This window comes from Zootoca vivipara, chromosome 3 (genome assembly GCF_965207765.1).
Source record: "Zootoca vivipara chromosome 3, rZooViv2.hap1.1, whole genome shotgun sequence".
Classification (NCBI taxonomy): Eukaryota; Metazoa; Chordata; class Lepidosauria; order Squamata; family Lacertidae; genus Zootoca; species Zootoca vivipara.
In genome coordinates, this window is record NC_142586.1 from 118,667,987 (window position 1) to 118,804,497 (window position 136,511).

A 136,511-nucleotide genomic window follows, 5' to 3' on the forward strand; every position below is an offset into this window, starting at 1 on the left:
TGCCGTGGCCGGCGCCGGGGGAGGGCGTGGCTCCCCGGCCGGGTGCTCGCCTCCCCATTGGTGACGCCCTCGGCGGCGGGCGGCCGAGGACGCCTCGCGGGTTGGGCGGCGGGGACGGCTCTCCCCGCCCTCTCCGTGGCCTCCGCCCGGATTGGTCGGCCCGCTGCCAGGAGGCGGGCGCCGGGTGCCGAGCGCGGGTTGGAGGGGGGCCGCCGCGTCGGGCGCGAGCCTCTCGGAGCCGCTGCCTGAGGGGAAGCCGAGCGAGGAGCCCGGCGAGCGGGAGCGGCAGCAGGAGGAGGAGGAGCCGCCACCGCGGGGAGACGAGCGCGGCGGAGAAGTAAGTGGTCGCGGGCGGCGAGGAGCCTCTTCGCTCCCTCAGGAAACGGGCGGGCGGCGCAGGCCCCGCGAGACCCCCGCGGGAAATGGGGGGAGGGGTCGCGCCCCCCTCGGCGCCCTCCTTGGTCACGCTGTGGCGGGAACTGGCCTGGGACGACTTTCCCTGGGCGCCTCTGCTCCTAGCCTGCGCTTCTCACCGCCCCGACAACAGCCCCGCGAGGCAGGGCGCCTCCTTCGGTTGGGGGTCGGCCCAAGGGAATCCTTTTCTTCTCCCCCCCCACCTCGGGAGGGTTCCCCTCCCCATCCCCCACCCCCTTGGGCGCCTCCACTGCGGATCGCAGCAGGTCTTTCCTGCGAGCGCCGGGAGCGGCAGGCCCGAGCGGCTGCCCGGCTTCTCGGAGGAGAGGGAGAGGTGGGCAGCAGCGGGGGGGGGGGCGCTGAGCGGGTCTTCTGGGCGCCACGATACGTTTCTTAGTCTTCAAGGCAGGCATAGGCAATCTCGGCCCTCCAAATGTTTTGGGACTACAACTCCCATCATCCCTAGCTAGCAGGACCAGGGGTCAGGGATGGTGGGAGTTGTAGTCCCCAAACATCTGGCGGGCCCAGTTTGCCTATGCCTGCTTTAAGGGGCCACGAGGTTCCCGGGTTGTCGCTGGTCCTTCCTATGGTACCCAAGCCAGGCAGATCCCCGCCCCCCTCTCCGCCCCCAATAGTTGCATCTTTCGTCTAAGTGGGGGGGGGTGCAGGTGACTAGGAAATGGAAGATCTGGCATTATCTGTGACTCCACATGAGTGGCAGGAAAGCCTTGTGGGCCAGCAAGGTCTCCAAGCCATGGAAGAGCTTACCTCCCTGCAGATGGTCGTCCTCCCTGTAACTTAGCAGCAGCTTTGCCTGGTTTTGAGGGTTTCTCCTGGCAGGCACTGCAGGCTGGGCTGCAGAGTTCAAGGCCCAGTTGAAGCCCAGCGTACCGGTAGTACAGCATTGAGCCCGGGCTAAATTCCAGGGTTCTTTACCTGGGTGAATCAGCACCAGTTGCTGACGGACAGCACTGTGCCTGGTTGGCTGGCTGGCTAGCTTCTGCTGCCTTTGGGGAAAGGCACTGCATCCGGGGACAAAGGGTACCTTGCATGGAAATGGATGAAATGGAGCCCCGGGGCTCCTCTTTTCACTGAAAAGCAACCCTGGATGGATGCAACCCTGGAGTGGATGTGCACTGTTGAGACAGACTCTTAAACGAAGGTTGCAGTTGCCAAAATGGAATGTCTCGTTGCCATCTTTGGGTAAAATGGCTCTAAAGTCTTCTTTTTCTTGGACTGACTGTGATTGATTGCCAGCCTAAACACATGGCTAGTTCAGATGACAACCATGAGCTAGGTTAACACCTGAGAACTTAAAGAAGAAAATTGACTTGGTCCAGGGACAGTCCTCATATTTACTGGCCTATTCCTACCTCTTTTTCTTGATGGTAACACAGACCATTCATAGCGTAAGAATATTCTTCACAGCTGTGAGCAGGGCAGTGGGGTGGGATAAGTGAAGACAAGCTACAATAATTAGCTATAACATCGTCCACTGCTCCTGCTTAGGCTGCACAGAAACATTCTTATTGTGCAGATGAAGTATAATGAATAGAATACTACAGGATGAAGTATTAGTGTGTGAGGTACTAGTGTGTGTCAAGATCCAAGGACCCCCAGACATGCACCTCCAGATGGTGGGGATGTCAGGTGCCATCCTGACACCCAGGCATCTTCACTTGGTCGCAAGTGGCCGGCAGCTAATTTTGAACACTGATTGTGATGCTGCATTTGTGAATTTCCTGAATTAGAGGGAGTTTGGGTTGGATGACCTTTGAGATCCTGTCAACCCTTATATGTCTATGGTGCCTTAAAGCCTAAGGGACTACAGGGAGGCCAGAAGCAAGAGGGCTGAGAAAAAGTTGCAGACTAGGCAGTAGAGCAGAGGACCTTCCTTTGAAAAAGGTAGGTGGGCAACAAAACTTGAAGAGGGGAGGCAGGGGGGCTCTGAAGAAACACCAGGGTCAAGGGTCACCTGTATAAGGTAAGAGAGGGAAAGAGGCAGTTTCCTGAATAGCAAGAATCTTAACAGTGGAATATTGGAGGGAGAAAAGGGGGGAAATTCCTCCATCTTCCTGGCACACTAGGGTCTCCAGATGTTGTGGGGCTCCATTCCCTTCACCCTTGAACTGAGGCCATGATGGCTGCGGGCTGTGGGAACTGGGAGGCAGCTGAGGTATGCAAGACTTGTGATTTGTGGGAGTCCAGAGAGCCAAGAGGAGGTGAGGCTCCTACAAGTCAAATCTCACTGTTGGCATCTGGACTCTTCCTTTTGTAGTTTCCGCTGATGCTTCAGCGTTGTGACCTAAGGGGCCATTGATAATAGCTAGTTAACTATGTGCAGGAGTCAGTAAAGCAACCTGCAGCAGAGAGGGGTCCCTTCCCCCTCCAGCAAGCCCACGCTGCCTTACACCCCATCCATGTGCTGATCAAGCTTCAGACACCTTCAATTCCTCCCTCCCAGCTACTGCTTGAGTTAGTTCCCACAGCCCTTCTCCAGATGCCGCTTAAGACAAGGCACATGAACTTCCATCCTATTCCGAGCTGGATGTCTTGATTGATAGAGGATGAGACGTTGCTGAATCTGAGCCTAGAATATGTGTTTAAGTGGGTTTCTGTGAAGGGAGCTGATTTCGCATGAATGGCTATCCTGAGCATTCAAAGATGATCTGGTCAGATTGTGTAACTCTTCCCAGATATGGATTTCCAGTACTGCAAATGGTATAAATTGATCTTGCTGCTTTGTGCAAATGGTTTATTACCATAGGCAGCAGGGATGTGGAAGGAATTTCTTTTCCTTTGCTTTGTTTTCTGTGGAAAACTTTTCATTTAATTAGTTCATTAGGAGCAATGGTATTTGGCAAGTGCGGTGGTTTCAAAGTAAAAGAAACATGTTAAACCAGATTATGCTCGGGGCACCTAAAAATTACCCTAATTGGCACAGAGAAATTCTCCAGTTATTTTTTCCCCTGAAAATCCCACATCGCCAGGGAAGAGGAAGCCCAAATGCCATGTGGACTCAAGTGCTTGGCCTTTCTGCTAAATAATAAATAGGCTTTTTCAAGAGGGCAAGTTCAATTGACCATGTAGAAACAACAGCATCTGTTCCATCCTGATTATTGTTGTTGTTATTTATTAATGTTTTAAGTCAGTGTTCATAGGATGGCATGGCAGCCCTTGTAATTGTATTTTAATTGCATACACATGTTTTTGCTTTAAAGTCTAAAGCTTTTCCTTAGTCCAGTTCTGTTGTTCCCATCTTTTATTTTGTCCTCCCCTATTTTCACGAACAGTTGGACTATAATTTCAAAATATACATATTCAAAACAAGTAAGTAAAAGGGGACTAAATATTTTGTTTAATGCACCATAGAAACCCATTTTGAATTGAAAGCTGCTGGGAGTTTTTTGAACCCCAACCATCTCATTGTAAAAAGAAAAGACCAACCTAGGCCTACAGCTCACAAGGTCTGCATGCTTTCCCATGCAGTGTTTACTGGTACCTTTCATTGCATTCATAATTCCCTGACAGGGGAGCGTGTTTTGTTTGGGTGGCGTTTTGATGGGGGAGTCTGACACTATGACTGTTGTACTTGACACTATTAATAGTCTTGCTGCTGAATTGCATAAAAAGAAATCCGAAATGGCCCAAAGTGCTATTTAAAAAAGGCACCAGGCATGGTTTCTCTGCATGATTAGTTGATCTCTCCACCTCCCTCGGTGCAAGGAAATGTGTGGGGAGATCTGCTTTTTTTTAAGGACAGGTAGTATTTGGAGTTTGAAATTTATTCCATATTTCAGTGTTGCTGCCTTTGAGTGTAAGTGTTAGTGGAATGAGTTCTGTTTTGTTGATTATAATTGTATTATTCTCTTTTGAAATGTTTGAGATTTTTTTGGGGGGGTTACCTTTGCTGCGTTAAATGTGCATTCTGTACTTGACCTCCTTCATAATGTTTTACAGTATTTTGAAATCTTTAAGATTACAGTCAAACCTCGGTTTGTGACTGCTTCGGTTTCCGACCATCGCGGACCCGGAAGTGTTTACATCTGGGTTCCGCGGCGCTCGGATGCCTGCGCACGCGCAGAAGCGTGCCTTCAGCGAGCGACAGATTCCGGGAGCGACCGGCTCCGCGGAACGAATTGCGGTCGCAAACCGAGGTACCACTGTATATTTTAGTTTTCTGTTGTGTTGTTTATATTTGCCTTTTTGTGTAATATTTTATTCTGGGTTGTTTTATTTGATGTTTTAATGTAAGAGGGATCGCTCTTTAGGGTCTGAAGAACTGCTTGAAGCTTTCACATATACGACTTGGGAGGATGGCTTCAGGAAGGGCAAAGGACTGACATTTAGATGTTTGAAATGTGTTTGGCAAAGCCATACTCAAGTGTAATGGGAAGCATTGTCTTGGCTATACACTGGCATGGATTGTGAAAGCGTGGGAATGAATAGTGCGTTTCATCATGCTGAAAGGTTAAGGGTACGTCATCCTAAGGCTGTGTGCCTCCTAGAATTAGCTTAATGGCAACTCATAGGGGGAAAGTTTGAGCTCTTGTGTGATGTTGAGGCAATCTTTGATCACATTTAAGGCCCTGCATCAAGCTGCTCAGGCTGGAAAAACATCTTGAACTTCTTAGGAGCCAGTCTCAGAGATTGGTGTCTTGGTACTAAGGCAGTTTTTTCTAGCCGCCTTGTATTGCTGGTTCTGTCTCCCAAAGAACACACTTGAGAAGGAAAAGAATATGGAAGCAGTAGTGATCGGAAGTTGTGAGCAAACTGCTGTGAAATGCTAGATTATAAAGGTTAGAGTAGGTTTAATATAGATTCCCTAAGTATATAAAACAACGTACAGAAAATGGAATAGGAACTCGCCACTTACGTTCTTCCAATCGCCAGAAGCTGAAGATACGGTGGGCAGCTGGCCTCTGCAGTTGGCTGCGTCAGGATGGTGGCCAGATTCTCACTCTATGGTAGCCACACATTGTGGCTAACTACTCTCCCAAGCCTCAAACAGGTTGCCCTTCTGAGACCACTCTCCAGACCACCCATAAGAAGAGCCCCTTTTGATCAGACCAGGTGCTGACCAGGTGGGATGGTCACTGTTGAAAATCACTTGAGGAAGAATGGGTTGGGTGGAGAGACCGTACAGTATGTGAGGTTCTGTCGATGAACACTGCACACTTCCTGAGCCAAGGTGGAGAAGGAGTTTTTTAAAATTAATTTTATCTGTAAAACTTATTTTCTGTGTTAAAACCAGAGAGAAGCACTCAAAATGGCTCACAAGACCAAAACAACCCAATAACCACAGTCTAAAACATCTGAATGATACCAGATGCCAGGGCTGCTCCTCAAGGGCCCTTCTGACAGGCTCTTTTTCAGGGAGATGGAGCTCTGTTGAGCTCAGGGGCCTCCCTTGCTCCTTCTCATCATCCTCGCTGCCCTTGCATTGCAGGCTTGAGTGTCTTGATGCAAAGGCTGGGCAGAGGGAGGGAGGAAAGTGGTTCTCTGCTAGGTAAAGGTGCGTGGAGAGTTATGGGTTAGTAGAATTCACACACAAGTTGAAAACAAGCAGCCAGGTCTTCTGGTTTGTGCTGCTCTTTTCCATGGGTCCAGGAATGGGGGCGGGGAGGTGTGTGCCCAGAGGATTTGGCGCTTTCTGTTTGCGGCTGCCTCCATCTGTTCTACTGCAGAACTGGGGTGAGATAAACGAGAGTTTTCCTTTCAGAGCTAATGTTCTCTCAGCATACAGCTTGATGTTATTCATAAACAGCAACTGCCTGCATTGCTACGTGGGGTTTTTCTTTTACTGAAGAGGGGAGAGGAGGAGGAGAAAAGCTGTTGCTGAAAATGCAATGGCGACACAGTCTTGCATGAGAAGAAGGCAGGTGCAGTTTGTCAAGTGCTGTTGTGGAAGCAGCAGCTGTGCTGCACGGAGCATATTTTGCACGGTGCCTGCAAAACCAGAAAAAGCTTCCAGGCAGCTTATTTAAAAGTTTGCCTTTGACCAGGCTTGAACTGCAACACGTGATCTCTTCTTCTTCACCCCCCCCCCCCACTTAATTTTTAAAAAGTCATTTCCAGTATTGCATTGTAATAAGTTTCAGAGCTGGAGGCAATTCAGATCAATTACAGTGGGGGGGGGGGAGTATTTGATGCCCTGCTAAATTGGCCCGTTTGCCCTCTGATGAAGAAATGACCAGTCCATAATTTTAATGGTAGGTTTATTGTAGTTGTGAGAGACAGAATAACAACAGGGAAACCCCCAGCAACCCAGAAGACAAAAGTCAGAGATTGATGTGCATTATAATGAGTGAAATAAGTATTTGATCCCTGTGAGGGAGAGCAGCTACAGACAGCCTCCTCCCATCTTAAGCACAAGCTCTTCTCCCAGCGGCAGTGGGAGCGGGGAGGGGGATGTCTCCAGCGGGGAATCAGGAAGTAGAGGGCATGGCTCAGGTAGGGTAGCAGAGCCACTGCTCCGCTCGGGAGAGGAAATGGGAAGCAGGGAAAGTGCAACCAGAAGACCGCTCCCGCCAACCCCGGAATTGCGCAAAAAGCGACGGGGCGGAGATTCAATGTTCCCAGGCTACTTTGTTAGAGGAAAACGCGGGAATGTCCATTCGGAGGTTCTGATCCAGACTGACAACATGTACATAAGACTGACTCTGCACTGTAAATAGCTTTCACACAATAAAAGCATGAAAAGGCAACGTTGTGAGGAGTCGTTACTCTAGAGTAGCCGCTACCGCCCCTGTGACAATCCCCCTATCAACCAGCCAGATATCAGGCTGCCTGGTATCTTCACTGTATGTAACAAGCTGAGATTAGAAGCACCTGCTGTAAAGGAGAGGGTCTTACCTGTAATCTCAGCTCGTTACAGTACCTGTACAAAAGACACCTGTCGAGAAAAGCAATCAATCCAGCAGATTCCAAAGTAGCCACCATGACCAAGACCAAAGAGCTGTCCAAGGATGTCAGGGACAAGATTATAGACCTGCACAAGGCTGGACTGGGCTACAAGACTATTGCTAAGCAGCTTGGTGAGAAGGTGACAACAGTTGGTGCAATAATTCACAAATGGAAGAAACACAAAATAACTGTCAACCTCCCTCGGTCTGGGGCTCCATGCAAGATCTCATCTCGTGGAGTTGCAATGATCAGGAGAACGGTGATGAAGCAGCCCAGAACTACATGGAGGGAACATGTCAATGATCTCAGGGCAGCTGGGACCATAGTCACCATGAAAACAGTTGGTAACACACTACGCCTTGAAGGACTGAGATCTTGCAGCACCCACAAAGTCCCCTTGCTCAAGACAGCACATGTACAGGCCCGTCTGCAGTTTGCCAATGCACATCTGAATGACCCAGAGGAGAACTGGATGAAAGTGTTGTGGTCAGATGAGACCAAAATCGAGCTCTTTGGCATCAACTCAACTCACTGTGTTTGGAGGAGGAGGAATGCTGCCTATGGCCCCAAGAACACCACCCCCAAAGTCAAACACGGAGGGGGACATATTATGCTTTGGGGGTGTTTTTCTGCTAAGGGGACAGGACACCTTCACCGCATCAAAGGGACGATGGATGGGACCATGTATCATCAAATCTTAGGTGAGCACCTCTTTCCCTCAGCCAGGGCATTGAAAATGAGTCGAGGATGGGTCAGCATGACAATGACCCAAAACACACGGCTAAGGCAACAGAGGAGTGGCTCAAGAAGAAGCACATTAAGGTCCTGGAGTGGCCTAGCCAGTCTTCAGACCTTAATCCCATTGAAAATCTGTGGAGGGAGCTGAAGGTTCAAGTAGCTACACATCAGCCTCAAAATCTTACTGACTTGGAGAGGATTTGCAAAGAGGAGTGGGACAAAATACCTCCTGAGATGTGTGCAAACCTGGTGGCTACTTACAAAAAACATCTGACCTCTGTAATTGCCAACAAGGGTTTTGCCACCAAGTACTACCAGTAAGTCATCTTTTGCAAAGGGATCAAATACTTATTTCATTCATTATAATGCACATCAATCTCTGACTTTTGTCTTCTGGCGGTTTTCCTGTTGTTATTCTGTCTCTCACAGCTACAATAAACCTACCATTAAAATTATGGACTGGTCATTTCTTTGTCAGAGGGCAAACGGGCGAATTTAGCAGGGGAACAAATACTCCCCCCCCCACTGTATTTTTTAGAAAATGTGACCGTTTCCCTCTTGTTGACTTGTGCTTTGGGGTTGTTCCCTAGTCCTTCCCAACAAACTTGGTTTAAGTGGATCTGTGCTCTCCACCGTCCTACTTCTCGATAGCAGCCCATGCTTTCCGCCAGCAGAACATGCATGCCATGTCATTGATCCTGCAGTTTCACTCTACCTGCGACTTATTCCGCAGTCGCTCCTTGCCTTGATTCTGCTGTCTTCTGCCTTGATCCCTCCTGCATTAAAACCACCTAGTTGCTTTCCTTAAGTTGTTATGGCCTGCCGTTTAGGGGAATCAAAAGCCTTTTTTTTTTTTGCAAACTGCAAGGAAAGGCTACACAGACTAAGTCAAATGATTGCTGTGGGCAAAACTTGCCAGACTGAAATGAATATTGCTCTTAGGAAAAGGAAGTGTTGTGCTCCAAAAGGCAGCTGTGACTTGATCAGCTTTTTGTTGTACCGTATTTACTCGAAAGTCACCTTTTTTGGCCAAATTACATCACCAAAATTAGGGTATGCATTAGGTTTCACCAGCAAATACTTTATTGGTTTCAAGGTTTTGAAAATTGGGTGCGCAGTAGATTCACGTGAATACAGTAAATCTTCATCAAGCTGTATGAGGAATTGCTGGACTAGTCTCTTACCCAGGAGAGAGTGAAGTCTTTGGCGTAATAACAGATTTGGGGGTGGGGAACTTGTAACTGTTGGATTTCCTGCATCTTCTTTTTGGAGTTACTTCAGCAGAATGCATGGCCTCAGGTAGAGAATATCATCTCACTCAGGTGTTATTTTGCAGTCTAATGGCCATAGAAGTTCATGCCATGGACCAAAGTGACTGAAATGCCTCTTTGGCTTGAGAGGGACAAGTTTAGGATAGCGATATTGGAGACTCTTGAACCCAGCTAGGACAAGTACCGGTAACTCTCCATTGTCAAGAAGATCCATTGGAGCTAGCAGAGCCACTTTCCAGATATGTTGGACTTCAGTCCCTGTTAGTCCCACTCTGCATGGTCAGGGATGCTGGGAGTTGTAGTCCAAAGCATCTGGTGGTTGCCATGTTGGATACCCTGGATTAGAGGATTGGGTGGCCTTATTTGAGATCTCCGTTCCATAATGAGAGAATCCCTCTTGCTAAACATACCCACGTTGATGCCTTTGGTTCAGACTTGGCTATCTCTGGAAGAGTTAGCAGCTGCCCATGTGAATTCTGTTGTGCCGAAAGAATAAGCCATGATCTATTCCCGTGCAGCTCTATGGCACACTTGATGCAGGACTGAAACAGTGCCATTGCCTGAAAAGAAGTGAAAAGCAGTGAAGTTAGGATGCCTTGCCCCAGCTCTGTATATGAAAAGGTGGCACAAGTCTTATTAGTTTGTTTTTGCTCTTGTTTTATTATACTGTATATGTTGTATTCTCATTCTGCATTTTTATGCTGTTAATTGCCCCATGATCCTGGGATGAAGGGTGGTATGCAGATTTGATAAAAATGAAAACAAAGATGGGTACGTAAGAATGTATGCCATTCACGTGGCCGCCCTCTTCCTTCAGCGTAGGGGATGGGCAGCATGGGGGTGGCAAGACTTGTGGGGAGACAGTGAGGATTGGGGTGAGTTGTAAAGGGTGGGGAGTTGGCAAGGGGGAGTGGCTGGCTTGCCTAGTGGAGCAAGCAGGGGCAGAGTCCCTGTTGCTCTACCTTTAGTCTGCAAGCTTTTTCAAGGAAGGTCTCCAGGGCAACAGCATACGCAAATGTAACCTAAAAGTAGAATCTCACGTTCCGTCCACAGTGAATTGTAATTGGACTAGGAGAGGTTTGCCCTTGTGGGAAGAAAATTATACCATAGTATTTTTGAAAAACTGAGTCGTAGTGGTGTCAGCTAATGTGCTGCTCACATCCTACAGGTTGTGTAGGAGAATAGATGGCAGTTGTGTACTCGGAGCAGGGGTTACACTGTAGAATTTATCTCTTGAAGAGTTTGGTCGTGACATAGCTAAATGTTCTGTAAGCTCAGAAGGTGTAATTAAGATTCCACAGCCTACACAACAGGCTCAAAATCGTGCACAAAAAGTGAGCTCTGTGGGGAAACCCAGCCAGAAGGGCGGGGTATAAATATTATTATTATTATTTGCTCCCTTCTGCTTTGTCCTAGATGAGATGAACAGGAGCCATAGTTACATGCTGAGTGCAAGTTTAGTGCTAAATGTCCAGCATAGTACAGTGCTACCTTGGTTCTCGAACTTACCATAATCTGTTCCTGGAGTCTGTTTGACTCCCAAAACCATTCGAAAACCAAGGCGCGGCTTCCGATTGGCTGCAGAAGCTTCCTGCACTCAAGCGGAAACCTCACCGGACATCCGGTTTCCGAAAAGCGTTCACAAACCGCAACACTTACTTCTGGGTTTGTAACGTTCGGGAGCTGATTTGTTCGGCAACTAAGCCATTCATTTTGCGTTGTGCGAGGCGTCTCGCAAGACAAAGTTTCCTATGGCCGCGCTTCACAAGACGAATAGGAACGCATTAATTAAATGGGTAGACAGGGTAAATGGTAAACCATGCTTTGTGAGACGAAATTTTTGCTATACGAAACAACTCGCAGAATGAATTAATTTTGTCTTGCGAGGTACCACTGTATACATATATGGAATTAAAAAGTGTAAGTGCCTCACTTTTATTCAAACAACAATTACAAATGTACTCATTAATTATCTTTCATTTCCAATGTTTACTACAGTGGGCAAAAATACATCCATCTGTAAATTGCCCTGTAAATGCTGAAAGTCAGGGTATAAATGCTATAGGCAGTGTGCCATCTATACAATTGCCACCTTCAAGAAACAACACGAGAACCTGCAACATTTGTTTAGCTGAGGTGGCAATGGGATGCATGGACACTTTCCGCTCTTGCGTGGTGGGGGGAACCTGAGGGCTGCATCCAGCCTGACAGATCAGTGCATCAAGGACTATCAGGAATCTGAACAAAATAATAATAAAAATTTTTTCTTCCAATAGCACCTTAGAGACCAGCTAAGTTTGTCATTGGTATGAGCTCATACCAATGACAAACTTAGTTGGTCTCTAAGGTGCTACTGGAAGGAATTTTGTTTCGACTACGTCAGACCAACACGGCTACCTACCTGTGTCAGGAATCTGGATATTGCTGAGCTCAACATTGGCATGGATTCGAAAGGTGCTTGTGTGAGTAGAATATGCTTCCTTTTGTGCCAGAGGCATCTCTCTCCTTCAGTGTTCATCTGCAGCCTCCAGGCCATGTCCCACACCTTTCCTGGAGATCCTCCTAATCCTTGGGAGGGGCTTTTGCCAAGGACACAGGTGACTGCAGTGAGGAAGAGGAGATGGCAAAGTCTTATTAAAGTTTTGAACTCTGCACAATGCTCTTTTGGACTCCTATCACATTGGACAATACATCCATAAAAAGACTACCATCTCAGGCTCTGTTTTTGTCCTTCTGGGTACCCCACCCTGCATGGCCTTAGGACCAGCAGAGGAGAACCTCATGCCTGCAGGCCAGGTCTCCCCATTTGGCTCACCAAGTCATCTCCAGGAAGCCACACCTGCCTGCCCTACACTTGACACTAGACCTGACATCAAATGTAAGGGCTGGGCTTCAAAGGGAAATCAAGAGCTTCAAGTGAGCTCCTGATTGTTTCTTTTCTGGAGCAAGGCATGATCCCCCCCAGCCCCCCCCCCGTTTGTTGGTGGTAGGAGCAGGCCTTGCTCAAGGAAGGGGACACAGTTTCCATTGAATGGAAGCCTCCTTTCCCTCCCAGTGCTACGCTTTGCAGGCTTGGTTGTTGGGTCTTCAAAGCACAGCACAGGGCTTTCCAACAACCTCCATGGATCTCCTTCAAACCTGCCCTTTGAAATCCTGACCACTGAGGCCTCCAAGTGCTAAGTATCTCCTGATATCACTAAGAGGTTGAAGAGATTAAGATTTGGCCTATTGGCCAAAAGAATTTCTTTCGCCCTGACTTAGGAGAACAAAAAGACCTGAATGGAAGAATAGTGATACTTAAAATTAAAAATCATGGGGTGGGGAGAAAATTATAATAGTGGGGATATATGCTCCCAATGAAGTTTATTTCACATGCTGTAGAACAGGCATCCCCAAACTTCGTCCCTCCAGATGTTTTGGACTACAATTCCCATCATCCCTGACCACTGGTCCTCTTAGCTAGGGATCATGGGAGTTGTAGGCCGAAACTCTGGAGGGCCGCAGTTTGGGGATGCCTGCTGTAGAAGGCCAAGGAATCTAAAGCAAAAAAAGTGTTTAAGTGTATCTAGAATTGTAATTGCCTAGTATTGTAGATTGCATTCAAATAACTGAGGATTTTGGGCTAGTAAGGGCAACTAAAAGAAAGAAAGAAAGAAAGAAAGAAAGAAAGAAAGAAAGAAAGAAAGAAAGACTGCAGATACGGTATACTGTATAGAGAGAGAGATAGAGAGAGAGGAATTCCTGTTGAATTTAATGATGCTTACATTGCTATCTTATATCACATGCTAAAGCTGTGTTAGAGGCTGATGACCTGGTCCCTGAGTTCTTACTCAAAAGGAGCTCATACCTGCCACTAAGAGTCTCAGGGAAAAACCAGCGACATATGTAGCCAGGCAGCTGTTTCCGCCTACTCCTGGCCAGGAATCTGGCCAGCTGATTTTTTTTTAATTTTTGCACATCAAATGTTGGACAACAGCTACCTCAAATTTCAAAAATAATGCATGTTGTAATACATTGTGTCCTTGGAAGGTGGGCTTGGAGCCAAATGGTGCTCCGTGTTCCTGACCATCCGATCATCACATCCCCGTTGAGAAAGTATTGCAAAATAGGCCGTTACCTACAGCTGATGAGCTCCAAGAAGAGCGAAACCTGTTAAAATAGGTCCTGTAGTATTGGCCAAGAGAGCGGCTCCTTGGTGTGGCACCCCTGCCCCAGTAAACTATGATGCCTCCCTGGGATCATCAATAAGGCTACCCAGGCATGTGACTTTTAAACTTTTTAAATTATTTTAGCTAATCCTGCCTTCCGAGGTAGAAGTCATAGGGCACGCTTCTGTCAGCCCCTTCCTGTACTACTACTTCCACCTTACATTTCCATTTTGACGTGCACCTCACTTTTCCCCATCTGATTTCTTACATCAGAAAAATAACAAGGAAAGAATTTGCACTATCTTTTTAAATAAAGCATTCCAAAAACTCTTGGCATATGTTAGAACACATTTAAGCTAGTGCTCCTACTGTTTAGAATACCAGGACTTTTGCGAAAGGCAACAGGACAGAAAAGGCAAGGCTAGTTCTTCTTTGCCATATCTAAGGAGCATCGCACGGCTCCACTGGTCCTGCGAATAGTCGTCTTTCAGAGAACTGACTGAGCGGTGAAATCAGTGGGAGAGGGCAAGCAGGCCATAGGTACCGTGTTTCTCATATTTTAAGTCATCCCTACAAAATAAGCCATGGCAGGATTTTCCTGAGTTGAAGAAATATAAGACATACCCCAAAAATAAGCCGTAGTGGTGGGAGCAGGTCTGGATGGCGCCATGGAAGAGGAAGATGCCTGTCAGCGCCCGGAACCGGCTGCTGCTGCCCCTCCAAAATGTCCAGCAGCATGCACCGCGCCAAGCGCTGACCCGGCGGCGGGACTGGCAAGAGCCGCAGTGCGTGCTGCTCCAAGCCCCGACCCGGCGGCGAGACCCGGCAAGAGCCTCAGCGCGCGCCGCGTGGAGCTCCGACCCGGCGGGACCCAGCAGCGTGCCCTGCTGAAGCGCCGACAACGCGCGCAGCAGCAGCCAGTTCCGGGCGCCGAGCCGCGACAGGAAGAGGAGGGACGCAGCGGGACGCAGCTACAACGACAAAAAACACCCGGCCGAGCCTTCATTGGCCGCCGCGGCTGCCACTCGCTGGTCCCTCCTCTTCCTGTCGTGCGCGCTGCAGGTCCCGCCGGTCCCGCCGCTGGGTTGGCGCTTGGCGCTGGCGCTGCTCCAAGCCCCAACCCGGCGGCGGGACGCAGCAAGAGCCGCAGCGCGCGCTGCTCCGAGCCGGGATCCGGCAAGAGCCTCAGCGCGCGCCGCGTGAAGCCCCGACCCGGCGGGACCCAGCAGCGTGCCCTGCTGAAGTGCCGACAACGCGCCCAGCAGCGCAGCAGCAGCCAGTTCCGGGCGCCGGACAGGGGAGGTACCATACTGTAATTTTTTTAAAAAAATAATAAGACACCCCCCGAAAATAAGCCATAGGCTTATTTTCTTGAGAAAAAAAGATTATAAGACATGACTTATAATATGAGAAACACGGTACATAGATTTTTTTTGTTTTGTTTTGCAAAAACATTCTTTCCATGAAAATAGGAATTCAACTCCTGGGTTTTATGCCATAAAGTTGTTTGGAAAGAAAAGGTTCTGCTCCTCCAAGGCAGTGCGAGAGGAGCTGCACACCTGCTCCCATTGAAACCACCGGCACTTTCAATGTAGATCTTGCAAATAACTGCAAAAATGCTGTCGTCCCAGTAGCTTTCCTGGTGGCTGACGTGGAGGGCTAACATCAGTATTACTCAGACACAAGGCTGGAGAAGGAGCCACAGTGGAGAGCTGCCTGTTTCTAAGTCGGTGCTGTTTGCAAAATGGAGGTGGCAGAATTTTTTAGCGTCGTTTTTATTTCCTAAAGCAAAAGCAACCATCTCACTCATGTCAGCCTATTTTGCAAAATAAAGTTGCCCTCTTCTTTCCCACCCCCCCAACACTTGTACAAGCAGCATCCCCCCCCCCCCCCGCTCTGCATACACCCCAGCTCTCAAACTACCAAAGTAATTTGCGTAGTTCGCTTTGCCTAGTGGTTTCTATTCACTGTTTCCTGTGTGACTTTCTAGATCAGATTAATATGGAAACTTCACAAACCCCCTACAGGCTGGCTTAGCTAGAGAAGTCCATGGGGCTGAACCTCTCACTTTGTGTCTTTAGGATGATTGAGGAGAGCGGAAAGAGGAGGAGAACGATGGCAGAGAAGAGGCAGCTGTTTGTGGAAATGAGTAAGTAGAGCTCTGCTTTAGCTTACAGCTTCACAAAAATAACGTTCTGCAGTCTTTTAAAAGCATGTTTAAATGAACCATGGAAAGAGAAGTTAGTCACTGGATATTTTAAAGTTTGTAAAATGTTTATTTGAAATGGTAAAACAGAATATTTAATAACATGGGTTTTTTATTATTTTAATAATACTTTTTCACTAAACATCTAGTGGTCATATCATCTCACATCCCATGACACCCTAAAGAAGCATCGGTTGAATTCTGGGGACGAGGGTCTACCTTAGCTCTCAGCTTTTGGGGATCCAGCTCCCTGTTCCATGCTTGAGCCTCAGTTTCCATCCTTGACCATTTTCATTGAGATATTTGGGGACATGCCATCTAGGGGGAGGCTGCTGGCATTGCCAAGGGCAGCTGCAAAAATGAGGAGGGGGGGGGGCAAGGCTCTGAGGATGTTTGCCAAGATGTCGTGGGGCCTTAAAGGACAGGATTCCAAGAAGGGTTGAACATTTGAGTGCTCAAATATTGATAGATTATTTGTAAAGCATTAACTTTATTAGGGGAACAAAAGCATCATTTAATCAACATCCTCAAGACAATTACAGAAACAGGTTAGTTAAATGTTCCTGGGAAAACATTTTATTTATTTTTTAGTGTATGAATTGTTATACTGTAATGTTTAGCAGGCAAGAACTCCAGAATGCACACTTGGCAAGACCTTTTTGGAGTCCAACAAAAACGCCACAGATGGTGATCCACTGATTGGAGGAATATTGGGGCTGGGGGTGGGTGATTGACATAGGACATGACGTAGTGTTATATATGCTTTATTGGTGTTTTCACTGTTGTGCCATTTTAAGTTATTTCACAGGAAACGATTCAGAAAGGAAGTGAAGGAAATTAATAGTTTTGACACAGAATTACCAGCTGTCTTGAAAACTAGGCCAAAAGTGCAGTTGGGAAATGGTTTATGTGGTGGGGTGTGATCCAAGGCCTCTTCCCACTATAAGACAAGAACTCTCTTGCTTCTAATTCACAGGGGCTCAGAACTTCGACGTCATCAGATTGTCAACCTATCGGACTGCCTGCAAACTGAGATTTGTGCAAAAAAGATGTAATCGTAAGTGAAAAGTTCCACTGTCTGTAGAAACACCTTAGATAAATGCTCAGGTCAAGATTTACGCCTTTGTATTGCACTGACTCAGCAAATCAACCCAAACCTTGCATTGTATGGGGAAAGAGAGAGAAAATTAAAAGTGGTAATGCCAAGTTGGGAAAAGCTTTCTGTGCCTCCACCTCCTTTGCACAATGTCCTTGTTGTCATGTGCTGGTGTGTTCCTGTTGATCCACATGAGGCACATAAAGACTAAATTTTATCTGGAAGATCCCATGATTTGCTTTCTTCTGGCCAGGGACCCTTCGGTGCTTTGAAGTACACGCTTGAAGATCACCCACAGAAAACTTGAATGACCGAGTGAAGGGCAGTGCCCAGGCGGCAGGAAAGTGTTGTAGCTGCGCATAAACTACAGGGCAATGTGCAAAAGAGGGGTGTGTGCAAGAGGCAGGGAGAAGGCCGTGTGACTTAGAAATGATGTTGAGAGGAGGAAACAGCCTGGTGGGAGGAAGCTCTCTGTGTGTAATTGGACTCTCTGGCACTGAGCATGTTCTTGTTAGTTTGGAAATGTCACAGGAAGAGTCTGTTGGGCAGGGTCACTTGGCACAGAGAAGAATGAGGAGGCCGCTTCCAGACAGCCAGTATTTTGTGGGAGAGATGGAGTGGCACCCTGGGAAATCCAGGTGACACAATTAAAGGGGGTTTGGGCTGCCTGAGCAACAAACCCCTGCTCCTCCCAGAAAGTGCAGAATAACAATCGCTCAGCATAGAAGAATCAAAACAACTGGCTCAATAGGCCGTGTAACCAAATCCGGATGAGTGCTCAATCAACGTGTCATCCGGAAGTCACCTAAGCGATAAAAAAGAAGCAGGGAATCGTGTCGTAGAGAATGCAAGGGTCATGACAAGATGACTTCTTTCTTGAAGTTTTAATCCATTGCTCCGTGTCCGCTTCTCTGGAGCAGCAGAAAACAATCTTTCTCCCTCCTCCATATGACATCCTTTCATATATTTGAACATGGCTATCATATCACCCCTTAACCTTCTCTTCTCCAGGCTAAACATACCCAGCTCCCTAAGCTGTTCCTCATAAGGCACTCAACCTTAACAGATTAGACAACTGGGCCAAAGCAAACAAGATGAATTTTAACAAGGAGAAATGTAAGGTACTACACTTGGGCAAAAAAAATGAAAAGCACAAATACAGGATGGGTGACACCTGGCTTGAGAGCAGTACATGTGAAAAGGATCTAGGAGTCTTGGTAGACCACAGACTTGACATGAGTCAGCAGTGTGATGCAGCAGCTAAAAAAGCCAATGCAATTCTGGGCTGCATCAATAGGAGTATAGCATCTAGATCTAGGGAAGTAATAGTACCACTCTATTCTGCTCTGGTCAGACCTCACCTGGAGTACTGTGTCCAGTTCTGGGCACCACAGTTCAAGAAGGATACTGACAAGCTGGAACGTGTCCAGAAGAGGGCAACCAAAATGGTCAAAGGCCTGGAAACGATGCCTTATGAGGAACGGCTTAGGGAGCTGGGTATGTTTAGCCTGGAGAAGAGAAGGTTAAGGGGTGATATGATAGCCATGTTCAAATATATGAAAGGATGTCATATAGAGGAGGGAGAAAAGGTTGTTTTCTGCTGCTCCAGAGAAGCGGACACGGAGCAATGGATTCAAACTACAAGAAAGAAGATTCCACCTAAACATTAGGAAGAACTTCCTGACAGTAAGAGCTGTTCGGCAGTGGAATTTGCTACCAAGGAGTGTGGTGGAGTCTTCTTCTTTGGAGGTCTTTAAGCAGAGGCTTGACAGGCATATGTCAAGAATGCTTTGATGGTGTTTCCTGCTTGGCAGGGGGTTGGACTGGATGACCCTTGTGGTCTCTTCCAACTCTATGATTCTATGATCATGTGGCATGGCCGTATTTGGGGTAAAAAATAAAGGGTTGGGGCCTTGATCCAGTGGAGCTGAAAAACCCTGTCCTCTTCCATGTGGATCATTAGAGATTGTCTCACTTCTCTCTCCAGTCACCAGAGTTCAGTGGAGTGACAGAGCCCCCCACCCTCTACACCCTTCTCTGTTAGAATAAGGAAAGGCTGGCTGTTCTCAAGGGGCCTCTCTTTGTGTTTTGCCACCAGGGGCTGCTGTATCTGTGGAAACGGCACTATGGGGACATCTGGTAATGGGAAAACAAGCAATTGTGGCTTAGCTTTAGGTTTAACAAGCAAGGGAAATGTGTTTGGGGGAGGCAGGCAGGCAGCAACACCCAGTTATTGAATCCAGACAAGATGCTGTATTTGCAACCTCTGGCCTTGTTTAGTGTGGCCAAGAGGGGAGGGCTGCCGCTCACCTGATTGTATTTCTATCCTGTTTCCTAGCCAAAATGCATCCCCCAAAGTTGATGCAATGCATCCTCAGTCTGCCAGAATATACATATGGACGTGGTCACACTCACCTTGCCTCAATGCTGGGGTCAAGGAGGGGGTGCAGTTTCTCCCCCCCACCCCTCTTTCCTCAGCCAGGCTTTCCCCTCTTCCTTCAGGCATTTCACTTGGGGACTGATAAGGCAAGCACAAGCCTACACCCAACCCTGGACAGTCAGCCACAGAGATTGGCCAGGTGAACTGAATTTCAGTCTTGCAGCACCAAGTTAAGACTGTGAAGAGAAATGGCCAGACAATTGTGGGACCTCAGCTGTTATTTGACAGCTCTGGCAGAACCCCTGGAGAAAGCTGGCAGAGAGCAGCTTGACTCTGTTGGCTGAAGAGTTAGCAATACGCACAAAGAATCATAAGAGTTGAAGGGACCCAAGGGGTCATCTAGTCCAACCCCCTGCAATGCACAAACTGCAACTAAGGAATCCCTAACAGATAGGATAGCCGTCCAGCCAGCCAGCCAGCCACATGAGCTGTGCCTGTAGAAGGAAATGTCTGGAAACGTTCCGGGTTTTATGGAAGGGATGCTTCATAAAAATGCAAGTGAACTTGCATCAATGAGGAGTGAAACTTGTCTTTCCCTTTCCCTTCCAGTTCACCTTGTGGATATCTGGAATATGATTGAAGCCTTCCGAGATAATGGCCTTAACACATTGGATCACAACACGGAGATCAATGTGTCTCGATTAGAAACCATCATTTCCTCCATCTACTACCAGCTGAACAAACGCCTTCCTTCTACTCACCAGATCAGCGTGGAACAATCCATCAGCCTTCTCCTCAACTTCATGATAGCAGCATATGACAGGTCAGGGGCTTCTCTCTCCAACAGGCTGCGTTGCTTCCAGGCAGCCACTGTGTGGGCTGGGGCAGAGCCTGAGGCCTTGGGCACCCCTGGGCCAGAGCAGGCTTCGGCCCTTGACAGAGAATCACACCCGTGTTTCATCCTCAGAGCCCTTGTTTGAGCAAGGTGGTTTATCCCCCTGTGGTGTCTCAGTGTTCCTTCAGGCTGCAGATCAAGACAGATTTGTGAGCTCACGTGCTCTAGTCCTCTGCTCTGTCAGCTGTCACAGATGGGTGTTGGCTACTCCCGAGTAAGCACTCCACACATCCTCTGGATTTTCATAGTTTTATTGTGCATGCTATATACAGTGGTGAGATGTCTCAAATCATATCTGCTCTGCATGGGGCAGAAGCCCACAATGGCGTCTCGTGGGCTCTGACCCCCCTTTTAAGACTGGGCATCCAAACGCCCCTCCTCCTTGCTCTATGGGTCCTCCGTGGTCCCAAACCAGGCTCCTGAGGTGCCGGTCTACCTCCTTCCCAGCCCCTGCTGAAGCTAGCTCCTCCCCTGCTTCCCTGCTACCAACCTGGAGCTGAGCCACCAGGACTCTGCAGAGCCCTGGACCCGTCTTAACCCTTCCTGTTCCTGATTTAAACTCCCAGACTTGCTGCTGCTCTCCCATCTGATGGAAGTAAGCAGAGTGGGCTGCTCTCTGCAAGCCCTCTCTCTTACAGTCAGCAATTAAAAATGGAGCGAACATTCCTGCTGCAAAGTGAGCAGGGGGCGAGGATGTGACCCTGCAGCTGAAAAAGGCCAGTGCCATTTTCACACTCGAGTCACTCTGCAGCACGCACACATTTCAAATCGTGTTGCTCAGTTTCGGATTCTGCACGTCAAGAAATCTGACCAGTTGAAAGGTTACAGAGGGTTGATGGGATTTTTTTCCATCTGAATATGTGGATTCAAAAGCGACATTTTTAAAAAGACGCAGTCCAATTCCATGAGGCTTAAGGGAGCCTTCCTCGCAAACAAAGCTGCCTTTACACAAGCTGCTGGGGGCATGGGAATGGCTGCTCAAGCTAACATTTCCCCATGGAGTTGCACACTCAAGTTACGTGTTCTGTGCTACTGCAGGGGAGAGCATGTTGTACCCAATTGTGGGTACCAGCCCCACCCCTCCCTAGTCCCTTTGGCCTCTTTCCTTAGGGCTGAACATGAAGGTGAAGCACCAGTTTCACTTGTGAATCTCCAGTAATCAACCTCCATATCCCCCGTTTTAGGCTGTTGTGGAGCAATGTGTAAGCCTCGAATCCCAGCCAAGAGCAGGAGAGCCCAAAACTCCCCAAGATAGGCTTTGCTTCATTTCCCCTGGCTGGCAGCTGTTGAAGTTTTTCTGCTGCGCGTATTGGAACAGTGTGCGCTCTTGGGCAAGAGAGACGGAAAACTGGGTTTTACTGGCAGGGAAGACTCTGCTGGTGTTTCGACTGGGAGCTCTCTGCCTTTCTGCCGCTGCCCTCTCAGGTAGAAACTGCCCCTCTTCCTCCTCTATAGTTGCCGTTGGGAGGCAGAAGACTTTGTAGACCAGAGGAGCTCCAAGTTGTGTCGCGATGGAAGTACAATGACGTATCATGGGATCTGTTTACTTATTATTTTGAGCCTTAGGGGCTGATAGCATCCTTCGGAGTCCTTTTTCCTTTATAGCCTTCCTGTGCGTACAAAGTAGCCCAGTCAGGGCAGAAGAGGCTTCTCTTACGAGAAGGCCTCTTGTCTTGCTCAGGTTGCAAGCATGCTGTCATCCTCTTAGGGTAATGGCGTGTCAATCGACTGAGGACCTTTGTGCTTCTTCGTTCTGCTGGGAGTGTTTAAAAAGCATGTCCCTTTCCTTTATGGCAATAGAATCCCGTTTGACAGCATGGGTGCAGGCAAAAACAACTCAGCACATCTCATTATTCCGCTAACCTCTGTTGGGCGCAGCTAACGGAAGCCTTCTCTCTCTCTCTCTCTCTCTCTCTCTCTCTCTCTCTCTCTCTCTCTCTCATTCCCCCCCCCCCCCGCATTGCATAAGATGTTCCACCCCATGACCAGCCAGGAAAACGTGGGGCAGTTTTCCTTCTTGGACACTTTCTGAATGGTGCTCTTGTGTTGGCCTGCTGAATAAGTTGTGGCTGTGCATGAATGGATCATAGACTTGCTCCTGCCACAGCATGCATCGTCTGGGTTGCAAGCTGCCTTGAGGATGGTTTTAGCTTTGGAATGGCAGCATAAAAATAAAATGATTGATTGATTGATTGAACTGCAGTTTGTTTTTTTTACAGTGAGGGCCACGGAAAGTTGACGGTGTTTTCCATAAAAGCCATGTTGGCAACCATGTGCGGTGGAAAGATTCTGGACAAGTTGAGATGTGAGTATTTTAAGGAGATAATTCGGGGTAGGCAGAAGGATACTGCATAATCCTGTCCTTAAAATAAGAAAAAAATGCCCCCCCCATCAGCTGCAGAAGCTATCCTTTGTTTTGTGTTCTTCTGCTCTTCCCTGTTCCGTAACAAGAACGCAGGAAGATTCCACTGAATCAAGTTGCTGGATCAGGCCCTTGTCCACAAGTATCACTGGAGTTATGTGAGAACGAGAAAAACTTTTTTCTGAAGACTTGAGGCTCAGCTGAGAGTAGCAATGTGGGGCAAGGGAGAGTGCCTGCCATTTCTCCTCTTGGTCTTGCCTGCTGGATCTGGCTTCAGGAAGGCCTGGTGCTGCCTGGGAACACTTTTGGGGGTTTCCCTGGTGAGTGGGAGCCAGCTGTTCTCCCGCTCTGGGCAGGCCTCTCTTCTGCTGCCTTGGCCGCCTCAGCCCTTCACTTTCCCCAGTTCCAGCCCACCAGAGTTTCTCTCGTCGTCGTCGTCTTCCATTGGACGCCCTCCTAAGCCTCCTTCCCCCAGGCACTTGGCTCTGCTTTCTCCTCCCAATCCCTGAATGTCCTTTTGCAAATAACTGACTCTGCCTGCTCCGTTTGCGGCATACCTGCTGGAGAGCAGTGCTTGACTTGGTTCCTAGCACCATTCTGTCCTTGGGTGTGTATAAATAACTTCTTTATAGTAAGAGCTGTTTGGCAGTGGAATTTGCTACCAAGGAGTGTGGTGGAGTCTCCTTCTTTGGAGGTCTTTAAGCAGAGGCTTGACGGCCATATGTCAAGAATGCTTTGATGGTGTTTCCTGCTTGGCAGGGGGTTGGACTGGATGGCCCTTGGGGTCTCTTCCAACTCTATGATTCTATGATTCTTCCTGGCTGTGGACTAGGAGATCCAATAGGTACTGCAGGCATCATTCTTTATCCTGGGCTCTCTGACCCCCCCACCCCACCCCACTTTAAAATAAATTAAAATAAAATAAAATACTGTGGTGCTAATTTTCTCTCCAAGAATAAAATTCCCAGACAGGGTAAGCCTGAAAAGGTTTGATGCCTGGGGTTCAAAATCAAGCTGATCTTCCCTCTCCTCTTTTCCTAGCATTGAAAAAAATTTCACATTAGACTGACTCAGCTGCCCTTCAGCAACACTCAAGATCTGCTTCCTCGCACTGCCTGACAGGCCAGATGCCTCTCCTTGAACCCCTCCTTGGGCTTTTCTGGCACACTGTGAGCTCCCACTGCCCCTCCAAGCCGAAGCTTCTGTTTCGGTGCTTCTTGAGATCAGAGGCGGCCACGGGACAAGGCTGTCAGGATCAGATGGGGGCCATGGGCTGTCCATCTGAAGTATTGGTCAAAAGGATGGTTGTTTTCTGCTCTGGCTGAGTGTGCTCTTGATTTCCACTATGTCACCCCCCCCCCCAATTTGTCTGCTTAACCAGCAGACATCCTGGCTTCTCTTTGCCCTGACCAACTTTCCTCGCTCTCTTATAGTCTCTTCCAACTCTATGATTCTATGATTCTCCTCCCCTCCACCACCATCAGAGCTAAGATGCTTCACCATTGTCGCCTTGATCCTTCCGCATGTGGAGCTCCTTTTCTCAAAGCTTTGTGCGCTGTACTCTCAGGACTATTTGGTGTTCTGATTTCCTCTTAACTTCATTCTAGATACGGGTGAATAGTTCTTCCATTCCCTACTCATGTACTGCTGTGTTAGGCTGGCTTGCTTTAAACCTTTTACGATTCACGGTTAATTCCCTTCTGCCACTCCTCCAGGAGTACTTGACAGAGTGCAGCAAAGGATTAAGAATGCAAGTCCCTTTTTAAAAAGAAGTTTAGAAATCTTGCTAAAGGTGTCCACCGTTATTCCCCTCCTCCAAGAAGAAATTGTCCTGTCATGTTAGAGGGGAATTCTCAGCGTACAGAAGACAAAAAGTCACTTGCTTTGGGGGATGTGATAGAAAGGTGTCTACGAAGAACATAAGAAGAGTCTGCTGGATGAGACCAATGGCCCCTCTAGTCCAGCCTCCTCTTTCTCCCAGTGGCCAGCCAGATGCCTGTGGAAACCCCACAAGCAAGACTTGAGCACAAGAGCACTTTCCCCACTATGGTTTCCAGCAACTGGTATTCAGAAGCATGCCTGTCTCTGACTGTTCTTGACCAGGAGCCACTGACAGCCTATTTAAAGTCGTGTGGTGCAAACATTGCCCCCACCCCCCGAAATAATTTAAAAGTAGATGTAATTGTTGTATCCTTTCCACAAGGGCAGCGTTTACAGTTAATCCAAATTTGATTTGCGTTTTTTTAGATATCTTCTCTCAAATGTCGGATTCCAACGGCCTGATGATATTTTCAAAGTTTGACCAGTTTCTGAGAGAGGTTCTGAAACTTCCCACAGCTGTGTTTGAAGGGCCTTCCTTTGGGTACACGGAAAACTCTGTGCGGACGTGTTTCTCCCAGCAGGTAAAGTTTTTGAAACGGGAAGGTTTGGAGGAGATCCTGTGCTAAAGGCTTTCTGTGCTGCTGCTGCTGCTTCTTCTTCCAAAGGAGCCTCGAAGCTGGAGTCCATTGGAAGAGGCAGGACAGTGGCAGCTCCCCTTAGAACTCTGCCTGGTTCTGGGATCTGGCTCAGTTTAAGCTCCCTGATTAAATCAACATGGAGCACGAAGTATGTGTGTGTGTAAGACACTTAGGAAAAGAATAAAAATTACGCACCCGCATTTGGTCTACAGCTGGGGGTAACCGGAGCAGGTCAGCTCTGTGAGAAGGCGCTCGGTTTCTCCTGAAAGGGAGTGATCCATGGGAGATAATGGTAAACCTTGGCAGGGAGAGGGAGATTCCAGGCAGATGGTGGCTTTTAACTGGAGATCTGAAGGGGCATTGACCTTGAGGGAGCCGTTCCAGTACTCTGCACCCTGCACCCATTTCAAGCTAAAACCACTACTGCAAGGAGAAGGTGAAAGAACTTGGAGACTCTTCATGCTGCTCTTTATCTGAGATGCAGGGAGCACTCCTTCCAAAGAGACAGGGAACCCAAGGCAGGAGCCTGGAAGAACAAGATGATGATGATTATTATTTATTTATTTATTTATACCCCGCCCATCTGGCTGGGTCTCCCCAGCCACTCTGGGCGGCTTCCAACAGAAGAATAAAACACAATAATCTATTAAACATTAAAAGCCTCCCTGAACAGGGCTGCCTTCAGATGTCTTCTAAAAGTCTGGTAGTTGTTTTCCTTTTTGACATCTGTTGGGAGGGCGTTCCACAGGGCAGGCGCCACCACCGAGAAGGCCCTCTGCCTAGTTCCCTGCAACTTGGCTTCTCGCAACGAGGGAACCGCCAGAAGGCCCTCGGTGCTGGACCTCAGTGTCCGGGCAGAATGATGGAGGTGGAGACGCTCCTTCAGGTATCTTGTGCCATTGCAACTGAAAGGCATCTTGTGGCATTGCAACTGAAACCTAGAACTGAGACCAAGCTCTTCCCATAGAGGGGAGCTGTGAGTTGTCCACAGAAGAGATGCTCTCCCTCAGGATGCGAAGGGGGCTCTCCCTCAGGAGGAGGGGACGGCTTGTGTGGTGCAAACGAATCACAGGCAGTTTCCTTCCTTCCTGGGGTGCATGTCCAAGGTGTGGGGAGGAGGTTGCCACAAACGCTCAAGCCCACCAGCTGCATCGCCTGTTCCTTCCAACTGATCCTGGTGGGAATGGGTGGCTCAGCCTGGAGAAGCCTCATATGAGGCTCCAGAGAGGAAAGTGCCCAGTTGAAGACAAAGGGGCGTCTTCTGGGTTCTGCTAAAGTTAGTTGCATTTAAGCCCCAGTGAATTAAATGGGACAGAAGTCTTGACAGCCTAAGGCTGCTAGTCTAACCACACCTACTTAGAAGACCCATCGATCTATTGATCGATCTAATATCCCACACCTCCTCCAATGGAGTCCAGAGTGGCCCAAGTTTACTCATGGGTACGTGGAGTCAGGATTGAAGCCTAGGTCTGGCTCCAGCCCTGTGTTACTTCTGTTCCTAGAATCATAGAGTTGGAAGAGACCACAAGGTCATGCTGCTACACATGACTGTTGTTCTTCTGCTAAAGATTGCAAAGTCTCATGGGAGCTTGAAGACCAATATACACATTGTAGTCTTTAGGATGACACAGGACATTTTCTTGTCATTCTGCAACGGAATAATGCAGCTACCACTCTGGAAATGGTTTTGTGAGAATCCTCCGTAAGCTGTTTTATGAGAGAGTCTGGGGTCTATAAAGTCAGGAGATAAATATTCTAAATAAAATACTAAATAATGAGAGAGATTTGAGCATGTGCTTAACTGCACAGTTGAAATCAGCCAGCTTTTAAGGCAGCCTGAATTCTGGCGGTGCTGCTGTGTGTTTGGCCCAAACACTCTTTTCGTGGAGGATGAATCTTCGCTGCTCTTTTCTGAAACAGACCGCAGTTGGCTTTTCTCTCACTTTGACCTCTCTCCACAGAAAAAGGTCATGCTAAACATGTTTTTAGACACGTTAATGGCTGACCCACCGCCCCAGTGCCTTGTGTGGCTACCTCTCCTGCACAGACTTGCCCACGTTGAAAATGGTAAGGGTCTCTCTGGATCCGTCTTTGCAGGACTTTCCTTCTGCTGAGGAGCATTGCAGCCTGGGGGGCTCACTAGGGCAAGCGTGTCTTCTGTGCCGGAGAGCTCAATTTCTTGAGGCTCCCCTAATATAGGTCATCAGGTGCCCCCCCCCACATCAGAGCCTAAAAGGAGCCCCGCAGGGCCAGACCAAAGGCCTCTTTGGTGCACAACCCAGGTCTCCCAGGTCCTAGTCCAACGCTAACCACTATACCGCACTGCCTCTCAGTGTGCCTCAGGCTTCCCCTAGCCATCTGGTTGGCCACTAGACTAGATGGGACACTGGCAGGGCCAGATTTAGGCTGGATGAGGCCCTCAGCTCCTAAAGGGAATGGGGCCCTTTATATGTCCAGCTGTCCTTTGTCAACAACAAATTGTCGCTGTTTTTGTGTGTTGAATATATGCTATATGGTCATTTATGGGCCTAATAGGTATCTAAAGTCATTTGCACATAACAAAATAGGAGCCTACACAACACAAAACCCTGTTGCTGTATGTAGGTTTTATTTTATTTGTTATTTATCTTTTATTTTGGAAATGTATATCCAGGTTTTTTTCCTTTAAATTTTTTTGGGGGACCCCAAGGGAGTGGGGCCCTAAGCTATAGCTTGTTTAGCTTATACGTAAATCCAGCACTGGACACTGGCCTGATCCAGCAGGCTTTTCATACCTGCCACACATCTACACAAATTGCTGTGTGTCCCAACTTTCTTCCAAGTTACTGCATGTTTATAGCTTTGCCGTCTCTGCTCAGCCCCAGGCCGATGTCTGTTTCTTGGTGTAATGGAGAGTCAGGAGGGGATTTTAGATAGCAAATCAAGAACCATCTAGAGAGGTCCTGGGGAAAAGATTTTCTAGGCGCTGCTGCTGCTATTGCATTTCTTACCCAGTCTTCACCCAAAGGTCCCATGTTGTTGTAAAATTACAATAATACAGGTTACAGGTAGGTAGCCGTGTTGGTCTGGATCGAAGTAAAATAAAAAAATTCCTTCAGTAGCACCTTAAAGACCAACTAAGTTTTTATTTTGGTATGAGCTTTCGTGTGCATGCACACTTCTTCAGATACAGTGAAATGGAAGTTTCCAGGCAATAATACAATAATACAATTAGTTAAAAAAACATTTTGAAATGGGAAGAATAGGGTGGGTCCAGCAGGGCCAAGCTGCCCCCAAGATTGAGGGGCCCCGGTGCACAGCGTGTGTGCATGATGGAGAAGGCTGAGCACTCTGGAGTAGCCGGTCCCTGTACTTGCGCCACAGAATGCATGGCGCATGCAGGGCTACCTCAACATGGAGCGGCGCTGAGCCTCTTAAAACCAACATTGAGGGGGCCAAGGTGCCTTCAGCCCCCTAGTGTAGGCCTGCCTGGGCGGGTCCTAATATTTTCTTTGGTGTCTGAGACGAGGGTAAGGATGTCGGTGCCTGTTTACTAAGCTGGCAGGCAGCCATGCGCCCCAATTAGCGCACGCCTGTTTGACGTGTGGGGAATTCTCGGAGTTTGTCCTTTTGCAGAGGGGCGTGTGGGGTGTGCCTCATTCAGGACGAAGCCTCCTGCTGCTCCGGAGACGCTTCTGACTCCTCCTCCTCCTCCTCCTCTTTCCCCTCCCAGTCTTCCATCCGGTGGAGTGTTCTTACTGCCGCTGTGAGAGCATGATGGGCTTCCGCTACCGATGCCAGCAGTGCCACAACTACCAGCTCTGCCAGAACTGCTTTTGGCGCGGCCACGCAAGCGGCCCTCACAGCAACCAGCATCAGATGAAGGAGCACTCCTCTTGGGTAAGCCTCCCCCAGGGGCCTCCTGTGGCTCCAGGTGCATTGCTTTTCTGCCATGGGTGTGTCTGGGGCTGCGGGTTCTCTATAGAACGGCACATCATGGGAAGGCCAGTAGCCTGTCAGCCCTACAGGGACCGGTGTGGAATGCCCACAGGTCCTCTTCAAAGGACATCTGTGTGGTCTGTTTTGGACACCACTAATCTTGCCTGCGTCAACTGCAGAACATTCTGTTGTCGTCAAAGCTCTCCTTTGTTTGGCCGGATAACCTGGGAGCCCAGCAGTGAACACCCATGTTCTCTATATCAGCTCAGAGCCTGTTAGCCACTCAGGTGCCTCTTGCAGGAACCCAGCAAGTCATGCAGTTTCTCGTGGGTCGAGGAGGGTAAGATCTTGAATCCCAAAGAGAGAGAGACAGAGAGAGATGGGAAGGGGAAGCATCTTGAGAACCAGGGCAGTCTCGAGCAGGTCGCACGCCCTGGTGCTGAGGGGCAGAGATCGTTCCGGTGCCCCCGCCCTCGCAGGGCGTAGTATGGTTTCCGCGCGGCTTTGCTGCGCGGTGCCCTGCCTACCGGCCAAGCGCCCTGGCACACCACGCCACCGGGGGTCTACCTAGAGCCGGCCCTGTTGAGAACAGGATTGTTTGGCTTGTCTTTGTTAGGATTCTTGCTCCGTGTTTACAGCCATGGGATTGTTGTCTATCACAGGATTGTTTTCATTCCACAGAGTGGGAAGTGATGGAGACAGGATGTTTTGTGTTACTGTGTTCCGTGAAGTGAGACTATTGTCCTTTGTTTTCTCTCTTTGCTGTCTGATGAGAAAGAGGAAGGAGCTAAGTCAGAATGATCTGAGTGTATTATATGTAAATAAAGCAGATTAGCCAAAATGCTGTGCTACTGAGTTCTGTTACACAAACTGCAAATACTCTGCAGGGTGAAGAAGTGTGCCGATGCTTCTTGGTAATCAGTTGCTGTGATGTTTGGGCTGGATAAAGCTTTTGAAGCTCCCGAACGACCGACCAGGAGGGAGAGAACATGCCAGTTGGGGATGTGTCTCTACCACTCGTGTAGGACGATCCTAACAGTCTTTGGAAGAAACAGCAAAATAGGAAACGCAGCAGGCAGGGTTGGGGAGAGAATGGGCCTGAATGGTCTTTGGTGTAAAAGCACTTCTGGTGCTCCATAACAAAGACCTCGGCCGCACTGCTGCAGCCAGGGTTATATTTGCTTGCTATACAGACAGAGGCTCTGTTTCTGAAACTAGGTGCCTTTTAAAATTGAGAATAAGTGTTTTGGGCTAGCAATTCTTTCCTAATTTCAAGGAGTCTATTCTGGATTCATATAAAGCATTTCCCTCACTGTATTGCACTCTTGGAAATGGTGTTCCTAAATTTTTTAGGGTGATTTGAAGTTTCTCCAGCAGAGGGCAGCATCTGCTCATGTTCTCCTGCCAGAAACCCTGGACTTCACCTTGGGGTGGAATTTTTCGCTTGTTAAGGCAGAAAGCAAAGCGGCCGGGTTGTGTTTAGTGACCTCCTCCATTCTCTCCCCACCTTCCCTACACAGCTTATTTTTTAACCTTGGCTACAGCCTGAAGCCGCTGCATGCACAGAACACAAACAGGCAAAAGTACTTTTCATGGGTCACAGGCCTCTTCTTTATTTATTTTACCAGAGTTTATTAAATGAGCTTTAGAATATAGCATACAACTACACCCCCCCCCCCAAAAAATGTTCTAGGCTCATAAAGTGACTTAGTTGAAGTCAGCCCTGTCATTATCATCTGCCTCTAAATAATCTATTGCTAACCATTCCCCCCCACCCCCCAATTTATATCCTGCTCTTCCTCCCTAAGGGAGCCCAGGGCAGCAAACACGCAAATGGTAAAACATCTTAAAAGCAATTCCAATGCAGGTGCAGAATGGAATAAAGATCTTCATTTTTAAAGTATTTCTTTACATGCATGACATTATATACTTATGTCTTGCTTTTCCTCCATTTTACCTACGTAGCAGCTCCGTGAAGTGTCATAGAATCATAGAGTCATAGAGTTGGAAGAGACCACAAGGGCCATCCAGTCCAACCCCCTGCCAAGCAGGAAACACCAACAAAGCATTCCTGAACAGATGGCTGTCAAGCCTCTCCTTAAAGACCTCCAAAGGAGGAGATTCCACCACACTCCTTGGCAGCAAATTCCACTGCCGAACAGCTCTTACTGTCAGGAAGTTCTTCCTAATGTTGAGGTGGAATCTTCTTTCTTGAAGTTTGAATCCATTGCTCCGTGTCCGCTTCTCTGGAGCAGCAGAAGACAACCTTTCTCCCTCCTCCATATGACATCCTTTCATATATTTGAACATGGCTATCATATCACCCCTTAACCTTTTCTTCTCCAGGCTAAACATACCCAGCTCCCTAAGCCGTTCCTCATAAGGCATCGTTTCCAGGCCTTTGACCATTTTGGTTGCCCTCCTCTGGACACGTTCCAGTTTGTCAGTATCCTTCTTGAACTGTGGTGCCCAGAACTGGACACAGTACTCCAGGTGAGGTCTGACCAGAGCAGAAGACAGTGGTACTATTACTTCCCTTGATCTAGATGCTATACTCCTATTGATGCAGCCCAGAATTGCATGGGCCTTTTTAGCTGCTGCATCACACTGTTGACTCATTTCAAGTTTGTGGTCTACCAAGACTCCTAGATCCTTTTCACATGTACTGCTCTCAAGCCAGGTGTCTCCCATCCTGTATTTGTGCCTTTCATTTTTTTTGCCCAAGTGTAGTACCTTACATATATGAATATGCACATAAGCAGCAGTTCTTGCCAATAGGCTGGGTGGTGGGAGAGAGCCCCCCCCCCATGCACATGCTGCATGCCGGGGCTCCCTGCCCGTTCAGGACAAGCAAGCAGCTGGCAAGTCCCCCAGAACCACCCACCCACAGGGCCTCTGTCTTTACAGGTGCAAGCTGTTTATTAGCCCTCCTCTGTTCCAAAATGCACCCAGGAAACATGGCAGAGTATGCTGAGCCCGCCCTGACTCTGATGTGGCGAAAGAGAGCTGGTTATGGTCAGAGGATGGGTGACATTTGCCCCCAAACTCCTGCTCAATGCCTCTTGACAGCAGTCCCAGTAAAGATGCAGCCTGGGAAGTATCTCGGCTCAAAAGGCTTGCTGGAAGAGGAAGAGGAAGAGCTTCAGGAGGTGCAGATGAGGTAGCAGGCGGTGTCTGCCCAGCATTCAAGGGGGAAGGAATTCCAGAGGGCAGGAGCCACAACACTAAAAACCCATAATGTCTTTTTAATCTTTTGTTGGAAGCCGCCCAGAGTGGCTGGGGAAACCCAGCCAAATGGGCAGGGTATGAATAATATATTATTATTATTATTATTATTATTATTATTATTATATCACATACAGCAATCACCTTGTAAGAAAAACAGCAGACACTCCTGCCTCCACCATCAGCCCTGCCCTGCTAAAGTGTGGTGAACTGCTTTTGAAACGTAGATCCCTGCACTGCTGCAGAGGGTTGGACTAGATGACCCTTGGGGTCCCTTCCAATTTTACGATTCTATAGTCATATGTGCTAAAAGAAAAGCCCATCTTTGTTCGCCAGCTGAAAGTACATATTGGCAGTTCCCCATGGTCTTTTAAGACTATAATTTAGAAGGTATTAGGTCATGTAAAACTGAGAGAATCCAAATAAGATTTGCAACATTTTGGACACCATGCCATTATTTATTTAAAAAAACCAAAAAGTAGACATACGCTAGGAAGTGCAGTTTTAGCGCTGAAGCTTTCAGTAGTTCTTTCAACCTGAACATGAAATGACACACTTTATCCTGCTAAGAGTGCAGAATCATAAGAGCGTGATCATATAATAATAAAACAAAGAATAACAAAGCCTTAAAACCTACGGCAAATGCAACATTTAAATTACTGAGCATCAAAGAAAGGAAAGGAAGGCTAAAGAAGAAATGAAACAGTCCCATTAGCTGACTTCAACTTGCTCTGCTCCAGAAACCTCCTGGCTGAGCAAGCGGCAAGAACATCCAGCACACATAGCTAGTAAGATTATCCTCTCAAAACCTTGCTTTTTGAAAAAATCAAAACTGCTTTTGCTGGCAGAAGCACAGATTCTTTCACAGAATAACGCCAGCCGTGCAGGTTAGCATGTTATTGGAGCCCTCAAGAAGTGTTGCTTTGCCCCAGATCCTCAGCACGTGCTGAGCTGCCATTGTCTCCAAAGAGCTTTTTCTAGCGAGGTCAGTGGCACCTAAGAAATCCATGTGGGAAAATGAACGCTTGACTTTCGCCTTTGGAAAGAGAAATCAATGCGTCAAAATAACATATGTGTATTTTCTTGACCAGGTTCTCTGGGTATAGAAGCTTGAGGAATTACACAGAGCTGTTGGTTACCCAGAGGTCTCTTCTGGTTGGTCCCAGTGACTGGGAGAGGGGTGGGTGGGTGGGTGCCTGTGCGTTTTTGGCACCCGTTTTCCTGGTCCCTTGTTGGTTCCCCCAGTCCCAGCTGCCCCTCTCCCTTTCTCTTAAGTCAGTATGTGGTTCTTACCTCCCTCTTGCCTTGAAGGGCTTAGAGGTGCCATGTCTCCTGAAGGGAGGGCAAACCACCAGAGGGACTTCTTGTGAATGGCTTTGCTCTGCCCCGCCCACTTTCCCACTGAGCATTTGCCGCCCTACATTTCAGAACATTTTGTGTGTGTTCACAAGCACACTCTGCTCATGCCCTAACATAGCAGGCAAGGATTCTTCAACATCAACTTCGTTGGACTGGTCGTGTTGCTCAGATGCTCTTCCAAAGCAACTACAGTGGTACCTCGACATCCGAATGGCTCGACTTGCGAAGGTTTCGACTTACGAAGTCAGCAAACCCGGAAGTCTTTTTGTCCCGCGCGCAGTCGCACAAAATCGTGCTTCGTGCATGCGCAAAAATGGACGCTTCGGCAACCGGAGGTTTCGACGTACGAAGAGCGCCGCGGAACGGATCGCCTTCGTAAGTCGAAGTACCACTGTACTCTATTCCCAACTTAAGAATGGAAAGCGAAATAACCGGTGGACAACAAAAGAGGTTTAAAGATGCTCTCAAAAGTACTCTTTAAAAAATGTAGCATAAGCACTGATAACTGGGAAACACTGGCCTGGAAGCGCTCCGATTGGAGAACAGCCTTTACCAAAGATGTCACAGACTTTAAAGATGCTCAAACTCAGGATACAAAGGAGAAACGAGCTAAAAGGACGACACGTTTGGCAAACCCTCACCATGATCAACTCCTGCCCGGAAACCTATTTCCCCACTGTGGAAGGATGTGTGGATCCAGAATTGGCCTCCACAGGCACTTACGGACTCACTGTTAAGACCGTGTTCATAGAAGACAATCTTCCTCAGCTACGAGGAATTGCCAGAGAAGACGACCATAGCAGGCAAACAAGTCTCCCTGCCTGAGCTGGTGTTGAGGGATCCCTGGGGGTAATGGTTGCGGTTGGATCTCAGCTCCTGTGCCGATGCTACCCAGTCCAGGGACTTTGTGGCTGCCACGATCACCACAAGTCTGTCACGAGCAAGATGGTGAATATGAAAGGGGTGGAATTAACATCTATCCCATTGTCATGGTTGGATCCTTTCCTGTTGTGGTGAAGACCTTCAGCTGCCATTTCCCTCTGGAGGAGTGCCGGAGGGGGCACCTGTTATTAAACATTCCCCTCCTGGAGGCGGATGGATTCCGGAAATAATAATAATATAATAATAATTTATTATTTATACCCCGCCCATCTGGCTGGGTTTCCCCAGCCACTCTGGGCGGCTTCCAACAGAAAAATGAAATAAAATAATCTATTAAACATTAAAAGCCTCCCTAAACAGGGCTGCCTTCAGATGTCTTCTAAAAATCTGGTAGCTGTTTTTTTCTTTGACATCTGTTGGGAGGGCGTTCCACAGGACAGGTGCCACCACCGAGAAGGCCCTCTGCCTGGTTCCCTGCAACTTGGCTTCACGCAACGAGGGAACCGCCAAAAGGCCCTCGGAGCTGGACCTCTGGGGAATTTTCCTCCTGGTGTGCCTGGTGCTTCTGTTGAAGCTGTGCTCCCTCTGTGGGATGTGGAGATGACCTGTTCAGTTCACAGCAGTCGGGATGTCCTGATGCCCTTTCCAGCTCCCTGGTGGGCACCTCTGCTGAGGGCAGTGAAGCAAAAGAGGCGGCAGCTGGAACAAGGTGAAGGAAGACCCTTGCAGAGTCCCACCAAGCCCCAGTTAGAACTCCTGTGGGTGGCAAAGAGGGAGCTCTTTTCTGGGGCTGAGGCTTCCCTCTTGGCGTTACAGACAAGGTGCTAGGCCCAGCCCAGCCCACCACATCCGATGGACCTTCACCTCTCTAGCCTTATTGCCTCTAAGAAAGAGAAGGTTCCTGGCTGGGTCCAGGAGTCTGCAAATTCCTCCTTCTTAGAGGGCCTGATGCCAACAGCCTTAATGTGTGAACCACTACTTAGAACCACTTTATATTAAAAAGGGAAAAAGAAATTTTAGATGAAATTACAGAAAAGGAGAAAGAACTGTAAAAAAAAGCTAATAAAGAGTCAGTAAAGCAGGCAATTAAAATATTGCAAACCCAATACTCCATGATAGCGAATGAAGAAATAAGTTGGAAAATAAAGAGAGTGAAGCAGAAATATTTTGAGCATGCCAACAAATCGGGAAAACTGCTAGCATGGGAATTGAAAAAAAGTGAACAAAGGAACTTCATTAATAAAATTGATGTAAATGGGGAAATGACAGATATGTTGAAGGAAATAATACATCCACAATTTATTAGTAGAATATACGATAGATAGGGTAATGATATGTACAAACAAATCAGCAAGGGGAGCTGAGGGAAGTCCTTAGAGGGTGAGAGAGGGATGGATAGGAAGGGGAAAGGGGGGGAATTGTAATTGGTTATGTAATCTGTATTGTTTAAAAATTCTTTTTCTTTAGCTCTAATCCAATAGTTCTCTCCAGATGTTCCCATGGATCTGGGGAGGTTGTCTCAATTGATTGTTGCTTCTCATATGGAAAATGAAGGGATCTTTTTAGCGCTTTTAGGGCTTCTGCCTTCCCTCAGCACTTGGCTCCAGCTCCCTCCCTCCCTCCCTCCCTTCCATCCATCTAGTCCTTGTCAAGGACACATCCTCTTAAAACCTTTGAGTATGGCAACGGGAAGGAGCACCTTGGGACAAGGTCACACCTGCAGGCCCTGCTCATCTTTCCAACCACAAGGTTAGGAAAATCGCAGTAGAGATTGCGTAAGGGCCTCTCGTGCAGTGAAACCACAAGCTGGTGTCTGCAATCATAGAATAATAGAATCATAGAGTTGGAAGAGACCACAAGGGCCATCCAGTCCAACCCCCTGCCAAGCAGGAAACACCATCAAAGCATTCTTGACATGTGCCTGCCAAGCCTCTGCTTAAAGGCCTCCAAAGAAGGAGACTCCACCACACTTCTTGGTAGCAAATCCCACTGCCGAACAGCTCTTACTGTCAGGAAGTTCTTCCTAATGTTTAGGTGGAATCTTCTTTCTTGTAGTTTGAATCCATTGCTCCGTGTCCGCTTCTCTGGAGCAGCAGAAGACAACCTTTCTCCCTCCTCTATATGACATCCTTTAATATATTTGAACCTGGCTATCATATCACCCCTTCACCTTCTCTTCTCCGGGCTAAACATACCCAGCTCCCTAAGCCGTTCCTCATAAGGCATCGTTTCCAGGCCTTTGACCATTTTGGTTGCCCTCCTCTGGACACGTTCCAGCTTGTCAGTATCCTTCTTGAACTGTGGTGCCCAGAACTGGACACAGTACTCCAGGTGAGGTCTGACCAGAGCAGAATACAGTGGTGCTATTACTTCCCTTCTTCCATGGCAGGGAAGAACTTGTGGGCTTCTCTGACTGTGGTTAGAAAAACCAGTGACAAGAAGACACTGGTTTCTTTGATACGAAATGGAGGGACCCCCCCCCCTTAGATTCTGGCACACTCTGCTGCTCATTGCAGGGGGTAAGACTAGATGGCCCTTGGGGTCCCTTCCAACTCTACAGTTCCATGATTCTATGGGTGAAAAGCAAGCTGGCATCTTGTCCCTACAAGGCCTTGATGCCCTGGAGAAAAGGCAGTTGCAACAAACCTATGGACTCTTGCACCATGCATAATATTAACCCAGCAGTGGTGATTTATTAAATTTGTATACTGCCCTTCATCCAAAGATTGCAGAGTTGTTTGCAGCATAAAAGCACAAAATGCATAGCATAGTAACAAAACAAAAACATGTCCGTCCCCTGCAGCCAAAGGGCTGACTGAAGAGGAATGTTTTCACCTGGAGCCTAAAGACATATAATGATGGCTCCAGAAGACCATGAAGAAGGGCCTCAGATGACAATCACAGGGTCTGGGTTGGTTCACATGGGGAGAGATGGTCCTTGAGGTGTTGGGGTTCTGAGACATTTAAGGCTTTATAGGTCAAAAAACCGGCCCTTTGAGTTGGGCCCAGAAGCTATTTGGCAGCCAGTGCAATTGGGTTGGGGTTGGGGTGATGGGCAGGGTGGGAGAGAGCCTGGCTCCAGGCCCCCTTTGGACACTAGGCATTGTTGGGCAGCTGCCTGGGGCTTGCGCCTGGAGAGCCCTGCGTGTGGGAGGCTGGACCACAGCTCCTCTTGCAGCTCTGCACAGTTGCTGCACTGATTGCTTTGCTGTGCTAATTCCCATTTCTGTGTTTAATTCTCTCTCTAAAAAAAAACCAGAAATCGCCTGCCAAGAAGCTGAGCCATGCCATTAGTAAATCTCTTGGTTGTGTACCCAGTCGAGAGCCTCCTCACCCCGTGTACCCGGAGCAGCCAGAGAAGCCCCTTGACCTGGCCCACACAGGGTGAGTATCTCTTCCGTTCTGCGCCAATGTCTCCTCTCGCTTTGCCGCCCTTCGTACACGGGGCGCCTGGGTTCTGGAAAGGCGGCCAAGGAAAGCTCTCTACCCGAAAAGGCTATCTGTACGAGGAGCCTTGAGAGTCATTTTGCTGGTCCTCTTGGAGCAGATTCTCGCTGTCCGGTCCTCGCCATTGTGCTGCGGATGGAAAGATGCTCAGCTCCGAGACTTCCTTCTATAGCTTCGCAACTGACTGCAGCCTTCCCCTGTGTGCCACCCTCTGGAACAGTCGTAGGATGGCCAGGCTGATGGCAGTTGTGCTCCAGAGTGCCTGTAGGGGGGGCAGTTTGGAGGAGGCTGTCTTGTCTCTAGAGGCAGAACTGTGGCAGGGGTGTGTGTGTGTGTGTTCCAATGGCTGGTTCTCTGTTTGGCCTTGCTGGCATCCTTGAAGCAGCATGTGAGCTTCTTCATGTGGGCAGATAACACCAGCGTCCGGTTAGTCACTTTTTTAGCAGTTACTGGGTGAACAGAACCTGGCAGGAATCCTAGAATTGTAGAGTCAGAAGGGACATCTTTCTTGTAGCTTGAATCCATTGCTCCGTGTCCAGAGAAGCGGACACGGAGCAATGGATTCAAGCTACAAGAAAGAAGATTCCACCTCAACATTAGGAAGAACTTCCTGACAGTAAGAGCTGTTCAACAGTGGAATTTGCTGCCAAGGAGTGTGGTGGAGTCTCCTTCTTTGGAGGTCTTTAAGCAGAGGCTTGACAGGCATCTGTCAGGAATGCTTAGATGGTGTTTCCTGCTTGGCAGGGGGTTGGACTGGATGGCCCTTGTGGTCTCTTCCAACTCTATGATTCTATGACCCCGAAGTTCATCTAGTCCAACCCCTTGCAATGCAGGAATCTATCATCCTGCTCTGGTCCGATGGCCAGGGACATGGTGTCGTTGAATGTTATTGAACTTGTGCGCTCACCAGATTTAATCCAGAAAGTGGCATCACAGGTGTTAAATCGGAAAAGGTCTGCAGGGACAATGGTGGCCTGGAAGAGAAGTCGCGGGTGACCTTGGTTTTCTCAGGCTGGGTTTGGTTGAGGGGACGGCTCTCTCGCGCTTGTGTGGTATGACGTTCTGCAAATTCTCTGCAAACAGATGGGAATGGATGCTGAATAAGCAGCCAACATGGTATGATTTCCCTGCAAACATTCTGCGAATTAATCAGGGCGAACGCTCAGGAAAGAGGTCGCAACCTCAGGACCCAATTATAGGCAGATAATTTCATCTCCAAATATTGGGGAGGGGGTTGCTACTATCCCCTTACTCTCCTAGTTTTTTCTCCCATTCCCCCACCGGGCCTCACCGCAGCTAGCAGAAGGCTGCGCCAGCCTGTGCTGTCTTGCGAGGTGTCTGACATCGCATGACATGCGCATGATGTCTTGGGGGCAGCCTGGCACCTGTGCGGACGGCAACAGTCCCAGGGTGGATAGTCAGAAGAGGCAGGATGTGTTCATTGGATTTCACTACGCCTTGTTCTCTTCTGATGTTGGACACAGTGTGCCATGGAAGGGTGCCTACAGATAAGCTGGTGACGGCATCTTGCATTCTCTGTCTCTGCCGCCTCCCTGAGGCTCTCCCCACCCTCTTGCTGCTTGCCTTCAAGGTGGGAAGGAGTACGGAAGAGGCAGCCTTTTGCCCAGGTCTCAGGGACTTCCTCTGAGCAGTTTTCCAGGAAGCCTGGAACAGGCGGAGAGGTCAGGCATTGGATTGGAAGAGTGTTGGCAGGGGGGGTAGAGTGATTTAATTTAGGCAGCCCCCCAAAGGTGCCTGCTTGTTGGAACAGACCTTTCTAAAACCCAGTTAATCCCTCCATGGTTTTCAGGGTGGGATCCTAAGAGAAGAGGAGAAAGAGTGTTTGTTTCCTGCAGAATTTCTAGCTTGACACTTATTCCCCGGGGTGTCTTGGCTTGGCATGCCTGTATCAAGAGCAACCTCCTTGGCTTCGGTTGTTTCCTAGGTCTGTTTTAAAGCACACGGCCAGAGTCCCTTTACCAGCCAGATGGGCAGGGTATAAATTATTATTATTATTATTATTATTATTATTATTATTATTATTATACCACCTTCCCATATTGGCAGGGGTGGCGGGTAGGTGGAGTTCCTGTAGCAAACATAAGCAATCTCTTGCTCGCTCCCTGGTGCCCGTCTGGTCCGTCCGTCCCCTGCCTCCCTGCCCCCCCCCCAATGATACATTTGGCCCCTGCCCATGTATCCCTGGCAACACAGAACTCCTACCAAAATGCTGCAAAAGCTCAGCCCTTGTATTCAAGCAACCTGCATGCTTTATAAATGAGCAGTTTTGCGTAAACTGAGCATCGAATTAGAGGTTTTGTTTATATACAAAGAAGCTGCAGCTTTAACCTAAACATTAGGATGTAGAAGTTAGCAAATGAACAGAAATTAGATTTGGTCTTTCCTGGTAATTCTGATTTGCTAATGGAAGAGATGAATCTGTGCCAGCGAGGCCACGTGGCACCTTTAATCTCTGCCTTTCCCCTAAGTCGTTTCACTTTTGAAAATTTGGAAGGGCGGATTTGGAACGGTGGGGTTGCTCTTTGCTGCACCTCCGCCTGTTGGGCAGGTTTAGCTGGCTTGTTTATTTATCGCCTGCCACACATGTACAAAATGCAATAAGAAAACAAAAACAGGAAACAAAAGCCGATGTATTTTGAAAGCAATGCAAAGCAGGCCCCCATGGCAGAAACCTATTCCGGAACACAGGCGCCTTCAACTGGTTTTTGAAAGTGCAGGCAGTGTGCGCTTGTCGTATCTCAATAAAAACGCTGTTCCCCAGAAGAGGGGCAGCTGAGTTACTGCAGAGGAGCTTCTGATATCCTTGGAAATTGCGAGAGAAGCTCTCCTGCAGACCACAGTGACTTACTGGGCATGAACCAGTTTGAGGGTTCCTTTTCTTTTCCAATTAAGCGGTATATACATTTTGGGAGATAATTACTTCCTGACAGTAAGAACTGTTCGACAGTGGAATTTGCTACCAAGGAGTGTGGTGGAGTCTCCTTCTTTGGAGGTCTTTAAGCAGAGGCTTGACAGGCATATGTCAAGAATGCTTTGATGGTGTTTCCTGCTTGGCAGGGGGTTGCACTGGATGGCCCTTGTGGTCTCTTCCAACTCTATGATTCGATGATTCTATGAATTATATGAGATAAGACAAGTGTTTTCAAGGCAGATCAAAAGAGAGGATTTTTCAGAGGAGGAATCTAAATTTAATAATTTGGTGATACAAAATAGTAAAAAGTTATTATCAAAAACATATAATTTGTTATTAGATTGGGAGCTTATGGACGAAGCAGTCAAAGAAACGATGATAAAATGGTCAGGGTCTCGGACAACCAATATATTTAGAGTGGTGGGAACAACTTTGGCAACAAAGCAAGCCTTTTGCCCCGGCTGCAGCCTCAAGGGGAGCCCCACATAGAGCACATTACAGTAATCCAAGCCTGAGGTTACCAATGCAGGGACAACTGTGATCAAGCTCTCCTGGCCACCTGTTCATTTCTGCTTATTTGGTAGAACAGATGCAATGCCTCTGGACCAAGGACCACTGTGAAACTCCCTGAGTTTAATGCGCCTTGCTCCCAGGAAAAGTCTATATAAATCTCTTCAGTCTCAGTGCAACAACAGACCGTTTGGGGCTGCCCCAGGTGAGAGGGGTGTTTTCAGTGGGCGGCCACGGATGCATTTCAGAAGAAAGAAAATTGTTTTGCAATTAAAATCACTACTCAAATTGTACCGTGTAATTTCTTCCCCTGGATTGCTATTTACCATAAAGCTTCAAGCATTAATTCTGGGAGGAAAAGAAAATTAAAAGGAGCGAGCAATTTTGACATTAAAGCAACGCTCTGAATTGTGAGGACTCCTGAGCACAGGGCGCTCTTTGTAGTGATAATTTGGGAAAGCAATTAGCACACAAATGTTTTCCTTCTGATGCAGCTTCTTGTTCTGGCTGATGTGTATTAGGCCCCAAATGGACTTGTGTAATGATCGTAAAGCAAATCAAGCCTTGACGGGTGGCTGCAGGTAAGATCTCCTCCTCTCTGCCTCGCCAGCCAGGAAACAAAATGGCATCTCCTTCCACAGCACGGAGGGGAGGCAGGAAGTGGGCAGAGAGAAGCCAGCAAGGAGTGCCGGCGGAGAATCAGGCACGGGAGTCTGTAGAGCTGATCCCTGCCTTGCCTGCCTCCACGGGGACACAGGGGGAACACGCCAGGAGCCAAGATGGCTGCGGAATTATGGATTCTTTCCACCCCACCTTTCTGTCCGTAAGACACCAAAGGCAGCAGATAAATTCCCACCCACACACAGCCAGTGAAAGAGACCAAACGCAGGACATCTTTCAGGATAAAGCTAAAGGTGGTTATTACTTAGGATGGCTGTGTTTATGGAAATCTGTAAGAATAATAATAATAATAATAATAATAATCTCCTCTCACAATCTCACTTTCAAACTTATCCGGTGGCTTGAAAATAAAATTTCTGTTCTAATATAGAGCCACTGTGAGCCAATAAAGTTGTTGTTGTTTAGTCCTTTAGTTGTGTCCGACTCTTCGTGACCTCCTGGACCAGAGCCTGCCAGGCTGTCCTGCCTTCCACTGTCTGGAGAACACTGTCCAACCATCTCATCCTCTGTCGTTCCCTTCTCCTAGTGCCCTCCATCTTTCCCAACATCAGGGTCTTTTCCAGGGAGTCTTCTTACGATTTACAAATTTTTTCTCCCAATGCATTCCTATGGGATTCGACTTACTTTTTTTTTCAACTTACGAATGTGCGTTCGGAACGCATTAGATTCGTAAGTAGAGGTACCACTGTATTGCTGTTTATATGCAACTGTAACTTTATAGAGACTCTCAAGAGTCTCTATGGTGCTGGAGGAGACTCTTGAGAGTCCCATGGACTGCAAGAAGATCAAACCTATCAATTCTGAAGGAAATCAGCCCTGAGTGCTCCCTGGAAGGACAGATCGTGAAGCTGAGGCTCCAATACTTTGGCCACCTCATGAGAAGAGAAGAATCCTTGGAAAAGACATTGATGTTGGGAAAGATGGAGGGCACAAGGAGAAGGGGACGACAGAGGACGAGATAGTTGGACAGTGTTCTCGAAGCTACGAACATGAGTCTGACCAAACTGTGGGAGGCAGTGGAAGACAGGAGTGCCTGGCATGCTCTGGTCCATGGGGTCATGAAGAGTCAGACACGACTAAACGACTAAACAACAACAAAGCTGTCATGGTTGGTACAGAACCCATGCAGAGCCTCCCCTTCGTGAAATTGCCCACTTCATTTCAGAGTTATCCTGTAATGCAGCCCTGAAGGATAGCTCAGTCGGTAGAGCATGAGACTCTGAATCTCAGAGTCGTGGGTTCGAGTCCCAAGTTGGGTGAAAGATTCCTGCATTGCAGGAGGCTGGTCTAGATGGCCCATGGGTGGCCCTTTCCAAGTCCCTGTCTGTCTGTGATACATTGGGAAAGCCTTCTCCAACCTGCCGCAACTGCAGCTGCCAAACGGCTTATGGACTCTGCCTGGCTTTTGTGCCTGCAAACAGGGGCTTCCTTAGCTCTGGGATGTGAGATTGGGGGGCCCTTTTTTGTTCATCGATGGAGCTGACAAGCCTGAAGCTGGGCTCTGTACACAAGGAAGTCTAGGCCAGGGGTTCCCAAACTAAGGCCTGGGGGCCAGATGCGGCCCAATCACCTTCTAAATCCGGCCCGCGGACACTCTGGGAATCAGTGTGTTTTTACATGAGTGGAATGTGTCCTTTTATTTAAAATGCATCTCTGGGTTATTTGTGGGGCCTGCCTGGTGTTTTTACATGAGTAGAATGTGTGCTTTTATTTCAAATGCATCTCTGGGTTATTTGTGGAGCATTGGAATTTGTTCGTATTTTTTTCCAAAATATAGTCCGGCCCCCCACAAGGTCTGAGGGACAGTGGACTGGCCCCCTGCTGAAAAAGTTTGCTCTCGCTTAGGCCTCTCCATCCTAGGACCAGCCCAGTCACAATTCCTGCAGGACCAGCTTGTGTTTTGAATTTGCTTTTCCAAATTGGGGTGAGCGTGTCTCCCCAGGGGATGCTGTCTTTGCATGTGACTGTCCTCTCTCCAGCCTGCTGGCTCTCTCTCCCTGCTTCCTTCCCCTTCCTTCCTTCCTTCTTTCTGCTCTCCTCCTCCTCTAGGCCCCAAGGGTGTGTTTCTTTCGAGAAGCTTCTCTGCTGTCAAGGAAATCTGGCTTTTTGAAAACGAAGCGGGTTTTTGCTGGCATTGCACTTATCTGCTGTGCCCTTTTTCAGAAAGGGGGAACTCCTGTGTTGCCTGACGAAGGTTCCGGGTTGTGACGGGGATGGGAGTCAGCAAAAAAATAAAAAATAAAAAACCCAGAACCCAGTGGCAGCTCAGTAGGAGCGTAACCGTGCGCTTTATGAATTCTTCAGAGGGAGAAGGGAGCTGTCCAGGCTGCTGAGCCGCTTGAAAGGGGAAATAAATGCAGGGAGGATGGAGTCTGCCAAGGCGACGGCTTAAAATAGATGCTGCCTCTGGCTGGAGCCAGCGAGGGGGGAGGTCCTGGTGCCTCTCTCACCTTGAGCAGCTGGAGGTGTAGGTGAGTGTACACCTGCCTCCCCGGGAGGCCTTCCTGGGGGGTACCTGCTCTTCCCCAAGAGAGAGAGAGAGAGCCAGTGGTTGGCAGGCAGGAGATCCTCACGTGACACGTCTGTTTCCTTAGAGACCACGGAGGAGGAGGAGGAGGGCTGGGCCACGGCTGCCGCCTCTTTGGATGCCTCTTTGGCAAAGGAAGGCAGAGGCACTTGCTCTCCAGCAGGGAAGGTTTGCTGTCTTTGCTTCTCTTTCTCTCTCTCGCTGCTTTAGGGCTTTTGCATGTACTTGTCTGGGGGCTGCAGGGAGCCCTTTCCCGTGGCCGAGTGAACTTATCAGAACCCCCTGGATGAAAACAAAAGCCACCTTTCCCCAGAGTTCTTTGTGGTTCTTTGTTATGGGGGTGGGGAGGGGTGCAAAGGACGAGGCGACAGGAAGAGTGAGCCGGTTTCTGGAGCTCCCTCCCCTGGCTCCTTCCACCGTAGGACAGGCAAGGGGCAGCTGCTTCCGGGGCTGCTGTCGTTCTCAAGACCTCCTTGAGATGCTTTGAGAGCAAAGGTCCTTTGTGAAGTGGCCTCTTGAGCAGGAAGGGGTTGGGGTGCAGGGCGGCAGGAGTAACATCTGAAACTGAGGTCGTGCATCTGAAACTGAGGTCGTGGATATTGACAAGCTGGAACGTGCCCAGAAGAGGGCAACCAAAATGGTCAAAGGCCTGGAAACGATGCCTTATGAGGAACGGCTTAGGGAGCTGGGTATGTTTAGCCTGGAGAAGAGAAGGTTAAGGGGTGATATGATAGCCATGTTCAAATATATGAAAGGATGTCATATGGAGGAGGGAGAAAGGTTGTTTTCTGCTGCTCCAGAGAAGCGGACACGGAGCAATGGATTCAAACTACAAGAAAGAAGATTCCACCTAAACATTAGGAAGAACTTCCTGACAGTAAGAGCTGTTCGGCAGTGGAATTTGCTACCAAGGAGTGTGGTGGAGTCTCCTTCTTTGGAGGTCTTTAAGCAGAGGCTTGACAGGCATATGTCAAGAATGCTTTGATGGTGTTTCCTGCTTGGCAGGGGGTTGGACTGGATGGCCCTTGTGGTCTCTTCCAACTCTATGATTCTATGATTCTAAGTTCAGGGGCCGACAAAAAGAACTCCTGGAGCCTGAGGGTGGCTAGATTTATCTTAATGTTTGCCATTGATCTCTGAAGAATTGCTCTAGCGATTACATCTCAACACTTCCCTGTGGTTCCTGATGCATTTTTCTGTACCAGACCCTAGCATGCATGAAAGCTCTTCTCCTCTACCCACCCACCCACCCCCACCCCCCGGCCACAATGTGAGCATTTTATAAAGCTGACTGATATGTTTTAGCCCCAGAACACAGTGTTTTGAGCGGCATTGTTCTAATTAATCTAGATTAGCATTTGCTGTTTAATGCTCACCTTTTTGATGCTCCCTTTTCAGATTGGATTTCTGCTCTTTTTTTAAATTGGAAGCCAAAGTCTCCCAGCCGCCCTTTTCCGATGAAATATAGCTAGTCTGGTGAGTTCCATCAAAAAGGGAGGCTGACCTATGCCAGAGTTTTTGCTCTGTTCCCTAAAGATGGATGGGGAGCCTCTTCCCAGGCTGAGTGGCAGCAGGCCATGGGGTAGAGCGGGAATCTGTGCTCTCATCCTGGCATCTTGGTTGCATAAGGGGCAGCAGCTTTCTCTCTCCTTTACATTATGGGGGTGGGATCCACAGCCATCTCTCTCTCTCTTCCCCCTCCCCTTCAGCTGTGCTAACAGAAGTTTTGGGAAAGGAATGAATCTGGGGAAATAGCCACTATGACACCTGGGGAGTCCAGGGCACCAAGGTGGTTTCCAAATTGGACCCAAGTTTTATATATTTGTTACCTGATTCAGGGCACAATTGCCCCTTCGAGCCTGTGCACACAAAAAAATCATTTTAAAAGGTTGCCGTTTGAAAGACATAATGCACGCTCCTCAGAAATATAAAAACATTAATAAAGGCGGCTGCAATTAATATAAAACAGAATGTAATCCTGTTTAAAGTTGTTTCTTGAAATGAGGTCGCTCTTGTTTCCTGTAAAGAGTCTCGTAAGTGAAGTTACTAGGGTTGCCAGACTCAATAGAGGACAGGACTTCTGTGCCTTTAATTGCCCTGCTCTCTTTAGAGTCTGGAAGCCTTAAAGAGAAACCAGCAGACCCTTTGCTTGGAAATTAAACAAAGGGTCTGCTGGTTTCTCTTTAAGGTTTCCAGACTCCAAAGAGAGCAGGCAATTAAAGGCACAGAAGTCCTGTCCTCTATTGAGTCTGGCAACCCTAGAAGTTACCCTTTGGCTCTCTGTGGGGTGTACATGTTTGTGCATTACACAGATATATAACCCCTGGTTTTGGCTGCTCTATCTGGGGGCTCTGCTGAACCACTGCCTGTTTCTGTGCCCCATAGCGATGGGCAGGGCAGCCATTGACTAGGTGACCCCAGGGCTCCCTTCTGACTCTGCAGTTCTGTGATTCTGCAAGTGAGGCAGACAAGCGTTGGATGGCACAACAGGTGCTAAGACAATGGCCGGACAAGGGACACGCTCCCCCCCCCCCGGGCTCCCCTTTCAAAGGGGTGGGGGGGAACTTCAGCGCAGCAAGTGGGATGTTTATTTGGATGGGGCAAGCAGACGGGAACTCCTTCAGGGGTGGGGGCCTGAGTTACCTGTTCACGTAAGCATCTCCATCTCCTAGGCAACAGTGCAGGGTTGAATCCAGCCTGGGTGCCTGAGGCCTCGCGACTGGGTGGGGACTTGGCAATGGAGACTGATGGAGGGGTGGGCTCTGGTGGCAAGGGAGGGGGGCCCATAGCTAGAGGCAATAGGAAGGACCAGGGAGGGGTGACGTGGCAGCAACCCACTGGGTCCCTCCCCTGGCTTGGATTCCTTGCCCACTGTGACCCCTTCACAGAGCTGGAAGGGAACCCCCAAGGGTCATCTAGTCCAACCCCTGCAAGGCAGGTGCGCAGCTTGGGAATCATTTTGAACTCACAGCTGTCCATGGAGGTGCAGCTCAATTCTGTGTCCAGGGCAGTTGTCTATCAGCTCCATCTGGTACGCAGGCTGAGACCCTACCTGCCTGCGGACTGTCTCACCAGAGTGGTGCATGCTCTAGTTATCTCCCACTTGGACTACTGCAATGCGCTCTTCATGGAGCTACCTTTGAAGGTGACCTGGAAACTACAACTAATCCAGAATGCATCAACCAGACTGGTGACTGGGACCATATAACACCGGTCTTGAAAGACCTACACTGGCTCCCAGTACGTTTCCGAGCACAATTCAAAGTGTTGGCGCTGACCTTGAAAGCCCTAAACAGCCTCGGCCCAGTATACCCGAAGGAGCGTCTCCACCCCCATCATCCAGGCCAGACACTGAGGTCCAGCTCCGAGGGCCTTCTGACGGTTCCCTCCCTGTGAGAAGCCAAGTTACAGGAAACCAGGCAGAGGGCCTTCTCAGTGGTGGCGCCCGCCCTGTGGAATGCCTCCCATCAGATGTCAAGGAAATAAACAACTACAGTATCTGACTTGTAGAAGACATCTGAAGGCAGCCCTGTTTAGGGTAGCTTTTAATGTTTGATGTTTTATTGTGTGTTTAATATTCTGTTGGGAGCCGCCCAGAGTGGCTGGGCAAACCCAGCCAGGTGGGCGGGGTATAAATAATAATAATAATAATTATAATTATTATTATTATTATTATTAACATCACAAGGCCCGCATACAGCCTGCCATAACCTGCTGGGTCCCTCTGCAGGGCCACCAACCAGCAGCTCCTCAAGCTCCTCCCAGCCCTCATCCAGATCCGACCAGCTTCTTCTCCGGGATCACGACACGAACCCACTGCTCCTGTTGCCACCTGGAGGGGCGCTCTTGCGCCATGGGGCAAGGACTATTTGCGGTATCAGAAAGTAGAGAGTTTCAGCAGGAAGCCACGTGACCTGCTCTGATGGAGAACGAAGCCGTCTGTTCACCCTGAGTGCCTTGGTGCCATCATGAGTGCAGAACAGAGAGCTGAATTGTTGCTTCCTGGCACTGGGCACTCTCCCGGTCCTGCCGCCAAGGGTTTCATTAGCCTGCATCTGCCTGTTCTGCTCCTGTTTGTGAGTGCACCCACATTTGATCTGTTCCCACCTCCCCTCCCTGGAACAGCATGCTCAGTTTTGTCTCTGCCGCCAGAGCTTTCTGTATAATTCACGCCCCGACTAATTCAGGAGGGAAATGCCGCCGCGTGCTTTGAGACCGTGGCAACGGCAGGCGCAGAAAGCCTCTGCTGTCTTAGAATCATAGAATCATAGAGTTGGAAGAGACCACAAGGGCCATCCAGTCCAACCCCCTGCCAAGCAGGAAACACCATCAAAGCATTCTTGACATATGGCTGTCAAGCCTCTGCTTAAAGACCTCCAAAGAAGGAGACTCCACCACACTCCTTGGCAGCAAATTCCACTGCCGAACAGCTCTTACTGTCAGGAAGTTCTTCCTAATGTTTGGGTGGAGTCTTCTTTCTTGTAGTTTGAATCCATTGCTCCGTGTCCGCTTCTCTGGAGCAGCAGAAAACAACCTTTCTCCCTCCTCCATATGACATCCTTTTATATATTTTGAACATTGCCATCTTCTTGCCTCGTGCTATTCTGTCCCAGCGAGCAGAGCCCAGTTTTGTCCTGTGGAGTCTCTGGGTCTCTCTGACGTCTCTGCAAAGAGCAAAAGGAAGTTGTCTTTGGAAACGCAAAAGTGCTTTTTCACCTCCTCTCATCCTTTGAAACAAAAATGAGGTCAAGAGGAGTGCTTCTACCACTGAGCTGGGCAAGAGAAGCTGAAGAAACTGGGTTTCTCTCCCCCTCCCCAACGAAATTTGCTGCATCCTAGTTACTAAAAACTGCCCTGAGTGCAATGTTCCGTGGGCTTTCTTTTCTCTAATCTCTCTCTCTCCTCCTCTTCATTTTTGTGTGTGATAGAAATATCAGGCACCCATTTCCCACCTCTTGGCAGCAGTGCCATCCAACCCTGGCTTCTGCGTGTGGGCACCTCCACTGCCATGCCAGGGCAAACTTGCAGTAGGCTTAATAAAAAGATTCCTTCAGTAGCACCTTAAAGACCAACTAAGTTTTTATTTTGGTATGAGCTTTCGTGTGCATGCACACTTCTTCAGATACACTGGAAACAGAAGTGTCAGACCCTTATATATATACAGAGGGTGGTGGGGGTGGGTGGGAATGGGTGATGGGCGGATGGGAGTGGTAAACCTGTAGATGGCTGTTAACGACTGCTGATGACTGCAATTAGTCCTGGGGGGGGGGGGAGCAAGGGCTGAGGCACTAAAGAAAGCTTGATCATACCTGTAACTTGCAGTAGGCTTGATAATCTGGACGGACAAATGAAGCCGTTCTGTTCTCTTCTCAAGGCTGCTGCTGGCTGAGGGGTCCTGCTGTTCAGCTCAGCCAAGCAGCTAGTCGCCCACTCATCGAATCATAGAACTGTAGTGTTGGAAGGGACCCCAAGGGTCATTTAGTCCAGCCCCTTGTAGTGCAGGTTGTTGTTGTTTAGTCGTTTAGTCGTGTCCGACTCTTCGTGACCCCATGGACCAGAGCACGCCAGGCACTCCTGTCTTCCCCTGCCTCCCGCAGTTTGGTCAGACTCATGTTGGTAGCTTCGAGAACACTGTCCAACCATCTCGTCCTCTGTCGTCCCCTCCTCCTAGTGCCCTCCATCTTTCCCAACATCAGGGTCTTTTCCAAGGATTCTTCTCTTCTCATGAGGTGGCCAAAGTATTGGAGCCTCAGCTTCGCGATCTGTCCTTCCAGGGAGCACTCAGGGCTGATTTCCTTCAGAATGGAGAGGTTTGATCTTCTTGCAGTCCATGGGAGGAGGAGACTCTTGTAGTGCAGGAATCTCAGCTAAAGCATCCATGACAGATGGCCATCCAACCTCTGCTTTAAAAAGTCCAAGGAAAGAGTCTTTGTACCCTTCCATGGGGCAGAGGCAGGGGCTTAGTGATAAGTGTGTGACACAGCCCCCTATGGTGTTTTGACTATGTTTTAATTTTTATAGGACCCCATACCAACCGGAGCATGGAAATAATTCCCCCCCCCCCACACACCCTTCCCTACACCACAGCAGCATTATTTTGCTACAGATTGGAAATTGGAGGCAGCAGAGGACAAAAGCATTGCCATCAAATGCCAACGGTGCCCTTCAGCTCTCTATATTGGACAAACAGGCCAAACCCTACTACGCCAAAGGATAAATGGACACAAATCTGACATCAGGAATCACAAGACGGAGAAACCAGTAGGAGAACACTTCAATCTCCCAGGACGTTCTATACAAGATCTCAAAGTAGCTGTTTTATTACAAAAGAATTTCAGAAATAGACTGGAAAGATAAGTTGCCGAATTGCAACTTATTTCCAAACTTAAAACCATGGAGGGACCTGATCTGAATAGAGACATTGGATTCTTATCTCATTATATCTGATAAAGTTATTTTTAGTCATCTCACCCCTTGCTGTTCCCTGTAAGACCAATTGCAGTCGTTAACAGTCGTCCACAGGTTTACCACACCTATCAGCCAATCACCCCTTCCCCCCCTCTTCTGAGTAATACCCCTCCCCACCCTCTCACTATATAGAAGGGTCTAGAGACTTCTGTTTCAGTGTATCTGAAGAAGTGTGCATGCACACAAAAGCTCATACCTATGGCAAACTTAGTTGGTCTCTAAGGTGCTACTGGAAGGAATTTTTTGGTTTTGTTTCAACTACGGCAGGGACCCAGGTGGCACTGTGGGTTAAACCACAGAGTCTAGGGCTTGGTGATCAGAAGGTTGGCGGTTTGAATCCCTGCAACGGGGTGAGCTCCCATTGCTCGGTCCCAGCTCCTGCCCACCTAGCAGTTCAAAAGCACACCAAAGTGCAAGTAGATAAATAGGGACCGCTCCGGCGGGAAGGTAAACGGTGTTTCTGTGCGCTGCTCTGATTCGCCAGAAGCGGCTTTGTCATGCTGGCCACATGACCCGGAAGCTGTCTGCGGACAAACGCCGGCTCCCTCGGCCTATAGAGCGAGATGAGCGCCGCAACCCCAGAGTCGGACACGACTGGACCTGATGGTCAGGGGCCCCTTTACCTTTACCTTCAACTACGGCAGACCAACACGGCTACCTACCTGTAAGGAGGAAGTTTCTGATTTGCCTAATAGAGAAAGCAGAGAGAGGCTTGGTTTGCTGACGGCAAGGATTTTGTTGTTGTTTGTTTGTTGGTAGTATGCAGCTGGACAAAAAATATGGAATCTGAAAAAGAATTGTGCAGCTGGGGAGCCAATAATGTGCAGCTGGTAAAATGCAGGGCAGAACTTGAGATATGTGTTTGTTGAGCACTTGAATAACTGGCAATGCCAGGGACAGTTTGCACACAAATTATAGCAAGGTAGAAGGCACTCTCTTGCATTCTCCTCATTTCACAGTTGGCTTTTATTTGTTTGTGAGCTGCCTCCAAGCTACTGAAATGAAAGGCGGTCGTAGCAGATAGATCGATGAAGATGTCGCCCCAGTGTGCGGCATCTGTGGAAAAGGCGAACGCCATACAAAGGATCATTATTAGGAAAGGAATTGAAAATTGGACTGCCAACATCACCGTGCCGTTATACCAGTCTACGATGCAGCCACACTTAGAGTGCTGTGTTCAATTGGGTCAGCTCACCTCTGAAAGGAGATTGTAGAGTTGGAAAAGGTTCAGAAAAGGGCCACCGAGATGATCCAGGGGAGAGAGCGACTCCCCTGGGAGGAAAGGTTGCAGCGCCTGGGACTTCTTAGTTTAGAGAAAAGGGGAGTCAGAGGCAACATGATAGAAGTTTATAACATTGTGAAGAGTTTTGTAATTGAGGAAGAATGGACTACTTTTAAAAATATTATATTCAATTGAATCGCAGGCAGGATTCGAGGCAGAAGCGGAGGAAGCAAAGTGGTAAAATGTTGGTAAATAGAGAAACTTTTTCTAACAGATGAAGACATAATGCAGTAGAAAAGATTTGATTACGAACACTGCGGAGGTTGGAGTGGGAAGTCAATTTATGAAACAATGCAGTTATTTGATATGAGGATCATTGTGAAATGTTTGAAAAATCTAATAAAAAATTATACCCCAAAAAAGGAAGTGGGGGGGCAGCGTCTCCAACCAGCTGCTGCCCCGCAAGAGTCCGTGGTTGGTTTTCTTCCAGCCCTGCACCATCTCTTGGTCCTCGGCCATAACCCACCATGAAACCTTTCTGTTTCAGCCCTTCCCGGCCCCTTGCGAACATGAATGATGCCATGGTGACCCACATGTCCTCCGGAGCCCCGACTCCAACGAAAAGGTAGGGATGTGCACTCTTATTTGTGAGGGGGGGGAGATGGGGGCCTCCTCGGTGGGCGCTCCAGGGCACCTGCCTTCCACCTGCAGAGAGAAGGTGGCTGATGAAGGAGCAAAGAGGGTGGCTCCTGGTCTGAGTGTCCTGGATATTGCTAGAACCAGGTGTGATTGCTGGTGGGGTCTCTCCTGCTTGAGGTCCCCACCACCACCACCACAGTGCATTTGATCCATTTTCTCTCCACCTGGAGGAGGCACTGGGGTTCCCTGACCCACCACCCTTTAGGTCTGAATTCCTCCCCCCACCCCCATGACTTGCTGTGCAGAACCTGAAACAGGTTCATTTCCCAAATGTCAGGAGGCAACTGAGGAGGATAAAACCAAAGCGGGAGAGATCTGATTTGGCATTTCCCATTGACTCCCTGAAGAGCTTCCCTCCTTTCTTAGGCAAAGATGAATTTGAGCCTTCCTTTTAAGTTCCTTTCGCTTGTTTTTTTAATTATCAGTATGGCTTTGTTTCCTTTTCGTCTCCTGCGTGTAAAGGCTTCGTCTGTTTTGATTTTGTCCCTTAAGTGAGTTTAACGTAGAAGGATGATTCTGACCGGGAGGAGGGGGGCTTGTCTGTTACCAGGGAGCTACATTAGACGAACCAGGGACCATTCTCCCACTGGGTTTGAGCTGGCTTTGGACCCTTCTTACGGGCACAGTGGAAAGGAAAAGAAAGAGGGAAAGCAGGCAATGTTCTTGAGTGGGCAGTATCTTGAGCTCCAGGAAAGCTCTGGCTCTGGGAGTAACATCTCCATCTTCCACCGCTCCAGCTTCTCACCCCTGCCTGGGAGGAGGCGGCAGAGTCGGGGAGAGAAGGCGCAGGAGCAGCTGCAATTGGGCAACAACACGGGCAGGACCAAGCCAGAACTGGCCCTAAGCTAAGGCACCAAAGAGTTTGGCACTCTCAGAGGGCTCGCACGTGGCTTAAGAACACCAGGAAAGCCTGGCTGCTCTCCTCTCCTCTGGTTTCCAGCAACTGCTGTTCAGAAGCATCACTGCCAAGCATAGCCATTATGGCTAGTAGCCATGAGGAACCATTGCCCTCCATGAATCTGTCCCATCCTCTTTTAAAGCCACCCAGTCGGGGTCAGAGGAAGCGAGAGGCGCCTGTCCCTTTGCCAAGCATCTATGCCTTCAGCAGTCCTCCACCAACTTGGCCTGCCTGTGCCATGTTTTCACGTCAGTTTTGCAGTTTTCACCTCCAGGGTTGAGGGAACGAGAAGGTTCTGTAAGAAGCGCACACAAGCAGCATCCGAGATCTCTGTTTCATCTAGGTTTCCTGCTGTCTCCAAAGAAGGGGACTCCACCACACTCCTTGGTAGCAAATTCCACTGCTGAACAGCTCTTACTGTCAGGAAGTTCTTCCTCATGTTTGGGTGGAATCTTCTTTCTTGTAGTTTGAATCCATTGCTCCGTGTCCGCTTCTCTGGAGCAGCAGAAAACAACCTTTCTCCCTCCTCTATATGACATCCTTTGATATATTTGAACATGGCTATCATATCACCCCTTAATCTTCTCTTCTCCAGGCTAAACATACCCAGCTCCCTAAGCCGTTCCTCATAAGGCATCGTTTCCAGGCCTTTGACCATTTTGGTTGCCCTCTTCTGGACATGTTCCAGCTTGTCAGTATCCTTCTTGAACTGTGGTGCCCAGAACTGGACACAGTACTCCAGGTGAGGTCTGACCAGAGCAGAATACAGTGGTACTATTACTTCCCTAGATCTAGATGCTATACTCCTATTGATGCAGCCCAGAATTTCATTGGCTTTTTTAACTGCTGCATCACACTGCTGACTCATGTCAAGTTTGTGGTCTACCAAGCCTCCTAGATCCTTTTCACATGTACTGCTCTCAAGCCAGGTGTCACCCATCCTGTATTTGTGCCTTTCATTTTTTTGCCCAAGTGTAGTACTTTACATTTCTCCTTGTTAAAATTCATCTTGTTTGCTTTGGCCCAGTTGTCTAATCTGTTAAGGTCAGTTTGAAGTGTGATCCTGTCCTCTGGGGTATTTCCTGCTGTCTCTTTCAGGATTCAGGTGGAGGAACATGTTGGTGGAGCAAGTTTCTTCTCATTCTTCCTCTCTCCCGCAGCCGTCCTCCTCCAGGCTGCTTTTCTGACGTTTCCAGACAAGAGGGTCTGGATTCTCCTTGCCTTTGCCGAATTGCACATTTTATTAGAAGCCTTGAAACTCCAATGCCCACATGCTTCTGTCCGGAGAGCAGCTTTCTCTTTTGATCTAGGCCTGCTTGAGATATGCCGCCTTGTGAGCAAAGCAGAGCCTCCTTCTACAGACGCAACCTGAGTTGGGGTGGAGCTGGAGCCCACGGCCTCGTAAACAGGAGTCTAGCCAGACCACAACGCATCCAGCAGCTCGCTTTGTGTTTGCTTTGCCCATAAAGTGATGTCACGGCGAGTGTTACAAGCCCTGGTTACGCCCCGGAGTGGGGGGTGATAGATAAAGAAATCTTTATTCGGCTATAAGCCCACACCACAAAAATAAATCAGACGTAAAAAACAGAGATACAAATTTCTAGTGGGTGGTGAAAACACAGGTCGTGGCCTTTTGTACTCCGGCACCAGAAAGCCAGTAGCTGAGCCTCAAGCATCCCTGAACTCCTGCTTTTCTTAGGAGTTCTGGTCTTACGAGAGAGGGAGAAACCATTTGGGCAAGGAGACTTAAAGCAGTCTTGAGAAATGTAACACATGAAGATCAGACAGGATTTCTACCCACAAGGCAACTGAGGGATAATGTGAGGAACAGTGTTACTGAATATTTTGAAAAGTGTGGTGATAAACAGATGGACTTGGGTTTCTTTAGATGCTGAAAAAGCCTTTGAACTGCCTTTCTTACAATCTGACCCACGAGTTCTAGTCTTATGAAAGAGGGAGAAACAGTTTACTCCAGACATCCCCAAACTTCGGCCCTCCAGATGTTTTGGACTACAATTCCCATCCTCCCCAACCACTGGTCCTGTTAGCTAGGGATCATGGGACTTGTAGGCCAAAACACCTGGAGATCCGCAGTCCGGAGATGCCTGCTACTCTTTCCATTTTCTCAGTGCCATTCACAATTTTATTTACCTCTGCCATGCACACCCACCCACCCCTTACTCACCTTTTCTCTCTCCCCAAGGGCTCGCAAAGTTGTAACTTTTCCTCCTGGGGCAGATGCTTCATCTCGCTTGGTCATCTTGCTTTTCCCTTTCTGAACCTTTAATTCAAGCCTCTTTGCTTGAATTGCACTGGCTTTTGGGAGCTGGTGCCCCTTGTGCCTCTGCCCCCCTGGAGTTCAATGGGGGGTGTGCAGAGGAGGGAGAGTCATTGGCTTGCATTGTTTTTGTTCTTGCTTTTATTATCTATTTTGTATTTTTACCTTGTATTTTTATGCTGTGAACCGCCCTGAGATTTATGGATGGAGCGTGGCATACAAATTTTAATAATAATAATAATAATAATAATAATAATAATAATAAATCAGGGTCAGCACACAACCCCTAAGTTAAAACCCAGCCCTTTACTAAAAAAAAGAGGCGCCCTGGACAAGTGAAAAGTTCTCCCTCTGTTGCTGAAAAGGCATCAAAGTTTGGCGTCTGGGTGGGGAAGACAAAGATGCCCCCTCGGCAAACATTCACCCAGCTCAGCAGCACCATGGCTCCCTCCAGGGGACCCCCCCCTCCTCTTCCTCTTTTGTCTTGCTCAAGATGGGCCATTGCCTTCTGGAAGGTCCCCCGTGACTCTTATGGGGAGGGGGGGCCTCCTTGTTTATGACTTTTCACTGCCGCTAAGCCCAGCTTTATGGCAAGGCCATAAAACACTGCAAGCGGCGATTGAGGTCTTTCCCAGTGTGCTCTTGGTGGGTGGTTTGGTTGTGTGGGTATTTTGTATAAGCCTGATTTAATTTTTGTTAAATTTACTTTCTCCATTAAACCAAGCATTTGTTTAAGCCTTGGTCTCTATGTGTAAGTTCCTCAACCAGTTTCTGCTGACTTTGCTTTTAACCCCAACATCTTGGTTATGGGCCCAGTGGTTGAGTGTGGAACTGCACATGTTAGTTTTTGGAGAAAGGTTTAGAAAGGTGTTTTCCTTCTTTTTGCTGCAACGGTTTTGTGGGCTGGTGGTTGAAAAGTTCCAGCATGGCAGACCGTGTTGCTGAGGCTGAGAAGGCTTTAACATTCCCACAACTAACGGCCGAGAACTACAGTTTATGGTCCTTTCGCATGGAAGCAGTTCTGACTTCCCGTGATGTGTGGAAGTACGTGACCGAGGACCCTCCTGCTCCTATGACCGATGCCTGGTCGAAAGGTGATGCTAAAGCAAGGGCATTAATTAACTTGTCTGTTAGTGATCAGCAAGTTGTGTATATAAGAAATAAGAAGACTGCCAAAGAAATGTGGGACAGTCTTGCGGCAGTGCACGTTAGAAAGGAGTCAGCGTCTGCCATAGCTAGCCAGATATCTGCTGTACCTCCAGCACAATTAACTGTGGAAGGGGTAACAGGAAGATTAATGGGCGAGCTGGACAGAAGGGAGGCTTGTGGGATTAGCACTCCTATTTCTAAAAATAATGAGGAACGCCGTATGCAAGTCTGTGGTGATTCATCTGCTTTCAAAACTTCCAAGCATTGCTGGTTTTGTAAAAAGCAGGGGCACCTTGCGAGGGACTGCAAATTTAAAAAGCAAAATGCTTCAGGGTCCGTTCCAGTTCGTAAATCACAGACAGCAACCCAGCAGTCGGCAGCACATCGTAAAGATGGACGTGAGCCGCGAGCGTTTCATGCTCGTGAATTAGGTCGTAAAGTAATTAAAGATGACACGTGGAAATCGTTTGTAGTAGATTCCGGGGCGTCAATTCATCTTTGTAACGACCGAAGTCTGTTTGTTTCTTTCGAAGAGGAAATTGGCACCATTCATCTGGCCAACTCCGACGTTCTACAGTCGCTTGGCAGAGGTACTGTGAAACTTGACTCCTTAAACATCACAATAGCAAATTGCACTTACTGCCCATCAGTGGACAATTTATTATCAGTAAGTTGCTTTGCACGCCAAGGAGTAACTGTGTGCTTCACAAAACCACTATGTGAGTTCTACAAAGGGGGAAAGCGTGTATTGTATGCCAGAGAGTCTGAAGGTTTATATAGACTATATTTTAAAAAGCATTCACAGCCACCTGTGAACTGTAGAGTAACCCAGCCAAGTCAAGGGTTGAGAAAAAGTCAGGGGCTGAGAAATGTAAAACCTCACTCCGGATGTATTCATGAGGCGCATAGACTTTTGGGACATTTAAATTTCACAGATGTGATAAAGACAGAGAAGATTGTTGATGGACTAAACTTAAAGCCATGTAAATACTATATGCAATGTGTATCTTGTTGTAAGAATAAGATAAAAGTTGCAAGAAAGGGTAAATGCTCAGGCAGGAAAGTAACAGAGCCATTTGAACGTGTGCATTGTGATTTAGTAGGGCCACTCCCTCCTTCTTTAGGAAATTCAAAATATTGGCTTACTCTTATTGATCAGTACAGCAAATATTGTTTTGTTTACACCATTGCTGAAAAGTCACAAGCACTTGAGAAGTACAAGATTTTTTGCAACTGGGTAAAAACCCACTTTAACAAACCTATAAAGCATTTGTTTTCTGACAGGGGGGGAGAGTTTGTTTCTGAGGAATTTTCACATTTCCTGGAAGCGCAGGGGACTGTTCACGAGTTGTCCTGCCCTAGAAGTCCTTGGCAGAATGGGATTGTAGAAGTAGTGCAACGTGATTTGCAGGCAGGTGTTAAAACTTACTTGCATGATGCTAATTTGGGGAAAGAATATTGGGCGGAATCTCTTCATGCCTATCTTTTTGTTAAAAACAGATCCTATCATTCTAGTTTAAATGTTACACCCTATGAAATGTTGTTTAAAAAACGCCCTAATTTAAAATACCTGCGAATTTGGGGTTCAGACGTTATTATTCACTACCCTGCTAGACACAAGTTGGATGAGCGTAGTGTTCAAGGAAAGTTTATGGGCTACCAGCAGGGGGCGTACAGAGTTTATGTACCAGCAACTGGTAAATTTCATATTACCAGAAGCATGATTGAAACTGTAAATTGGAATAGAGTTGCTATTTTTCAAGATAGTGATGGTTTAGATAATGCTGATGAGGAGGAAGTAGAAGTAGAAGAGGGAGAAGCTAGAGCAGGGGATACTAGTGAATCTGAAGACGAAAAGCCTGTTGTGTCTGGTGATTTGTTTGAAAATTTAAAGACACAGACACCTAAAGAAAGGTTAAGTTCTTCTGAGTTTTCTGAAAGTAAGAAAAGCCCACAAGAGTCTCATCAGTCTGATGATAGCAATTTACAGTCTGAAGCTAGAAGTCCAAATAGTTCTACTGATTCTGAAGGGCCTAGCTCTTCTTCAGGACTAAGACGTTCAGACAGAAAGAGACAGGAACCAAGACGGTTTTCAAAAGAGCAGTTATATACTGTGTATGCCAATAAAGCAGTTTTTGAGCCAAAATGCTACAACGATGTTCAAAAATTACCTTTGCATGAAGCTGCAAATTGGTACAAAGCTATGGATGATGAAATAGCTTCTTTAAAAGAGCATAACACTTGGTCTCTTGTACCACAAACCCCAGACATGAGAGTTATTGATTCAAAATGGGTTTATAAAGTGAAAATGAATGATAAAAACGAAGTTGTAAGGTACAAGGCTAGGTTAGTAGCCAGAGGTTTCCAGCAAATCCCAGGTGAAGACTATGATTTGTGTTACTCACCGAGCGTAAAATATGAATCTGTTAAGCTTTTGTTAAAAGATGCATCCCAGCGTGGACATTCTGTCTATCATGTAGATATAAAAACTGCCTATTTGTTTGCAGATTTAGAAGAACAAATTTTTATGCGTGTCCCTGATGGCGTAATCGCCACTAAAGGAGTAGTGTGCAAACTAAATAAATCTCTTTATGGTTTGCATCAGAGTGGTAAAAACTGGCATCAGACTTTAGTGAAGGAATTGCTGAATTTTGGCTTCACACAAGGCAAGGCAGATAACTGTGTATTTACAAAAGAAAATGGAAATTCTGTGACCAAATTATGTGTGTTTGTAGATGATATATTAATTTCTACAAAAACTAAACATGAATATACACAGATAGTGTCACTGTTACAAGAAAAATTTGATGTGGTAGAATTAGGCAAAGCTAAAAACTATATATCCATGCAAATTGAAGAAGGCAAAAATGGTTCTTATATGATTCATCAAAATGCAAAAATAGATGATCTTGTTGAAATGTTATGTTTAAAGAATGCAAATGGGAAAGAAACGCCTATGGTATGTGGTTTTACTTTTACAGATGGCAATAACACGTTCTCTGACAAAACTTTGTATCGCTCTGCCATAGGCAAGCTCAATTTTATTCAAAGAGTTTCAAGGCCAGATGTGACTTATGCTTTTCATTTTCTGGCAAAATTTGTAGAAAAACCCACTACCCAATGCTTCAAAGCTCTTAAGAGAGTGGTGATGTACCTCAAACACACAAAACATTATAGGTTGGAATTTACACCATCTATTGACAAAGGTTTTGAAATATTTTGTGATGCATCTCATGCTGTAGAGCAAAATAATTACAAAGGTACATCTGGTATGGTTTATTTTTATAATGGGTGTCCTTTTGAATGGAAAGCACAGAATCAAATGATTAATTGTCTTTCTTCAACTGAAAGTGAGTTATATGCCTGTACTCAGGCCATTCGTGATATAGAGTGGTATTTACAAATATTTGAAGACTTAAAGATGCCAGTATCACTCCCAGTAAAAGTTTATCTCGATTCCCAGAGTGGACTTGCTATCCTGTGCTCAGAAACCAACACACAGCGCACTAGAGTGTTGAGATTACGTTTACAATTTGTAAAGAATTTGATTTCTGACAAAACAATTGTTTTTGAATATGTCCCCGGTGACAGACAAGTTGCAGACATCTTTACTAAAGCACTTCCAAAAGTTGCGCATGAAAGACATGTACAAAGTTTGTCTCTGTTTCACAATAATGAACTGCAGGGGATATGTTGAATGATTGTGTAAAAGTGTCATTATTGTTTCACTGTACCTTTAAGAGTCAGGAAAGATTTAATGACTGGGGCTCTGCAGCTGTGGAGCAGCTCTACAGGTGTTGCTGTGAAGCTGATGATGCAGGGTATATCAGGGGTGTTGTGTGTTGCCTCTGTGCTGGGCGTTTTCCCAGTGTGCTCTTGGTGGGTGGTTTGGTTGTGTGGGTATTTTGTATAAGCCTGATTTAATTTTTGTTAAATTTACTTTCTCCATTAAACCAAGCATTTGTTTAAGCCTTGGTCTCTATGTGTAAGTTCCTCAACCAGTTTCTGCTGACTTTGCTTTTAACCCCAACAAGGTCAGCTCGGAGGTGTAATGCCTTTAAAGCATGATGCGGGGTCAGAGGTGAGCCTTGTAAATAGTCCCATGCCATAAAAGTAATTGGGGAAAGGGAGGCCACTCCAAATGGGAGAACAATCTTTGTGTACCGGGGGGAGAGGAAGCTGTGTCTAGAGCAGGAATAGCTGGAACTACAACTCCCATCATCCCTGACCGTTGGCCATACCGTCTGGGGCTGATGGAAGCTGTCCTCCAGCGACATCTGTGGGGCACCAGCTTAGAGCAGACAGAAGAAGAGCATGCTGGATCAGGCCAGTGCCCCATCTAGTCCAGCATCCTTTGGATGACCAGATGAGTCAATGGGTAGCCTGCAAGCAGGATCCGAGCCCAAGAGCCCTCTCTCCCCTCCTGTGGCTTCCAGCAACTGGGATTCAGAAGCATGACCATGAAGGCAGAGCAGAGCCAAGCCATCCTGGCTAGGAGCCCTCAAGAGCCAGAGCCCTCCCCCCCTCCTCCATGAAATTGTCGAATCTCATTCTAAAGCCATCTAAGTTGGTGGCCTCCTGCGGGCTGTGCACTGCGTAAAGAAGGGTGTCAATGCAAGGAGACTCTTGAGAGTCCCATGGAGTGCAAGAAGATCAAACCTATCCATTCTGAAGGAAATCAGCCCTGAGTCCTCACTGGAAGGACAGATCCTGAAGCTGAGGCTCCAATACTTTGACCACCTCATGAGAAGAGAAGACTCCCTGGAAAAGACCCTGATGTTGGGAAAGATGGAGGGCACAAGGAGAAGGGGACGGCAGAGGATGAGATGGTTGGACAGTGTTCTCGAAGCTACGAACATGAGTTTGACCAAACTGCGGGAGGCAGTGGAAGACAGGAGTGCCTGGCGTGCTCTGGTCCATGGGGTCACGAAGAGTCGGACACGACTAAACGACTAAACAACAAGAACAGGGGAAGGAAGGGAGTGAGGAGATGCTGCTTGAGAGATGAAAAGTGGTAAGGGGCATGTCTTTGCCGGAGCTGGGAGAGGTGGAAGCAAGTAAATCTTCTTTCCTCTGCCTTGTGGCAGAGAAGCAAAGGCCTCTCCACTTGTGCACGGAGTCTGGCCCAAGTGAGCTGGAAGCAGAATGCAGGTGGGGGCTGATCCTGGGTCTCTCCTAATTATGGCACCATTTGCGCCAAAGTGGGGAAAGCTCCTGCTTAGGCACACCTGGGGCAGTGTTTGCATTTTGGGGCTTCTCAAGTGCTCGCCTCCTCCTCCTCCCTCCTTGCGCAAGAGTCTCATTTTGCAGAAACGCGGTCGCTCTTTGCCTGTCGGGCAGCAGGTTCCAGATGACGAGGGCAGCTTTGGGGTGGGGCAAGAAATATGGGAAAATCCAACTCTTTCTCCTTGCCACAGTGATTCCACACTCTTTCCAATGAGGTTCCTGCACATTCCCTTCCATGTTTTGAATGTTTTTAAGTTTCCTTATTTTAATTGTTGCTTGCCATCATTTGCATTTCCCCGAATGCCCTCATCTTTTCATTTCTGCGGTGTTGTTTTTTGCCTCCTTTGCTTTCCCCACCCCCCAGGTTGCACTACAGCCCGGCCCCCTCCGACCGGCTTAGGGATGAGCATGCCCTGATCGCAGCCTATGTGAGCCAGCTCCAGAGTGGTGCACGGTCAGTCTTAGGAGAGGGGGGAGGGCGGGGGGAGGCCATGGGCAGCTTTGCCCAAAGCCCTGAGTAGCCCGCTGGACTACGACATAAACTGAAATTTGCACATGGAGATGGGCCATGAGGCTGCAGCACTCAGTGCCCCAAAGGGTGCGCGCACCGTGCATGCATTGGATCTGAGCACATGGCCCAAAGAGGGTTAGTTTTTAAAACCGCATTCTTTGTAAGCAACTAAATGAAAATTTTGGACAGCTTCTAAATGCTTATCGAGGGTCCAGAGATACTGAACCATCTGTAGCCCATGGTTCAAACATGTTTATTACAGGGCTCTCATTTCACCTGCCTAAATTTGGTGAGGGGTTTCCTCTACGATAATGACTATTTCACCTTGTTGCATGGTTTCAAAATGAGGAAGCAGCCTTGTTTTTTGGGGGGGGGGGGCTGGAGGGAGCCATGATGGTTTTTTTTTAGGTTTTTTTTTAAAAAAATTTAAAAATAAACTTTATTGAAAATCTGATTAAAAAATACAAACATAAAACTCATCCACACATTTGGAATATTAATAATATGAAAAATACAAAATCATAATAAATAATAAATCTCAGATTAGCAATATCCACAAATTAAATTAGACATAGAGCCTGGCTTCCCAGACTTTGCACAAGGTAAGAACACAGAAGAAGAAGCAAAATTTAGTTAAACAGCAGCAGCAAGGCTGTTTCATTCTCCTGAGTTTCAGAAACAACCTCCTTTCATTTGCTTCGAAGTTGGTGCCCCAGGAGCCCACACACACACACACACACACACACACACACACACACACACGGGTGCATGAGGCTCTGGTTTGCAAAATGTGTGCTCACTGTTGTGTGCAGAAATGCACACCACCCCTGACCTAGCGAGCAGCTTTTTCACAAAGGAAAGCCCAACGGAAATGGAATACACACAATCACTTGCTCACCCCACACATTCTCACACACAGCACAACAGCCAGGGGGCGTCTTTCCCAGAGGAATTAGGGGGGTGCCACCTCCCAGGGCATCTTCACCCTAAACACAAAATCGGGATCCAATTGTGTTTAAGATGGATCTTCCATTGGGTTCACTTCTGCTCGGCAGGACATTTGGTTGTCACGTCATTTTAAAAAGGGCACGTTTCCTTCCTTTTTATTTTTATGCACAGGAAACCATCCCAAATGACTCAGCCACTCTGCTGGTTGGTGCTGTGTCCCTTCAGTTTTAGGTTTCCACAGCTGAAGCCCCTTCAGATTTCCAGCCTGAGCTCTCAGCCCAATCCCTGCATCCCGTTTCTTATTCTGAAACTTAGCGTCCCATTGTCCAATTCCTCTTTCAAGTTGGTACCGGCCGTATATTCCAATCCTGAGGCCTTTTGTAGACTCCAGCCAGCTCCCTGTTCCCCAGTTTGCTTGGGCCATTTTGTCATCTTTGTAGCGCTTCAGATTTGCAAAGCGCTTGCAAGCTTGCCCTTGCAAAACAAACCTACCTTAAAACCAGTTAAGACAAACACAAGCAGTAAAAGTTTAATAACCCATTGGAGATTCTTCCAGATCCCGCCTCGCTAAAAAGAGGCCCCAAAGGCCCCAGACCTTCCACCTGCTGCCAGGGCGGGGCCACCACCCAAAAGGCCTGCCCTCATTTGCCACACACTGGACCTCCATGAAGAAGGGCCTCAGGTGACGACTGCAGGGTCCGGCTTGGTTCACATGGGAAAAGGCAGCCCTGGAGCTTTTGGGGTTCTGAGCCACATAAGGCTTTATAGGTCCAAACCAGAACGTTGACTTGGGCCTGGGAACTAGCCGGTAGCCTTTTCCCACTTTTGACGCTGGTGTGGCAGGAGGTAAGGTGGCCGGGCTCTGACTCCTGCCTGGTGTTGGGCAACTGCTGGCTGCCTTGCCTGACTGACTGGCGCTCATGCTTGTTGCCTTTCTTCTCCCCGGCCCCAGCAGCGTCCTGGACAGTCCCAGCAGGCTGGACGAGGAGCACCGACTCATCGCCCGCTACGCTGCCAGGCTAGCTGCGGAAGCTGGAAACGTGGTAAGCAGCCAGTCTGGCCCCCTCTCCCCCCGCTAACGTTTTCTCCGATGGCTGTGGTACGGTATGCTCAGCTGCTGCTTCCCTGGGCAGGTGAGCTGGCAGCGCTCGGCTCCTTTCTAAAGATGCCGCAACAATTAAGGAGGAGCATTTTGCGCTACTGAGTGCGTGTGTGTCCCTCCGGTCAGTTTCCTCACATTGCACCACAGGCGTGGCGCTCAGCCCCCCTCCCCTTCCCCCCGGGCAGATTGGGAGTCTCATAATTAGTTGGATGCCAGGCTGGAGCCATGCAGGCTCAGTGTCCCCGGGGGGGGGGGGGGGCTTCCTCCCAGAGAGTCAGCATATTGGAGCAAAGGAAATCTTGTATGCTTGCTTGCTTACGCTTTGCAGCGTTTTTCATGCTTCCCATTAAGAATAGGTTCTCTGGGCGGTGTACAACTTTTCTATTAGAACACAAAACAAAAAGCCACACCATAAAATATCAAAATGCAGAACACAAAAAGGTTAAAACAGCATCAAAATTAAATCAGAGCAGCGGACAACAGTAGCACCCCCTGTCCACAAAGCACCGAAGCACGTTTTTAAAAGTGAAAAGCCTGGTGAAGTTTCTAAAAAGGTTGAAACTGGAAGGACCACAACACAGGTACCAGGTGAGCCTCTCGGGGGGGGGGGATTTCGTAACTAGGGTGCCACCACCGAAAAAGCCATCTCCTTAGTAGCAACTCCTGCAAGAACCTGAGAAGAGCCAGCTGGATCAGTAATAATAATAATAATAATAATAATAATAATAATAATTTATTATTTATACCCCGCCCATCTGGCTGGGTTTCCCCAGCCACTCTGGGCGGCTTCCAACCGAATATTAAAACAGTATACAGCATTAAACATTAAAAACTTCCCTAAACAGGGCCGCCTTCAGTTGTCTTCTAAAAGTAAAATAGTTACTTATTGCCTTGACATCTGCTGGGAGGGGCTCCACAGGACGGGTGCCACTACCAAGAAGGCCCTCTGTCTAGTTCCCTGTAACTCACTTCTCGCAATGAGGGAACCTCCAGAAGGCCCTCGGCGCTGGAGCTCAGTGTCCGGGCAGAATGATGGGGGTGGAGATGCTCCTTCGGGTATACAGGACCGAGGCCGTTTAGGGCTTTAAAGGCCAGCACCAACACTTTGAATTGTGCTCGGAAACGTACTGGGAGCCAGGGTAGATCTCTCAGGACCGGTGTTATGTGGTCCTGGCGGCCACTCCCAGTCACTAGTCTAGCTGCCATCTGGTTAGCCGCAGAGAGGGCAGAATGCTGGACTACAGGCTCCATTGGCCTGATCCAGAAGGCTCTGATGTTTCTTATGGAGGGTCTGCCCCTGGGGGCAAGGCACGTAGCTCAGTTGGTAGAGCATGAGACTCTTTATCCCAGGGTTATGGGTTCGAGCCCCACGTTGGGCAAATAATAATTTTATTATTTATACTCTCCCCATCAGGCTGGGTTTCCCCAGCCACTCTGGGCAGCTCCCAGCAGAACACTAAAAAACAGAATAAAACCTCAAACATTAAAAACTTCCCTAAACAGATTCCTGCACTGCAGGGGGTTGGACTAGATTGCGCTCGGGGTCCCTTCCAACTCTCCGATTCTATGACAACCTGATGTGATTTCCGCCCACCATCTCCCCAGCACTGTTGGTGATGGGGAGGGGGCTGCTTGCGTGTGTTTCAGTGCTGGGTCCTCGTTGAGCCGCGTGTGTCTTTGGGGTCTCTTGACAGCCACGCCCACCCACCGACCTGGGGTTCAACTTCGATGCCAACAAGCAGCAGCGGCAGCTGATAGCAGAGCTGGAGAACAAGAACAGGTAAGGGGACTTGGGTGGCAGTTCCCGAGCAAGAGATCTTTCGCCTCCCACCCTTTCCATTGCTGCTGCCTCCCGGTGGGATGCTTTGACAAGGGGACAACCCCACAAAGATGGGGGGGACACACCCCACAATGCAGCTGGTGGGTTTTGCAATCCCTGCACTCCGTCAGTTCAGTGGGAGGTTTTATTTTTGCATAAGAAAGTTGGGGTGGAGAAAAATGAAGGCTTGGCGTTTTAAAGGGGCATGCAAAATATGAATACCTGGCATGGCAAAGGGAGAGCGAGAGAGAGATGGGAGAACAGTCTGGACAAGGTCCCCTCTATGCCAGACTCTGGAAGAAGACAGGGATTGGACTGATTGTCCCCTGGGACCTCTTCCAACTCTACAATTCTGTGAAAGCTGAGGGCAGCCCATTCTGCCTCCCCACTGGCCTTGGGTCCACACCTGTTCAAATCTAAGCATGCCACAGGTGGGTCTCCTATAGCATACTTTTCACTAGGATGTATCTCTGTCTACCTGATGATACAAACCCACCCCAAAAGGACTGGTGTGTGTGTGTGTGTGTATTGTTCTGCAGAATCCTGCTATGCAGTCAGATTGCAGCCCAGCCAGGGCCTGTAGGCAGAGTTTGCCGACTCCACTGACATGTTGAACCCTGTTTGGCCTTCTCTGGGAGTTTGTAAAGCAAGAGGGCTAATGCTGGTTTCTTTATTTTACTTGCACAGAGAGATTCTGCAAGAAATTCAGCGGTTGCGGCTAGAGCACGAACAGGCCTCTCAGCCGACACCAGAGAAAGCCCAGCAGAATCCGACGTTGCTGGCGGAACTGAGGCTATTGCGGTAAGAATGTGGGTGGGGGGGGACGGGACCCCAGGAGGGAGGTTGCTTGCACAAGAGTACTTATTCATGCAGCAAGCAGTTCGGCTGTGGAACTCCCTCCCACAAGAGACAGGGGTGGCTGCCAACCTGGGTGGCTTGAAAAGAGGATTAGATGAATTCATGGAGATGATGGAGGAGGAGGAGGAGGAGGAGGAGGAAGAGGAAGAGAGGGCTGTCTTATGTTCTTCTTCTGCTGGTGGTTGGCAGTGCCCATCTCTGATTCTGTGCCACCTTTACCCAAGGCAGAGGGCTTGATGTCTTTTCTTCACCCTCACAACTGCCCTGCAAGGCAGGCAGCTGCATAAGTATTCTGCCCACGAAGATTGGGAAGGATAGGGGCTGTGAATACCAGTGGAACTGCCCTTCTGGCAAACTGGCCGCTTCTCCTCCTTCAACCCAAACAGGCAAAGGAAGGATGAGCTGGAGCAGCGAATGTCCGCCCTTCAGGAGAGCCGGCGGGAGCTGATGGTGCAACTGGAAGGGCTTATGAAGCTGCTCAAGGTAAGGCCCGTCGGCGCTCAGCTTCTCCTCCTCAGCCCCTGCCCCATTCGCAGCTACTGGGCAGTTTGTGCATTAAACCTGTGAGAAGCCGTTTCTGTCCTTTTCAACTGGCAGCCCTGATCAGGGTTGGAGCCAGGCCTTCCAGCGCTCAAAGCGGGTGCTCTGCCTGACCATAAGCTACAGCCCTGGCCCTTGTCCTGGGAGGAACCACCTCCAGAGGGCTGTGTGCGAGATCCAGCCTGCTCTAGCATTCAGACTTGGCCAACGGAGCCCCCAAGAGGGGCTGCCCTCTTCTCCCTCATTGTCTTTTGTCCCTTCCTGCAGAGAAGGAATTTGCCTGCAGCCTTTTCCAGGTGGTGTGGGTCTTTAGAGGTCCTCTAGTCCAACCCCCTAGGGCTCAATGCTGGAAATCCAGTGCCAGAAGCATCTTCTATCCTCAGGTTCTGCCTGAGGACCTCTTGCAGGGGAGATCCCAGCCCCACCCCTGCCCCCCGACTAGTTCCATTACTGCTTATCCTTAGGAAGTTGTCCGTCCATCCCCTGGCCCGGATGTTGATGTCCAGCCCATTAGGCCCAGCAGGAGGAGGAGGAGAGAGAGTCTTTTCCCTCCTCCTGTGCGATGACAGCCTTTGGGGGGGGGGGCTTGAAGGGTGCTCTGCTGTGTTGGGATGTGAATAGGGTGCCAGGAGAGGGTATATTTATGAGAGATTATCCTTCCTTCCTTCCTTCCTTCCTTCCTTCCTTCCTCATGTTTGTGAGTTCAGCAGAGTGCTGCATCCCTTTGCAGCTTAAGAGGGAAGCTTTGATAGACTAGTTTTAGCCTTTTCATGTAAGTATTCCGGGTTGCTTTAAGGCAGCCTGGGTTTTCCTGGTATTTTCCCCTTTTCTCCCCCTTAAAACAATAACCACGCAGTCTTGTAAAAGGTAAAAATAACATTGACTCACTCAGAATCCTTGTCGAAGAGGAACCGATACAGCAGCTTTGTTCAGGCAAGCCTAAAATAGTAATTCAGTTACAAGGCCAGACTGTAAATCTAGTTTTTAAGTCTGAGCATGGAGCTCAGGTGAGCAGGTGTTCTCACATCGCTGGCAGAGAGGGAAGAGGTGAAAGGCGGCGTGCCCCCCCAGGCAGGTAAGAGAATATACCCAGCTCTGCCCTCTCCTTGCTGCCAGGGCACAGAGTTCTCTCTAGCAAGCCACAGGAATACGCGGAGCTTCATCTCCTCTGTCTTGTGCCTATCTAACAAAGCAGGGGGGCACTAGGAGGGCACTAGGAGAAGGGGACGACAGAGGACAAGATGGTTGGACAGTGTTCTCGAAGCTACGAACATGAGTTTGACCAAATTGCGGGAGGCAGTGCAAGACAGGAGTGCCTGGCGTGCTATGGTCCATGGGGTCACGAAGAGTCGGACACGACTAAACGACTAAACAACAACAACAAAGCAGGAATTGTCAAGTATCCCCCGTCCTGCCCCCTGCTCAGTCCTCTGAGTGTTCCCCGATCCTTCAGCCGTTCCTCACGTGTCTTCTTTGCCACCCAGGTTTCCTGCATGCAGAGCCCAGACCTCACTCACTGCCCTTCCCTCTCTCTCGCTGGACCAGGGGCGCCTAGACTCAGCCTGTAGCATCCCTGGGAGGGACGGAGGGAAGCCAGAGGCAGCCGTGATGGTCTCAGACAGTGCAAGGCAGCGGCTCCTGCCCTCCTGCGTCCCTTCCCTGTGTCCTCCTCCTCCTCCTCCTCCCTTGGTGTCCTTGAGTGTCAGCAGGCATGGGGGGTTCCTCTTGGGGAATCCCTGCCTGTGTCTGTCCTCCCCCCCTCCTGATAATGATTAACTCTCCTCTCTCTTTCTCTCACACGTTTGCTTACTGCCAACCTTTATAGGAAGAGGAGCAAAAGCAGGCAGTAAGTTGATACCCCACGGATCTTTTCTTCCCTTTGGTCCTGCATGAAATGACTCCGTGCGGCACTTTCTCATCCGGGTGGGGTTTGGGTGCCCAGGAGGCAAGTGGTGCCCAGTGCAGGATGAGGGTGGTTCTGTCTCCCGCAGAGTGTGGGCTTATTAACCCTTGGCACACCGGCTTAATTTCTCAATGTCTTTCTTTCCCAAAAACGTAAGACTAATAAGCCAGTCCCGGTTTGATCTGTGCGTGCGTGTGTTTAATGAAATGTGCATGGTTGAGAAGACATGGAAATGTAGAGACCCTCCTCCCAGGCTGCTCTGGTTCAGGCATCCCCGAACTTCGGCCCTCCAGATGTTTTGGACTACAATTCCCATCTTCCCCGACCACTGGTCCTGTTAGCTAGGGATCATGGGAGTTGTAGGCCAAAACATCTGGAGGGCCCCAGTTGGGGGATGCCTGCTCTGGTTGCTTTCTCTGCCCTAAGGCACCCAGTGGCCTCCTGTCTTTGGGAAATCCTTGCATTCTCCTTCCTGGCCACGCACATGAGTCACGCATGGAAGCAGACAGCCCTGCCTGGCCCTGCATCCTGCCGCCTTGACAAGCCTGGCTCAGCAAAGCTGTTTCTTTTGGGGGTGGGGTGCGGGGCTCCCCCAAGAGACCTCCTTGTTGAGCATCTGTCTTGATTTGATGATGCAGGGCTTGTGCAGAGGCCCAGAGGTGATGCAATATTCCGATTGGTTTTGTGTGGAAGTTGCCTGACAAGGAGCGCCTGTCCTGCTCTGCTTGCGTGGGTGGAGACTTTGCTCTGTCCCAGCTCCTGCCAACCGAGCAGCTCGAAAGCACACCGGCGCGAGTAGATAAATAGGCAAAGGATCTCTGGTGGCGCTGTGGTCTAAACCACGGAGCCTCTTGGGCTTGCAGATTGGAAGGTCGGCAGTTTGGATCCCCAGAACGACGGGGGGAGCTCCCCTTGCTCTGTCCCAGCTCCTGCCAACCTAGCAGATACATAGGTACCGTTGTGGTGGGGAGGTAAACAGCGTTTCCGTGCACTCTGGCTTCCATCACATTGTCCCGTTGCACCAGAGGCGGTTTAGTCATGCTGCCCACATGACCCAGAATCCTGTCTGCGGACAAATGCCAGCTCCCTCGGCCTGAAGCGAGATGAGCGCCGCAACCCCATAGTCGCCTTTGACTGGACTTAACCGTCTAGGGAGGTGGTCCCATCACCTCCTGGCAAATAGAAGGGGAAGAAATGGAGGCAGTGAGAGATTTTACTTTCTTGGGCTCCTTGATCACTGCAGGTGGTGACAGCAGTCACGAAATTAAAAGACGCCTGCTTCTTGGGAGGAAAGCAATGACAAACCTAGACAGCATCTTAAAAAGCAGAGACATCACCTTGCCGACAAAGGTTCGTATAGTTAAAGCTATGGTTTTCCCAGTAGTGATGTATGGAAGTGAGAGCTGGACCATAAAGAAGGCTGATCGCCGAAGAATTGATGCTTTTGAATTATGGTGCTGGAGGAGACTCTTGAGAGTCCCATGGACTGCAAGAAGATCAAACCTATCCATTCTTAAGGAAATCAGCCCTGCGTGCTCCCTGGAAGGACAGATCGTGAAGCTGAGGCTCCAATACTTTGGCCACCTCATGAGAAGAGAAGAATCCTTGGAAAAGACCCTGATGTTGGGAAAGATTGAGGGCACTAGGAGAAGGGGAAGACAGAGGACAAGATGGTTGGACAGTGTTCTCGAAGCTACGAACATGAGTTTGACCAAACTGCGGGAGGCAGTGCAAGACAGGAGTGCCTGGCGTGCTATGGTCCATGGGGTCACGAAGAGTCAGACACGACTAAACGACTAAACAACAACAACCGTCTAGGGGTCCTTTACCTTTACCCTTTTTTTTTTACCTTCTCTGTCACTTGCTTATCTGACACTTATTGGTGCGGATGGGTGCCAACCAACCATTTGTGCATTTCCCCATCACTTTCTTAACCGCAAAAAATACTTATTTATTTTTTTAAAAAAGTATACTTGTTGCACCAAAGTGCTCTAATCCACCTAAACTTCCAGGGTGCAGCTGAAGCTCTCCAGCAAAATACTGACAGTCTGCAGGAGACAGTCCCTCCCCACCTCAGGAGATGTCCTTCAATCCTCGCACCCCTTATTCCTGCCCGGCAATTAACTCTGAATCTCCTCCAGAGGGAGCCATCCTTCTTTCTTAAGCAAGCAGCCTTTGGTGCTGGTGCAGCAGCAGCAGGAGGAGGGAAGCGAGCGGATGGATGCCCCAAACCTCCGGCTCCGGCCTGCTGGGGCTTCCCTTGGGGATTTGCACATCTGCAGTGATGTGCAGGTCCCCCAAAGACTGGGTTTGGGGAAGGAGAAGCACATTTTCTACGTCTGTTGCAAAAATCTCCATAAGTGGCAGAAAGAGGTGCCTGGAAGCCAAGAATGAACACTTTCCTGCCCTGTTGAAGCCAGGGTGACCTCCCACCTCCGTCAGGCTTCAAATGCGCAGAGTCTCCCAATGACTTCACAGTTCTAATCTATCATCGTTTCTGGTGAGCCTTCACATCTGTCAAGTGCTTCCCCTTTTCATGACACCTTAATGATATTTTAGGGGCTACTTCTGGGTTCAGCGCCGTGTGCATGTACGCGATCTCATGTTGTTTGGGTGCTCCTAAATTGGCAGTTGCCTGCATTTATTGTGAAGGATAACGCAGCTGCTTCCACAGCACCATATCCTGATGGACATCAATGTAGCATCTAGGCAGCTGTCTGTGGAGCCGTTGCCACAACTGGGGACCCCTCTCCCCTCCACCAGTTCATGTACCTTCCCCTGACGGGCTGCGCACATACAGCCAGAGACTGCGCCTGTGTGGAAACTTCCTCTGCTCTTCCCACTTCAGTCCCCTCCTGGTTCTGGGAGACGGGATGCAGGTGAGGGTGAGGAAGCCCCTGGCCCTTCACTTGCCTCTTCCTCCTCTTCTTCCGACCCCTCCTGTGCTCCACCCTCCAGCTCCGGAGCTCCCCCTGCCTCTGCCTCTTGCCTCCTGGCCACAAACCACTGCCCCCCTCTCCCAACTCCAGTCCACACTCGTCAACGTCTTGCCAGCCCCTGACAACACCTGTTGAGCAAGCGGAAAGTGGCCATTTTGGTGTGTCTGACTTGGCGTGGAAGGAGCCCAGGGGAGAGACCTTCCCAGGCCCCCTGCAAAGCCACTTAGAATCATAGAATCGTAGAGTTGGAAGAGACCACAAGGGCCATCCAGTCCAACCCCCTGCCAAGCAGGAAACACCGTCAAAGCATTCTTGACATATGCCCGTCAAGCCTCTGCTTAAAGACCTCCAAAGAAGGAGACTCCACCACACTCCTTGGCAGCAAATTCCACTGCCGAACAGCTCTTACTGTCAGGAAGTTCTTCCCCAAACCACTTGCACTTCACTGCGATTCTGGTGGGAACAACCCCCTGTCCATCTGCAGGCATCGCAAACTTTTGTCATTCTTCCGATTGCAACGAGGCTCTTGCCCATGTGACTGCTGGCTACCGACCTTTGCAACAACCCCCTGGAAGGTGGCCGTGCTGCCTGGCTACTATCAAGCAGTCAGCAACGTGAATTGTCTCTCCTGCTTATCATCACAAACAGCCCCCAGGGTTGAGAGAATGCAGCTTGCACGCCCTCGGCACCTGGGTCTCATAAAAAGCTTCAGAGTTAAATATTGACATGTTTCACTCCAGAATGTGGAAGAATGGGTTGCCCCTTTCAAGCGAGCTGCCGGCAGACTTTTGAAACTCCCATTTCTGTCTCCCGGGGAGAGCCCAGGAAGCGAGCTAAGCCCCAAGGAGTTCCCATGGCAGCCTGGCTTGGGGGTGGGTGGGTGGGTGGGGGTGGTGTCCCCTGGTCTAGCTGTGGGAGGAGAGGCTTCCCATAGAACTGAAGGTGGGCTTATTTTTCCAAACTAGATTTGGGAAAGAGGATCTGCTCCCACTGTTCCATTTTTCCATGACATCATTGTGTAGAAGTACGCCATGCATCCTGAGCAGACTGCAATTTGCCACGTCCAGAGAAACCTGGTTTGGATCAGCTCTCCGTCACAGGCCTGGAGTCGGGGTGTTCACCAAACTCATTCAGGGAACCAAGTCCACGGGAAAGTTGCTGCGGCCACATAAAGAGCCATTGATCCTGGGAATTAGCACCCCTCGTCCTCCAGGCCATGAGTCCCCCGTTTCTCGGCAGAGCCTTTCCCCACCTCTCCATTTAGCAGGGTTTGTGGCTGTTCCCTTTATCTCACCAGATGCCCCCGACTTCCCCACTGGTGCCGCTTCTTGAAAAACCTTAGGAATAAGCAGGGACTGGAGCCCAGGATGCTTTTAGCCTGGGAGCCATGAAGCTCTGCTGAGCCTCCATCCTGGCTCCAGAACTAGAATCATAGAATCGTAGAGTTGGAAGAGACCACAAGGGCCATCCAGTCCAACCCCCTGCCGAGCAGGAAACACCATCAAAGCATTCCTGACACAAATGGCTGTCAAGCCTCTGCTTAAAGACCTCCAAAGAAGGAGACTCCACCACACTCCTTGGTAGCAAATTCCACTGCCGAACAGCTCTTACTGTCAGGAAGTTCTTCCTAATGTTTAGGTGGAATCTTCTTTCTTGAAGTTTGAATCCGTTGCTCCGTGTCCGCTTCTCTGGAGCAGCAGAAAACAACCTTTCTCCCTCCTCTATATGACATCCTTTTATATATTTGAACATGGCTATCATATCACCCCTTCACCTTCTCTTCTCCAGGCTAAACATACCCAGCTCCCTAAGCCGTTCCTCATAAGGCATTGTTTCCAGGCCTTTGACCATTTTGGTTGCCCTCCTCTGGACACGTTCCAGCTTGTCAGTATCCTTCTTGAACTGTGGTGCCTAGAACTGTAGGAGACCTTCCTGGGAAGCTCTGTGGGCATTGCGAACGAAGCGAAGGAGAAGCCCTCAGCATTGGTGCCGAGAAAGGCCTCTCTCTTGGGAGAAGAGCCTGGGTGGGAAGCAAGGAGGCGTCACATGACCACTGCGGTGGGAGTCTTACCTGAAGGCAACGCCCCGTGGCTTCTCTGTGTGAGGAATCCAAGGGGTCTTTGGGATTCCTAGTCCCACCAAGAGGAAAGAGGAAAGAAGAGAAATCTGAACAAACGGGGCTTTGTGATGTTGGGTTTGGCACAGCTGCCTAGTATCTGAGAAATAAGGGTCTGCAGCCAAGCTGCGGAATGGGGCTGGAGCCTCTGGGTAGAGGGGTGGGCTTAGCCTTGGAGGTGCTTTAACGGGGTATCCAGTGGCCTCGATCCCTGCCACAAAGGCCAAACGTTGCTGCAGAGGTAGAGGAGGAGGTGATGTTTGCTGAAGAACAAGCCTTGTTGAAGCAGAGCCAGCATGGCTTCTGCTCCAGCAAGTCTTCTCTCTATTTGAGTTATTTGAGAGCATCAGCAAGCATATAGAGGTGATCCAGTGGACATAAGGCACATAGGTTTTCAAAATCCTTTTCAGAATACACTGCGCCTAAGACTCCCAAGTAATGGAATAAGAAAGGAGGTCCTCTTGTGGATCAGGAATTGGTTGGGGAACAGGGAAGAAAAGGACAGTTCTCTGAATGGAGAGATATGAGAAGTGGCTGGGGGGTGGTTCTGCCCAGATGTGCCCTTTCCTCCTCCCCCTCCCTAGAGGCACAGGAGGCCAGTCTTGCGGCTCCCAGTTTGACCACAGTGGCATTGGGCGCTTCCTAACACATCAGGTGTGTAGTGATGGTCAGTCCTGTGCGCAAGGGGTGTGGTGCTTCGGAGCCTGCCTTGTCCACCATAGTTCTGAGCCAGAGGGAGCCCAGGTGCCCTCAGGGCTCTCACTCGGGGGGCGCCGTTTCTCTGAAGTGCTTCTGCTGACCATGTGGCTGGTTTTTTACTCTGATCCTCCTGTACCCAAAGATTTCTGCCTTGTCTCAGGCTCCTGCACATAGCTTCCTCCGTGAACTTTGGGAAGACGTTTGCCATCCCACGAGCTTCCCCACACTTCCTCAGAGACCACCGGGCACAGGGCCAGGGCCTTTGCTTGCCCACAGATGTCGTCCTGGCGAAGCTGAAGCTTCCCTTGAGAAGCTGGAGCTCAGGCACTGGGTTGTAGGTCAGGAACCGTGTTTGTGTTTGTGCTTTTAACTCAGGTGAGCTTGGCTTGCCCTGCTTGTCTGCCCTGGCTCACTGACTGGACTCCTCTGGGGCAGTTTCAAGCCTCTTTCTGTGGGTCGCTCGCTCTCTCTGAACGTGGCGCTCTCCAGACGGGGTCTGGCCTGTGCCTCCGCGGAGCCAGGGCTGGACATCATGGGCTGCCTTTGGCCCCTTCACCCTGGTGGGACGGGCGCTCCATGCCCTGTCCAGGCAGCCCTGCCGGAGGGCAAAGGACAGTGGAGGCCCCTTGCCTCCGAGGACCCCCTCTCTGTTCCTGGGCAGTCGGCACTTCCCGCTTCACACAAGTTAATCATTAGGGCTGCGATGGAGTTTGGCTTCTCCCTGCCATGGAGCCCCACTCCCGCTTTGCAAGGGAGGAGCCTCTGCCTGCGTTTACTCTGGCCTGGAACCGTTGCGTGCAGCCAAGGGGAAGGAGCGAGGGCTGAGTAGGGGGTCTGCAGGCCCCTTTTTCCAAAAAAAGCCAAATGAGCTGCTTCGCATTTCTGCCGGGATCCTCTCTCGGGCGTGTGCGTGCAAGCCCTGCCGCTCTGTCCTTGACGTGCTCCGCCATCTTAGCTATTTCTGGCTCCCTAGTCCTGCCGCCACAGCGGCGGCGGCAGCAGCAGCAGCCCCCACACCACACAGGCTCCCCCCGAGCACCACAGCTGCTGCGAAGGCCCCGGACGGATGAGCGTGCGTGCCAACGCGCTTTAATTTAATTACGCAATTCTGAGCAATTAAACGCAATCTTCTGCCTCGTAATCCCGTTGATCCTGCCTGCTTTCCCCCCCCCCCCACCATGTGTTTGATTAGACAGCTGTGCTTTTGGGGGGAGCTGCCGGTGCCAGCGGAGGCCCAAAATAGAACATGCGAAATGGACAGGGCACGTCTGCCTGCCTCCTTCCCTCCCTTCCTCCCCCCCCCGCCTCTACTGTACATTGCTGTCCGGGTGCCAGGAGCACACGCTGTGGGCCCCTCTCCTGGCTGCACACACAAGCACCTTTTCCTCTGCCGCCGCCAAGGCGTTTCTGCGCAACCCCCGCAAAAGGCAGCAGCCGAGAGGGCGATGGCGTTTGTTTTGTTTAAGCATGCAGCGGCAGAAAGCAGGGAATTGTCCTCCCCAGCCATCTGCTCACCTGGCTGCCTTCCATTTGCTCAGGAGACAGCGGCGAACGTAGGGATGGGATGAAGAGCCTCTTTCATTCCGTTGCCATGATAACAGGGCCAGTTTCGGAGTTTTAGCAGGGAAAGGGTTATTAACGCTTCGGGGAGAAGAAAGGTTATTAGGCTGCTGGAGGAAGAGGGATTGTTTCTAGGAAGTTTTGCTGCAACACACAGAAAGGGGCGACCAGGAGCATAGAATCATAGAATCATAGAGTTGGAAGAGACCACAAGGGCCATCCAGTCCAACCTCCTGCCAAGCAGGAAACACCATCAAAGCATTCTTTCAGGGCCCTTTCAGAGGCAGGAACCGCAGCTGACGGGGGCCAAGGATAGGAGCTGCCCGCTGCCTGCCTGGCGTGGACTGCTCATCCGAAGCACTCCTCGAGGTGGAAGGCTGGACATCAGGAGAGCCCTGGGGGACCAGGCCAGTGGCCCATCTGGCCCAGCAATGGCCAACCACCTGCGGATGGGGAGCCCACAAGAGGATACGAAGCCGAGAGCCCTCTCCCCTCCTCTGGTTTCCAGCAAGGGGCCTTCAGAAGCCCTGCTGTCTCCCACTGCAGAGGGCAGAGCAGAGCAGAGCCACCCTGGCTGGTGGAGATTGGCAGCCCTGTTCCTCCATGAATTTGTTCAAATAAGTTGCCTTCAGCCTGGTGTCAAGTAGCTCAAGGATTTCTGGCCGTGCAACAGAGCTTTTTCTTCCTCTGCCCCCCACGCCCTCCCGCACACCCCCTGAATCTGTTCTTCGGCTTCCACTAGCCCACTTGGGAAGGGGGGAAAGGAGGGAAGCCTTTTGTGCTAACGGTGATCCTTGCGCTGGCAGGAGGCGGGAGTTGAATATCACCCATGGGCGTAAGCCGGGGCTGGAGTGCAAACTTTGCTTCCAGAGGGTTCCCAGCATCTCCAACTGAAAGGGGGCTCTGGTGGGTAGCAGGCCTGAGCACCACCTCAGCTGGGAAACTGGAGAGAGAATCTGCTGCCGAGAGGAGGCAGTGCTAGGCGAGGTCAAGCAAAGATGTGGCGCCATGACTCCATGTCTGGCCTCCTGGATGGTAAAGGGGTAGAATTGTAGATCCCACGGGTCGTCTAGTCCAGTGTTTCCCAACCAGTGTGCCTCCAGATGTTTTGGGACTACAACTCCCATCATTCCTGACCACTGGTCTTGCTAGCTAGGGATGATGGGAGTTGTAGTCCCAAAACATCTGGAGGCACACTGGTTGGGAAACACTGGTCTAGTCCAACCCCTTGCAATTCAGGAATCTCCGCTAAAGCTATGGGTCTACACTTCTCGCTAACACCCTTCCTGCCCCCTTCGCGTTGCCTGTTAAGAACCAGGCCTGACTGAACCCCAGGTGCACAGCCAGGTGGGGCCAGAAGCAGCACATGAGTGACCCTCTTGGACGGGAAAGTGTGTAGGGGGGACTGATCTCCAAGTCCTCTTCCAGTCGAACCCCCGCATCTTCCAGGGGTCCCGTGCAGCCGAGCCCAGCGTTTATCCTGGCACCCGCCTTCAAGGAGATGCTCTTGCACAGCAATCATGGATTTCTGTAGGACTTCCTTACAGGAAACGAGCACTCAAGCTCCGGTCATGCCTCTTCGGCAGAAAATGAAGCATCTCGGCCAGCCAGCTTTATTTTTAGTTGGATTTCCGAGTGTGTTTTCTGTTCCTAAATGACTTGGAATGCGAAGGGACGCAGCCAGCCCATCCGCGGAGGCCTTTGGCTCTCAGGGACCCGACTTCCTTGCCCTGTGCAGCCGGCCTCTGCATAGCAGGACTTCCACGGATCCTGGCTCAGGAGAAGCCTGCAGCGTTACAGTGCGAGCTGGTTTTATTTTTGTAGCCATCCAAGCCCCAGGATTATCAGCCTGCCACTGTCCTCTTCCGCAGCCATGCCAGAATTGGGTAGAAGACGACCTGCCTCTCTTGCTGATTTAAAAGAGCCTGGCGGGTCGGACTTCACCTCAAGCCAAATTCTGAATTGCCCCCCCCCCTCAGAAGCAAACCCCTCCCTGCCCTGCCTGGTCCTGATCCCAGCACAGGTGGCAACGACTCCAGAGCTTCTAAGTTTTCTTATTGGTTGTGTTTTAATCCTCATTCTTGATTTCATGTTAAACCACCTGAGGGGTCCCCAGAGACATAAGTTGACTAAAAGAAACAAGTAAATTTGTAGCTGAGCACACAAGAAGAGGACATAAGAAGAAGAGCAGCTGGATCCGGCCCTGCGGCCCATCTAGTCCGGCATCCTGTTCTCACAGGGGCCAACCAGATGCCCATTATGGGACACCAGCCAGCAGGATCCGAGCACAGGTGCATCTCTCCCCTCCTGCCATTTCCAGGAACTGATATTCAGAAGCCCTCTCCTCCATGAATTGGTCTAATCCTCTTTGGCAGCCATCTTAAGTTGAACTCAGCTTAACTAGACATCCATGAAGAAGGACTTTCACTTCCCTGCCCTGAATACTCCAGCATTCAGCTCCCGCTAGACGTCCACAAGTCCTGGTGTTACAAGCAAGGGGGGTGTTGGGGAAAGGCTTTTCGCTGCCCGCTTTCTCTGTGCCGTGCCTTATTTTCTAAATGTCTATCGCATCGCCTCTGCCGTAGTCGCTCTTCACACGCCTGGACTTTGGGGTCCTGCTCATTGTGAAAAGGACCTAGGAGTCTTGGTAGACCACAGACTTGACATGAGTCAGCAGTGTGATGCAGCAGCTAAAAAAGCCAATGCAATTCTGGGCTGCATCAATAGGAGTATAGCATCTAGATCAAGGGAAGTAATAGTACCACTGTATTCTGCTCTGGTCAGACCTCACCTGGAGTACTGTGTCCAGTTCTGGGCACCACAGTTCAAGAAGGATACTGACAAGCTGGAACGTGTCCAGAAGAGGGCAACAAAAATGGTCAAAGGCCTGGAAACGGTGCCTTATGAGGTATGGCTTAGGGAGCTGGGTATGTTTAGCCTGGAGAAGAGAAGGTTAAGGGGTGACATGATAGCCATGTTCAAATATATAAAAGGATGTCATATAGAGGAGGGAGAAAGGTTGTTTTCTGCTGCTCCAGAGAAGCGGACACGGAGCAATGGATTCAAACTTCAAGAAAGAAGATTCCACCTCAACATTAGGAAGAACTTCCTGACAGTAAGAGCTGTTCGGCAGTGGAATTTGCTGCCAAGGAGTGTGGTGGAGTCTCCTTCTTTGGAGGTCTTTAAGCAGAGGCTTGACAGGCATATGTCAGGAATGCTTTGATGGTGTTTCCTGCTTGGCAGGGGGTTGGACTGGATGGCCCTTGTGGTCTCTTCCAACTCTAGGATTCTATGATTTCCTGTGGAAACGCAATGACCAGGGGACAGGACTGGGAGCGGCTGTTGTCTCCAAGGCCTCTCAGCATTCAGACTGACCGTATAAGCGGGGGGGGGGGGGAGAAGACGATTTGGCGTGGAAGTGCCCCCTGTCTGGAGATGCCCGTTGGAAGATCTCTGCTGGACCTCCCTTGCCCTTGCTTCTCTGGGGCTTGGAACACAGCTTAGAACTCTCCCTACCCAGAGGGGGCAAACTGCAGCTGCCGCCCAGGACAAGTGATTTGGAGCACCGTGAAAGGATAGCAAGGCGCAAGACCCAGAAAGCAGGCCAGCCTCCTCCTGCTTGGAGCCTCCGGGTGTTTGGCACTCCGAGCCCCATCAGCCCTGTCTGGGGGAAGCCCATCTTGGGGCACAAACTGCAAGGAAGCCGCAATCGCACACAGATCCCGATGAAACGAAAGAGGGAATACGGCGATGCAACTCCCATCCGCCTCAGGGAAATTCCCCGTGGATCGTGCCCCATGTCGGTAAACAGAAGAGGGCTCTCTGAAATTGGAATCCCTGTCCCCCCCCCCAAAAAAAGGCCAGCTGATTAGAAATCTATGTGCAGACGCACTCTGCCCCCCACAAGGAATTCTCCAGCTGGACCGGCTTTTCCTCTGGCGTTGGGGGGGAAGTGCGATTCAGTAATGGAATTTCTTTTCCAGCTCCCATCTGATGGCAAAGGAGTCGAGTTTATTTGGCCTGCTGTCAGGAGCTGAGGTCACCCGCTGGCACCGACTCTGCAGGATCTTTTTTGCAGGCAGGCTCGTCTCTCCAAAACGGAGCCCCCCATTCTGAAATGAGAGAGGGCCCCCTGGACCTCTCCCTGCTACCTTGGGCCACTCATGCAGGGATGGGGATCTCCTGCTGGTGGCAGCAGACTCCGGGTGCCCAGTTGGTCCCCTCTTTGCCCGGCTTCTGCTGCCTGCTGGGAATCCCTGCTGAAATGAAGCTTCTCTCTGCGCTAGGAGTCTGTGGAGCTTCATCCCAGCTGTTGTACTTCATGGGCAGACGCATGGCACCCCTGCCCTCCCATTTCTGAGATGCCTCTCTTGGTTTGCGGAAGGTTTCCATCGCCTCCTTCATCAGGCAGCATTTCTAAATGTCTGCAGGGCTCCACACGGTGGCCAGGTAGATATCCCAATCCCCAAGCAGGGTGGGACGGGGGGGGGCATATCCCTCATCCCCTGCTTGCCCACATGTCCCTTTGGAGACTTTGAGAATGATGGCTGGTAGATTTTTGACAGGTCTCTCTTCTGCATGGTCCCCTAAGCCTCCTTTTCTAAAAAATAAAAATACATAGAATCATAGAGTTGGAAGAGACCACAAGGGCCATCCAGTCCAACCCCCTGCCAAGCAGGAAACACCATCAAAGCATTCTTGACATATGCCTGTCAAGCCTCTGCTTAAAGACCTCCAAAGAAGGAGACTCCACCGCACTCCTTGGTAGCAAATTCCACTGCCAAACAGCTCTTACTGTCAGGAAGTTCTTCCTAATGTTTAGGTGGAATCTTCTTTCTTGAAGTTTGAATCCATTGCTCCGTGTCCGCTTCTCTGGAGCAGCAGAAAACAATCTTTCTCCCTCCTCCATACAATACAATCACAATACAATCACATCTTATGCATACCTAATATGCATGATTTCAACCATATGCAGATGAAGGCAAGCCGGCTGAAACTGTTCAAATTAAATCCAAGCAAATTGGAGAGCTTAAAATCTCTCTTTTGCACCAGGTCTACTTGGGGTTACCGAGCACCTAAAGTGGGCAAGGCCTGCTTAGCGCACAGCCTCTGGGAGTGCAGGGGATTCTCCCTGTCTCCCTCTCACCCACCAAGGTGTGATTTTCCTGTATTTGCAGAACCCTTAGAAGTGAACCTCTGCACAGCATGCAGTTGTGCTGCACTGGTTTCTGTAAGCTTGCCTGGGAGCCTTTTGGGCTAAGTGGCAGAGTAGCAGTGCCACAAAGCAGATCCTGCCAGCCACCTCAGGGTGTCGGGGTGGAGCTTTGCGGGGGCTGAGCTATGCTGTTGTGTGTCCCGCTATTTTGCTGCGCGTGACACGACTCCAAGAAACGCTTGGAAGAAAGTTTAATTGAGCCCCACTCTGCATGCGCTGTTCCTCTCCTGGCAGTCCAGTGATTCCCCACATGGGGGACCACACCTGTGACTGCAGGGCCAGCGTGGGTCTGGGGGCACAGCAGGGGTGGAGCGGGAGCAGGGGGTGGGCGATGTGCCCGTGTGCCGATGTGTGGAGACACCCCTTGCTCCTCGGCTCGGGAGCAGAGAAGGGGCCCCATTCTGTGCAGCTTCCATGTAAAATCCAGTTTCACTCCGAATGCCTCCGTATCTGGCTTGTGGGTCCCACGTGGAGTTGTGTCCCAGGTCTCTGCCTCTCAGGGGTGGGGGCTGTGTATTGGGCTGGGATTTCAGGCCCCACCCTGCCCTCATTCCTGGAGTTCCCTCTAAGCGGCTGCATCCTTCTGGTCAGTTTCTTTGTCTGCTTGCCTGGAGAGCTGGAAGGGGGTTCACCTGGCTGTGGCTTGGCTGCCTCGTCCTTCAAGAACCTTTCAACTGCACCTTGGGCCTTTTCCTGGGTCTGTGCTCTGGTGCTGAGTCCCACCCACCCATTCCTGACTCTCCAGGGTTCCTCTGCTGCTGCTTTGCTGTTGAAGATCCCCCCCCCCTGGGGATACAAGTGGCATTTAAATCTGTCTAAGCCAAGCACAGACCCTCTTCGTTGCGAACCTTGAATCTCAGGAGGTGTGTGGGTGAAAAACCCACAGCAGACCTTTGTTGGCAGAAAAGGAAAATGAGCTTTTTCTGCCTTGTGTTTCTGCATCTTGCGAGGGTAATCCCACAAGGAGGCTTTGTGTTGTTGTTGTTTTTCTTCCTCCTTTCCCCATCTGGGGCTGGAACCTTTGGGGAGTGCTTTTCCGTAACAACCGCAGGCTGCGTTTTGTTGCGGGATCCGCAGGGCTGCTGCTGCCCACACCTTTCCCTGGAGGAGAGTTTCCAGATAAGTCCCCGCTGCTCTTGGTGGCAAAGAGGAAGGTCTCTGCCATCAAGGAACGTTGTCCTCTAGTCCGTCAGCATCTTTTCCCCAATATCTGCATCAGGGTGCATGTTGGAAAAGGGGTGCAACAACAGGAGGTGGGAACTCACCTTCGTGCCAGGATCCATATTTGCGGGGGTCTTTCTCTGCTGTCAGTGAAATCTTAAATGCATTTCTGTGTATTTACAGACATGCTTGTAGGAAATGGTGATGAGGGAAGCAAAGCAGACAGGCTTAGAGTTTCATCCTGCAGTCTAAATCTTGCTGCTGCTGCTGCTGCTGCAACAACAACCTCCCCCCCCCCTCTGTTTTTCCTCCTTGGGGCACAAGACAGCAGTCGTCCTGATTCAGCCCCAGCATCCCAATACTGGGAAAGCCCAGCGTCCCAGAGGCCCCGGAGCAGAATATCTGCCAAAGTGGGCAAGGCTAAGAGCTTTGGACCGTTCCTTCCTTGGTCGCCCAGAGCCACATGGGGCAGCACACCAGGGGATTAGACCCTTGCAGCAGGCACCTCTGCCCCTCTGGGCAGGAAGGCTGTGCAACCCAGGAGGAATCACAGTTCAAGAAGGATAGTGACAAGCTGGAACGTGTCCAGAGGAGGGCAACCAAAATGGTCCAAGGCCTGGAAACGATGCCTGATGAGGAACGGCTTAGGGAGCTGGGTATGTTTAGCCTGGAGAAGAGAAGGTTAAGGGGTGATATGATAGCTGTAAAAGGTAAAGGGTAAAGGGACCCCTGACCATTAGGTCCAGTCGTGACCGACTCTGGGGTTGCGCGCTCATCTCGCATTATTGGCCGAGGGAGCCGGCATATAGCTTCCAGGTTATGTGGCCAGCATGACATAGCCGTTTCTGGTGAACCAGAGCAGCACATGGAAACGCCGTTTACCTTCCCGCTGTAGCGGTTCCTATTTATCTACTTGCATTTTGACGTGCTTTCGAACTGCTAGGTGGGCAGGAGCTGGGACCAAGCAACGGGAGCTCACCCCGTCACAGGGATTCGAAACGCCAACCTTCTGATCAGCAAGCCCTAGGCTCAGTGGTTTAACCACAGCGCCACCTGGGTCCCGATATGATAGCTGAGGATATGCTAAATAGGGAACACAAAGACACAAAGCTGATGGCTGGAACGAGCGAGGGCCCCTGCAGTGGCCAGAGGCAGCCTTCCCCAAGAACTCCCGCCAGCCCCAGCCAAGAGACTCAGTTGCTCCTCTGAACTGCCAGGCAACGCAGGGGCAGAAGGGAGTCCAGGGCTCTCCTATGGGCTAAGCAGCCCTTCTTCATCCGTCTGTCGCTGGGAGACACTCATCAGTGCAGGCTGGCAAGCTGCAAACAAGGGACTGCAGGAGACCCCATCCTTTGAAGATGGCAGCTGCAGGGAAACTCCACCATCAACTCCTGGTTGGGCCTCTTGATATGTCTGGCTGTGGATTCCCTGCCCTGAAGTGCTGCCCGTGCTGGCATGTGGCTTGTGATGGAGCAGGATCTGGTTGATCCCTAAATCCTGAGCAAACTCTTCTCAGAGTTTGGGCCTCGGCCCAGTATACCTGAAGGAGCGTCTCCACCCCCATTGTTCTGCCCGGACACTGAGGTCCAGCACCGAGGGCCTTCTGGCAGTTCCCTCGTTGCGAGAAGCCAAGTTGCAGGGAACTAGGCAGAGGGCCTTCTCGGTGGTGGCGCCCGCCCTGTGGAACGCCCTCCCAACAGATGTCAAAGAGGAAAACAACTACCAGACTTTTAGAAGACATCTGAAGGCAGCCCTGTTTAGGGAAGTTTTTAATTTGTGACATTTTATTGTATTTTAATCTTTGCTGGAAGCTGCCCAGAGTGGCTGGGGAGACCTAGTGTGCATGCACACGAAAGCTCATACCAAAATAAAAAACTTAGTTGGTCTTTAAGGTGCTGCTGGAAGGAATTTTTTAATTTTGTTTCGACTATGTCAGACCAACACGGCTACCTACCTGTAACTATTATTTTTATTTTTATTATATTATCAGAGGCCAGTTTAGGGTGGGTGAAAGGAGACCCAAAGATCTCCCTTTGGGTCTTAGGAGAGGCAGTGCCATAGGAGGAGCTGCTGCAAAACCCAGAGAGACCTTCTGCCATCCCTCGAGCAAAGCTCTGTCGAAACCAACTCTGCCCTCCTGTACTTACTTTTGTGGGCATTGCCAGCCCCCTTCCGCTCCGGTGACGACACAGTTTCCATAGTAGCAAATGTGGTTCAAAGGTAGGGGGGCTGTTTCTTTAAGAAAAGAATTTAAAAGAGGATAAAGACCAGATGAAGCTACAGCGCAAGCTGAAGGAGAGAGGATGTGTCGGGCCTGTAAAATGTTAATGGGGTAATTATGGCATTAGTCACAACGAGCATTGAGGCCTCCACAGCCATGAGCCCTTCCGGCCGTCTGTGTGACACGGTGTGCAGCTCAACACATAGAGAGGGACACACAGTAGTCAAAGTGCTACCGTCACATGTCAAATTAGACACAGCACCGAGATGGAAAGGGGCCGCTCCCCTCTGGCTTCTGGGGGCGCCTGGCTGGCGCCAGCGTGGTGCAGTGGATCGAGTTTGAGACCAGGACCTGGGAGACCTGGGTTTGAATCCCCACCCTCCCACTTGGCCGTGAACCCCACCGGATGGCCCCTCTGGACGAACCTCAAAGGCTCTGGTCAGACCTCACCTGGAGTACTGTGTCCAGTTCTGGGCACCACAGTTCAAGAAGGATACTGACAAGCTGGAACGTGTCCAGAAGAGGGCAACCAAAATGGTCAAAGGCCTGGAAACGATGCCTTATGAGGAACGGCTTAGGGAGCTGGGTATGTTTAGCCTGGAGAAGAGAAGGTTAAGGGGTGACATGATAGCCATGTTCAAATATATGAAAGGATGTCATATGGAGGAGGGTGAAAGGTTGTTTTCTGCTGCTCCAGAGAAGCGGACACGGAGCAACGGATTCAAACTACAAGAAAGAAGATTCCACCTAAACATTAGGAAGAACTTCCTGACAGTAAGAGCTGTTCGGCAGTGGAATTTGCTACCAAGGAGTGTGGTGGAGTCTCCTTCTTTGGAGGTCTTTAAGCAGAGGCTTGACAGGCATATGTCAGGAATGCTTTGATGGTGTTTCCTGCTTGGCAGGGGGTTGGACTGGATGGCCCTTGGGGTCTCTTCCAACTCTATGATTCTATGGTTGTGGGGAAGAGCACAAACTGGAGCTCTTTGAATGGGACATGGGGTGTAAATGTAGTAGAGATGGAGGCAATGGGGGTGCTAGGAGACTTGGATCAGGGTCCAAAGGGTGGCAGGAGCACAGGAAAGCCCCACAACTTTATAGAACCCTAGAATCCTAGCGTTGGAAGGGGCCCTAAGAGGGCTGGGCTGCCTGAGCCCCTTCGGTCTCTAGGGCTTCTTCTAGGAGGAGAGAGGCAGTCAGGCTGCTGTGCCGCCTTTTGGATTATTCAGTCTCCACAGTCTGGTTCCGTTGTTTCTGCACCTTCGTGGCAATGGTGCCATCCTGCCCAGATTGTTTCTCTTTTGCGTCCCTTATGGGACCAGCGTGGAAACAACAGGGCCGGCCAGTTTATTGAAGCACCTGGGCCCCAAACTTCCCCCTGGACCTCATGCCTTCTCCAATCTTGTGCCTTCGGGATGTTTTGGTCAAGCCTTGGCCAGGGCTGAATGGGCTGCAGTCTTCAGAACATAAAAAGAGCCAGCATCCTGCTCTCTGGGAAGCCTGTAAGCCAGAACCGGAGCGTCAGAGCAGCCTTTCCCCCTCATGTGGGTTGAGAGCCCCCTCCTCCTCCTCCATGAATTTGTCTCTTCCTCTTTCAGAAGCCAGTGTGGTGTAGTGGTTAAGAGCGGTGGACTCGTAATCTGGTGAACTGGGTTCGCTTCCTCGCTCCTCCACATGCAGCTGCTGGGTGACCTTGGGCTAGTCACACTTCTCAGCCTCACTCACCTCACAGAGTGTTTGTTGTGGGGGAGGAAGGGAAAGGAGAATGTTAGCCGCTTTGAGACTCCTTCGGGGTGTGATAAAGCGGGATATCAAATCCAAACTCCTCCTCCTCTTCTTCTTCTTCAGAGCCACCCAAGTTGGGGGCCATCCCTGCCTCTTGTGGGAAGGAGTTCCACCTGCCCTCAGTCTCCCAACATCCACCTTCCTTGGGTGTCCATGAGTTCCAGCATTATATGAGAGAGAGAGCACTTTCCTCTGTTTGCTTCCTTCTTGCCAGGCCTAATTTCCTGAGCTGCCCTTTTCTGCAGATCATCCGAAGGGCACCAGGCCTGTGGCTTTCAGAGCCTCCCATCCTGTGCTTTTTCGCTCCAGCCCAAGATTTCCTTCTCTGGCATCTGTTCCATGTGGGCCACCAGCTCAGCACCCACATCTCCCCAGGGATGCCCTGGGGGCCCTGTCTTCGTATCACTGAATGCCCACTGCAAATGCGCTGAATTTCAGGCAGGGCTTTGGGGACCAAGATCCGTCTCCTGCGGGGAGACTCATCACTTCATTCCTTAAAATGCTCAACTTGGTATTTTGCTCAACAAGAACTCAGCTTGCGCTATTTTTGTTATTTGCTTTTATGTATTATTTGGGCTGCTCCACAACTAAAGGTTACCTGGTGGCCTTAGAGCGGGAATAAAAACAGGAGCCCCAACCATAAAATGCTTAAAAATCATGTTACAGGTTGGTAGCCGTGTTGGTCTGACATAGTCGAAACAAAATTTTAAAAAAATTCTTCCAGCAGCACCTTAGAGACCAACTAAGTTTGTCATTGGTATGAGCTTTCGTGTGCATGCACACTTCTTCAAACCTTGGGTGACCTTGGGCTAGGCACACTTCTCTGAAGTCTCTCAGACGTCAGGGTAGGGGGCATTTCGGTTCATGATAAAAATCATGATCCAGCATAAAACTTGAGGGACAGGAAATACTATAAGCTTTAAACTAGGAACACGTTTTGCAGACAAGTTGGTTTGATGCCACCAGGGAATGTGGTGGGGGGGGGGGCAATTTGATTTAGATTCATAGAATTGTAGAGTTGGAAGGGACTCCAAGGGCTCTCTTGTCCAACCCCCTGCAATGCAGGAATCTCAGCTCAAACACCCCTTGCATGTCCCTTTGCCTAAGCAAGCTAAGAGTTTGACGTTCCTGCGGTTGGCGCCCGCCTTCTGCTTTTGGAAGAGCTGTTCAGGAGGAGAGAATGGACTCCCAGGGGCTCTATCTCTTGTTTCAGGCTCAGGCCGCAGGGTCTCCTCCAACCTCCCCCGGCCACGGGACAGGGCGCTCCATGCCCATGCCCGTCCGGTCCACCTCCGCCGGCTCCACCCCAACTCACGGGCCCCAAGATTCCCTGGCGGGCGTTGGAGGAGACGTCCAGGAAGCGTTTGCACAAGGTGAGTGTTTTGAGAACCCCGTGGCACAGGTGCAGTTTTGTGTCTTTGCGTATAGTGCGCAGACAAATTCATTTCATGAGTTTGGGCCCAGTTCACCCATCGGTTAAGGTCATCTTGAATCCCAATCCTCTGCAAATTTGGGTGTTAGGTGCTCACCTGCCAAATGCACAGGCAGAAAAATAGAACCTAGACAGCCCCTTTGCAATATCAAACCCCACTTGGGGTTAAGAGGAATTTTGGGTGAGTTGTCAAGGAACCTTACATATATGCCTACCTACACATAAAAGGGGGGAATGTGTTAAACACGCTACCTTCTGTCAGTAATTGCATTATGTAACTCCTTTCAATTGGAAATCAAAAGTTTTAAGGAAACAACAACTTCCCAGGCCTTTCCTTCCCGGGAACCTAATGTGTTTTTAAAACAAATGTGTAAGATCTTGAGTCTGAGAAGCATTGCTGGTCCTTGCATCCTAAAGGGGCTTCTCCCGTGCCTCCCCCTCAAGCTATCCCCACCCCCCATTGAGCATCACAAAGACAGCCAGTGTGGTGTCTGGTTAGAGTGGCAGGACTCCAGAACTGGGGGAGACCAGGGTTCGAATCCCCACTTGGCCGCAAAGCTCCCTGATGTGGCCTTGGGCTGGTCACTGCCTCTCAGCCTAAGCTGCCCCACTGGGCTGTTGTGTGGGGATTCTATGAGGAAGATGAGAACCATATCTGCCCCCTTGAGCTCCGTGGAGGAAAAGATGGGATATAAATAAATCCAGAGCCTGAATAGCAACGGCTAGAGATAGCCCCCCCCCCCCCCGGCACCAGGGGTGGTCCCTTCCAGGGGAGCCTCTGGCACTTTCTGGGTGCAGACTGTTCCCCTCAAGGTTTTATTGGGAAGCTGGCCGTCGCATCAAAAGGACAAGCGTCTCTCGGGGTAGGGGGCGTTTTCGGGTCAGACTCTCAGACTCCACATCACGGGCAACGCAGAGGGGCACCAGTGTCCCTGCATGTCTTGGAAAGCGTGGCTCTTTGCATTCCTTACCCCCTCCATTTCTTCCCCAGGGACCCGGCGAAACCTCCGTAATGATTTGCTGGTAGCAGCCGATTCGATCACGAACACAATGTCATCGTTGGTGAAGGAGCTTCATTCGGGTAAGTGGGAGAGTGGGGGGGGCAGGGGAAAGGGGCCAAGCCAGCAGGATCGGACAACATCCTCTGGTTGAGGTGCCTGAGGTGAGGGGGTCATCAGAGCAATCTGCCCCAAGGCTTTGTTGACCAGAACCACTTGGCTCAAGTGGGGGCAACACACAGGAAGAGCTGCATCTTTCTCAAGAGCAAGGTTGCATAGTGACGCTTCCAGTTTGGAATGCCCTGTTTGGGAACTGGGGGTGGACTGCATGACCCCCTGGTGTCCCTCTTCAGTTCCACTGGAACAAGCCCCGCATTCTCCAGCTGCCATAGGGTTGCCAGGCTCAATAGTGGACAGGACTTCTGTGCCTTCAATTGCCCTGCTCTCTTTTGAGTCTGGAAACCTTAAAGACAAACCAGCAGACCCTTTGTTTAATTTCCAATTTTCATGCCTGCTGCTTCTTTGACCTACCTACCTACCTACCTTCTCCTCCAGTGAGCGATGCCATCCAGCTGAGGATTGTGGAGCTAAACTAACTAAACCACAGAATTGAATCGCCAGCTGGGTGGCTCTGACTACTTGACAATGTCCCTAAGGGCAGGTGAAGCCTTTTTGTGGCCCTCACTAAAGATGGGGGAGGCAAGGGAAGAGGGAGCCCAGGTCAGGCTGTGCTGGGAGTTTCATCTGCTCACAAGGACTGGCAGGGAAAAGGTCCATCCCCAACCAGCTCGTGATTGTGCAGGCCTCCTTGTGTAGAATGCGGCTGCCAAGACTTTGCTGGACTTAGGAGGGAGGAATCCTCTGACGTCAGAATGGAGAAGCAAGTTCCCTGGATGTGCTGAGGATACTCTTCTTAGCAGGTTGGAAGGGCCTTGGGCTGGATAAGTTCAGGTGGATTGAGTCTCTTCTGGTCGTACATCCAAGAGTGTCTTATCTACCCAATGAGCTTTAGCGGGGAGGTTGGATGTCTGCGGCACTGGGGAAGGAAGAGCAGTGCGGGGGGAGCGCCCCACCCCCGGCAGTGGGGTGCCATTGTGGCTGCCCCCCCCGCCCACACTAGGCACACCACCCTGCCTGCTCTCTCCCCCCCCCTCGGTGCCAGAGCCTGAAGCTCCGCCACTGGTCTGCGGAGGCCCTCCCAGTTCAGGTTCATAGAAGCACAGAGCTGTAGAGTTGGAAGGGACCCTGAGGGTCATCTAGTCCAACCCCCTGCAATGCTAGAATCTCAGCGAAAGAATTGCCCAACCTCTGCTCAGAAACCTCCAAGGAAGGAGAGTCCACCACCTTCCAAAGTTCTCTTCCATTCCTTGCATTCCCAGAGAGCAGCCTGAGCCCTCCTGGTCCTTCTGGAGCACAGCTTAAAAGGGGGAAGGGCTGCAAGCCTTCCCTGTGGCCTCTCTAGGCCTGGAAGGAGGCCTTCCTATGTGAGGAAAACGCCCAGGCCTGTGGCAAAGGTGGCCTCTGGGCCAGTGATGAGCCGGCTGGCCTCTGCCTCGTCCTCTGCTCCCAAGCGCTTTGCTGGAGCAGTCTCCACTGGGCCACTTGGTGCCTTCGGGCTGAGCCAGAGGCTGCCGGTGTGGCTCTGGCAAGAAGGAGCCCTGTGGCTTCCCGTCAGGGCGGGGGCTTAGCAAGGCTGCCTCCTTCCTTCCCTTCCTTCCTCGCTCTGGGAAAAGGCAGCCGCTTGGGCAATAACATTCAGCAACAAAGCAGGGTTTGTTTTGCCAGCGGCTGTTGCACCGAGCTCTTGAGCTGCACAGGGAGATGACAGATGAAACAAACTGCAGGCTCCCACTTTGATAAGATGCAGGCGAGGGGACCCTGGAAAGTGTCTGAAAGGATTTCATTTGCGTAAATCCACGGAAACAGCTGGAGTCGGGAGTCTGTGCGCAGCAGCCTCTGCCAGAAATCGTCTGGTCGGAGTGTGGCTTCTGTGCCCAGGCAGGCAGGGCGGCCCAGTGGCCTTGGGCTGCTGCTTCCCAACCCCCGGGAAGAGGCGTTGTGCCCTGGTGGGAATGAGCGCAGGGTGGGCCGGGTCGCCTTGATTCCAACAAGGAAGCAGGTGGGAGCCCCGGCTGTGTCCTCCCCCCCTCCCTCCGGAAGCGAGGCTGCCTGCCATCTTGCCTGTGGGGTCTTTGATGCAGATCCCCAATGGAAGGCCTGTTGGTGGGGGAGCTTCTGGGCTGCCAAGCACAGCTGGGGGGTTCAGGGGAAAGTGGATCTTCCCCAGCACTCCCCCCCAGCCCCCTGTTTTCCTTTTCCTGCAGCAGCTAAAAAAGCCAATGCAATTCTGGGCTGCATCAATAGGAGTACAGCATCTAGATCAAGGGAAGTAATGGTACCACTGTATTCTGCTCTGGTCAGACCTCACCTGGAGTACTGTGTCCAGTTCTGGGCAGCACAGTTCAAGAAGGATACTGACAAGCTGGAACGTGTCCAGAAGAGGGCAACCAAAATGGTCAAAGGCCTGGAAACGATGCCTTATGAGGAACGGCTTAGGGAGCTGGGTATGTTTAGCCTGGAGAAGAGAAGGTTAAGGGGTGATATGATGGCCATGTTCAAATATATAATGTCATATAGAGGAGGGAGAAAGGTTGTTTTCAGCTGCTCCAGAGAAGCGGACACGGAGCAATGGATTCAAACTACAAGAAAGAAGATTCCACCTCAACATTAGGAAGAACTTCCTGACAGTAAGAGCTGTTCGGCAGTGGAATTTGCTGCCAAGGAGTGTGGTGGAATCTCCTTGTTTGGAGGTCTTTAAGCAGAGGCTTGACAGGCATATGTCAAGAATGCTTTGATGGTGTTTCCTGCTTGGCAGGGGGTTGGACTGGATGACCCTTGTGGTCTCTTCCAACTCTATGATTCTATGATTCCTTGGGGGTCCAGGCATGCAGATTCCACTTCCCCCACCCTGGTCCCAGAGTTGTTGCTCCTTTTCACCTACTGGGACAGTTTCCTCTTCCTTTTGCCACCATCCCCCAGTCTGCTTCCTGGGTGTCTGAGGGAACACACACAACACCGCACTCCCTCGCTGGCTCTTGAAGGACTCAGAGTGGCAGAGACGCTGCATGTCTTTTATAGGGGGACCTGGCCTGTTTAATGTGGGCATTTCCTCTTTTGCAAGCGCGCTTCTTTGATGCTCACCACCCTGAGCAGCCCTGGGGAGGGGGAAGAAGCGCTGTGGATGCCTGGATCTCCTGCCAGAGTTGCCCACCGCCCGTCCTCTCTCATCTTTCCTCCTGGGAAAATGTTTTGATGCCCTTGCTTGGCATCTGAGCTCCAGTTCTTATCATCTTGTGACCCAATGACTTGGGAGCAAGGAGTCTGCCCCATAAGAAGGACTCCCCACCCCACCCCGGTCCCCTGGAAGGGGCAGCAGAGTCACTCTTGCCCACGACCCTGGCAGCCTGATCTGTGGACCCCTCCCTGGAGACCCTCCCTTTGGCCCAAACCCTCACTGCTGGTTCTTTGTTTTGTTTTAAAAGGTGAGGAAGGCGGTGAGGAGGAGGAAGAAGATAAGATTCAGAACGGGAAGGACCGAGGTAAGATCAGGAGGGGAGGGGAGGGGAAATCCCCTGGCCTGGCGGTGGGCACCTTTGCACAATGGGTGCTTCCCTCCATGTGGAGCAGGGAAAAGTCTCCATTGGTGCAGAATGCCCAAGCGCAGCTCTTCAAAAGCCATGGGGGAAGGATGAAGGGCCTTCTTATGTTTCCAATGTGTGGCAGCTGCAACAAGCCCACTGTGCCCTCTGAGCACCCACCCCTTAGATGGTGGTGCAGAGCAAGGTTTGTGTTAGTGCCCCCCCCCGGGTGGGATGCAGAAGCAGACACTTCAGAGCACCATCTCCTGCCCTTGGGTGCTCTTTCTTCCACCAGGTCTTTGCGGGGGTCCCTGGTGGAGGGAGGGGGCTGCCCACCCAGTTCTTCCCAACTGCAGTACAGTTGCATCCTACAGCAGGGAGGGGTTGATTCCAAGGGTTCCCCATGCACACAAAAGCTTGTGCCCTCTGCTCCCGCCGGTTCAAGTCTCTTTTTGCGCCCCCAGCAGCCCCAGCATAGACAGAGCATGGAACTTCCCTGCCTTGCTTGCATCCAGCTTGTGGAATTCCAGCCAGCCTGCCTCCAGCCGCCTATGGCTGATATTAAATGGGCGTCAGAGTTAAGTGGGCGTCAGATGCAATCATATTGTCCTTAGTTTGCCTAACTGGTTGTCTTCCCATCAGATGTGAAGGAGATATATTAACTTGTTGTTGTTTAGTCGTTTAGTCGTGTCCGATTCTTTGTGACCCCATGGACCATAGCATAGCACGCCAGGCACTCCTGTCTTCCACTGCCTCCCGCAGTTTGGTCAAACTCATGTTGGTAGCTTCGAGAACACTGTCCAACCACCTCGTCCTCTGTCGTCCCCTTCTCCTTGTGCCCTCAATCTTTCCCAACATCAGGGTCTTTTCCAGGGAGTCTTCTCTTCTCATGAGGTGGCCAAAGTATTGGAGCCTCAGCTTCACGATCTGTCCTTCCAGTGAGCATAAATTAACTAGACAACTTTTAGAAGACACCTGAAGAAAGCCCCGTACCGGGGAGTTTTTAACGTGTGATGTTTTATTATGTTTTCACATGTGTTGGAAGCCTCCCAGAGTGGCTGGGGCTACCCAGCCAGATGGCCAGGGTATAAATAATAAAATGACTCTTGTTGTGGTTATTATTATTCACAGTTCTTTAAAAATGCTTTTGGACATAAACCACTGCAGGTGCTTTCTTCAAAGGCATGGTAGAGAACTTTCAAGATAAATACATCAAACCTTGCCTGGGTGGGGTTTTGCGGCTGCTGCCACAATCGCAGTTTGTTCCTGGCTTTCTCAGCCGGTCCTTTGTCTTGTCTCGCAGGTTAAGCGGAAGACTCCGCCCTGGCCAGCCATTCAGGTGAGCAGACGCTCTTTTCTTTCCCAGGTAAAGTGTGGGCCCAGTTGTGTTGACAGAGGGACAAAAGGCAGATTGCAAGACTGCCTGTCTGCCTGCCAGCCAGCCACACAGGCCTCCCCCCAGGAGGCAGGGTCCCATACAGGACGGGCTTTCGGGTCTCGGGGACTTCTGAACATCCCTTATGCCCTCAGCCCAGCCACGGTGCTCTGAGCCTGACAGCTGTAGCCGTGGGGCTTCCTCCAGGGCTGCATTTTGACCCTGGCTGTCTGTGGGGCCAAGCAGAGACCCTTTGTGGCTGCCCAATGCGTAGGGCAGCTTCCCCCAACTGAGTGCAGGTGGTGTCCAAGCCATTGGTGATGAGTTCGTCGCTTGATGTGGGGCACCCCTCGGTATTGGGAGCCCCTCCCTCCCTTTTCCTGGCACTTAACAGAAGGAGAGGCTCCCAGCTTCAGATCATGGAAGCGTAGCGTCGGAAGGGACCCCAAGGGCCACCTTAGCTCTTAACTCTCAATAACAGTCAGTTCCAGCCCTCCCATCAAAAAGGGCTTCTCACACCTTTCCTTTCCCACCTGGAGCTGAAAGGGCCGCCGTCTGTGGCTCTGCTCTGGAAGGGATCTCAGGTGTGCGTAGGTTTCGAAGGACACGAACCTGCCCTCCCCACAGTGCAAATGTCCCCTGGCTTGAAACCAGCTTTGACGGCTCTTGGGTCTCCGCCAAGGAACCTCAGGGACTGTCGGAAGCGACATGAACAGGCAAGCCTGAGAAAATCCTCTGCGCTCTCAAACCAACCACAAGCCCCTCCAATTCCCAGGGCTCATTGCGGGGTGGGGGTGGGGGGCTTTGGAGGGGTACTGGGTGGGATCCTGCTGCAGGCAGGAGAGCCAGGCTCCTCACTGGCTGCTCTGTGTCTTTGGCGCAGGTAAAGAGGCGCGAGCTCCTCTTCTCAAGACGTTTCCACATCCTTCCGACGAGGCGTTGCTCCAGCCGACCGACACATCTGCCATTGTCAAGTCGTGAGGACCGCAGCTCGCAGGGAAGCCGCCTCCACTGCCGCCTCTTTCCGACGGACCGTGTGGCAGCCTTCCTGGGGGGTGGGGAGGGAGGGGGCATCTCCTTTGGTTTGCATGTCCTGTTTCCATCCGTGTCCCCCCCCCCCAGTGCTTAATTGGGCAGCACCTCATCTCAAGTTTGGACGAGAAGACGTTGTCGAGAGCCGCTTCCAGGCAGAGACCGGCCATGTCTCCTGCGAAGCATCCTCTTCCCTCCCTGGCAGAGTGGTCACTTCACCACCCATGGGCCACCACCACACACACACCCGTGCTCTCCAACCCCTCTTGGGGGAAAAAGCAGACTTCTTATTCCATGTGGTCAAGTTTCCTTGGGCAAAATGTGGGTGGAATGCTCTGTTGCGGAATGCTCTGTTGCGGAATGCTCTGTTGCGGAAGCCCCTCTGGCCTTTCCCATGAATCTTGGGTTCCCTGGGCCGTTTGCAGGTGCAGCTCACGCAGGACAGGCTGGGAGGCAAGTGGGATGGATGGCTCACTGGGAGGCGGGCAATTCTGGCCTGCAGGGCACAGCCCATCTGGGCGCCCCCCTCCCCCATACAAAGCATAGCCCCCACTTACTTCAACAGTGGTTGCACAGGGAGCATCCTGGAGGATGGGCTGCCCTTTGGCTCTTCCCCCCAGAGTCCCCGAATGTCTTGTGCCGGCTCCAGTGACAAGAGGAGTGGGGCAGAGGGAAGCCCAGCCACCCTGTGGGGAAGCTTCAGGTGGTGAGGCAGCAGCAGCAGCAGCGCAACTCACTCAGTTGACTCGTAGCATTGGAAGGTCCCCAAAAGGGCATCTAGTCCACCCCCTGCCATCCAGGACTCATAAAAAGCAGCTGGTCTTTGAACAAAGAAGACCCTGGCCTACTTGGGTACTTGGCACCAGAAGCCAGTCTCTCTACCTGCTGGCTTTGTTTGGGGTTTGGAAAGTGGCTCTTAGTGAATGGGCTAAAGGTGTAAATGGGCGGGGAGGAGGGGCAACGAATGAAGGCAGAGCAATAATCCCTGGAGCCCAGTTGGCACAGAGTGAGCTGCCCAGCTGCCCTGGCTCTCTGGGGGTGAGGAAGGGGGTGCCCACATGTCTCTCCATGTTCCAGAGAGAGAGAGAGAAAACAGCCATGTTTGCTGGCGATGTAGTCCAACCAAAATATTGTGAATGGGCTGTCAAGCAAGGAAAGGAGTGTTGATAACCTGTTGGGGCTGGGGGACTTTGCTCAAGGCGAGAATCACAGAGCTGTCGAGTTGGGAGGGACCTCCAAATAGCATTTAGTGCAACCCCCTGCAATGCAGGAAATACAGCTAAAGCATCCCTGGCCGAAAGGGCTCCTGGCTGTCCTTTGGTGTTGGACTCCGGCCGGTGAGGTGGGGGGGGGGAGGAAGAGCTGCGTGAATGTAGAAGAATCAGCAGTCAGAAAGGAGGGGATTCGGAGCAGAGCTTTCTCCCGAGTGATTCTGACCCGTTGCCAAACACAGGGAATGCCTTGCTTGGCTCAGACCAGACACCCTCCATCTCGCTCAGCAGCCAATCAGAGGCAAAAGACAGTGAAGGAAACCCACCTGCCCCCCCATCCCTTGGCCTGCCATCTTCCCTCTTTCAGCCCAATTGTGCCCCTGCAATAGCCTTCCAAAGCATTGTCACAATCCTCCCCCTGTTGAGGGCCCACTCCTACCTTTGGACTGGCCCCAGGAGGAGCCCCCTCCTCGGCCCCCCATTACCCACTCCAAGACACCGGTCAGTGATGCCCAGGGTGGTGACCAAGTCCCTGTCCCTCAACTCTCCTGGGATTTCCTCTTCTGGCTTGCTGCCAGCCTGTGTGGAAAGTGACCTTCTATGCCCCCCCCCAAATGCCTTGCAAACCCTGCGCATTTTAGCCTCCCAAGTGGTCTGGCAGATGCTTCAGCACACCAGAGCCTGCTCTTAGTCTTCCTGAGAGTGGCAGGAGATGGAGGGGCAGTTGGTGGCGATGGGGCCACAGACCCTCTCTTCCTCCCCAGCAGCCATGGGCAAGGGGGGTTGTTGGCCAGCCCCACGGCCACCTGCCATTTTGAAAGCTCGGCTGGTCTCAGCCTTGCAGATGCTCTGTGTGGGGCTGAGCCAGGGCTTTCCGGGGGCGCCTGCACAGTCTCTGCATCTCTCACTTCCCCTGTGACAGCCAGGGCTGCTTCCGGTTGTGGAAATCCCCCTTCGGTTGTGCAGCATGGTGAGAAAAGGGGGCTGGGTAGGAGAAGGGGGGCCGAGCTCTTCTGCCTGCAGGGTCTGCTGAAGAGAGGCCAGGAAGCTCCTGGAACCATCTTCTGCTTGTCATAGGAGCTGGAGCTCTGCCAGAGCTCCGTTGTCAGGCTTGCTGGGGGGGCCCAACACCGCCTCCCGCTCTGCCTGGACGTCGGAGGCTCCCCTGGTTTCTGCCTCTTCTCCAGGTGCAAAGCTTCTGCTCTTGCAGTTCAGGGAAAACAGCCTCTGGCTGCTGGGGTTCCAGCTTGGGCTAAAAGAGAGGGATTTGTCCCAGCCTGCGGGACGTCCCCCCACCACCCCAAGATTGTTATTAATAAGAACAAAGGAGGGCGGTGTACAATATAAAAACTCAAAAACATGTACCATAGTAGCAAGCGAAAGCAATGCACACACACACACACACAGTTTAAAAGGCTGTCGATTGCTCCCTGTAGCCAATGAATAATGCTTCCAATTACCAGTTCCTGGGTCCCACAGGAGGGGAGAGGGTTCTTCTGCTCGAATCCTGCTTGCGAGTTTGTGGGTATCTGGTTGGCCACTGTGAGAGCAAGATGCTGGTCGGATCCCTTTGGTCCAGCAGGCTCTCCTTGTGGTCTTAAAGTGGGGCTTGGACACGAACCCTCTTTCCAAGGCACACTTCGCTTGCTGCCGTCCCGTCGGCCGGGGCCTCCTTTGCAGCCGCTCCCCAAGGGCTCCCGCTGTCCCTGTGGGGTGGCTGCCTCCGCCATCCGGGGCTGCAGGCCTCACAGCTGCAGTGCAAAGGCCTCCATGCCTTACTGTGGCTCAAAGTGGGGTCCCAGAAGGCTGTGGCTGGTGGGCTCCAGCCGGGGGGGGCAAGATTGGTTTATGGTGTTGGCGGCCAGGCCAGCTGGCCATTATGACCCCCGTCCTCCTGCTCCTTGCATTCCATTTCTCACACCAACAGCAACTAGTTTTTCCTTAACCTCTGCAGGAGCACCTCTGGGGCCACAGAGCTGGGCCTGCAGCTCCTGGAAGCAACAGGGGAAATTGCAGAGCCCAACCCCCTGTAATGCCCGTCATGAGGCTCGAACCCACGGCCCTGAGCTATCCCAGGGAAGGTGCAAAGTGGGCAAAGGGAAGGAGGGGCTGGTTGTGCTTTCATTCCAGCTGGGTCAGAAGCTCTCCCAATTCTCTTGCTTCTGGGAATCAACAACAGAGCTGCTTTTTTGTGGGGGGGGGGGGAGGGTCAGCTGCCTGTTCATATCTTCCCACATCACGTCCCCCCAGAACTGCAGTTGGACTCTGTCTCAAATGGCATCTGTTGCCCCTGAATCTGACCTTCCCTCAGAACAAGCATCCATGTGCAAAGTTACATCCTGGATATTTTTTTACGAAGCAGGGGTGGCAAATTGCCAGCCCCCTCCCAAGCCCCTGGTGATGGTGGGCTTGGGTGGGCTCCTGGGGGAGAAAGGCACCGCCTTGCAGATGCCTTCTGCATTTTCAAAGTCACCCAGCAGCAAGGCGGAGAAGGCCTTGGCAGGCAGACTTGGCACCTGTGCCAGCCCCAAGCCCCTGGTGGCAGTGTGCCCTTCGCCCAGGGGCTTTTGTCACGGTGAGTTGAGGCCTGGGGAGCTTAGCCAAGTGCAAACAGGTGTGGGGAAGGTGACCGTAAAGGAAGTCGAGGCAGCGGGAGCTTTAGAGGGCAGCGACTGTGCCAGGGCTCTGGGGCTGGGGTGGTTGAGAGGGGCTGCTAGCCAACCCCCAGGCCTGTGCTCTGCAGATATCTGGCTAGTGAAAAGGAACGGTCTCATTTTGCAACGGCCTCTGGATATTAGTTGCTGGAAATCACAGGTGGGGAGAGGACAGCCGCTGTGCTCTGGTCCTGCTTGTGGGCATCAGGTTGGCCACCACGAGGGCCTGGGACATGGTGACGATGTTGGAGGGGAGAATGTGGCTGGGTGTTTCTGTGGAGCTACAGGAGAGGCAGAAGGAGGGAGGCCAGAGGAGATGGAGTTTCCTCCCAGGTGGGAAGCGGAGGTGAATCAGCTGGATGCCAAGTGGGGGCCATGATAAGCAGACAGTGATCAGGGGGGGGCAGGCCCCTGACGCTTAGGGCGGGCATGTGCCTGATCTCAGGTGCTGCTTGCCACACTGGGTAGCCGGAGCTCGTGCCATGCCGCTGGGGTAGCAGGATGGGCTCCCCTGAGTTAGCCAGGCTGTGAGGGAGGGCTGGGCTGGGCAGCGGCATGGGGGGGATCTGTGCCCTCCCAGAGCCCGGAGTCCTGGCACCTGCTTCCTGGCAGGACCTCAGGTGTGAGCACATTGGAGAGGCCATGTGGGGTCTGTGTTTTCCAGCCCAGGCTAGATCTCAAGCGATCACTAGGACTGCAACGGACACTTCCTTGCCCGCTGTGGAGCACCCCCGAATCTGGCTGGGTGCTAGTTGAAGGCCAGTGTGAGGACCCTTGTAAGAATTCCAGTTTACAACCACTTCCCCGCTTCTCATGTCCCTGTGTCTGCCTGTGTGTGCGTGGGAGCACACACTTGAATGTATGAATGTGAATCCTGGGCATGAGTGTTTTCGTTTTACAAAAAAGAAAAAGAAAAAAAAGGTTGAAATACCTGGGAGATTCTGTACATGTTGGGGACACGTCTAATTGCAAGCTGTAAACTGGAAGCCACGTTCTCTCATCTGCCAAATATTTAATAAAACCAGTCCCGTCCATCTCACTTGGTGTGTGCCCTGAATTTCTGGTGGGACCAGGCAGGTGATCTGAGCGAAGCCCCAGGGGCACAAAGCCCCCTTTGCCTGCCCCTTCCTTGGCTGCTTCCGCTCAGGAAGAGGCCTCGGCAGGTGGGCAGGCACTGGCTCCCTGCTGCACTTTGCGCTGCTTGCAGTCCCTCCTTGCCTCTCCTGCTCTCCCCCTTCCTGGCTCCAGGCAGCTCCTCTCCAGACCCCCGGAAAAGCCAAGGCTCAGAGCCCTGTTTGTCCTGGCCGGATAATGAGGGGACGCCACAAAGGTCCCCCGCGGTGTCATTGAGCCTGTGTGTGTTGGCACCTAATGAGGCTGGCGGCCGACACGGAGGGGCAAGGGAGGCCTGGGCTCCTCCTGGGGCACTGGGGTCAGCGGGGAGCAGGGAAGGTGAAGGGGTCAGGCTACCTCTGGAGATGGACAAATGGGGGTGGGGGGTATTAATTCTAGAGCCCCGTCTGGGCTGGGAGGAGAACAAAGGAGGAGAGGGGGCTGGCCTGCCCTTCCTGCTACAAGTTGCCATCCAGTCCCGGTGTGTCTGGGGCAAGGCGGGGAGAATGTAGGGACCTCTTCCCCCCCCCCCCATGAGAGTAATTTTATAGGTATGTACTTTATACCCAGGAATTCAGGTGGCGCTGTGGGTTAAACCACAGAGCCTAGGGCTTGACAATCAGAAGGTCGGCGGTTCGAATCCCCACAACAGGATGAGCTCCCGTTGCTCGGTCCCAGCTCCTGCCAACCTAGCAGTTTGAAAGCACGTCAAAGTGCAAGTAGATAAATAGGTACTGCTCCGGCGGGAAGGTAAACGGCGTTTCCGTGCGCTGCTCTGGTTAGCCAGAAGTGGCTTTGTCATGCTGGCCACATGACCTGGAAGCTGTACGCTGGCTCCCTCAGCCAATAGCGCGAGATGAGCGCCACAACCCCAGAGTCGGTCATGACTGGACTTAATGGTCAGGGGTCCCTTTACCTTATACCCAGTCAGACCAGTATAGCTCAGCATTGTCCACACTCCCCAGGAGTTGGGTGTCTCCCAGGCCGACCCAGAGATGCCGTTGTGGGCTGAACCCGGGACATTCTGCTTCAAGGTGGGTGCTCTGCTGCTGAGCTGCAGCCCTTCGCTCCCAAGGCCTGGCATGCCCAAATGCTTATCTCGGGACTCGCAAGGACGCTCAGGTTTGCCATGCGGGGCTCTGGGGGCCTGCGGTGTAGTGGCAAATCCTGACAGTGCTGGCCCTCTTCACGCTGAGACCCATGCCCAGGCAGAGGCTGCAACAGCGAGGGTTTGACCAATGCAGACATTAAGGCCGGTTCCCCGCACCCTTCAACTCTACACCCCCCACCTGATGAAGAGCTCTGGTGGACTCAGAAACTTGCTCACTACTTGCTTGCTATTATTGTTGTTGCCCCCCCCAAAAAAAATCTGTGAGCGATGCAGGATTCCAGGATTCCAGTGACTTGCCCAGGATTCATGTTTTCTTTGAAAATGAGGCACAGCGGAGACGGCAGGGTCTTTATAATATATGGCTTATTTACACGTCTATGGTGGAGGGCTTCACAGCATCGACACCCCAAAAGGGTCTTCTTTCTCCCATAACCGCAGCCTTGCCTTCCAACAGAATGTTGCTCTGACGCTCTCTCCAGCTTGTGTTGTCCCTCTAGCTCACCTTACTGCTACTCTCTGCTCTCAGCTCTGGTTTGTCTGTTGAGGGAGGGGGCCCCACCCATTTGGCATCTCACACCAGAGTCCCTTAATCCCCCATCACCTTACCAGGAAGCCTGTTTGGCTATCCCAGGAATTAGAAGGCTTGATTAGCTTTTAACACTTGCTGGATCCAGGGATTAGAGGGGGCTGGCATACACATAGCCAAACTCATAACATTATTATTATTATTATTATTATTATTATTATTATTATTATTATTATCATCATCATCATCAACAACAACAACAACAACATCAACATCCACAACAATTTATACAACACCTTCATCGAAAGATCACAGGGCAGTTTGCAACATGAAAACACAAAATGCATAACATAATAATAATAAGACAATAGCCCTCCAACACATTTTAAAGGCCATCAAGTCAAAGGGCTGGTTGAAGAGGAATGTTTTTTTCCTGGTGCCTAAAGGTGTATAAGGGACCCAGGTGGCGCTGCGGTTAAACCACTGAGCCTAGGGCTTGCTGATCAGAAGGTCGGCGGTTCGAATCCCTGTGACGGGGTGAGCTCCCGTTGCTTGGTCCCAGCTCCTGCCAACCTAGCAGTTCGAAAGCATGTCAAAGTGCAAGTAGATAAATAGGTACCGCTCTGGCGGGAAGGTAAACGGCGTTTCCATGTGCTGCTCTGGTTTGCCAGAAGCGGCTTTGCCATGCTGGCCACATGACCCGGAAGCTGTACGCCGGCTCCCTCGGCCAATAATGCGAGATGAGCGTGCAACCCCAGAGTCGGTCACAACTGGACCTAATGGTCAGGGGTCCCTTTACCTTTACCTAAAGGTGTATAATGAAGGTACTAACCAAGACTCCAGCAGGCTGCTAGGATCTGGTAGGGCCCTGCCGTTGGGCCACCGGACATCCCTGCTGCCTCTGAAAGGATGATGGGTCAGCGAGTGGAGGCTGTTGATCCCCGTCATGTCTGAAGCAGCCATCCCCGGTGGACCCCTTTTGGGAGAGGAGTTCTCCCCCCCTGCTTGGGCTGCTGGTTACAAATACCCAGGAAGGGCTGCTTTGAGGCTTCCTCTGTCCCGGATGCTTTAGTTGGGATTCCTGCATTGTGGGGGGGGGGTTGGACTAGATGACCACTGGGGTCCCTTCCAGCTCTATCCTGCCCAGCTTTTGCCTTTTGGAGACAGCTGTAACTGCAACCACAGGGAGCCCAAGGGCTTCGTGCTGCAGGCCCAGGTGGCCTGGTGATACGGCTCCCAGCTCCGTAGGATCGCTGGGGCAGCTATGCTGCTGGCAGAGTCCAGCACAGTGGAGCTATTAGCTGTCATTAGCAGCCCCGAGAAGCAGGCAACGGCCTGGCGCTCCCCCTGGCCTGTTGGGGCCAGGAACAGCAGGCCAGCAAATGGGGAGGTCAAAGGGCAACGTGCCGCTAATCTGAGCGGATTTGGCAGCGGTGCCTCCCAGGTCAAAGGTCAGAGGGGGCAGCTCCGTGTGGTGCCAGCCCCGCCTGGGCTGGGGCACGAAGGCCTTTGCCCCACAACTAAGCCAGGGTGCCCGAGGATTTGTGGTGCCAAAATTGACTCTGCAGCCCCCCTTCCTGGCACTTTGTGTCTGCTAGCGACTGATGCCCTGGCAGTCTCAGCAGAGGCAGACCATGCAGAAGCAGAGAGCTCCCATTAGTTGCTTAAAAATTATCATCATCATCATTGAACTGTAGAGTTGAAAGGCACCTCAAGGGTCATCTAGCCAACCCCCCTGCAGATGCTGTGTGAGGGGAAACAAGGGCAGCCACTGCCTCCCAGCGTCTCTTGCACCTGAGCCACCTTCCCCTGCCTGGATCCTTCCAGGTGTGCAGAATAAGAGCAAGGGCATAGGTGAGAATTAGGAATCTGCCCTCTCCTGAGTCAGACCCTTGGTCCATCTGGCTCAGTTTTGCCTGCACTGGCTGGCAGCAGCAGTGGCTCTTTGGGGTTCCAGGCAGAAGTCTCTCCCAGCCCTACCTGGAGAGGCCAGCAGGATTTGAACCTGGGACCCCCTGCATGCAAGGCAAACGCTCTTCCGGTGAGCTACAGCCTTTTCCCAAAATGGTCTCCTAAGACCACCTCCTGCCCTCCTGCAGGTGTCAAATTCTCCACTTTCACCAGCCTGATTTATTCCATCTTATTTATTATTAGATTCCTTACCTGCCTCTTGCCATGAGGTCCCAGGACTTGTTATAACAATATAAAAACACAGCATTGCACTTGGTTAAAACAATCTGCAGTCAGAAAAATAAAAAAATTCCTTCAGTAGCACCTTAAAGACCAACTAAGTTTTTGTTTTGGTATGAGCTTTCGTGTGCATGCACACTTCTTCAGAAAGCTCATACCAAAACAAAAACTTAGTTGGTCTTTAAGGTGCTACTGAAGGAATTTTTTTATTTTACTTTTTTACTTTTAATTTTTTTATTTTACTTTTTTATTTTTTATTTTACTTCGACCCAGACCAACACGGCTACCTACCTGCAGTCAGAAAACTAGGGTGGGCACTAATCTGTGTTTGCCGCCTCCCCTCCCCTTCAGGCCACCTTTTCAAATTGGTTGTGTGAATCAGGAAAAGGGGTGCGGAATCTGGCTCAGGAAAGTGGGGTGAATGAGGTTAGGTGGCAATGCAGGAGTCCCCCTGAAGTCTCCCTAAATGTTCCAGCTTGTGGAGGAACACCACCACCCCCAGCTGAGCCTGACTGGGCCGAGGTGGAGAAACTGGGCGGCAGAGCTGGGCCAGGGGGCCTGAGTGGGGCCTCGAGGTGGGTGCCCCTTGTGCCGGCCCCTCCTCTCTTCCCAAGAAGAGGAACTTGTGGGCATCCCATGAAGCTGAACGATGGAAGATTCGGGACAGAGAAAAGCAAGTCCTTCGTGCAGCACATCGCCTGTGGAACTCCCTCCCACAGGAGGCAGCGAGGGCCACCAACTTGGGTATGTTTAAAGAGAATGAGGCCAATTCATGAAAAAGGAGAGATGCCTCTCGATGGCTCTGCTCTGCCTCCACGGTCAGAGGCAGCCATGCTTCTGAATCCCAGTTGCTGGAAAGTGCAGGAGGGGAGAGTGCTCTTGTGTTCGAATCCTGCTTGCTGGCTTCTCACAGCCAGTGTTTGAACAGGAAACACTGAAATAATGGGCTAATGCATGCCAATTTCTACAAAAGTCCAATACAATATATGCTATCTGCTTGACGTTTGGTTTTGGTTTCTGTGTCAGCACTTGTACATGGTTCTCTTATTGTTTTCTTTTTGTACTAATAATACTTGATTGAAACTTGATTGAAACTTGTGCCCTTGCGTGCTGCTTGTATTGTATTGGAGTGTTTGAACAGGAGGCTGGACTAGATGGGCCACTGGCCTGATCCTGCAGGCTCTTCTTAGGCTCCTCCTCCCATGAGTGCCTGCTCCTTCCCTCCCTCCCCCTCCCTTACCCCCTCCTTAAGGGGCTTCCTCATTCCCCTCTGTTTATTCTGTGTGTGCAAATGTTTTCACACCTCATTAGTTTGGTGCTTAAACCCAATTACCCCCAACCCAAAGGAGCTGGGATGAGCCCCTATTGAAGACCCCAGCAGATGGCCTCTTCCCCAAAGGGAGCTTAATGACCCCACATGGTCCCCTGGGGACTCTTCCCTGTCTTGCAGGAAGCAGGGAGGGAAGGGGCATCCTTCCCCTCGCTGGATCATTTAACCCTTTGGAGGGAGGGCACCGCAATCAATGGCAAAGGGGAGCGGGAGGGGGGCATGTCAGAGGAGGCAGGCGGAGCGGGGGGGGGCAGAGGCCTGGCACACCTGGGTCCTCTCTTCAAGGGGCAAACTCGCCACACTGCCAATGTGCCCCCCGCTGCTGGTCTGGCAGGAGCCCAGTTGGAAGGGGGGGGTGCAGTGTGGGTGCAGGACCTCCTCTGCCTGCATTCTGGTTTCAATGGGTCACTGACTGGACCCATTGTTTGCAATGCCAACAGAAAACCCACCCGGGCCAAGCTGTCCAGGTGCATAGTAAGCGCTGATCCCACTGGTGTGGGCCTCTCCCCATTTCTCCTCTCCCCATTTCTCCTAGAAGGGACCCCCAAGGCCCATCTAGTCTGACCCCTTGCAATGCTGGAGCCACAGCTCAAGGAACCCTGACAGGTGCCCCTCCAACCTCCCCTTAAAAACCACCAAGGGAGACCCCCTTGGTAGGGTAATGGAAGGAAAGTCCCCCACCTTCCAAGGTAATAAAACCAGAGATGAATTGCTGGAAGAGGCTGCCCCCTTCCCAGGGCGCTCTAGTCCGACCCCCTGCAATGTGGGAATTGGTAATGGAAAGTAGGTGAAGGCCCCCCTCCCCACAGGGGAAAAAACAATTGCCTAATGCCTTTTGACACCAGAGGTCACAGTCAAGAGCTGCCCCCAACAGAGGTGGCGACCTTTCCTAGGGGCTGGGGCTGAACCCTGTCTCCCTGTGTCTTGAAGCTGGGGCTCTGCTGATGCCCCCCCCCCAGCACTGAGGATGAAGAGTGTCCCTAGTGCTTGGTGGGTGATGGTGGGCTCTGCCCCCTGCCGGGTGGCATCTCCTGCCTCCTCAGCCTGCCCACCCCTCCTCTTCCTCCCCACCCCTGTGCATTGTGAACCCCTGACCTCCCAGCCTCCCTGCCCCTTTTACTCCCACCCCCCTTATGGTGGTACCAACAGGAGTTTTCTCTCTCTCTGGTCCCTGTGCTGGGTACTTAAAGTGAGGAAGAATCTGTGGACTCCTCCGAGTCCTCTTTCCCAGAAGATGCCCGCCAGGCTCCCTCCTTGCTTTCCTTCACCTGCTCTGTCGGAAGAGGGTGCTCCTCTCTGTCTACTGAGCTTGTTTTTACGCCACAGATAATAATAATAATAATAATAATAATAATAATAATAATAATAATAATAATAATAATAATTTATTATTTATACCCCGCCCATCTGGCCGGGTTCCCCCAGCCACTCTGGGCGGCTTCCAACAAAACAGAAATTCTAAACTACAGAAATCCACCAAACATTAAAATACAGAAATCCATCAATTCATACGTCTCCTATTTATCAAAGGCCTCTGTTGACCTTCCTTCCATGAGAGCAGCAGCCTGCCTTCAGTTGTACAGAGGAGGTGAGCTGATCCATCTCTTTTCTTTCTTTTTTTAAAATTGTATTGGTTTTACATAAAAGTTACACAACAAACATAACATTTCCAAAAATAAAAAGCGGTTCTTTCGAACCTTGAGATCTCCTTCCTTCCCTCTATGGCTTCTATTTCTATATTTTGTTCCTGTATCTTTGAATGTAATCTATCTATTATATAATCATGGTTTCCAAAGATCATGTTACTTTAAGTGTCCTTGTATTCCTGCCAATGATTTCAACTGTTTACGGTGTTTCTCTCAAATATGTTAAAAAATTATTCCAGCCCTTTAGAAATACTTGATCTTCCCGGTTTCTGATCTTTCCCGTCAGTCTCGCCATTTCGGCATATTCCATCAGTTGGTCTGACGCTCTTCTCTGGTCGGTCTTCTTCTTCTTTCCATCTCTGGGCTAGGATCCATCTACAGCAGGAGTCCCCAAACTAAGGCCCGGGGGCCGGATGCGGCCCAATCGCCTTCTAAATCCGGCCCCCGGACACTCTGGGAATCAGCAAGTTTTTACATGAGTAGAATGTCTCCTTTTATTTAAAATGCATCTCTGGGTTATTTGTGGGGCCTGCCTGGTGTTTTTACATGAGTAAAATGTGTCCTTTTATTTAAAATACACCACTGGGTTATTTGTGGGGCATAGGAATCCGTTCATTATTTTTTTCAAAATATAGTCCGGCCCCCCACAAGGTCTGAGGGACAGTGGACCGGCCCCCTGCTGAAAATGTTTGCTGACCCCTGATCTACGGTATTTTCTCAGCGGCAAGAAAGACCCTGAGTGACTTCTTGGTGACTCTGGGCTCCCTCCCAGTACAGTGGTACCTCAGGTTACAGCACTTCAGGTTACAACACTTCGGGTTACAAACTCTGCTAACCCAGAAGTAGTGACCTCGGGTTGAGAACTTTGCCCCAGGATGAGAATGGAAATTGTGTGCCGCGGCAGCAGCAGGAGGCCCCATTAGCTAAATTGGTACCTCAGGTTAAGAACGGTTTCAGGTTAAGAACAGACCTCCAGAACGAATTAAGTCCGTAACCCGAGATACCACTGTATGTTCTCTCCCCTCCCCAAACCCTGGGCATCCAGGACTGGCTCTCCTCCCCTCGCCCATCCCTTTGCCTTGCTCTGTGCAACAGCCAACTTACAGGTGGCACCAGCAGAACATCCTGCCCTCATCCCCCCTCCCCATCCCAGCTTGTTGTTTAGTCGTTTAGTCGTGTCCGACTCTTCGTGACCCCATGGACCATAGCCCGCCAGGCACTCCTGTCTTGCACTGCCTCCCGCAGTTTGGTCAAACTCATGTTCGTAGCTTCGAGAACACTGTCCAACCATCTCGTCCTCTGTCGTCCCCTTCTCCTAGTGCCCCCCATCTTTCCCAACATCAGGGTCTTTTCCAATGATTCTTCTCTTCTCATGAGGTGGCCAAAGTATTGGAGCCTCAGCTTCACAATCTGTCCTTCCAGGGAGCACTCAGGGCTGATTTCCTTAAGAATGGATAGGTTTGATCTTCTTGCAGTCCATGAGACTTTCAAGAGTCTCCTCCAGCACCATAATTCAAAAGCATCTATTCTTCGGCGATCAGCCTTCTTTATGGTCCAGCTCTCACTTGAGATTTGAGTTAATGGGATCAGCCTTCTTTATGGTCCAATTCTCACTTCCATACATCACTACTGGGAAAACCAAAGCTTTAACTATACGGACCTTTGTCGGCAAGGTGATGTCTCTGCTTTTTAAGATGCTGTCTAGGTTTGTCATTGCTTTTCTCCCAAGAAGCAGGCGTCTTTTAATTTCGTGACTGCTGTCACCATCTGCAGTGATCAAGGAGCCCAAGAAAGTAAAATCTCTCACTGCCTCCATTTCTTCCCCTTCTATTTGCCAGGAGGTGATGGGACCAGTGGCCATGATCTTGGTTTTTTTGATGTTGAGCTTCAGACCATATTTTGCGCTCTCCTCTTTCACCCTCATTAAAAGGTTCTTTAATTCCTCCTCGCTTTCTGCCATCAAGGTTGTGTCATCTGCATATCTGAGGTTGTTGATATTTCTTCTGGCAATCTTAATTCCGGCTTGGGATTCATCTAGTCCAGCCTTTCGCATGATGAATTCTGCATATAAGTTAAATAAGCAGGGAGACAATATACAACCTTGTCGTACTCCTTTCCCAATTTTGAACCAATCAGTTGTTCCATATCCAGTTCTAACTGTAGCTTCTTGTCCCACATAGAGATTTCTCAGGAGACAGATGAGGTGATCAGGCACTCCCATTTCTAGTGGGCCCAATTCCCACTCCAAAAATGTCACCATGACCACTTGCAGAATCTCATGTCCAGGGCAAGACCCTGTGCTCTAATAAGGGAGGGGGAAAGGGGGTGTCTGGGCACTCCCAATATTATACAGAGGGCATCAAGGGCTGCTGCCAACTCTCCTGGCTTAGAGGGAGTCCCATGCTGGCTTGCCCTCCATGCCCAGTAATTGGTTGGACACCCAGAGCACCGCCTGACTGCCCCTTCGCCCCTGCCATGCCATGCGGAGCATGACAGCCCCCCCCCCAGTGCCCTCTGGGACCCAGGTCAGCACTAATGAGCCTCCTCCTTGTCCGCCCCATTCAGGGCCAGGCCTTGCGGCGTCTGCTCCCTAGGCTCCCATCCATCACCATAAAATGAATTCTCCCTTCAGTTTCAGGCTGTGCGGGTGACCCTGCCCGCCTCCCTTTCCCACCGGGGGACCCTCCCTCCTGGCGCAGCCCATTAATGATTGATGGTGGAGGAATGCAGCCTCCGGGTTAGGGGGCTAAACTGTCGGGCAAACACAGGGCCTCTGGGAAGTCATCACAGCAAAGCGGGGCTGGGCTTGGACAGAGGGGGGGGGGGAAGCGCCCGGCCTCCTGAAAGGCTTCAGAGCTGAGATAATACATGCAGAGCTCGCAGAAGGGCCACTTGGCTCCCAGGCCCCTCTCTCTTCCCAAGTCCAAGATGGTTTTTGCAGGAGAGGTAAAAAGCCCTGCTCCCATTTGGCTCAAAGAAATGCAAGAATGCTGCTCTGAAAAGCTTCCACTACCCTCCTGCGGTTCCAGCAACCGGTTTCAGATTCAGAAGCATGGCTGCCTCTGACATTGATTGCGTTCTTCTCCACGAATTTGCCTTTTAAAGCTATCCAGGTTGGTGGCCATCCCTGCCTCCTGTGGGAGAGAGTTCCACAGCTTAACTGCATTCGTGACTGTTAGGGAATTTTATAGGGGGGGGGGGACACCCAAACGAGGCTTCATTTGGGAATCAAGATTGGCACAAATGCCCTCAAGGGGACCCCGTCTGATCCTACAACACCACTCTAGTATCGCACCGACACGGACCCCTCAAGATCAAGCCCTGTGTAATAAAGGCTCCCTTTCCTACCCTTTCTCTGTTGCCTGAGACTCTATGTAACCATATTTCTTTATGAATGAATACCGTGTATCTTTATTTCTAAATGAAACCCCCTTTTGCGACTCTGGCCAAGGGCTCTCAGGGATGCAGGGAACAGCCATAATCCCTTAAGCAAGAAGTCAGGTAGCCAGGGTGGTGCTCCTCTGCATATCCATAATCCATTCAGGTACCATCTCCTGCCATTCCCAACCCTCAGAAGCCAGAGGCAATACTCACACCTGGACCCATTGTTTCCCCCCCCCCCCCCGCCAGGTACTCAAGGATCCCCTCCCAGATACTTACTGGTACTTGCTTAACAATGTCCTGGGACATCTTGCATTGTTACCTTATGTTAATCCTATTTACCTCCTGTTTACCTGTATGCTAATGCCCCTTGCACCTCCCCCTTTTCTGACGTTTTACCCTGTCACAAGTGATGTATGTATGATGCTTTCAATGTGCATTATGGGATGGTGGTGGGAAGTTTTAAAAGTTCTTGCAGCCCTGTTCACGGTGTTCAGTCTGGCATTGAACCTGCTGCGCAGTAATAAACCTTGCTGTTTGCTCCGGATCGTGGCTGGACTCCTTCCTTTTATACTCCGCAACGACCACAGGCCCTTGCCTGATGAGCTGGGTGGCTGAGCATTCTCACACCCAGAATTTTGCCCTAACAGGGGCGAAGGACCTTCATTCATCTCTCTCGAATCTTCATTGAATGTCCGCAGGTCCCAGTGTTTTGAGCCAAGGAGGCTGCCTCAGTTTCTCCTGCTCCCAAAAAAACAGTGTCTGCTTTGCTCTGAGCCCAGTGGCAGCAAAAGCTGCATTCAGGGGACTCTGGCTCAGTCTTCACGCCTCCCGGAAAGAGGGGCTGATGATGGCACAGCTGCCCAGAAATGTCATCCTTTGATCTGGACCCCTTCCTCCCCCTGTGTGGGCACTTAAAGGCGGTTTATGAAAGGCTAACCATGTGTTATGTGCCAGCATGTGTCACCCAGTCTCCCACGCCTTTCTTTTTGGGTAAGAAAAGCTGCTTGGAGAGGCTCCCTGCCCCCCACCAGCCACGGCTTCTCTCTGCCACCCCAATCCCACCCAAAGTGACTTTTCTTAAAAATAAAACTAGTGCAGGCTCTCTGTTAAGAAGCAACAACAATAACCTGATGGACAGCGAGCGGAGAGCAATGCACTCTGTGTCTGCCCTGGAGCTATTTGATCTCTCCAGGTGGGTGAGCAGCCTGTCTTAGCTGAGGATGCACTCACTGCCGAAAGATTGGGTTCAGATCTCTCAGGGGGATCCTTGATCCAGATGAACAGGTGGCATCTTTTTCTGGCTTCACCTGGTTCGAGATGACCCTTCTGTTATGCGTACCCCAGGGGCTCCCAGATTAAACTATCATAGCCCCTCTCTGTGGGGCTGCCCTTGAAAAGTGTTCAGAAACGGCAAAGAGTGCTAAAAACGGCACCTGCTAAAAACATTCCTGTTTAGGCTACCCAGGCGTTTAGTAAGTGGATGCGAGTTTTAATCTGTTTTTGGTCTGTGGTTATTCAAAGTCTCAAATTGTTATTACTTCTTCTTGTTGAGACTGCCCAAGAGAAATTTTAATCTTGTTATGCAAATTTGTAACGTGACCAAATTTAGTATACCGAGTACGGTTCTGGTTGCCTCGCCTCAGGAAGGATATTGCAGAGTTGGGAAAAGTTCAGAAAAGGGCAAAAGGGAGCAAGAAACTCCCCTGTGAATAAAGGTTGCTGGGGTACAGCTGACCAGACCTGGGTGATCTTACCATATGATATCCATTCATAGAATCATAGAATTGGAAGAGACCACAAGGGCCATCCAGTCCAACCCCCTGCCAAGCAGGAAACACCATCAAAGCATTCTTGACATATGGCTGTCAAGCCTCTGCTTAAAGACCTCCAAAGAAGGAGACTCCACCACACTCCTTGGCAGCAAATTCCACTGTCAAACAGCTCTCACTGTCAGGAAGTTCTTCCTAATGTTTAGGTGGAATCTTCTTTCTTGTAGTTTGAATCCATTGCTCCGTGTCCGCTTCTCTGGAGCAGCAGAAAACAACCTTTCTCCCTCCTCTATATGACATCCTTTTATATATTTGAACATGGCTATCATATCACCCCTTAACCTTCTCTTCTCCAGGCTAAACATACCCAGCTCCCTAAGCCGTTCCTCATAAGGCATCGTTTCCAGGCCTTTGACCATTTTGGTTGCCCTCTTCTGGACACGTTCCAGCTTGTCAGTATCCTTCTTGAACTGTGGTGCCCAGAACTGGACACAGTACTCCAGGTGAGGTCTGACCAGAGCAGCATATCATTTCCAAGCTCAGTTCAAGTCATAGACTTGAAAAGCTGGGAGGGAACCCAAAGGTCCTGCCCTCTGGAGCTGGCTCCCTCTTCCATGGGACGGCCCTTCAGATAGTTGAAGTTGGCCATCGTATCTCCTCTCAGTCTCTTATCCTCCAGGCTAAACACCTCGAACTCCAGGCATGGCTGATCCACACTTTCCGGACACAGGTCTGTGCTGTAAAGCTCCTGGGTGAAAAAAAGAGGACAGGCCTGGAAAGCACAGGCCCTCTCTCAACTGTTCCTCACCAAGCTTAGTTTCAGAACTGACACGGGACTCCAGGCGAGGTCTGACCAAGGCAGAATAGAGCAGTCCAATGGCACATTGGTTCTCGAACTTAATCTGTTCCGGAAGTCTGTTCCAAAACCAAGGCGTGCTTTCCCATAGAAAGTACCGGAATGCAAAATGGATTAATCCGTTCCAGACTTTTAAAATGAATAACTTTCAACTTGAATGAATAACTTTCATCTTGAGCTTATATTTTCATGTCAAGCTTACATATACCTTGGTTTCTTTTTTTTTCTTTTACTTTTCCTTCTTACTTGTTATATGAAAAATGTATATAATATTGTTGTTTGATTGAAAAATAAATAAATATTATTTCTAAAAACAACCCCTAAAACGGCAATTTAACCTGAATTTTACTAATCTAAGAAGACCATTGATTCATAAAATGAAAGCAATAAACAATGTACTGTACTGGGTTCCACACAGTCACAAAACAAATAGAGCCGTGAAAACGAAAACACAAAATAAATAGCAAAAACAGACAGACCTCAGCATAACACTCAAAACGGAAGTGTGGCACTCAAAACGGAGCATGTTCAGCTTCCGAAAAATGTTTGCAAACTGAAACACTTACTTCCGGGTTTGCAGTGTTTGGGTTCCAAGTTCTTTGAATACCAAGCCGTTTGAGAACCAAGGTACCACTGTCCCGTGACTTCCCTTGACTGGATGCTAGACTTCTGTTGAGGCAGCCGAGAATTGCATTGGCACTTTTGCTGCTGCATCACGTGGTTGACTCATGTTCAACATCAAAGCCCCTCAATGTCTCAGGTCCTCCTGGGAACCAGTAAGCCAGGCATCCCCAAACTTTGGCCCTCCAGATGTTTTGGACTACAATTCCCATCTTCCCCGACCACTGGTCCTGTTAGCTAGGGATCATGGGAGTTGTAGGCCAAAACATCTGGAGGGCCGCAGTTTGGGGATGCCTGCAGTAAGAGCTCCTTCCTGGAGATGACCCTCCCCAGAGGCTTCAATAACTGGCCTTTATATTGGATGGACCCTTGAACTCCATGCAGAGAGCTGGCAAGTGACATGGCCCTGGGATTTTCCTGTTGTGGTGCTCCCCCTCCAGTCAGGTACCTGGGAAGGAAGGAAGGAAGGAAGGAAGGAAGGAAGGAAGGAAGGAAGGAAGGAAGGAAGGAAGGAAGGAAGGAAGGAAGGAAGGAAGGAAGGAGTCTAAGGTTTTTGACAAAATACTTCCCTAACTTAAGACTCGTTTGACAGCTGTAGATTATTTTCCTCCAGCTCTTTTTACATTAACTTTCTGTCTGGGGTTAGGAATGGGAAGTGCAATGTATTTAAATATTGCGTGCAGCTTCATTTTCTATCTGCCTTCAGTTTCTCCTGAGAATTGGCTAGATTGAAATAACTGCATAATGGTCTTTCTTCCTTTGTTCCAGAGCTGAGCCCCCACCCCCCACCCCAAATGCTTTCAATCTGCTCTGCCAAGTTTCTGGGGAGCCCTCTGCATTCCTGGGAACCTCATCAAAGCTGCTGCATTCAACTCATGTGCTCTATGTGGCGGCCCCTCCCTCCCCCTCCCCCCCTCGCAAGATCACAGAACAAACACGAGGCTCAAAGGAGCAAGCACCCTGCTGCCCACCTGGCTATCAGAAGGTGCCAATAGGTGCTGACTCCAGGGGGCCAAATACTCTGGTCCCCCCCCAATCATTGAGGCTGGGCATGGAGTGACATAATAATCCCACACAAGATTGCGTGTGCAACAGCAGGACGCCGGGCCTCCCCAAAGTGCTTAAGAATCATAGAATCATAGAATCATAGAGCTGGAAGAGACCACAAGGGCCATCCAGTCCAACCCCCTGCCAAGCAGGAAACACCATCAAAGCATTCTTGACATATGCCTGTCAAGCCTCTGCTTAAAGACCTCCAAAGAAAGAGACTCCACCACACTCCTTGGTAGCAAATTCCACTGCCGAACAGCTCTTACTGTCAGGAAGTTCTTCCTAATGTTTAGGTGGAATCTTCTTTCTTGAAGTTTGAATCCGTTGCTCCGTGTCCGCTTCTCTGGAGCAGCAGAAAACAACCTTTCTCCCTCCTCTATATGACATCCTTTCATACATTTGAACATGGCTATCATATCACCCCTTAACCTTCTCTTCTCCAGGCTAAACATACCCAGCTCCCTAAGCCATTCCTCATAAGGCATCGTTTCCAGGCCTTTGACCATTTTGGTTGAAGAAGATGGTGCCTCTGAAAGGTGCTGAGCTCTGCATAGGTGGGGCCTTTAAGGAAACTGCTCTGAGCATGCTCAGAATAGATGCACGATTCTGATAGATCTACCGGGCTGTTAGAGCCCAACTGGATTGCCCTCATGGCAACAGGATGGAGGGAGGCAAACCAGCAAAACTAGAGCTAAGGAGAGACTCTAGTAAAAGACCACTTTATCACGTGGTTTTTCCGGTGGGAGGGGCCTCCAGGACCCAGCAAGACTTTTGGATAGGGATTGGCTGAGCGGGGCAGAGTGCTGACTGGCCAGAGAACAGGAGACTGACAGAAATATCTCCAGGAGGGGAGTAGCTCTGAGTTCAAACAGGATAGAAGGGCATGAGACAGGAGAGAGGGTGGCTATGAGATTTGTTGGGGCCTGGGCTCTAAAGCAAGGCTCCAAGTCACTCAAGGGGGTTGTGGCCCAGGGGACTTTCCTCTCTGCTCTGGGAGGTCACCTGCCCCATGCCAATCCTGTGCCAATCTGCCTGGCTCTGTGCAATGACACAGAACAGACTGGAGGAAGGATCAGGGCCAGCTTCTGAACCCTTTTCAGACTGGCCTTTCAGCCAAGAGCAACGCAATCACCACTTTCATCATTGCCTGATGTGCCCTTGCCCCCCCCCCCAGCATCTGCGCAAGGGGGACAACACACCCACCCCAGTGTCACAGGAGGAGCCCAACTGGGCTGGGAGAAGCCACTTCTCTCTCCCTCTGCCCAGTCAAATCTAAACCCTAGAATCAGAGAATTGTAGAGTTGGAAGGGACCCTGGCTGGGGGTCATTCGGTCCAACCAACCCCCCCCCTGCAATGCAGGAATCTCTGCTAAAGCACCCATAACAGATGGTCCAGACAGGCCACTAGCCTGACCCAGAAGACTCCTCTTACGGCAGGCATCCCCAAACTGCGGCCCTCCAGATGTTTTGGCCTATAACTCCCATGATCCCTAGCTAACAGGACCAGTGGTCGGGGAAGATGGGAATTGTAGTCCAAAACATCTGGAGAGCCGAAGTTTGGGGATGCCTGTCTTACAGTATCTTCCTTGGCCATCTTGCTCTCAGCTGTGACCAGAATTATTATTATCATCATCATGATTCTGTATTATATTTTGGTACTGGCCTCCATCACAAGATTTCAGGCCAGTTCACAGGACAAAATGCAAGGTAAAAAGACAAGCAAATAGTTAAAATGAAAAGAGAAAACAATTCCCCCCCCCCCGGCTGTGAATGGCCTTCTGAGCCCCTTCACGGCACCCACGGTCCTGCCACCCTCCCCTCCACCTGCAAAGCCCTGGGGAGGCAGGACGTGGGTGGTGGGTGGCTGGGCCTCTGGGCACTTGCTTGCTTGCTTGCAGGCGATATTATCAGCCTCTCCCATGACTAAGCTGGGGTCTGTGTCAGCAAATAATCTGTGGGCTATTTAGTTAGCAAATGATTAATGATGACACAAAGGGGCTCATCGTTAGTCACCCAAATTAGTCACCCAAATGCGAGGGAGCCAGCGATGCGGAGCGGAGACAGGCAGGCAGCCCCCAGGGAGGCCTGCGGAAAGTCAGGTGGAAGCTCACTTGGTGCAGCAAGTCTGCTCCTGTCAGCCGTGGGATCTCCAAATGGGCTCCACCAAGCACTGAGGAACGGCCTCGTGGCAACCGGCTCCGGCTGCCCCAGATAGTCCTTTCTTGCCTGCTTCTCGGGGTTGCTCCTACCATTAGGCAACACTCTCAGGCAGCAAAGTGTGCGCTGCTTAATTTATTGTTGTGGGGGTTTTTTTTACTGCCAGGGAGAAGCAGGGGCGGGAGAGGCACATGTGGGATTTCCTGCCAATAGTTTTGGGTGCCTCTACATGCCATCACCTTGGCTTGGGAGGAGGATTGGCTGTGCTGCAGGGGGTTGGACTAGATGACCCCTGGGGTCCCTTCTAGGATTCTATGAAAAGGAGGAGTGCACTCTGTGGTGGCCCAGCTGCCTCTGACGCACCACCAGCCCAGTGGACAAAGTGGAAGAGGCTTCATCTGAAATAAGCAAAAATCTGCCCTTATGGGGTTCTCCATCGGTCGGAGAATATAACAGAGGCCAACCAGAGAATTTTGAGAAGCAAAGCCTTTTATTTTTGCTGTTGCAACAGGGTCCTTCCCCTCATGCAGGAGAACAAGGAAGGAACCCCAAACAAAAGAGAACCTCCACTTTTATCAGCTTTCCCATCACCAAGAAACACCCCCAAAATACATCATTCCTACATCACAGCTACGTAATCAATACCTCACAAAAAGGGAGGGTTACAGGTAGGTAGCCGTGTTGGTCTGGGTCAAAGTAAAATAAAAAAATTCCTTCAGTAGCACCTTAAAGACCAACTAAGTTTTTATTTTGGTATCAGCTTTCGTGTGCATGCACACTTCTTCAGATACAGTGAAATAGGAGTCCCCAGGCACTTAAGGGAGGGTTCAAGGTAGAAATCTGAGCACCTTTGACACCTCTCCTAGTCCTCCTCTCACCCCTCCCAGGTGTGAATTCCTAAACACAAAGAGAAATTAATAGTTTCTGTTAGGGCAAAATTCTGGGTGCGAGAATGCTCAGCCACCCAGCTCATCAGGCAAGGGCCTGTGGTCGTTGCGGAGTATAAAAGGAAGGAGTCCAGCCATGATCCGGAGCAAACAGCAAGGTTTATTACTGCGCAGCAGGTTCAATGCCAGACTGAACACTGTGAACAGGGCTGCAAGAACTTTTAAAACTTCCCACCACCATCCCATAATGCACATCGAAAGCATCATACATACATCACTTGTGACAGGGTAAAACGTCAGAAAAGGGGAAGGTGCAAGGGGCATTAGCATACAGGTAAACAGGAGGTAAGCAGGATTAGCATAAGGATGTCCCAGGACATTGTTAAGCAAGTACCAGTAAGTATCTGGGAAGGGATCCTTGAGTACCTGGTGGGGGGAAACAATGGGTCCAGTTGTGTGTATTGCCTCTGGCTTCGGAGGGTTGGGAATGGCAGGAGATGGTACCTGAATGGATTATGGATATGCAGAGGAGCACCACCCTGGCTACCTGACCTCTTGCTTAAGGGATTATGGCTGTTTCCTGCATCCCTGAGAGCCCTTGGCCAGAGTCGCAAAAAGGAGGTTTCTAGAAATATTTAGAAATAAAGATACACTGTATTCATTCATAAAGAAATATGGTTACATAGAGTCTCAGGCAACAGAGAAAGGGTAGGAAAGGGAGCCTTTATTACTCAGGGCTTGATCTTGAGGGGTTCGTGTTGGTGCGATACTAGAGTGGTGTTGTAGGATCAAATGGGGTCCCCTTGAGGGCATTAGTGCCAATCTTGATTCCCAAATGAAGCCTCGTTTGGGTGCCCCCCCCCTATAAAATTCCCTAACAGTCCCCCATTCGGAGATAGATTCGTGACCCAGTTCTGAAAGAACAACGAATCTTTTCTCCGCTCCTTCCTGCCCTTCCCTGGGGTCCTGGGTGCCAAAGCTCTGTGATCTGGTATTCTCCTTCCTCAAGTGTCGCATCTGAACATATTCTGGGAAGAGGGTACGGTGCTGAGAATAAGTTCTTTAGGGAAAGAGATTTGAGGGGTTTGTGTCAGGGAAGAAGCGGAACAGGGAACAACAAGGGTTAATACAATGCATGGCACAACAAAACACAGGTACACATAAACTAAAACAATTCCTTTAAATAACCATCCTAGGTTGGGGGGGGGGGCCAGCCCCATATGTCAAAGTCCGAAAGTCCTTCATGTTGAATAGCTTCCAGTTGTCCAGCCAACTTATGGATATTGTTCAAGTGTCCCGGAATATGTAGAGTCTGGTCTGTGACATACGTGCAGCACTCAGAGTTGATCAGGGCACAAGTCCCGCCCTCACTGGACAATAAAGAGTCCGTAGCAATTCGGTTCTGTTCTGTTCTGCCTTCTGCATGAATTTTAAAAGTACGCCTGTAAGTTTAAGATGTCTACATGGTTGGAGCTAGCTCCATACACAGGGAATAGTGCCCTGCCCCATGTTTCCCTATTGGCAGCCACGTCAGAGAGTTTGGGGAGGGATTTTGATTTTCCCTTATTCCTTTGCCTTCCCGCCGGTAAGTCGCGAGTGATAAAGCAAATCAGGTTCAAGAAAAGTTGGATCTGCTCCGAGCTGGCATGGGGCTGTACTGGTAGGGTGTGGGGGTTAGGAGTTTAAGAGGGTTATGTCCTTTGCAATCTCCCCGCAGCGCTGTGGTCCGGTGTGGTCCCATACTGGAGAGGTGGGTGAAGGGCCTATGGGGTGGTACCAACCCTCAAGGTACTCTTCCCCCTTTCCAGCCCTCTGTGTGTCCAGGATTCCACAGGCAGCAAAATCGCCTCAAACAAATCCCTTGTAGTTGGGGCTTTGAAAGTTTTGGGGTCAAGAGGAGGCACTGGAACCCAAACATTAGGTTTTCCGTTTGGTGTTGCTTGTCAGTATAAACATGCACAGCCCCTCCCTGCTCTATTTCTGTCCAATTTGGGTGGCGAAGGGCCTCACCTTGTCCATAGAGGAGGTACGATCCATTAGCACAGTCCATATGGTAGTATTGTTGTTCCATGGAAAGGTTGGCATATAGAGAGTTCCCAGTACTGAGTCCCAGTGATTTTAGGCACCAGCGAGTGACGTAGTAAGGTTTGGGAACCCGGGTGACAGAAGTTGAAATCCCCCATTCGGTCAGGGTTGTGGTCGCCCCCTAGGTCTACAGTGTGGTAGTCGAGGAAGTGGCAGTCAGCTTGCAGTCTGGAGCATTGGTCCGACAGGACCAAGGCAGGTTGAGAGCAGAAGAACAGGGTAAGGAGGTAAAGGATGGGACCCATGTTCAGTTCAACGTGGAGCGACAAACAACTGACAGCTGTCAAAGCATGAGTTGTCAAACGAAGCGATGAGTGAGCGGCTGACAGCTGTCAAAGCAGGAACTGTCAAAACAAAGCGACGAGTGAGCGGCTGAAGCGACGGTAGGAAGCAGGAGCGAAGCGAAGGCTGAAGCGACTGCAGGAAGGCTGAAGCGACGGCATGAAGGCTGAAGGGAAGCGAAGGCTGAAGTGATGGCAGGAAGCAGGAGCGAAGCGAAGGCTGAAGCGACGGCAGGAAGGCTGAAGATAGACGGCAGGAACTATTCACGTCTTAGGCGCAATTTGATGGTGTTGGGGTCTGGAACTATCTCCGAGGTCCAGATGTCCAAAGCGGTTTAGAGGAGATCCTGGTCTGGTCCGGTCTGTTGGGCCCGATCTTGGTCCCGATTCAGGTCCGGTACTGTTTTCTTACACCTAGTGTGATGCAGCCAAGAGTTCTTCTCCCCTATTTTAGAGCAGTGGGTGAGGTGAGGAGAACTTGAGATGGTCCCTCCCAAGGTGGTCAAAGTGGCTGCTTCTGGTACACTTTAACTGAAATCCAGTCTCCAGACTTCATGGATTCTGAAGCCTCTTTTTTTGGTCAAATGAGTTAAAACAATTAAAAAAGATGTGTAGAGAAGGTTGGCACACTGCAGAGTGCCAGGTGGGACAAGAATATGTGGTGATAAGTTGGTCTAACTTAATAAATTGGTCTTAACAATAGCCTGATCTACTGGAAAGTATAAAAATGCATGAGAACCCTCCAATGGGGTAAAAGCAAAAGTATGGTAAACATAAAAACAATTACACAAAAACTGTGGTCCCCCCTCCCCCCATGGAAATAACACACTATCAGACATAGTTCAGCAATTCTACATAATAACACATAATATACACAACATACAATTATTAATTCCACCCCAGTTGGATGTATTTGAGGAAATCTGTGGTTTTGAGGCAGTTCTTGCCTTTTTCACACATCTTTAGCCATTTGGCACATTTGCTTGAGGTTAGAAAGGGACAGAAAATGTCCTTACAATTCATCTCCCCCCCCCTTTTTGTCAGTCCATATCCTTTTGGAATGTGATTGTTGTGGCCAGAGTCTTCTTGGGAAGCTGTAAACAATAAAATCTTAATGCATTTAAGTATTTTATTCATCGCCTTTCTATATAGTTACTACTGTTATTACCTGCTAAGTTTGTTTGGTTCTTTTGCTAAAAGAGAACTTTATGAAGATAACTTAAAGGTGCTACCTGACAGAATGCAGTTACAAAACAATACTGTATTTGGAAGTACTTAGGTTAATTTCATAGACATAATGGAAAAATAAATAAATAAATGAAAGCAGATTATTTGCAACCTAAAAAGAAGCATCAAAGCCCAAAACAGAGGGAAGTCAACTTTATATAGCAGGGGGGAAGAATGCCTGTAAGGGAAGAAAGACTAAAAGAATAAAAGGGATTACTGTTTGTATCTCCTCTCTTTTTTTTTTTTTTTTTTTTTTTGCTGTGGAAGAAAACAAGAGGCAAAATACACCAGGATTAATACCAGTATATGGTAGAGGTAAATGTGAGATTAGTACATCTCAAGGAAGCATTTACTGACGAAGCATTTGCCCAGTGACCAGAAGATAGCAATTTTCTATTAATTTACAAGTGTGGAGGGGGCGTCCCCCCTTTTGTGTAAATAACATACTGTCAGACGTACAGTAGTTCAATGTTTTTGTCGAATATCACACAACGTAAATTATATATCAGTTGTATGTCTTGAGGTCATCAAGTGAGCTTGAGACAATTCTGGCTGCTTTTAAATCCTAGGGCACAGAGTCTTGAGGTCGAAGAGAGAAAATATCCTTGTAATTCATCATAGTTAAGCATTTTATTCATTTAAATATTATTATTATCATTTATATTTAATTACTGCTGTTATTGTCTACTCAGTCTGTTTAGTTTACTTCACCTAGTTTGGCTGTGGAGGAAACAAAGGACAAAAATGTTGTTAATTAGGACACAATTGATAAGTTATTAACATTTTCCTTATGTGGTTCTGAATTCTCTTTGAGGTTCGCGTATCCTGTTTGAAAGGGACTATTATTACTATTATTATTTACAGGAAAGAATGACTTAGATGCTACATTCGTATGTACAGGAAGAAAAGGTAGAAATGCAAAAAAAATTGCATAAATAAAACAAAATGATATTTAGATTACCACTCAAACAACATTTTTTTTCAGATGGACTGGACACAAAGATATCAGATTAAAAGGAAAAAGTTACTATCAATTAATACGAAGACATTATAAAGACCACACATGTTAATATTGGACTGTAACCTTAAAGATTTGAAGGTGAATGGGAAAATAATGGAAAACTGATTTAATAAATGGAAGCTAGGAAAAGGACCCATACGTCACAGAAGGGGTGTAGCCCAAGACCGCCCTCCCTAGATTCATCATAGGTACATCATGAAAGGGGAGGTCTGGTAGCAGTAATCTGAGCAGTCTGGACCCTGCCCCCTGCCCCCAAAACCCAATCAACAAGAGATATTTACATTTCCCCGTTTCCCAGCCAAGTTAATCACACCCTTTTGTCTGGCACTCGGGTATCAGGATGCCAGGGATTACCTGAGACAATGAGAAGGTTCCCCCCACCCCCTTCTTCCTTGCAGAGGAACACCTGCTCAGAGAGTCAAAATGGTGTCAGTCAGGCCTGTCTTCCTGTGCTGCTTCAGACATGTGCCTGTACATTCATGTACATGTTTTATGAACAATTATTATATATGTGACCTTAAAATTCTTATAACAGAGCCTTAGTTTGCATAGTCTGTCTGTCAACTGGGTGGATCTGACCATCAGGGTAGTATGAAGAGAAGACAGCTATTTTCTATGAATTTCCAAGTGTGAAGGGCGCTTTACATTAAGAAATTTGAATAATATTTCATGTGCAGAGTATAACCTTGACACCTCTTAAGTTACAACCTTCTTTTTCTCCTCTCTTTCTCTTCAAGCTGACATAGTCTCTGTGCATGTACAGAGTTCATGATTTAGAAATCCATTGTACCAATTGAAAGTGTTGCAGCTGTTGGCTAAGTCACCATTTGAATAGAGGAAGGGAAGGGTGAATAGGTTAGATTTTACCCAGAAACCCAGCAATTTACACTTCCACCAAACCAGCAACAAAAAGTGGTCAAATTAAATTCTTTGGTAAGTTTAAATCCATTTCTTTAGCCTTTGTGTCCTGAGATATTTCTGACCTCTTATTTCCTGTTCCTTGCTGCTTAGGAAGCAGGCTTATAAATCTTAAACTTTAAATATATAAAACTTCAATATCCAGACAACGCAATATTTTCACCAGAAAGCTGCAAGAAAAGTTTGGTCAAATTAAACTCCTTAATGAAGTCATGGCACTAATTAGCCATGTTTACTGTACTATATAAACATCTCATACCCCAGGCAAAAGAAATCTAGATTTGCCCCCTTTATCTACAGGGTTTTTGGGGTGCAGACTTTTATTCAAAATATTTCACAAATGTGGATTATTATTATTAGTGTGCTTTCCCTCTAGTCATTAGCGGAACAATGACCCGCCCCCTTATGTACGGGTAAATGACCAGTCAGAATTCATAAATTGCAAATGTTTGTTTGTTTTAAATAACTTCAGCCATGGGCAGACTAAAATTCCCTGCCCCCTCATATATGGGAAAATGGCTACAGGGTCACAATTCATAAGATATATTCTGCCATTTATTTACAAGGGGAAATGGTCAAGACTTTTATATGTGCTTAAACTTTAAACCTTAATAGACAAAATGGTAAAACTCATATAATCACTCCTTAAAAAAGACACTCTTGTTCTAACTCTGAAAACCAATAATCTTTCCTTGCCAGAAAGCAGAGCTGGGCTGAATTTCAACCCATCACCACATCAGACACATTGCCTTTCACATAGCTCTAAAATGGGAGTTAGAAGGGACCCTGTGGTCATTTAGTCTAACCCTCTAAGATACAGGATCCACAAGATTTGAATTAAAATACCAACTTTATACAGAACCCTTTAGCAGATGAGTTTTTCCTTAAGAGGTTATATCAGGAGCCCAACACAATTGAAGTTAAAACTAGACTCAGATAGACAATTCCTGGCTAAGGAAGCTCTACTTTTGACAAACAAATCACCTTTATAGGAATAGCTGTTCAATTTTCCTTTAGTCAATATTCCTCTAGTCACTTGAAGAAAGACTCCCCTTTTGAGCCTCTCTCAATAACAAACATTTGCACACCTCATGAAGTGAACATTTTCAAGTTTCAAAATATTTTCAAAGTATTGAGCAAGCATTTTCAAGGTTACTTACAAACACATTCGCTTTCTCTCCTTCTACCTACCTAGCACCTTCGCATCACATACAACATACAATTTCAGACACATTCTCTCTCTCTCTCCTTCTACCTACCTAGCACCTTCACATCACATACAAAATGTAATTTCAAACACATTCTCTCTCTCTCTCCTTCTACCTACCTAGCACCTTCACATCACATACAAAATGCAATTTCAAACACATTCTCTCTCTCTCTCCTTCCACCTACCTAGCACTTTCATATCACATACAACATACAATTTCCTCATTTAACTCCCCCCCCCCATTTGCAAGAGTCTGGTAGGGTTGGAAGGGATCTTGAGTAATCTAGTCCATCCCTTCTGAAATATGGGGATCTCAACACTATCATCGCCCTTTCAAAGCAGGATACACATACATTTGAGTACAGATGGCTAACTGGGAAGGAAACACGGGCTATGCCCTATCACGGAAGCACACATGTGTACTAAGGGAAAAGGAAGGAAGGGGAAGATTAAAAGTACCAACTTTACATGGAGGCCTTTAGCAAACCTGAGGGTTGGATAAACAGTTTTAAGAGGGAATTTACTTTCTCACTACCACCATTCTGTCCAACTGGACCAAGGTTAAACTGACTCAGATAGACATTTGCTGGCTATGGAGCCTCTACTTTTAATAACATTTCCCTAGAAGGAACACCATATTTCATAGTCACATGGTCCTAATACTTCCAAGGATTCCTCATAACAACAACACTCTTCTCTCAGAAGGAGACCTACCTAAGGCTTTATGAAATATAGACACTGCATTTTAGCTTGCAAAGAGCTGTTGTGCTCAATGAAGCTGGTTGCAGCAGAAACATTACATACAGAGCACATGGCTCCCTTGTTACACAGACCTTAAACATTGTGAGTTCACAAACAAACATTTTCAAAGTTACAATCTCCCTTTTCCCTTCCTGCTCCCCCTTTCTGTACAGAAAGGGGTAGGTATACACACACACCCTCTTTTACTCTCTGGAGAAAGATTGGCCTTCTACAGCCTCTTACAACCAACAAACATTCACACACCACTTCCACCCTTTTTCAATATTTGCCATGTTTTTGGGTTGATCAATCCCTTAACATAAAATTATTTAAGCAAGCTTGCATTATTATTATTTTTAAACTTTTTTTTTTTAACTTAAGGAAGGCAGTCTGTAGAGGTCATGGCCAATTTTTAAACACAAACTCCTTACATTCCCAAACCTTGATTACATTTCTTATTTATTTCAAGGGAAACAACGATCTCTAGCAGACACAAGGAACAGATGCACACACACTTAACAGACAAAACAAATAACAGACAACATGTAACGTGAAAACATATATATACCATTCCTATTGTTTCTCAGTCCTAAATAAAGTTACCTAGCTATTTCACAGAGTTTCTCCTGAGCCCTAGCTATCTGGTTTCCTCCCCAGACCTTTGGTGCTCACTTTTCCCGTTTCTCTTTGGGGTGCTTCCAACCACTCTGCCATGTCCTGCCTAATCCCTGTTAGGCTACCCCTCCTGGCAACCTCCTACCTATCGTCACAATCTTGAGAAATAGGGGACCCTACTGGACGCCCACGCTTTGCGGTGCCAGATCAGGTACCCCCTTGGATAGAATTTTTCGCTCCGGAATACCCCCCTTGCTTTTGGAAGCGGGCTCACGCACGATACACGTGTTACGTGGCTCGACCAGTGCGGCTGGGGTAAAGACAGGACAGAAAAGGCTTCAGCCTGCTGGCTGAAGTGGTTGAAAAAGAGCCTTTGGTCCCTTGCTTTTGGACAGGGCCTTCCTGCCAGGGCGGCTGACCAAAGGACCCCCACTCTTTTCTGGAAAAGGGGGGGTGGAGAAGCAACAGAGATAGAGCTCAGAACTCCCCTTTCGAGTTGAGCACGGCACACGGTCCGGAGAGACAGGACAGAAAGCACGATAGATAAGAGGGCAGAGAATTCAGTTGCCAGGAGATACCACCCCGCTACCACCAGTGCACTGGGTTTTAACCTTATACTCACACACTCCTCCGTGTTGATCCTGGGGATGAAGAAGCTGGCCGGCCGGTTCTTGCCTTTGCTCCCTGGCTGGGTCCTTCGAGACTTGCAGATTACCGCCTGGAGGATGGCCGAGGGTCCAAAGGGGTCTTCCCAGGCAAAAGGGCCTGGTGCCGGCTGAAGATCTTGGGGCCCTCAGTCAGCCACACAGGAGAACCGCAAGTCCCTGTTCGGGCGCCAAATGTTAGGGCAAAATTCTGGGTGCGAGAATGCTCAGCCACCCAGCTCATCAGGCAAGGGCCTGTGGTCGTTGCGGAGTATAAAAGGAAGGAGTCCAGCCATGATCCGGAGCAAACAGCAAGGTTTATTACTGCGCAGCAGGTTCAATGCCAGACTGAACACTGTGAACAGGGCTGCAAGAACTTTTAAAACTTCCCACCACCATCCCATAATGCACATCGAAAGCATCATACATACATCACTTGTGACAGGGTAAAACGTCAGAAAAGGGGAAGGTGCAAGGGGCATTAGCATACAGGTAAACAGGAGGTAAGCAGGATTAGCATAAGGATGTCCCAGGACATTGTTAAGCAAGTACCAGTAAGTATCTGGGAAGGGATCCTTGAGTACCTGGTGGGGGGAAACAATGGGTCCAGTTGTGTGTATTGCCTCTGGCTTCGGAGGGTTGGGAATGGCAGGAGATGGTACCTGAATGGATTATGGATATGCAGAGGAGCACCACCCTGGCTACCTGACCTCTTGCTTAAGGGATTATGGCTGTTTCCTGCATCCCTGAGAGCCCTTGGCCAGAGTCGCAAAAAGGAGGTTTCTAGAAATATTTAGAAATAAAGATACACTGTATTCATTCATAAAGAAATATGGTTACATAGAGTCTCAGGCAACAGAGAAAGGGTAGGAAAGGGAGCCTTTATTACTCAGGGCTTGATCTTGAGGGGTTCGTGTTGGTGCGATACTAGAGTGGTGTTGTAGGATCAAATGGGGTCCCCTTGAGGGCATTAGTGCCAATCTTGATTCCCAAATGAAGCCTCGTTTGGGTGCCCCCCCCCTATAAAATTCCCTAACAGTTTCCTACCGTATAGAAGGAGTCTTCCATTGTGAAAGAGATGGCTAGTAGTCGGCACCATTGATGGGGAAATGTCCAGTTGGCAGAGCCTCCGGCTTACAGGATTATGGCTCCCAAGTTGATAGTCATGTGGAAATGTGTCAGTCAGGCTTGTCTTCCTGTGCTGCTTCAGACATGTGCCTGTACATTCATGTGCAACTTTATGAACAATTATTTTATATATATATAGATATAACATTAAAATTTACAACAATACCGAGTTAGTTAGTTAGTCCATCCCTCCACCAGTGTATCGTCTACACTGACTGGCAGCAGTGGCTCTCCAGGATTCCTCGAGAGGGACTCTCTCCCAGCCCTCTGGAACCTGGGACCTTCTGCCTGCCTGCAAAGGAAGTGCTCTCCCATGACTTTAACAGTGTTCTCACTCTGCCCTCCACCATCCTCAGAGGTCAGAGGACCAGAGAATGAGAGAGAGAGAGAGAGAGAGAGAGAGAGAGAGAGAGAGAGAGAGAGAGAGAGAGAGAGAGAGAGAGAGCAGCAGCAGCAGCAGCAGCAGATCAGCTGGCAGAGCCTGAGACTCTAAAACCTCAGGGCTGTGGGTTGGAGCCCCATGGGGTGAGGCAAAAGATTCCTGCATTGCAGGGGGTTGGACTAGATGCCCCTCAGGGTCCCCCTATGATTCCGTAACAGACTTCCTCTCCATCAACCAAGCTTGGACTTTCCCATGGCTCCTGGACGGGAATCTGGAGATGCAGTTGGCAGAACCTGTTCTTGAGACTAGCTGTGGCTCCTGCGTTGACTGCATACCCTTAAAGTGCCCTGGTTTCCCAGGGATGCTCCTGGAATACGAAACCCACCCTGGCTTCCTTCTCCAGAACAAGGGAGCATCCCATGGCCTCTTCCTGGCCGCTGCCGGCCTCCTCCCTTGGGCAGCTCCTAGCAGCTGCTGGAGAACAGAGGGGGGGCACTGGCAAGGCCCATCCCCAGCTCTTAGGGGCAGGCAGAGGGCAGGGCTGCCCTGAATAGGAAGAAAGGGGGAGCAAAGAGGAGCACAAGGAGTCTTGGTTGGTTGTTTTTTGGGGAGGAAATGCCTCAAATCTTGTCCCTTTCTAAATGCATTTATTGGTGTGTGTTTTTCTTTTTGTAAACCTATCAAAGAAGAGAATCAAATCAAATCTGAATTTCAGGGTTTTCTCAGGACGGCAGACTCTAGTCCACAGTGCTTAAATTTTTTGGGTCTACTAGACCCAAGTTGAGTCACACAACTTGAAAACTTTAAGGCATAGGAGATTTGAATTCACACCAGTGACTTGGACATGGGAGAAAATCCAGCACAGAAATTTTAAGAAAATCTGAGAAGCAGCAGTTAATTTGGTTTTGACCTGTCATGGAACAACCCCCAGACCTTATTTCTGGCTGCAAAGGGCCCCCATGGCAGTTCCGGTTTCAAGGCCCCCCAAATGAACTTCCACCACTGGGTGGGGCTCTGGGCAGGTCAGAGACAGTGGAACTGCCCCACAGTCCTGGAGAGAGCCACTGCCAGGAGCTTCCGGCATCCAAGGATCTAGAGATCATAGAATCCTAGAGTTGGAAGAGACCACAAGGGCCATCCAGTCCAACCCCCTGCCAAGCAGGAAACACCATCAAAGCATTCTTGACATATGCCTGTCAAGCCTCTGCTTAACGACCTCCAAAGAAGGAGACTCCACCACACTTCTTGGCAGCAAATTCCACTGCCAAACAGCTCTTACTGTCAGGAAGTTCTTCCTAATGTTGAGGTGGAATCTTCTTTCTTGTAGTTTGGATCCATTGCTCCGTCTCCGCTTCTCTGGAGCAGCAGAAAACAACCTTTCTCCCTCCTCTATATGGCATATTTTATATATTTGAACATGGCTATCATATCACCCCTTAACCTTCTCTTCTCCAGGCTAAACATACCCAGCTCCCTAAGCCGTTCCTCATAAGGCATCGTTTCCAGGCCTTTGACCATTTTGGTTGCCCTCCTTTGGACACGTTCCAGCTTGTCAGTATCCTTCTTGAACTGTGGTGCCCAGAACTGGACACAGTACTCCAGGTGAGGTCTGACCAGAGCAGAATACAGTGGTACTATTACTTCCCTTGATCTAGATGCTATACTCCTATTGATGCAGCCCAGAATTGCATTGGCTTTTTTAGCTGCTGCATCACACTGCTGACTCATGTCAAGTTTGTGGTCTACCAAGACTCCTAGATCCTTTTCACATGTACTGCTCTCAAGCCAGGTGTCACCCATCCTGTAGATGGAGGTCTACTTGTGAGTAAACTATCCCTGATGCTCCTTCATTCCCAGCAGCTGTGGCTTAGAAGGCCTGAGTATTTAAGGCCTTCTCCGCCCTCTTGAGCCTTCCACCGGTAGTTGCTGAAGATAACAATGAGTGGCCATGCCTGTGTTGCAGGGAGTTGGGCTAGCTGACTCTTGGAGTCCTTTCCAACTAGGGCCAGCCCTAGGCATTTTGGTGCCTGAGGGCAAACCACAAAATGGCACCAGCTGTGGATCTGTCCTGCCGTTTGGGCTGCTGCCAGACTCCTAGAAGCCCTGCCTATGTTGGTAAGTGCTTTGCAAGCCGTCCAAAGGTCTGGGGATCGAGCCTTATGAGGGAGCTGTCAGACCCTCCAAGTGTCCCTATTTCCCAGGAACAGTCCTGGACTTAAATAAGCCGTCCGAGTTTCTGATGTGATCCCATTATGTCTCGGATTTTCCTTGGGGTGTCTCTATTTTCATCCGAGAAATGTTGGAGGGTATGGAATAGGGCGTCCCCAGGGCTTTTTTTTTTTTCCAACCAGAACTCACTGGAGCTCAGTTCCACCAGCACCTCTCAGGTGGGCGCCATTGCCATTCAAAGAGAACTCGTGGTGAATTCTGGCACCTCTAGAAAAAAAATAGCACGGGAAATCCTTAGTTTCATCAGAGAAATGTTGGAAGGTATGAGTTGGGTATGTTTAGCCTGGAAAAGAAGAGACTGAGAGGAGAGCCATCTTCCAATATCTCAAGGGCTGCCCCATGGAAGAGGGAACAAGCTTGTTTCCTCTTGCTCCGGAGGGAAGAAAGCAAACCAATAGAGTCCCATGACAAGGAAGGAGATCCCATTAGGAAGGGGTTGGACCAGATGAGCCTTCGCAGTCTCCGATTCTGTGGTTTTTGTAAATCCACTACCAGTGACCGAGGCCCGGAGAGCAAGTGCTGGAGCCTGACCTTGCAGGGCACTTTCTTGGTGATGTTGTGAGGGAAGAGAAGCGGGACAAGACCAGGGGGCCACTCTGGAAAGCAGACTGCCAGGTAGAGGGCCTTTTCTCATCTCATCAGGGGCAGTGTGATGTAGTGGTTAGAGCTGTGGACCAGGACCTGGGAGGCCGGGGTTTAAATCCTCCCCCTTGGATATGAAGGATTCTGGGTGACCTTGGGCCTAACTTGAGGATTAACTGAGGAAGAGGAGAACCATGTTTACCACTTTGAGCTTGTTGGCGGATAGAAGGAGAGCAATGCGATCGATACAATCCTTTCCCCCCTGAGACGAGGATTTGGTGCCTAACGTACCTTCCAGCTGCTTCAGAAGTGGCTGACTCAGGGACCGGCCGTGTGTCACCTTCTTCTAATTCGGCATCCACCTTCTTGGTGAAATAAAAAATTCACATTGTCCCGATGGAGGTCCTAGGAAGGCGTTGCAAGCCCTGCAAATTGGCACTTGTCACAGAAGCTTTGCACTAAAGGCGGGTTGAGGATGAGTCTCTTTCTGGAGATGCAGCTGGGGAAAGTGGGGGAGAGAGACTGCCTGGCATGTGGGACTCCGATCTTCTGCAGAGGGGTGGGGGCAAGGTGGGTGGAGAGAGTGGGATTAATTCCTGAACCTAATTCCTGAGTTTGCTTCCTAGGGAGCCTGTCCCAGCTTTGCAAGCTCTCAGCTGTTTCCAAGAGAGCTCATCCATGCGCAGCACTCATCCCCTGCTACCATAAAACCTCTTTGGAACCACATCCGCTGTAAGCTCTCTTTCTCCATGTTGTTGTTGTTGTTTAGTCATTTAGTCTAAACAACTAATCTTCTTGCAGTCCATGGGACTCTCAAGAGTCTCCTCCAGCACCATAATTCAAAAGCATCCATTCTTTGGCGATCAGCCTTCTTTATGGTCCAGCTCTCATTTCCATACATCACCAGGCAGAGGGCCTTCTTGGTAGTGGTGCCTGCCCTGTGGATGTCAAGGAAATAAACAACTATCTGACTTTTAGGAGACATCTGAAGGCAGCCCTGTTTGGGGAAGTTTTTAATGACTGATGTTTTATTGTGTTTTTAATTCTGTTGGGAGCTGCCCTGAGTGGCTGGGGAGGCCTGGCCAGATTGGCCGGGTATTATTATTATTATTATTATTATTATTATTATTATTATTAATTTTATCATCCTCTTGGTTGCCCTTCTCTGCACACCTTCCAGCTTGTCAACATCCTTCTTAGACAGTGGTGCCCAGAATAGGACACAGTATTCCAAGTGACAGCAGTCACGAAATTAAAAGACGCCTGCTTCTTGGGAGAAAAGCAATGACAAACCTAGACAGCATCTTAAAAAGCAGAGACATCACCTTGCCGACAAAGGTCCGTATAGTTAAAGCTATGGTTTTCCCAGTAGTGATGTATGGAAGTGAGAGCTGGACCATAAAGAAGAATTGATGCTTTTGAATTATGGTGCTGGAGGAGACTCTTGAGAGTCCCATGGACTGCAAGAAGATCAAACCTATCCATTCTTAAGGAAATCAGCCCTGAGTGCTCACTGGAAGGACAGATCGTGAAGCCGAGGCTCCAATACTTTGGCCACCTCATGAGAAGAGAAGACTCCCTGGAAAATAAAAAAATTCCTTCAGTAGCACCTTAAAGACCAACTAAGTTTTTATTTTGGTATGAGCTTTCGTGTGCATGCACACTTCTTCAGATACAGTGAAATAGAAGTCCCCAGGCACTTATGTCCCCAGGCACAAATAATTTTTTTTATTTTACTTCAACCCAGACCAACACGGCTACCTACCTGACTCCCTGGAAAAGACCTTGATGTTGGGAAAGATGGAGGACACAAGGAGAAGGGGACGACAGAGGACGAGATGGTTGGACAGTGTTCTCGAAGCTACGAACATGAGTTTGACCAAACTGTGGGAGGCAGGGGAAGACAGGAGTGCCTGGCGTGCTATGGTCCATGGGGTCACGAAGAGTCGGACACGACTAAACGACTCAACAACAATTCCAAGTGAGGTCTGACTACAGCAGAATTGAGTGGGGCTAGGACTTCCCTTGATCTGGACACCAGACTTCTGTGGATGCAGCTGAGAGTAGCACAACATCTGGCGGTGTCTCCACCCATTTTCAGCTCCACATTTGGGCCACTGAGACTCAATAACATCCCAGCAGAAAAGCCTCTCTTGTGCAGGAATGAATAAGCATCAACAGTCACTCTTGGATCTGCCTGTGGGCAGCTCATTAATTCCTCTGCACAGGGATTTTGTCAGGTGTGAAGGACCCCTGAGTGACTTGCCAAGAGGATTCAGCTTCGCACTGAACCAGAGTGGAGGAGGAGGAGGATGGAGGCCTTTTGGGATTGGTGGAGGCCGCCCCCACAGCTCCCCACAAAAGCACCCACGGCCGGCATTGACAGCGGCTTCTGCACATGCACCCCTCCACACACACACACACACGCATGAAACTGTGGCTGTTTAAATCCCATAGAACCATAGAATGGCAGGGTTGGTCCAGCCCCCTGCAATGCCGGAATCACAGATAAAGGATCCCAGACAGAGGGCCGTCCAACCTCTGCTTAAAAGCCTCCCAGGAAGGAGAGTTCACCACCTCCAGAGAGAGACGGTTTCACTGTCAGGAAGTTCATAGAATCATAGAGTTGGAAGAGACCACAAGGGCCATCCAGTCCAACCCCCTGCCAAGCAGGAAACACCATCAAAGCATTCTTGACATATGGCTGTCAAGCCTCTGCTTAAAGACCTCCAAAGAAGGAGACTCCACCACACTCCTTGGTAGCAAATTCCACTGCCGAACAGCTCTTACTGTCAGGAAGTTCTTCCTAATGTTTAGGTGGAATCTTCTTTCTTGAAGTTTGAATCCATTGCTCCGTGTCCGCTTCTCTGGAGCAGCAGAAAACAACCTTTCTCCCTCCTCTATATGACATCCTTTCATATATTTGAACATGGCTATCATATCACCCCTTAACCTTCTCTTCTCCAGGCTAAACATACCCAGCTCCCTAAGCCGTTCCTCATAAGGCATCGTTTCCAGGCCTTTGACCATTTTAGTTGCCCTCTTCTGGACACGTTCCAGCTTGTCAGTATCCTTCTTGAACTGTGGTGCCCAGAACTGGACACAGTACTCCAGGTGAGGTCTGACCAGAGCAGAATACAGTGGTACTATTACTTCCCTTGATCTCTAGATGCTATACTCCTATTGATGCAGCCCAGAATTGCATTGGCTTTTTTAGCTGCAGCATCACACTGCTGACTCATGTCAAGTCTGTGGTCTACCAAGACTCCTAGGTCCTTTTCACATGTACTGCTCTGAAGCCAGGTCAAGCCTCTGCTTAAAGACCTCCAAAGAAGGAGACTCCACCACACTCCTTGGCAGCAAATTCCACTGCCAAACAGCTCTTACTGTCAGGAAGTTCTTCCTAATGTTGAGGTGGAATCTTCTTTCTTGAAGTTTGAATCCATTGCTCCGTGTCCGCTTCTCTGGAGCAGCAGAAAACAATATTTCTCCCTCCTCCATATGACATCCTTTCATATATTTGAACATGGCTATCATATCACCCCTTAACCTTCTCTTCTCTAGGCTAAACATACCCAGCTCCCTAAGCCGTTCCTCATAAGGCATTGTTTCCAGGCCTTTGACCATTTTGGTTGCCCTCCTCTGGACACGTTCCAGCTTGTCAGTATCCTTCTTGAACTGTGGTGCCCAGAACTGGACACAGTACTCCAGGTGAGGTCTGACCAGAGCAGAATACAGTGGTACTATTACTTCCCTAGATCTAGATGCTATACTCCTATTGATGCAGCCCAGAATTGCATTGGCTTTTTTAGCTGCTGCATCACACTGCTGACTCATGTCAAGTCTGTGGTCTACCAAGACTCCTAGATCCTTTTCACATGTACTGCTCTCAAGCCAGGTGTCACCCATCCTGTATTTGTGCCTTTCATTTTTTTCTGCCCAAGTGTAGTACCTTACATTTCTCCCTGTTATAATTCATTTTGTTTGCTTTGGCCCAGTTGTCTAATCTGTTAAGGTCATTTTGAAGTGTGATCCTGTCCTCTGGGGTATTAGCCACCGCTCCCAAGTTGGTGTCGTCTGCAAACTTGCTCAGGATGCCCTCCTCAGGATGCATTATTGAGGACTGCTCCCTACTTCTCTCTCTCTGGGGAAAAGGTTCCATGGCTTTGCTGCAATGAGGATTTGCTTAAATGGGATTGTTCCTGACTCAACTTCAGCTCTGGAAAGCAAGATGAATAATCAACTCAGGAGCGGGATACCGGCTCTGGCCCTCCACAAGTTGCTGACCTACAACTGCCATCCACCCCAACATCATCTGGAAGGTAAGATTCCCCAGACCTGTATTGACCGATGGAACTCAATGCTACAGGGTGATGTAAAGAGACACAGGTGATCTTCGTAAATAATAAAAGCTAGATTTTGTCACAAAGCTTTAAGTAATAGAATTTCCAGGCTGATCGTGATACCAAGGGGGCATTTCTCAGAGACAGGGCTGGTCTCAGTAGTGCTTAATCTGTAAAAAGAGAGGTGTGTCCCATCCCCCACAATTCCAGATGTGAGACAGAACTGAAAGCACTTCTCAAATTGGACTATTTCTGTGCAATTATGAGTGAATCTGACATGGGATTTCTGGTATGAAAGGGTCCCTCTCAAAGAACTGTAGAATTGCAGTGTTGGAAGGGACCCCCGAGGGTCATCTAGTCCAACCCCCTGCCATGCAGGAATTTCAGCCAAAGCACCCGGGACAGATGGCCAGCCAAACTCTTCCTTGGAAACCCCCAAGGAAGCAGAGCCCACC

The 136,511-nt window shown here is 49.8% G+C and overlaps 1 protein-coding gene across 7 annotated transcripts; it reads left to right on the forward strand.

Moving 5' to 3' along the window:
• The first annotated feature begins 220 nt into the window (after positions 1–220).
• On the forward strand, positions 221–101,049 carry DTNB (dystrobrevin beta). 7 transcript variants are annotated; one of them, XM_060273222.2, is made up of 21 exons: positions 221–337; positions 15,559–15,626; positions 16,660–16,740; positions 19,769–19,982; positions 22,274–22,359; positions 24,664–24,818; positions 26,837–26,942; positions 28,588–28,754; positions 37,519–37,643; positions 52,594–52,671; positions 62,661–62,750; positions 64,708–64,798; positions 66,552–66,637; positions 67,364–67,477; positions 67,921–68,017; positions 69,900–69,920; positions 88,884–89,043; positions 90,094–90,183; positions 93,643–93,699; positions 95,042–95,077; positions 95,997–101,049. In XM_060273222.2, the coding sequence occupies exons 2-20, from the start codon at positions 15,560–15,562 to the stop codon at positions 95,044–95,046; spliced, it is 1,890 nt and encodes a 629-aa protein (XP_060129205.1). In that variant the 5' UTR covers positions 221–337; position 15,559; the 3' UTR covers positions 95,047–95,077; positions 95,997–101,049. The 7 variants fall into 7 exon arrangements, with proteins under 7 accessions (XP_060129205.1, XP_060129207.1, XP_060129208.1 ...); XM_060273224.2 differs by having other exon boundaries at positions 64,711–64,798; XM_060273225.2 differs by lacking the exon at positions 69,900–69,920.
• Positions 101,050–136,511: the final 35,462 nt, after the last annotated feature.

What these genes read in the sequence shown, in the direction of transcription:
- DTNB (XM_060273222.2), top strand. Translation starts at nt 15,560, where the DNA reads ATGATTGAGGAGAGCGGAAAGAGGAGGAGAACGATGGCAGAGAAGAGG. An exon ending in ATGATAGCAGCATATGACAG is followed by an intron (nt 19,983 to 22,273) that starts GTCAGGGGCTTC and finishes TTTTTTTTACAG; the next exon opens with TGAGGGCCACGGAAAGTTGA. An exon ending in GGACGTGTTTCTCCCAGCAG is followed by an intron (nt 24,819 to 26,836) that starts GTAAAGTTTTTG and finishes CTCTCTCCACAG; the next exon opens with AAAAAGGTCATGCTAAACAT.